This window comes from Syzygium oleosum, unplaced genomic scaffold, assembly GCF_021117445.2.
Source record: "Syzygium oleosum isolate NSW1041296 unplaced genomic scaffold, Sole_v2.1 Sole_v2.30, whole genome shotgun sequence".
Taxonomy (NCBI): Eukaryota; Viridiplantae; Streptophyta; class Magnoliopsida; order Myrtales; family Myrtaceae; genus Syzygium; species Syzygium oleosum.
Window position 1 is genome coordinate 1,133,124 of NW_026607514.1, and position 130,429 is coordinate 1,263,552.

The 130,429-nt window shown below is 42.2% G+C and overlaps 10 protein-coding genes across 14 annotated transcripts; 7 read left to right on the plus strand and 3 right to left on the minus strand.

Annotated features, from left to right (window-relative positions):
• The first annotated feature begins 25,887 nt into the window (after positions 1–25,887).
• On the plus strand, positions 25,888–31,352 carry LOC115690180 (membrane-associated protein VIPP1, chloroplastic). Its single transcript, XM_030616442.2, has 11 exons — positions 25,888–26,199; positions 26,536–26,654; positions 26,746–26,856; positions 27,135–27,199; positions 27,316–27,397; positions 27,660–27,734; positions 28,501–28,571; positions 28,657–28,739; positions 29,638–29,702; positions 30,481–30,555; positions 30,863–31,352. The coding sequence occupies exons 1-11, from the start codon at positions 26,067–26,069 to the stop codon at positions 30,977–30,979; spliced, it is 996 nt and encodes a 331-aa protein (XP_030472302.1). The 5' UTR covers positions 25,888–26,066; the 3' UTR covers positions 30,980–31,352.
• Positions 31,353–32,535: 1,183 nt separating this feature from the next.
• On the plus strand, positions 32,536–33,547 carry LOC115690159 (protein TIC 20-II, chloroplastic). Its single transcript, XM_030616422.2, has one exon. It carries the CDS (start codon positions 32,574–32,576, stop codon positions 33,228–33,230), a length of 657 nt encoding a protein of 218 aa, XP_030472282.2. The 5' UTR covers positions 32,536–32,573; the 3' UTR covers positions 33,231–33,547.
• Positions 33,548–38,655: 5,108 nt separating this feature from the next.
• Positions 38,656–44,766, plus strand: LOC115690158 (uncharacterized). 3 transcript variants are annotated; one of them, XM_030616418.2, is made up of 13 exons: positions 38,659–38,854; positions 39,021–39,073; positions 39,457–39,625; positions 39,708–39,771; positions 40,061–40,140; positions 40,733–40,886; positions 41,131–41,192; positions 41,305–41,367; positions 42,107–42,165; positions 42,485–42,566; positions 42,916–42,962; positions 43,066–43,311; positions 44,497–44,766. In XM_030616418.2, the coding sequence occupies exons 1-13, from the start codon at positions 38,708–38,710 to the stop codon at positions 44,513–44,515; spliced, it is 1,245 nt and encodes a 414-aa protein (XP_030472278.1). In that variant the 5' UTR covers positions 38,659–38,707; the 3' UTR covers positions 44,516–44,766. The 3 variants fall into 3 exon arrangements, with proteins under 3 accessions (XP_056160061.1, XP_056160062.1, XP_030472278.1); XM_056304086.1 differs by lacking the exons at positions 42,916–42,962; positions 43,066–43,311; positions 44,497–44,766 and adding an exon at positions 42,292–42,340 and having other exon boundaries at positions 38,656–38,854; positions 42,485–42,567; XM_056304087.1 differs by lacking the exons at positions 42,916–42,962; positions 43,066–43,311; positions 44,497–44,766 and adding an exon at positions 42,295–42,340 and having other exon boundaries at positions 38,656–38,854; positions 42,485–42,567.
• A 1,528-nt stretch (positions 44,767–46,294) lies between these two features.
• On the minus strand, positions 46,295–50,766 carry LOC115690155 (calreticulin-3-like). Of its 2 annotated transcripts, XM_030616416.2 has the most exons (14): positions 50,602–50,766; positions 50,005–50,112; positions 49,507–49,699; positions 48,709–48,967; positions 48,428–48,484; positions 48,287–48,334; positions 48,042–48,128; positions 47,901–47,958; positions 47,720–47,787; positions 47,530–47,622; positions 47,386–47,442; positions 47,199–47,294; positions 46,760–46,792; positions 46,295–46,572 (listed from the first exon to the last, which is right to left on the minus strand). In XM_030616416.2, exons 1-14 carry the CDS (start codon positions 50,735–50,737, stop codon positions 46,561–46,563), a joined length of 1,305 nt encoding a protein of 434 aa, XP_030472276.1. In that variant the 5' UTR covers positions 50,738–50,766; the 3' UTR covers positions 46,295–46,560. The 2 variants fall into 2 exon arrangements, with proteins under 2 accessions (XP_030472276.1, XP_056160067.1); XM_056304092.1 differs by lacking the exon at positions 46,760–46,792.
• An 8,823-nt stretch (positions 50,767–59,589) lies between these two features.
• Positions 59,590–61,516, plus strand: LOC115690156 (60S ribosomal protein L38). The gene is made up of 3 exons (XM_030616417.2): positions 59,590–59,651; positions 60,863–61,046; positions 61,227–61,516. The coding sequence occupies exons 1-3, from the start codon at positions 59,649–59,651 to the stop codon at positions 61,247–61,249; spliced, it is 210 nt and encodes a 69-aa protein (XP_030472277.1). The 5' UTR covers positions 59,590–59,648; the 3' UTR covers positions 61,250–61,516.
• A 234-nt stretch (positions 61,517–61,750) lies between these two features.
• On the plus strand, positions 61,751–67,823 carry LOC115690154 (phospholipase A(1) LCAT3). 2 transcript variants are annotated; one of them, XM_030616415.2, is made up of 11 exons: positions 61,752–62,565; positions 63,432–63,523; positions 63,655–63,782; positions 63,923–64,058; positions 64,177–64,228; positions 64,633–64,733; positions 65,503–65,682; positions 66,312–66,469; positions 66,548–66,602; positions 67,114–67,167; positions 67,476–67,823. In XM_030616415.2, exons 1-11 carry the CDS (start codon positions 62,328–62,330, stop codon positions 67,635–67,637), a joined length of 1,356 nt encoding a protein of 451 aa, XP_030472275.2. In that variant the 5' UTR covers positions 61,752–62,327; the 3' UTR covers positions 67,638–67,823. The 2 variants fall into 2 exon arrangements, with proteins under 2 accessions (XP_056160039.1, XP_030472275.2); XM_056304064.1 differs by lacking the exon at positions 64,177–64,228 and having other exon boundaries at positions 61,751–62,565; positions 63,923–63,984.
• A 7,983-nt stretch (positions 67,824–75,806) lies between these two features.
• On the minus strand, positions 75,807–77,886 carry LOC115690140 (ycf20-like protein). Its single transcript, XM_056303996.1, has 3 exons — positions 77,612–77,886; positions 77,101–77,297; positions 75,807–76,460 (listed from the first exon to the last, which is right to left on the minus strand). Exons 2-3 carry the CDS (start codon positions 77,277–77,279, stop codon positions 76,016–76,018), a joined length of 624 nt encoding a protein of 207 aa, XP_056159971.1. The 5' UTR covers positions 77,280–77,297; positions 77,612–77,886; the 3' UTR covers positions 75,807–76,015.
• A 1,581-nt stretch (positions 77,887–79,467) lies between these two features.
• On the plus strand, positions 79,468–89,835 carry LOC115690136 (gamma-tubulin complex component 2). Its single transcript, XM_030616392.2, has 21 exons — positions 79,468–79,779; positions 79,872–79,912; positions 80,030–80,075; positions 80,440–80,574; positions 81,208–81,339; positions 82,055–82,138; positions 82,211–82,309; positions 82,451–82,542; positions 83,037–83,109; positions 83,603–83,755; positions 83,834–83,953; positions 84,112–84,165; positions 85,491–85,574; positions 85,735–85,809; positions 85,911–86,033; positions 87,752–87,877; positions 87,958–88,065; positions 88,627–88,689; positions 88,849–88,923; positions 89,310–89,512; positions 89,602–89,835. Exons 1-21 carry the CDS (start codon positions 79,681–79,683, stop codon positions 89,726–89,728), a joined length of 2,112 nt encoding a protein of 703 aa, XP_030472252.1. The 5' UTR covers positions 79,468–79,680; the 3' UTR covers positions 89,729–89,835.
• A 263-nt stretch (positions 89,836–90,098) lies between these two features.
• Positions 90,099–95,059, minus strand: LOC115690138 (phosphoglycolate phosphatase 1A, chloroplastic-like). Its single transcript, XM_030616394.2, has 11 exons — positions 94,687–95,059; positions 94,454–94,521; positions 94,051–94,143; positions 93,902–93,973; positions 93,541–93,612; positions 92,736–92,795; positions 92,586–92,638; positions 92,172–92,269; positions 91,622–91,721; positions 90,522–90,625; positions 90,099–90,442 (listed from the first exon to the last, which is right to left on the minus strand). Exons 1-11 carry the CDS (start codon positions 94,988–94,990, stop codon positions 90,336–90,338), a joined length of 1,131 nt encoding a protein of 376 aa, XP_030472254.2. The 5' UTR covers positions 94,991–95,059; the 3' UTR covers positions 90,099–90,335.
• A 24,195-nt stretch (positions 95,060–119,254) lies between these two features.
• Positions 119,255–121,935, plus strand: LOC115690137 (acyltransferase GLAUCE). The gene is made up of 2 exons (XM_030616393.2): positions 119,255–119,780; positions 120,686–121,935. The coding sequence occupies exons 1-2, from the start codon at positions 119,325–119,327 to the stop codon at positions 121,625–121,627; spliced, it is 1,398 nt and encodes a 465-aa protein (XP_030472253.1). The 5' UTR covers positions 119,255–119,324; the 3' UTR covers positions 121,628–121,935.
• The last annotated feature ends 8,494 nt before the right edge of the window (positions 121,936–130,429 follow it).

Genomic DNA, 130,429 nt, shown 5'->3' on the forward strand with positions numbered 1-130,429 from the left:
TCAGTTACAGGGAAATTAGGCCTTTTCTTTTCTAAGGCTTCTTTCAGAATCTTCTGGATTTCTGGATCAGTTTGCTGTAGCGTCTTAGCTTTTGACAAAACCTCTAGTTCGATTCGGAGAGTAGCTATTAAACTTTGATGATGTCCAACTTCAAATTTGAAATCCAAGTCCCGAGCTTTTTCAAGAAGAATCCATTCCTTAATCATTAGTTGCGCAATGGCAGACTTTCGGTTGAGAGCGTCTGCGACCTTGTTTCCTTTGCCAGGATGGTACAATATATCACAATCGTAGTCTTTGAGAAGTTCCATTCAGCGTCTTTGTTTCATGTTCAGCTCTTTCTGGGAAAATAAGTACTTCAAGCTTTGATGGTCCGTATAGATAACGAACTTTTCTCCCTATAGATAGTGTCTCCAAATCTTCAAAGCAAAAACGATTGCCGCAAGTTTCGGGTCGTAAGTCGGATAATTTAGCTTGTATGGCCTTAGTTGCCTTGACGCATAGGCTACTACTTTCCGTGTTGCATCAATACATAGCATAGCCCTTTATGAGAGGCGTCGCTATATATTTCGAAACCCCCTAGTCCTTTTGGTATTGTTAGGACAGGTGCAGTGGTCAGTCTCCGCTTCAATTCTTAGAAACTTCGCTCACACATGTCCGTCCACTCGAACTTGATCTCCTTCTTTAATAATCGCGTTAGGGGAGTAGCGATGCTGGAAAATCGCTCCACGAATCTTCGGTAATATCAAGCCAAGCCTAAGAAACTTCAGATTTCAATTACTGTCGTCGGCCTTGGCCAGTTTATTACTGCTTCCACCTTAGATGGGTCTACTGATATTCCTTCCCTAGATACCACGTGGCCTAGAAATACCACACAAGAAAGCCAGAACTCACATTTGCTAAATTTGGCATAAAGTGCGTGTTCTCTGAGCGTCTAGAGTACCCACCTTCAGTGTTGTTCATGCTCAGCTAAATTATTTGAATATACCAAGATATCGTCAATAAATACTATGACGAAATAATGCAGATATGGCTTAAATACTCTATTCATCATGTCCATAAAAGCAGTTGGTATATTAGTCAGGTCGAATGGCATTACTGTGAACTCGTAGTGGCTATATCGAGTCATGAACGCCGTCTTCGAAATATCTTCCTTCTTGATTCTCAGTTGATGGTATCTCGACCTCAGGTCGATCTTAGAGAATACGGACGCTCCTTGGAGTTGATCAAATAAATCATCGATTCTCGGCAATAGGTACTTATTTTTAATAGTAACCCTATTTAATTGACAATAGTCGATACAAAGGCATAGCGATCCATTTTTCTTTTTCATGAACAAGATCGGTGCACCCCACGGCGATGCACTAGGGCGGATAAAACCTTTGTCAAGCAATTATTGCAGTTGCACCTTCAACTCTTTCAATTCGGTTAAAGCCATCCTGTAAGGATCTTTAGAAATAAGTTCCGTTCCGGGGGCTAATTCAATAGCAAATTCTACTTTCCTTTCTGGAGGTAGTCCTGGTAATTCCTTTGGAAAAACATCAAGAAATTCTTGTACCACAGAAATATCTTTCAACTTCGGTCATTCCTCTCCTGACTTACTTTCCACCAATGCCAAATATCTTTGACAACCTTTTTCCAAGAGTTGGAAAGCTTCCAATACAAAAATCAAAGAAGTGGAAGATCCTCCTCCATTTCCCACGAATTTATAACCGGGACGATTAGGCGGACTAAACTGAATTACTTTGCTATAGCAATCTACGTTGGCCCGTTGTTTACTAAGCCAATCCATGCCTATAATAACATCAAAATCGTACATGGCCATCACAGTTAGGTCAATGGTTTCCTCCAGTCCTCCTACGATAACTTTACACCCTTGGCATTCTAGGGTGGTCTGTACTTCATCCTTCATCGGGGTGGAAATACTAAGCATATTTTCTAAGGGCTTTGTTTCTAATTTCATCATCCGCACAAATTGTTTAGACACAAAGGAATGAGTAGCTCCCATATCAAACAATGCATACGCAGCATGATTGTTGAGAAAGACCATACCTGTGATAATGGTCTGGGAGTTCTCAGCATCTTCTTGAGTTAGCGCATATATTCTTCCTTATGCGGGGGGACGATTGACATTGTTATTACTATGTGGCTGCACTCCATTTGGTAACGCCGCGGATGGTTGCTGCAGCTGCATTCCTTGTTGCCTTTGTGGACAATCTTTTATCATGTGGCCTTACTGACCACACCCGAATTATGCTCCCGTACGAATTGGGCACGGAGCATTACCATGTTGTCTTTCGCAAAATCGACAGGTATTGCCAGAAATGACGATTGTCTTCTGTCGATTATTCTTTGTATTGGGAGGGTAAGGATGTTTTCCTCCCATCATTGGCCTCTTGCCTGGACGTTGGTTAGTCCGAGAAGCTAGATAGTAAGATCTTGCTAGAGTTGCCCATTCCAGCAGATCCTTCTCTGTCAATTGAGCTCGCTCATACAATTCGTTATAATCTTTGAGGTTTAAAGGCACCAATTGACTCTGGATGTCAGGCTTCAAGCCATCACGGAATCTTTTCGCCCTATCCACCGGATCTTCAATCAGTTAAGGGGCGTACCTCGACAGTTAGGCAAATTTTGCCTCCTATTGATCTACTATTATGTTGTTCTATCGGAATTGTAAAAATTCCTTCATCTTCCTGTCACAAGCACATTCAAAAAAGTATTTTCCATTGAATGCCTCGACAAAGGCATTCCAAGTTACAGTAGTATTTTCTGGAAACACCGTTTCCTTTGTTGCCTTCCACCAATGACTGGCGTTACCCTGCAATTGGTATACCGCCAAAGTCATCTTCTCTTCATCAGAGCACCTTAGAAGTGCGAATATCTTTTGTAATTCATCGATCCATGATTCAGCTTCTTCGGGATCTCCTGTCCCAACAAATCTTGGGGGTAGTAACTTCATAAATTGTTCAACCAACCCATGCATCGTACAGTCACCATTTCCATTTCCGTTTGTTGAGGCATTTTCAGCAGCATTGATCACTCGTTGTTGAACCTGCTAACCCATTAAATCTCCGATGGTCATGAGATCTTGCGGAATTCCATCTATTTGGATTTTCCCTTTGAGGTCATGATCTGGTCCTGAGCACTCATACTGTGACTTTAGGGATTCTGAGGAAGCTTTTCTACAAGATACTAAAAAGGTTAGTGACTACAATCCTACATCAGGATTAAACAATCAAACAATCACATGCGCTACGCTTTTCCTAGCTAACTATCCCAAAACTCCAGCACACCTTATTACTCAAGATAATATTCCCCATTCTGATTTCAGAACCGTTCTCCCCCATTCAGTAAATAGTTCGGATTATTCCTCTTTCCCTCACCATCCTAGAAGCCTGCCAGGAGCCGCACCTTGTTCAGGCGTTTCACCCCAGCGACCACTCTAACTAGAAGTCACACCTTTATCAGGCTTTTTACCCCAGCTTCCACTTCCTAGCCAAGAGCTGCTCTTTGATAAGGTTTTGCCCCGGCGACCACTCCTCGGCCTCATCAGACCGGGTTATTTAAGGATCACCAGCCTTTACTTGGTTCAATATCGAACTGCACACTTACTGGAGGAGAACCTGCTCTGATATCAAAACAACACCTACAACACTCCACTGTCACGTCCCGGCCAAGACTATGACCTGTGGCTTACTTTGCGACGTCTCATTCGTTATTATCTTTCTTTACGAGCAAGCGGAAGCATGAATTCGGGACAATCACAATCAGAACAAACAACGGGGTTAAGACAAGCATCATGAGCAAACCTTGTATTTACATGATAGCTTATATATTTTAAAAGGTAAACCTTTTTACATGCCCCTTTTTTTTACAGGCCGATTCACACACATATACCCACTATGACAAACACGGTTGGGTTATGCCTAGCCCCGCTACTGTGGTTTCTTCCAAAAGGGTCCTCCATAAAAAGTTCCTTCCCAAAAACGCGCTCGGTGATTCCTAAGTCCGATCCGCTTCTTAGGCTCCATTTGCGGCATTCCCAGGTACCGGTCCGTTGGCACCACCGAAAGGGCCATGAAACCCGTGAAGGGGTCCGAACAGTCCACTGTCCTCAATCCACTCATACCAGGCTTCGAACCGGTGTGGAACGGGATTCTCGAGACATTCGTCGACCATAACTTCAGATATGACCTTACGTTAGGCTCTCCCTCCAACGGCATGGATTACATCTACTATCATTCCCATGGGTGTATCGAAGTGGACGGGAGGAGCCGCCATCCTACAAGTCTGGGAAAAACAACGGGGAATGAGTCATAGACTCAATAAGTAAATCCTCTAATTTCAAGTTAGGAGGAAACAATCGTTGTCGGACACTCGTCCAACCTTACCACCCCGGTGTCGATGACAAATCAATAGCAAAGATGCATTTACCTTGCCTATGTACTATCCATGGCACATGCTCCAAATAAGAGAACATCAAGCATGATACTTAAGCGATGCAAGCAAGAACGACACACGAGATTCATTTATTCTTAAAGCGAAATCCATCGGTTCTTCCGAAATCCATCGGGCAACGACTCGAAATCCATTGTAGATGGCTTTAGTCCCTCGTGTGTCCATGCGTTACAATCATCAAGCAAATCGTGTTCTTATCTTTCTTTAGTAGCCATACAAATAATATTACCTAAAGGCGTGGGTGCAAATGTGAACTCATGAACAATGATCTTAAATCACCTAATATGTCGGCCACAGTCTAAGGCCCGCTGTTGACACTTGATTTTTAGCTCATTTTTTTCATATTTTCAAAAATCTCAAAATTAGGACTAGGAATCTTGGCCAAGCCTAGAAACCTACTTCTAAACCAAAAAATAATTTTTTAACATTTTCCTGCATTTTTCCTTAATTTCTTTTAGTCAAAATAAGTAAGAAAATCAAGAAAAATAGCAAATGGAATCAGAAAATTCCATAAAAATAGTCATTATTCCTATTTTAAATTCAATTTCATGAATACATCATCAATTTTGAAAAATCTCAATCGGGTATATGTTTTTCCCAAAATTGGGCAAAATTAAGCCCGAATTGAACCAAAAATGCAACTAAAAATTTTCTAGTCATTTTTAAGTCATAGTGTCTTCACAACAAATGATTCTGAGACCTTGAATTACATAATGGTCAGTCCAATTGCACAATTTTTCATAAAAATCAAAAATTCCCAAAATTCAATTGAAAATTAAGAATTTTGAGCCCAAATGGGGAATCGTGCCCAATATGAAATTGTCGAACCATGAGACCATCATTTCTAGGGTTAATGAGATGTGGGTAATTCAATTTTGGCATCAATTTTGCCTAATCAAGTCATTAGGACATCAAATTGAACAAAATCCTATTAAATCGAATATAAAAATGTGAAAATCTTGGACACAATTATAACAAAAATTGGGGAAAATCACATATTTGTGTTCGGAATATGATGGGGAATTCAATTTCGGGATTTAATTTGAAAAAATCAGTCGAAATTAAGCTCAATTTTAGTTTTTAATCAAAACCAGGCCTGCCGGGTCGACCGGGTCGACCCGACCCGACCCAAAGACCCGTCTTCTTCGCCCGACTCACCAGAATGCAATAAAACCTAGGAAAAACAGTTCGCGCCTGAGACTTTGCCAACCTCCCCCGATCAAATTAGCACGTTTTAATCGACTGGGCCAGCTGGAGAATCTCCAGCTGGCACCAAGTAACCGATCTAACCGATCGAAAATCGGTTCCAACAAACTTTGGGCGGGAAAAATCGACGAACAAAAAAGGAAGAAAACTGAACATTGCGAAGGAGAGGTGTTTGATGAAAATCCAGAGAGAGAGAGGAGAGAGAAACGGGCAAAACCAAAGAGGAAAAGTTAGAGAGAGAGGAGAGAGAAACGGGCAAAACCAAAGAGGAAAAGTTAGAGAGAGAGGGGGTCTAAGGTTCCCACCCGGGTGTCCGGGCCGCCCTAGACAGCGGAGCACCGGCGAATCAGAGTTTGGCCGAAACCTCCCCTCACTGTTCCAGTCAGCTCGGCTGGTCCTGAAGGCCTGAAACCGAGCCTTTTCCGGTCAATCTAGAGCTCTTCCGGCGAGGCCAAGACCACCAGGTGGAAGTGCAAGTGTCAAGGAACAACCCTAGAGGCGCCGATCAATTCGACAATTTCTTCTGATCATCGAACGAAGCAGGTAAACATTGTTCATAGTCACAGTTTTCCCAAAAATTTCCAGAATTGAATCTTATGCTCGTGCGAGTTCGTTGATGATTTTTTCGCATTTTGATGTTTAAAACATGTTTCTAATCATTTTTTGTGTTGTTTGATTGCATCTTGGGCATTAAAAAATGCATAAACCGAGTCGGCCATTTCTAGAAAATCTTTCCGGAGCACATCCCGTGTCCTTAGGCCATTCAAGTCAGTCTTCTTTGATCCTTGTTTGGTGTTTTGTTAGTGATTAGGATCGAATTAGATGGCTAGGGCGAACAAGATGATCATTTAGGTTCTGAAAAATGCAAGTTTTAGCCGGTGAAAGTTAATTTTTTGAGATTAGATTTCGCCGGCCAGCGAAGATCCGACGACACTCCGGTTAGGCTAGATTGGTAGTAGGTAATATGGACTTTATCGTGGATCATTCAGAATGGCAAAAAATTCACCGAAAGGTCGTCGGATTTCGATCCAAATCCACGGCTTCGAAAACCCTTGTATTAAATTCATACACACCAGGTGCTCGACCTAATGCCCCAAAGAGAAAATCCCTAAACGGCGTCGTTTTTGGGTGTTGTGACTCGCCGGGGAAGACAACCGGCGCCGGCGAAGCCTAGTTCGACCAAGCTGAACCGGATTGAACCGGGCCGGTCCGGTTCATTTTCCCGGCGGGAATTTTAAAAAAAAATAATTATAAAAAATAATAAAAAATTGAAAAAAAATGAATGAAAATTTTCAAAAAAAAATCAAAAAAAATTTTGGAAAATCGAAAAAAAATTCAAAAAAATATAAAAAATTAGAAAATTCATGAAAATTTAAAAAATTCTCAGAAAATTCGTAAAAATTCAGAAAATACAAATAAAAAATGTGAAAAATCTAGAAAATCAATAAAAAATTGAAAAATTGGCAAATTCATAAAAATTTTCAGAAAATCATAAAAATCAATTCTCGGTTAATGAAATTTCCCTAAAAAATTAAAAAAATTCACAGAATAATCCAAAAATACTGTGGCCAACCTTAAAAAGTGAAATTTGAATTTTTTGAAGTGCCCAAGTGGCATATTTAGAAAATCCCAAATTCATGGGTTATAACCCCTAAAAAATGTGAATCATGAAATGAATAAACTTCTAGAGCTTCATTAGGGTTTGAATGTTTTTTATTGATTTTCATTTTTAGAGACCATTTAGGATTGATTGATCTGATTGACATCGATTGTACATTTAATACTTGATTGGTTTTTCCTGCGATTAGAATGGATAGAATTAGTGGGTAAGCCTTGGAAATTTGCATGACACATTAGACATTGTATCATTCTTAGGTACCGAAAGGGTGTTAGGGATCTCGATTCGGGATCAATAACGTAATCAAGTCCCCGTACTCAGAATCTTTGGTTCGTAGAATTGTGGTATTTCTCCCGTACCTCGATTAGGTTTCTAGTATACCTACCAATAATGACTAGTGGCGACTCCAAAATTACAAATTTAGATTAAATAGGAAATTACCTTTTGCTGTCACGTGAGGTATGGTCTGGGAGAGACCCTTACACAGAAATACCTCCTTAGCACGCAAATCCCGAAAGCCCCAAAAAAAATAGCGCGGTGCGACACCCGTGACTTGATCCGACACGCCAAGCATTGAATGAAACCATACTTAGCTCGGATTTGATACGCCTCAATATCGAACCTTTGCCAAGCAAGTCTTGATCTAAACGCCATATCGTGCGTACAAGACATACGTTCCCTCTTTCGCGACCGAGTTGTGTCTTGACTCATGCATAAAATATGCAAGTAACATATAAATAGGCAAACATCAAACAAGACCCAAACACGGATCGGGTAAGAACACTAACCAATAACGTATCGTGACATCCTATCCCGAGATTAGAAAATCTACTTACTCTACTCGACAAAAGCGAGATTTAGTGGGGAACAAGAAAGTGGCGTGAGGGAGAAGGTGGTGGTCGGCCAAGTGGGTAGGCATAAGAGAGGGTGAGTGGCGTGGGCAAGGCCAAATGGTGGGGTAGAGGAGGCATGAGAGTTGATGATGGTGTAAGGAAAAAGGGGGACTAAGTGGGGACAAGAGATATTTATAGTATGGTCCACTAATATCCTTTACAAAGAAAGAGCCAAAATCTAAGCTAATAATGAGAATGGTTTTGAAAGTCTTTGACCATCATTAGTCTTCCTCTTCAAGCTTTCAATGAGAACCATATATTGCTAACTTGGTTTCCAAGTCGCTAATCTAGAGTCATTATACCCTACTAAGTTATCATGGCTAAAGTTCTCATAATGGTATTTCTTGACTTTGGCTTGGCTTCTTCCTCTTAAGCGTGAATCACTCCCTCCCCTTGGCTTGGGCGTGTGTCCTTGGTCTTGGTCTTCAAGACACACAATTATTGATGTCTTCTACAAGACACTCTATTATTGGCCTTATCCCTATTATTGGTGTCTTCTTGAACAAGCTCTATTATTGACAGCTTACAAAGGAAGTTTTCCATTTGTCTTCTAGTCCCTAAAATCCTCCTTAGGCGTGAATTACTCTTTAGGTTCCACAATTATTGGCTCATGCAAGACAAACTCTATTATTGGCCCATGCTTCTATTATTGGTGGCTACGTTTCATTATTGACCAACTTGTCCAAAAAGTTGTCATTAATGCAACTAATAAGTCAAGTCAATTTGTCTTCTTGTTCCAAGAAGCATTCTAGGCGTGAATCGTGTGGCCTTATCAAGAAACCTTCAATAATTGGGGGTATTTGCTAGTTCTAATGGCACTTCCTCCTTTGGACACCAAATTTTCACTAAAACTTGACTTAATAAGGAGCTAAGGTGATTAGGGGTTTTAAGTGCCTTAAACGATCGACCATCCTATTTGGAATCGAGGCTTGATATAAAACTATATCCAAGTATGATCGAACACAACTGAGCCAAAGACCAGACTGAACAACGCAAGGTCGGACCAGCCAAACTGACTAAGCATAAGGCCTGTTCGATCGGGTCTGACAGGGCGCGGGGCCTAACATACGGCCGGGCCACACGAGTACACGGCCAGGCACACTGTTAGGCCATACAGGCTCCGAGCCGGCTGCACTAGCACAAGGCCGGCTTCACGGGCACAGTACCGGGCCGCACGGACGGTGTGCCAAGTGTATGGCTGGGCTGCACAAGCGGGAAGCCGGTACATGGTCCATACACAGGCATTGGCTCACGTCCAAGCACAATGCATAGCCCGTGGCCAAGTCTGGTTGGTACGAAACTCGGTCTAGGCTAGAACTAATGGGCACAAGGCCTGGCACAAGGATCAGGCACAATGGCTGGTACACGGTCGGGCTCAAGGCCAGTTCGTGGCCTGACTAGCGGGCATATGACTGGTCCATAGCCGGGCACAAGACTTGGCATGTACGGCCGGCATAAAGCCTGGTCCGCGACTAAGCCACTAGGCTCTTGACATGGTGTGACATCCTCAATTTGGACCAATATGACCAAAGGAAAATGGCTATGGAATTGGCAAGCGGTCTGATTCGAGGGTCGATAATGGAACGGATGGCATGGTCGGAACGAGTGTAATAAGGATGGGTTGTAGTTCGATCGAAAGGTCGTCCATGAATTGGCCTGGGGACCGACAATGAAATGACTCCCTAGTCACGTAAATCGATTAGAGTGATTCAACCATGGAACGACCTTTCGACCGTAAGGGTCGCTAGTGGGACGATTCGGGACAACCATAGATCGGTGTCGTGCAGGCATGTGTCGGTCGCAGGTGATTCCACTCGGCCATGCACCAGTCGCGGGCGACCATGGATAGATCCCGTGGTACTCGACTCCCTACGGTTGCATGACAACCAAGGGTCGATCATGGATCGTTGATGCTCGAATGTGGACCGGTCGCGAATCGGCCATGGATCGTCGCGTTGAATTGGGCAGGCCATGGACAGACTATGTGCCAAGTCTTGCGCCCAACCGTGGACCACCCGCGTGCCCATTAGTCAAGCCACAAGCCAGCCTTGTGCCCGTCCGTGTACTAGCTATTGTGCTTGACCCCTGTGCTAGGCCTTGTGCCCATTGGTTCCGGCCCAGAATCAGCCCCGTACCAATCAAACTAGGCCACGGGCCGAGCATTGTGCCGCCCATGAGCCGATACATGTGTCTGATCCATGAACCGGTCCCTCAACCGTGTGTTTTGTCCAGACGCTCGGCACCTTATGCATGTGGCCTAGCCTTACGCTTGGTACACGGTCCCTGCGGCCCGATACCGTGCCCATACACTTGGCCCGTGCCGACGGGCTGTGCTCGGCGCTGTATGGCCGGCCAGGTGTGCTTGACCTTATGCCGAGTGGCAGGTGTGTCTTTCAGGCCCTACGTCCGATCAAACCAACCGACCAAGTCATGTACCAGGACAATTTTGAGGGTTCGACCTTGCGCCGTTCAGCCTGGTCTTTGGTTCGATTGTGTCCAGGCATATTAGGACCTAATTTTTACACTAAACCTCATATCCAAATGGTAGGGTTGATCAGTTATAGCACTTTAGAACCGCTAATTACCTTAGTTCCTTGCTAAGCCAAGTTTTGGTAAAAATTTGGGTGTCCAAGAGATAATGTGCCATAAGAACTAGTAAGGACCCCAATGATGGAGTGCGTTTGAGATAGGCACACCATCTTCACGCCTAGGAGCCCCTTGCACAAGAAGACAACTTGATATGACTAAGTTGCCAATAATTAAACTTGGCATCAATAATGTAGACCAATCTCCAATAATAGATCATTGACACCAATAATGGAGTTGTCTTGCTTGAGACCGATAATTTTGGAATTCTAGAGAGTGCTCCATGCCTAGAGAGGGATTCATGAACAAGAGACAAATGGACAACTTCTTTAGCAAGTTGTCAATAATGAGGTTTAATCATGCAAGAAGACCAATAATAGAGGCCAAGCTAGGTGTCTCTTGATTAATAAAAGAAGAAGGTGACTCACCCTAGCGATTATTAAGTGTCTTGAAGGTAAGGACAATGAGCTCTTCATGTGAGAAATGAGGGCCAAAATAAGTCTAGTCAATGTGAAACCTATAATGGAGCTTATCCAAGAAGGCACCAATAATAAAAAGAGGGGCAATAATTGAGGTGTCTTGAGGAAGACACCAATAATTTGTGTCTTGAAGACCAAGACAATTAAGAACACGACCAAGTCAAGAAGAGAGGTTCACGCCTAGGGAGAGAGAGACCAAGGACAATCATAATTTTGGTCTTGAATGATCCAATAGGGTATAATGACCCTAGGAGAGAAACTTGGAGACCAAGTTGGAAATGAGTGGCCTTAATTGAAGGCTTGAATAAGAAGCTTAATAATGGCCGAAGACTTTCAAGACCCCCTTCATTATTAACCTAGACTTTTAGGGCCATCCATTATTAAATTTGGCTTCATCTTCATTAAGGACCTTTAGTGGACCACATTATAAATAGGCTTGGTCCCCACTTAGCCTCCTTTTTCCTCACACCACCAACTCTCACGCCACACTCTCTCTCACACACTACCCCACCGTCCGGCCCCTCGCCCTTCTTGCTCACGCCAATCACCATCTTCTTCTCACATCACTTTCTGGGTCCCCACTAAATCTCGCTTTTGTCGAGTAGCATAAGTAGATTCTCTAATCTCAGGATATAATAATGAAATGCTTTGTTGGCTAGTGTTTGTACCCAATCGACTTTGAGTAATGTTTGCTGGTCGTTTTGTTCTTTGCATGCTACAAGTTGAATTGATGCACGACTCAGCCGCGAAAGAAGGAACGTATGTCTTGTACGCACGCTATGGTGCATGGGCCGAAACTTGCTTAGCAAAAGTTCGATATTGAGACGTATCGGATCCTGGCTAAGTCGGTTTGGGTTATCGCTTGGTGCGTTGGATCAAGTCACGGGCCTTAGACCGTGGCCGACATAATAGTTAATTTCGGTTAAGTTCATGAATCACAGTGGCACTCACACCTTCGGGCTATTGTTGTATCGCTATAAATGAAAGATAAAAATCGGATTTGCTTGATGTTTGTGATGCATGGACACACAAGAGACTAAAGCCATCTACGATAAATTTCGAGGCATTGCCCGATGGATTTCGGATGCCTAGTGAATTCCGAATGCCTAATGGATTTCGGATGCCCAATGGATTTCGGTTAAAAATGAATAAATCCCGTGTGTTATTTTTTTGCACATGTCATGTAAATACCATGCTTGATGTTCTCTTGGCAATTGTGCACACCGTGAATAGTACATAGCTAAGGTAAGAAACACATTTGCTATTGATTTGCCATCGACGACAGGGGTGGTAAGGTTGGACTCGGGTCCGGCAACGATTAATTTCTCCTTGCTTGAAATTAGAGGATCTACTTATTGAGTCAATGACTCACTCCCCGTTATTTTTCCCAGACTTGTAGGATGGCGGCTCCGCTAGTGCGTTTCGGTATTCCTATAGAACTCATAGTGGAAGTTTTGGATGTGGTAGACGTGGAAACGGGTCGTACTTACCGGAAGGTGATCTCTTAAGTCCTGGTAGATGAGGGATTCAGGAATCCCGTTCCCCACAAGTATGAAGCATAGTACATGTGGACGAGCAAAGGATTATTTGGGCCCCTCCGCGAGTTCAATGGTCCCTTTGGTGGTGCCAATGGATCGGCACCAGGGGGCGTCACAAATGGAGCCCAGGCGGCGGTTCCGACTTAGGAGGGACCGAGCAACTTTTGAAGGAAACTTTTTGGGAGACCCTTTTTGGAGCTTGGCTGGATGACCACGGTAGAGATGCTAGGCATAACCCAATCGTGTTGTTATAGCAGGTATATGTATGTGTGTGAATCGGCCCGTAAAAGATGGGGCATGTAAAAAGGCTTGGCTTGTAATGTATATATAAGCTATCATATAAAAAGGTTTGCTCATGATGCTTGTCTTGATCCCGATGTTTGTTCTGACTTTGATTGTCCCGATTTCATGCTTCCGCTTGTTCGTAAAAGAAAGATAATAATGAACGGAACGTCGCAAAGTAAATCACGTGTCACGGTCTTGGCTGGGACGTGACACCTGGTACATAGCATGTCCATGGCCTACCTGACTCAACGCAATGATCCATGGTCGATTCGCGACCTGTCCATGTTCGAGCATCAACGATCCATGGTCGACTCTCGGTTGTCATGTAGCCGCATGGAATCGAACACAACGGAATCGGTCTATGGACCCCTGCAACCAGTGCATGGCCGTGCGAAATGACCCGTGACCGACACATACCCGTGCGACATCCATCCATGGCCACCCGAGATCGTTTCAATGCCGACCCTTATGGTCAAGCAATCAATCCATGGTCGAATCACTATAATCAACTTACATGATTAGGGAGTCATTTCACTGTCGATCCCTTGACCTATCCAGGAATGATTCTTCGATCAAACCATGATCAATCCTTTAGTTACCCGTTCCGACCATACCTCCCATCCATGACCGACCCTCTGATCGATCCGCTCGCCAATTCCATGGCCATTTTTCCTTAGTCGTCTTGGTCCAAATTTGGGATGTTACAGACAAGTTGGGTAAGTACACATATGCAGGGATATCAATGGGTCAGTTCAATTCGAGTTTCACTAATCTGCAATCCCCATATTTGCTCATTTTGGCCTCGCCCAATCTCCCTTTTCAATCCCACGATAATCCAAAAAAGGAACCCTAATCATCAATTTATTAAGGTTCTTCACTTTTTCTCTGTATTCTTTCTTATAATATCTTGGGCCCGACTAAATGCGTACCCTATTAAATACTTAACATGTAAAATAACTACAATAACTTTATGGGTTAAGTACATATTTAGTCATAAGTTTTAGCATTTATGAGATTCAACCATTTAACTTTTATTTTGTCCAATTAAGCCTCTTACTTTTTGAATGTGTATGAACTGGTCCTCTAAGTTTTATTCTATGTTGTTAAGGGCCCGTTTGGTTCAACTTTGCAAATGAGCCTCGGGAGAATGCAAATATTTTTAGGTTAAAGTCCCTTGGGGAAATGCAAATGGTGTTTGGTAAAAAATCATTTATGAAGCTACTTTTGCCCAAATAGTGTTTGGCAAATCTTTTTTGCAAAGGGCTTTGGGATTTTCTTTTTTATTAAAAAAAAAGCTTGCCCTTTGCGGGAGCCGGCAAAGAGCTACGGCTGCCAGCAAGTCAGATCTAGCGCCAACGGCCATCGCCCGAGGTCGGCCAACCCCTGGTGAGGGTCGCGCAACCCAGGCGGCCGTCACCTGAGTCGTGCGACCTCGCCGGCCCTTCGCCGTCCCGATCTGGTGTCGCCGATCGCCCTCGCACAAAGAAGATGAACAATAACAACAAGGGGCAAAACCAGAATATTTAAGAACAAGTGAGGGTAATTTAGGAACAAAAAAAATTAGTTTCAGCATTTGGCAAATATGAAAGCCCAAAGTTAGTCCGGACCAGCTTTGAGCATTCCTAATGGGCTTTCGACCGAAAGCCCATTGGGAATGCTTGCCAAACACCCCAGCATTTTCCCAAGGGCTTTCGAGGCCAAAAGCCTTTTGGGAATGCTGAACCAAACGGGGACTTCTCGATTTATGTAATCATATCTTTCAATCAATCACTCAAACTAAATCGTCAAATTGATCAATAGAGTGGCATTGCTTACGACACAAAAAATAAGTTATGCTAAATCAAGGGGGAAAAATTTTAAAAAATGAATTTGACAATATCAATTTCGATGATAGACAAAGCACTTCATTGTCCAAATCAAAAAAGTTGGGGAATTCAATGGCACAAAATAAAATTTAGTGGGCTAAAGTGCACAAATCCAAAAAGTTAGAGGAATTAATTTCACAAAATGAAAATCAAAGGATCAAATTGCCCCAATGCTAAAATTTAGAAATTTTAATATGTGTTTAACCCTTATTTTAAGGTTCCTCCAATTTTCGTGTCAAATTCAAGATTAACTGTTGATTCTTTCAACACATTAAACAACCCAATCATCAAAATCTGCAAATTTCCGTTAAGAGCGCATAGTGGAAGCTCAATACCTTTATGTGGGGAGATTGCTAAAAAAAAAGCCCAATTCCGAACCCGTCAACATATCCATTTGAACCCACATTCACTTAAAAGTTTAAGCCAATAAATTATGGGCTAACTAGTATTATTAACTGCTTCACACCACATCAATTATCAAATGTAGACTTTTCTAACACAACTGACACGTATATCTTAACAACCTACGGAACAGAAAGAGATTTCTTGTTTGTGGCCGTCCAATGTAAAACAAATTTGGACGCACCCAGTGGGTTTGTTCGTGGGACTCCTTCAAGTGGCAAAGTGAAGTTTACATCCAAGCGTAGGCATTTTCTCCGTGAAGACATGACTATTTTCATGACACAAGGTAATTCTCCATGAGACTAAGGGAGCGCATGATAATCATTATATTTCTCAATTTTTTTTTGCTCTCGGAATAGGTTTAAAACAGAAATCCATTTGATAACGCAATTTCTTTTTATTTATTTATTTCCGGGACAAACTTTTAGCCCAGAAATAAGTTTGGAACATATCTACTTCTCTATTTTCTGAAACAGAAACAGAAATAAAAACTCTCTTGCATGCGTTCTCCCTCTCTCTCGTGTGCATAGACTTAGCCAAACTTCTCTATGTCCTCGTCGCTCAAGTTCCGTCGCCGCAGGGAGCCTCGCCACCATTATCGAACATCTATCGCCACAATCATAGATCTACCTCTCATTGCAACCCTAGCCTCCTTCGCAACGAGGTGAGTCTCTCTCTCCCTCTTTGTTGTCATGACCTAGCTACGCCTCCCTCTTTGTCGTTTGATTCGCATTCGATTTGCGAACAATTTCTTTAATTTCTATTTTTGGAGTGGACCCTCTTTTACGCGCTTGTGAACCACAATTTATGTAGTCAACCCTAGCTCGATCGCCACCTTAGTGTTCATTGGCATTTTTTACGTGTTTCCCGTGGTTCGCGAAACAGACACTTGCGAACCACAGTCCTTGAATGCCATATATGCTTATTGTTACGTTTTGATTTACCGCAACTTCACCTGATCATAGGGCCGTTGTTCTCCTTTTCACCAAGAATGAAAAGGCTCAATTATCCTCCTCCACGCTTCTGTTTTTAGTGATGGTTTACATTTTTTCCCCGATCATGATGCAACTCTCCCAACGATATATCATTTGCAATCTTGGATTGTATGACATGGAGTTTACTTTTTGCAACTCTCGGAGGAAAACGATCCCAAAATTTTGAAAACGATCACTTAAGCTAAAAAATTTTAAAACGATCATTTAAGTGCTAAAATTTTGAAAACGATCAACATCTCGAGACGCGCGAATTAATTAAAAAATGCCCGGCCCAATCCGATATATCATTTGCAATCTTGGATTGTATGACACTTTGGGCATTCTTCATCTTTTTAAAGTTCAACGGTGATTAACTCCAACGGCATTGGTATTCCTCTGTTGGAGATTTTTGCTGCTAATTGGTGTCTTCAGCAGCTTGTACAATATGATATGGGGACGTTCTCTTTCAATTTTCTTCACTTATTTCTTTTATTAACAGTCATAGAACATTACATTGATGTGATGTTGACATAAAAAATTATGCACTTGAATTGGTACACCATCTCTACATGGCATCCCACAAAGGACATTTATGGCAAAGTGGACTAAGCATTTATGGCATTGATGAGATTAACCATTAGTTAGAACTAATTAGTCCTAATGTTGGAGAATAGAGTGTAATGATGCAGATGGTCTTTTACATTCTCGAGGAAAGAAAAAGGGCATTTAATGAACGTTCCCACCTTATTTGGCTGCAAACATTTATACCCATATTAATCGAGATCAAGTTCAATGATTTTGTCAAGCTTCCTCCGGGTTTACAGTGGACATCAGCTATTCCCATTAGTCGTGATAGCAATGGGTTGCTCTCTTAAATCCGCTCAGGATTGGTGGTGCTTCTAAGTCACTCATTAGCGGAAGATAATCATCACTCTATCCAAAACTTTCCAACACATTACCAGTTGATTCATTCATTGGTGATGCTCGACAACATAGTCCAATGAAAATTTTCTCGATTTACATGCCTTACCACACGTCGGCATAAATCCTATTTTAAGTAACACGCAAAAAATGCTTCCTTTTATTTTTGTTCCAAGACAGTGGAAAAAAAGAAGGAAAAATCCACTTGTCTACCCTATTTCGCAACATAAGAGAACATAACGTGGAAACAAAATTTTGAAAATAGAAATTTTGGGCTCCTATCAAACGAATTTTTATTTTAGAAAATAGAAATTTTATGCTATTATCAAACGAATTTCTGTTCCGAAACAGAAATTTTATGTATTTATGAAACGCATTTCTTTGCTCAGAAACTCGCCCAGAGAATAGAAATAAAAAAATCTATTTCTTGCCAAAAATTATTCCTAAGAACAGAATGTGTGACATCCCCAATTTGAGCCAAGACGACCCAAGGTAAATGATTATGGAATTGGCGAGCAGTCCAATCCAAAGGTCGGTAATGGAACGGATAATATGGTCGGAATGAGTGTACTGAGGGTTGGTCATGGTTCGATCAAAAGATTGTTCATGGATTGGCCAAGGGATCGACAATGGAATAACTTCCCGATTAGGCAAGTCGATTAGAGTGATTTGACCATGGATCGACCTTTCGACCGTAAGGGTCATTAGTGGGACAGTCCAGGATGACAATGGATCAATACCGTGCACGCATGTATCGGTCGCGGGTGATTTCGCTCGGCCATGCATCGATCGCGGATGACCATGGATTGATTCCGAAGTACTTAATTCCACACAGCTACATGACAATCGAGAGTCGACCATGGGTCGTTGATACTCGAACGTGGACCGGTTGTGAACCGGCCATGGATCATTGCGTTAAGTTGGGGTAGGCCATGGACAAGCCATGTGCCAGGCCAAGAGCCTTGTGGCTTGGTCGCGGACTACGCTTTGTGCCGGACATGCCTTGTGCCCGATCATGGACCAGCTATTGTGCCCGTCAGCTAGGCCACGAACCGGCCCTGTGCCCGGTCGTGTGCCATTCATTATACCTGACTCTTGTACTGGGCTTTATGCCCATCAGATCTAGCTCCGGCCTAGTTCCGTGCCCAACAGACTTGGCCACAAGCCATGCATCGTGCCCATCCGTGAGCCAATGCATGTGTTCGGTCCATGAACCGGTCCCTCGTTTGTGTGGCCCAGCATTGCGCTCGGCGCATCGCTCGTGCGGCTCGGCACTGCGCCCGTGCACTCGGCTCCATGCCCAGCCTTGTGCTCGTGTGGCCCGGCCGTATGCCAGGCCCTGTGCCCCGTCAGGCCCAACCGAATAGGCCACGCGCCTGATCAATCCGGCTGGTCCAAACTTGCACCATTCAACCCAGACTTTGGCTCGATCATGTTTAGTTATACTTGGACATATTCCTACACCAAACCTCGATTCGGATAGATTGGTCGATCGTTTTAAATCCATAAATTCCCGTCTATTTAGTTCATCTTTGTCAAGTATTATTATGAATTTTGGAGGTCATACTTAATGAAGAAGGCAAACCATGAGATGGTTGTTCATTAGTGAATTATTGAGTGTTCTTGAAAGGCAAGAACAAGCCTTACACGACTAAGCTTGGGGAACAAGAAGCCAAGAAGACCAAGTCAAACTTAGGTCAATAATTAAGGGCCAATCATTAGAGAAGATCTTATCTTCTAAGATACCCAATAATTGAGTATTCTTGAGTGTTCTAGAGAGAGTCACACGCCCAAGGAGCTTGGAGACAAGAAGAATGGAGACAAGTCAAGGCAATTATTGGAGAAACCATCATTAGAGGCTTAGGTATCCTTTTAGTCATAAATAAATAGGGTGATTCATATACCCTAAACATAGGGCATAATAACCCTAATATGAGGCTTGCAAGATAAGTAAGACACTTGTTAGCCAATTGGATCATCAATTATTAAGCCTATGATTCTTCTAAGATTGTCCTCTATTGTTAGGTGCCACCTTAATACACATGATTGGTCCATTTAGCAAGATCATCATTAGAGCCCTTGGCTATAAATAGGAGAGCCGCCATCCCATTTCATTCTTTCCCTCAACCGTGCACATCATCACTCTCTCGACCTCTCTTTCTCCCTCGGTCACTCTCTCGGCCATTCTCTCTCACTCACCCCCACCATCACCGAACACCCTTTTCTAGGGCCCCCCATGCCACTTGTAGTAAGTGAATTCCCTATCCTTTGGTTAGGATGTGGTGTTGCGTGGTTGAGCTCGAGTAATAACCTTGTTTGTAGTGTTTTAAGCTTGCTGGTGTGATTGGTTGATCTTGCATCATGGCCGTGAGTCAAGGCATGAACGGGTCACGAAATGGAGCGTCATATGGTCTCGTACTCATGTTGTGGCGTTACGGATCAAACTCGGCTTGGTGCGGGTTTATATTGAGGGGTGTAGACCCGGGCCAAGTTCAGCTCCGAGCCAACGTTCGGCATCGCGGACCGAGCCACGAGCCCTAGACCGTGCTCGGCATGATAGGCAAATGTCCTAGAAATCATGAAACACACGAGCATGGCACATCTTCGGGCTTGAATGCATGGGCTAAAGCTAACAAGATAAGAAACCGGATTGTTTGATACTTGTTGCATGATCACACGAGGGACTAAAGCCATCACCGATGGATTTCGGGACGTTGTTGCCGCCGCCGATGGATTTCGGGACGATGCTACCATCGATAGATTTTGAGGCGATGCTCGATGGAGTTTCGGATGCCCGGTGAATACCGAAGGAACCGATGGATTTCGGTTGAGAAATAATAAATCCCGTGTGTTGATCTTATGTTCAACGTTTAAATACCATGCTTGAGGTTCTTTTGTTGATGAGCATGACATGTTTAGCACCTAGGTAAGGTAAGAAGCACCTTGCTATTGATGTACCATCGACAAGCAAAACGGTAACGGTTATTCTCTTAGTCTATAGTGAGGCTATCTCTTAGCCGAAATATAGTGAATTTACTTACTGAGTTATGTGACTCACTCTTTATCATTTTCAGCTTCGTAGGTATGGCTGTACCACCCCCGGTCTACCACGGCCTCCCAATAGAAATGCATGTTTCAATAATTGACATAGCCGACGTAGAATCGGAAGTCATGTACCGCAAGTGTGTCACCAACGTCTAGGTACAAGAAGATGTTAATGAGCTGGTTCCCCATCGCCACGAAGCGTGGTTTGTTTGGTTCGACGGAGATTTGCTTGGACCCCGTCCCGGGTTTAGCGGACCACCTGCGGCCGCCAATGATGATGCGCCCAACGGGAACGCGGGAGGACCTAGCTAGTTGACCAAGCTCGGGGAAAAGCTAACTTTTGCTTTTTGTGAAGGGACCCGTGGTAGTGAAGCTAGGACCACCCGATCATGCGGATAGTATGTGGAAAGACGGATGTAACCCGGATGTAAACAAATAATCAAGAAGGCTCGTAGGAAAAGAGGGCTTGTAAAATAGGCACCTATCATGTAACACAGTGTGTGCTTGAAGAACATGTTTTCTAACCTATGTTGTTGTTGTTGTTGTTCTTGTTGTTGCACGATAAGTACAATAGCTTTCGCTTGCTCGTAACTAAAGAAAATCTTAATGGGACATCGTGAGGCAAATCCCTAGAACAAAGGCAATCACAACCGGCTAGGACCAAGAGCCACGGTCTTGGCTCGGGGCGTGACAGAATGATTATCATTCACGCCCTAAACAGAATAAACCAAAAATCATAGAGGATGTCTTTTTTTCCCATCTTACCATATTTAAACTCCATCCTTTCCAATCCTGTATAATGTCGCTAAATGAAAAATCCAGCACCGCTAATTTTGGTAGATGCAAATTGGTCATCCAAAGAGACAAATCGCTTCCAACGACACTCCACCGAAGCCATCTTACTTCAGAAAAGAGTTTGTTAGAGTCTCCGCTTGAAGCTGCCCGCATCAAGTCATGGAACCGCGGGTTCTGCAAGTTTTAAATTGTTCATCTGTGTACATCTAGATATAGCAAAGGAATTTGACGAGACAAAAAATGACCGAATCCTTTCAATTCCTAGTATATCAAATCAATCCATTGAGGGCATGAATGATAACTATTTTATTCCTAAGAACAATTTCTGGCCAGAAATATATTTTTTTATTTTTATTCTCTGGACGAGTTCATGAGCAGAGAAATGTGTTTGATAACGACACAAAATTTCTGTTCCCGGAATAAAAATTCGTTTGATAACGGCATAAAATTCTTATTTCCTAGAACTTGAAAAAGAGGAAGAATGTCCGATCTCTCTATGCGAATGTCCGATCACAGAGTTACAAGGAACATATAGGTGTTTATGAATAACTCCTAGGCTGCGTTTGGTTGTTCGGATTTGGATTGGGATAGGACGGGATAAAGTAGAATTAAAAATCCCCTAAATATCCTCTGAATTGTACAAAATCCTATTATATGTTTAGTGTAACCTGGATTGAAAATTTTTAAAAATCTTTAAAAATCCTCCAAAATATTTTTCTCTAATCATCTTCGTACCTCCTCCACTCTTCACGCCTTCACTATTTCGCTAACGACCGGAGGAAGCTCCTCTCTCCCAAGCCGTGACATTTTAGTCTCACGTTCTTATTCCCAGTAACACTCATACACACAGTGGCGACCCCTCAAAATTGTCAAGTTAGTCTTGAACAAGCTTGATCTTGTGATGCTTTGTTTTGGCGCAACCCATCGTTGCCAACGCAATAGAGAGTGAAGATTGTGTATATATGCAATCGAGACCTATACTCATAGGCGTGAAAAATCTAGACCAGAATCAAAACCTTTATCACTAGTCAAAGCGAAGCGGAGTGGATTACAGGGATTTTTTAGAGCTTTCTTGTCTTCGTGTGGTGGTGGGTGAGTCAGAGTGTGAACAGAGCATAAACAAGCCGAAGATGAAGAGGGAGAGAGATGAAGAGAAGAGAGGGCAAAAGTCGCAAGGATAGTAGAAGATTTTGCCAATATTCCGAAATTTAGTTTTCTATTTTTTTTAAAAAGAATTCCAAATTTACATATCATATTCGAGTCTATCCCACCCCCTAGGTGGGATTTTTTTATTCGGACTATATCCGAGCTATATCCGGTCTTATCCGAATTTCGCGTCACTCCAAACACCGAATATGATAAAAGTTATTCTATCCGGAATTTTATCTAGCCCACCAAACGCAGCCCTAAGGTTGTAATACTCTAAGATAGAGATGAATGCTAAATGCACTTCATAAAAAGGAATGACTAGACGAAATGGCTTGGCGCTGTGAGCCGGTCCGATGATGAACCGATCAAGTCACCGCACCACATCCATAGAACCAATTTGGGAAACTCATTTGTTTCGGCAAAAGTACACCATAAGTGCCACAACTTGTGTACGGAGATCACTTTGGTGCCATAACTTTTTTTCGGATCACTTTGGTGCCAACTTTTTTGAAAAATGATCATTTTAGTGCCAATGCTGACGTGGCTCGCCAGAAATCCGATGTGGCGCTGACACGGCTCGCCGGAGAGGTCCACGGCTCGCCGGAGAGGTCCAGTCAGCATTAAAAATCAAAAACGACGCCATTTAGCCCGCTGACGTGTACTTTTTTTAAAAAAATTAAATTATATTTATTTATAAAAAAAAAAGGTTGTAGCAGCGGCGAGGAGCCCTCGCCGCCGCGCTAACTCCACCGCCGTGCTGGCGAGTCGGCTCGCCGGATCCCACCACCGCCGGGCGAGTGGTCGCCGGGCCCGACGGTGGTCGGCCGACCTCGCCGGATCCGCCCCGGCCGGGCGCAGGTGAGGGTCGCCGGGCCCCAACCAGGGGCCGGTGACCCTCGCCGACCACTGCGCCCACCACCACAAGCCCTTCCCGGCGGTGGTGGGTTGGCGGCAGCAACAGCGAGGGCTCCCTCGCCGCTGCTGCAACCTTTTTTTTTATAATTATTATTATTTTTCTAAAAATTAAAAAATTCGAACAAAAAAAAAGCCACATAATTTCCACGTGTACAAGTCAGACCATTTTTTTTTAATATAAATGCCAGGTCAACTTTTTGACCGGAATTTTGGCCGAAGTCACTAAAGTGATCTATTTTCCTCCGACTTGGCACCAAAGTGATCCGAAAAAAAGTTATGGCACCAAAGTGATCACCGTACACAAGTTATGGCACTTATAGTGTACTTTAGCCCATTTGTTTCCAAATCTTAGAAAATTGATTTTTGTAAACTCCCACGGATCTAGAATCCAAGAAAATCCCTAATTCATGAGGCGCTACAAAATTGATACTTTGGTTGATGTGATCGTCACGTAAAAAAGGCCCATTGATCAAGGATATGCTTTTTTTTGTCTCATAAAAGAAAAGGAAAATGATGATCTAACAGAAAAGCTAAATCCCCTTGGTCATTTTGCTCAATTGGTAATTATAGAGAGTTACCTCTCCATCTCTCCCGTTCATGATCTCATTAAACATCTTTATAACCCCTCAAGTACCATGTCATCATTCTATTAGTAACTTCTTTTGACTTAGGTAATAACCTTTTTCAATCCATATTGAAAAGAATATTTTGAATATATAATACAGGGAAGAAAACATACCATGACACTAAAAAAAAGTATATATCTACTCTATCGAGTATCTTATATATTCATTTACATGTTTATTCATTCAAGAAATCATGTATCAATTTATATTTATATAAGTAAAGTTTTTGTTCATAAAATTCCAGGTAACATGCCAACTTAACCTTAGATTTAGTAGATTTGAGAATAATCCCCAAAATGAAGCCAGGGAAAATTGTTAAAAAAAAGTCATAGACCTAATGTACTTTTGCCAATTCAATCATAAACCTTTTAATTGTGCCATCGCCCGAACTGGCGAAGGTGGCCCCCGCTTGAGGCTGGTGGTCATAGGCCATCGACAAAACTCGATGATGGCCAGCAGAGGGAAAAAGAAAAAAGAAAAAAAAAAGAGAAAACGAAAAAAAAAAAGAAAAAAGTAAAGAAGGAAAAGAGAAGGAAAAAAAAGGAAAAATATAAAAAAATATAAATATATTATTAAAAATTATTTACGTCAGCGCTGATCGTGCCCTATAAGGAAGAGGGAGAAAGCACGTGAGAGAGAGGGAGTAAGTAATAAGAAGAGTTTTTTTTTCTATTTCTTTTTTAGAAATCGAAAAGTAGAAAATTTTCATTTTTGTTCCAAATCTATTTTTGGGCTGAAAATTTGTCTTGAAAATAGAAAATTGAAATTGTGTTACCAAACGGATTTCTGTTCTAAACCGGGAACAGAAAAATAGAAAAATAAAGAAACATAATTGTTATCATGCGCATCCTAAGTCTCTAAGGACGCGAATAATAACCATTATGTTCCTAGGCCCAAATAAATTTTTCTATTTCTATTATATGGACGAGTTTCTGAGCAGAAAGTAGCGTTTGATAAGGACACAAAATTTCTATTTCCAGAATAGAAATTTGTTTGATAACGTCAATGTAGAATTCGTACATCAGCGGGTGACAGTGTGGCGAGCGACGGGCAAGGTGGCAAGGCGAGCGACTAGTGCCGACTTAGTTGTAGGCGAGGGCGAGCTTTGTGAAGAATTGTTATTTCTATTTCCATCCAGAAACAGAAAAATAGAAAATGTTGTCCTTTTTAAATCTTGGATTTACAAGATTTGTTATCCTTCTATCCTTCCAATGTATAAATATGCACATGTCAACTCACATTTAATTTACTAGAGTTAATTCTCATTGCGGGGTAAATTCACCATTCAAGAGCTCATCAAATGTTGTTGTGGTATAGCACGGAGACTAATCAGATCTTGCAATTAAATTAATGCGAAATTACTAGAGAAATAAAACAAAGAATAATAAAAAAAAAACACCGCAGATTTACATAATTCAGTCCGAAGTATGGTAGCTACTCCACGGCCCACTAATCAATCCACAGACTTATAATCACTCATATGATCGAGTATTTTCGAAACCTTGGCTCCGTTTATTTCACAAAAAATAACTTCCAGAAAAATGCTTTTCGGATTTTTTAGCGTTTGTTTCAGGAAAAATAAACTAGTCATGGAAAACATTTTCCTCCAATGAAAAAAACAAATTCAAAAGCGAGGACAATGGAAAACATTTTCCATATCTTCTTTGACTTCATTTGTTTTTCAAATAACACATTTTTCTTTTATTTTTTATTTTTAAAAAAATCGATTTTTTAATTTTTCATTTTTTTCCCTTTTCTTTTTTTTTGTTTTGGCTTCTTCCTCGGCCGGTCGCCAACCACGGCGGCGGCCGGCAACCGACCAAGGAAGAAGAAAAAAAAAAGAAGAGGAAAAAAATTAAAATAATTTAATAATTAAAAAAATCAAATTTTTTAGTAATTTTCCCTAGAAAATCAAATTGAATACCGAACGGCAGAAAATATTTTTCATGTCATTTTCAGGTTTTAACCGAATATCGGAAAATATTATCATTTGTTTAAAAAAATATCTTTTCAGAAAATATTTTTCACAGAGGTTACATTTTTAACTAAACGGACGGAGCCTAAATTATGGAGTGTTTTATTGTGCCTTTCGTCTTGGGTTCGTGGTGTAATTACAGTTTGGAGAAGGAATCGTTCGCCACCACAAAACACAGAGCACCAAGGCATCTTCCTTAAACACAGAACCGGCAGAACTCCGACCGAAGAAAGGAGATCAAGCACACCCCTGTCCCTCTCTCTCTCTCTCGATCGCTTCATAGCAATTTGGCACTCGGTCGACAGGCTTGGTCGGACTAGCTGAGAAAGGAGCAGAGACATGGCGATTAAAGCACCGCCCATCACCGGGCTGAGCATGGCCTCCCTGCGTCCTGCTGCTTCGTCTTCCAATAGCAAGCCGTGCGCGCTCAGTGTCCCCCGGCTCAAGTCCTCTTTCCTCGTCAATCATGGAGGTAACCACCCCTTTTCATTTCTTGCCTCGTGCCTTTCTGGGTCGTTCTCAATTTCGAATTTTGATTGAGTTTTGAGCCTCTTCTTTGCGCTTGCTTTGGGAATACAAGAGAAGGGAAAACGGAGCGTTTTTGTGCTTGCTTTTTTTTTTTTCCCCTTATATGCTAATGTCCTCGGTTGTGCAATCGGCTGTCGCTTTCACTGTCATGGGACTTTCTCTGATCATATGAATTTTGCCTTCTCTGCTTGATTTTGTTTCATTATGCTTGTGATGCGGTGAACAGCCTTGCTTGATTGTTGAGATATTCATGCTGAGATTGTAATGGCCAAAATTGCAGCGCTCAGGACAACTGGGGTGAGAGTCGCCTTTTCCAACAGGTTGAGATGTAATGGCCATGGCGGAGGCTCCCTTGGCGCCAGCATGAACATTTTCGATCGATTCGCTAGAGTCATAAGGGTAAAATGCTAAATGCACTCTTGTTGTTCTGATGTCCTATTGCCGTGTTGATTTGGAGTGTGTTTTTTTACTTTTTTTGGGTGATGTCTAGTCATATGCGAATGCGATCATCAGTTCGTTTGAGGACCCCGAGAAGATCTTGGAACAAGCTGTACTTGAGATGAATGATGACTTGACAAAAATGCGTCAGGCCACAGCTCAGGTATGTCCGTTCGACTTGACTTCTTTGGAGGAAAGTGTTCTTTCTTTCTCCCTCTGAGTCACATTCCTTCCTCCCAATTCCAGCATCACTTACATAGTAGCAGAGTGCTGTTTTCACGTGGCCTACAAATGACCAGTCTACAAAAGTGTTTATTTACTCTATATACACACATGCTTTTTTGAAGGGAAGTATATCTAGTCTATTATAGGTTACTGGGATTCTGTGAAGAGAAATGGTACTTACTAAAATCTTGCCAATGGTTCTTCTCTTTCATGAAGGTCTTGGCATCTCAAAAGCAATTAGAAAACAAATATAAAGCGGCACAGCAAGCTTCTGATGAATGGTGGAGTTTTTCTTCCCAGCCTTGCTCTATCATCTATGCGGTTCTTCAAAGCTTTGCTCTTATAAGACGGTCTGTCTTTTTAGATGGTTTTATCATTGTGCTTCATTTGATGATAGGTACAGAAGAGCACAGCTGGCTCTTTCAAAAGGCGATGAGGACCTTGCACGAGAAGCACTTAAGCGCAGAAAGGCTTATGCTGTAAGTTCTTTCGGTCGAAGTGGAATTGGGTTTCACGAAATCATGAATGCTTAGTTGCATTGTACAGTTTCTGTAGCTATAAAAGCTGATTACATCTATGGTTAATGTTCATCGCTCCAGATAGTTGGGGTGGCAGCTCTTGATGAGTTCCTATCCTATTGGCAATTTTATGGAGAAAATGGGTGAAAGATAACAAATCAGATCATGCTCTGAAAATAGATTTGACATAGCCTTGTTTTTTTTTTTTTGGTGCTGTGTCTAGGATAATGCAGGTGCGCTGAGAGCTCAGCTTGATCAGCAGAAGACTGTTGTGGATAATCTTGTCTCAAATACACGGGTGAGTTACACTGTTGTACTATACATCTATACTTTGTCCCATCAGAAAGTGCTTGCAGCAAGTTTTAGAATTGCTTAAGCTGGCATACAAGGGTGAGTTATACTGTTGTACTATACATCTATACTTTGTCCCATCAGAAAGTGCTTGCGGCAAGCTTTAGAATTGCTTAAGCTGGCATACACAGATGCTAGTTGGACTTTCTCGGCTTTGTGTGTTGTCCAAGTCTTTGTCCACTCCATCAGCTTATGAATTTGCAACATATAGGGTGTATCTTGTCCTTTTGCTTAATTATTGTCTTTTAATTTATATGCTTGATAAGTTGTGGCACTACTTTAATAAGGGGTTCACCAAGCTATGTTATTGCTTCATGTTGAGTCTTTCACACAACTCAAGGTTTTTGTTCGTGTTCTAATGTGTCTAGTTAGGAAAAAGACTTATTTTGTGCGATACCCCTTAGTTTGCTTATGTGCAGGATTAAGACTAATCTTGAGCACTAACAGAGTTGCTGGTCTTTTACTTGTTTCTTGAATTGGTCTAAAGGAAGCATCTGTTATCCTATCCATAAATTCCAAATTGATTCACCAAGATTGTGTTTGAAAAAGTCTTTAATTTAAGTTCCCTAATTGCTTTTCTCACCACCAACTTGTCCAGCTATGCTGAGTTTAAATCAGCAAATGCTCGTTCATCCAGTTGCATTATATGTTTTGTGCTCTTAGCTCCAGATGATAGGTTTAATTAAGTTAAATTCTCTAATTTTCTTCATCAGCTTCTGGAAAGCAAGATCCAGGAGGCAAGGTCAAAGAAAGACACCCTTAGAGCACGCGCACAGTCAGCGAAGTTTGTCTCATCTCTTGCTCCAACTACTTTTATATCATCTCCCAACTTCATAGGATGAACAACGATGCTTTTGATTAAACTGCAGGACTGCAACCAGAGTCAGTGAGATGCTGGGGAATGTGAACACAAGCAGTGCTCTTGCGGCTTTTGAAAAGATGGAGGAAAAAGGTGGCCTTTTCAATTATTTGAGTGCCTCTCTTATGCACATGCTGATAATACGAGTCTTGTTTTACAATCAAAAGAATCTTGTCCTTCATCAGCTGGAATTTAACTGGAATGCATCTATGTTCAGCACATTTTCAACTGTTACGTTTGTTGAAGCACCATTCCGAAATTACCCTCTAATAATATATAAACCGTTTCTCATCAAAAGTCTCTGAATCAATTATGAAAATGAATGTGAGTTATATTTGCCTGCTGTGTAACACCAAATGATGCTCAACACTTTGGAGTTGGTGCATGATGTCCAAATACTGTAGATTCCAGAACAAGTACTGATATTTGGCATCCATTAGTGTGCCTACAGATCTATTCTACTGCTGTGCGTTAGAATTTACTTCTGATAAACTAAAAAGCCTGAGAACCATTTGAAATTTGAATACTTTGAACTCGTTTTAACCTTTCTGAAAATAGTTTCCTGGAAGTTGGTTGTATGACTTTCAAGCTGTAGTAGCTGGAGATCTCGCAGACTTTGAAAGTATGTAGAAATTACTCATGTTTTAGTAGCACACAACTCTTCAAATCAGATCTCTTGTTTTCTCTTTTTTTTTTGGTTTATGCTTTTTTGGGTCTTGTCAATTTCTTATGAGGTGCTCTCAACATAGGGAGAACCTACTTTACTTGAATACATGTTCATACATGGCGTATGAAGATGTGAAATACATGGCTAGTACTGGTGTAGACTTGCTCCTTTTCTCTCTTTGGTTGATAACTTGGCATACATGGATGTTTAGTTGGTGATATTGCTTGGCGGGTATAAGAGGAAAAATATGGAGCTCCAATTATCATTATAATATTATTAATCATAGCATTGGTTAGTAGGCTGATCGGTTTCTTATTGTGACAGTGTTGGCAATGGAGTCTCAAGCAGATGCACTTAATCAATTAACAACTGATGATCTTGAAGGAAAGGTAGCATTTCTTTCCTGCTCCATTCCTTCCTTTTGTCTTTCCTGCACAATCAAAATTTTTACAAGTCAATCGATGCAATTTGTAATGATATCAAAACTGTAAGTGAATATAGAATTGGAAATGACCAATGCCCTGTTTGATGTTTTAATTTCTCAGGTCCGGATTGACAGTGTTACTGATATTCCCTAATGAAGAGCTGTTTTTGGGCCGATGCAATGACTTGAATCTTCTCTGAAGTAGTGAATGATACTAAAATGGATTAATAGGATGAACAAAGAATTATTACATTTTCTTGAATAAGTCAAAAAGCTTATTAGACACATTGCGAAAGGCAGAGTTCAGATTTAGCTTTTCTTTTCAGTTTGTACTTTTTGGAAACTCAATCCTAATGTCAGGGAATAGTAGCATTTTACAAATTAGAATGCTTGCTCTGCTCGAGACACAAAAATTATGCTAAGCATATTTTTAGGTTTTGTTTTAAAACCAAGGCATAATTATCATATGCAGTAGTGCCATAAAGTACAATGAGAGGTACTCCTTGTACCGTGAAAGACGAACTAATGTTGGAGTTGTATATTATGAAGAGACAATAAAATAACTGCTTCACGGATATCATGTATCTGAATAACGAGTCTTATTATGGAACTCTTGTGTTCACCTTTGATCTACCATTCAAGGTTGAGATAGATGAATTCAGTGTTGCGTCTATCGGATAGAAGCTATTCGAGAATTTTTTTTCTTTTTGAGAAAACTCACTTTATGATTTTTCTTTTCCCAGTTCGCATTGTTAGAGAGTTCTTCTGTTGATGATGATCTTGCAAAGTTGAAGAAAGAGCTTTCCGGGGTGTCGAAGGTAACTGTCCGTGTTCTTGTTTCTTGTTTTGATGCTCTGACATATATACCAATTTTTCTTAGTTTACCAACAAAAGTTTTGCCCTCCACTTTGCTTACATTCCTGGGAAGATTCTCTACTCTAGTAGAAATCAGGATAAAAATTCAGCTCAAGTAAATAGGATTTCTGATACTTTTCTGATACATGAGTCGGCAACTGCATTGTGATTGAAGAGTGCTCTTAAAGCTTAGTTGGGACTCCATGCAAGTTTGATCGAGAACGCATTGTCTTTTTTAATGTTCTAATTTGCATCTATGTTTCGAAACAGAAAGGAGACCTTCCGCCTGGAAGAACCACAGTAGCAGCGAACTCTCCATTTCCCTTTCAAGACTCCGAAATCGAAAGGGAGTTGAATGAATTGAGGAGGAAAGCTAAAGAGTACTAGACACACACAGACACTTCTTTGTTCTTGCTTCAAGTACTTACCTGCCTCAATAGGTTAGCTCACTTTCTTCCTTGATGACGGAATATCTTCGTGCAATCGGAGCTCAAATTCGGGAATCTAGAGTTCATATGAAGTTCTTTTCCTACACGCGATGCTCGAGCGATCAGTGACATATTTAACATGAGAAAATGTGCATTTTGTTGCTCTCCTCTACTGTTGGTTTCCGCGGTATGCTCGAATTCGTCCCTAATGTACTATGGAGACGAAATTGAGGCTTGTGTAGCAGCTGCTTGAATGTGGAAGTACACACAACTGGCAAATGAATTTGCACTAGCTTGTGTTTATATAGTGATTTTGCTCGAGGTAAGGTTTAGCTGCGGACTTCTTTGACCAACCCATTTCAGCATTTGTGCTTTTATGCGCATTAAAACACTACATTACTTTCTTATTTATATGTATATTCAGGATTTGAATTATGCTATGATGAACCATAAGCTACAATTTAAACTGATCATTAGGCATTAAAAAATGTGAAAAGCATAACCATGATCTGCAATTGGAAAATGTATGGCCGGTCTAGTTGTTTTTTTTACTAAAAGAACTGTTTTAACACGAATTATCTAAATTGTCTGTATGATATTCTCACAATCACTAACGTTTGGGGTATTTTTTTTTTTAATCTGCTTTTAATTTCTATTTATGAATTTCCCCTTCAAACTTCCAAAATGAAAACGAAGTTTGTTAAATTTTTTAAGAAATCATGCATAGTTTTATATAAATCCACATAATGATATTTGAGTAGTTTGAATTGTTTTATGTATCTTTGGTTAAAACAAAAACATGAATACTATAAACATTTAATAACTTTTAAATTAAAAGAAGGGTCAATCCAATCACGTAAAATTTTGTCGAATTTTGGAATAATCATGAGATGACTATATATGAATTTGCATATCAATATGCGAATATTCTGAAACTTTTAAGTATCTCTTATTAAATAATAATATGAAAATTATAAATATATAAAGCTTTTAAAATTAAAAGTAGAGTCAATCTAGTCAAGTAAATTGTAAACCCAACGGCCTCTTTTCTATTGTTTTTTAAACGTGCCAATGTATGTGGACAAGGCTTTGCAATCATATTGATGGTATGATAATTATGCTCAATTCCTACTTTTTGGTGCAACGGTAAATTCATTTGCATATTCGGTTATTGTCGAATCCTTCAGCCCTGTCAAGATAGCACTGATTACGGTGAAAAGTTCTTACCGCTAATTGTCGTCGGTAAGGCAGTTTGTGTCGACCGAAGAAAGTTGAAAACATAATTGTCGGTCTAAATAACGGGCGTTTACTTAATTATGTAGACTAAAAATTGTAACATTCTCGAGAATGTGTGTAATAAGATGCGTAATTTATCATTTTGGCACGAAAATTGACAGAAGAAATTAAAATTGCTGTCAAAGTATGAGGGGGGTAAAAGTATGAAAACCGTAAAGTTTGGGGACTGAAAGTATAAATAAATATCCTAATTGTTCTCCTCCTCCTCCTCTTCCTCTTTTCTCTCTCTCTCTCTCTCTCTACAGCAAGACTCAGAAATGGCGACCGCCTCCGCCGCCCTCCTCCGCCTCTCCCTGCTCCGCCGCCCGCCGGCCCCAAACGCCCCGTCGAAGCCCCGCCACCTCCCGCCCTCCTCCCTCACCCCCTCCCTCCCCCCTTCCCTCAGCCTCGAGCCCCGCCGCCAACGCCCCCCCAGACCCGCCGCCGCCGCCGCCCGCATGTCCTACAGCCCGACTCCGGCCACCGACCGCCTCATCTCCGCCGCGGCCTACACCCTCCCCTTCTTCAACTCCCTCCAGTACGGCCGCTTCCTCTTCCTCAAGTACCCCTCCCTCTCCTTCCTCTTCGACCCGCTCCTCCCCCTCCTCTCCCTCTACAAGTCCGTCCCCTACGCCTCCTTCGTCGCCTTCTTCGCCCTCTACCTCGGCGTCGTCCGCAACCCTTCCTTCAGCCACTACGTCCGCTTCAACGCCATGCAGGCCGTCACCCTCGACGTCCTCCTCGTCCTCCCCCTCCTCCTCCAGCGGATCTTCAACCCGGGCCGGGCCGGACTCGGGTTCCGGGTCATGGTCTGGGGCCACAACGTGGTGTTCGTGTTCAGCGCCCTCTGCTTCCTCTACAGCCTCGCTTCCTCCATTCTGGGTCGGACCCCTTACTTGCCCTTCGTCGCCGACGCCGCCGGGAGGCAGCTCTAGTGGAACTGACGAGTGCTGCGGTGGAAGTTTTTGGTAGGCCCATTTGAATGAGTCTAGTGCTTAGCTGTTCCTTGTTTGCTTGCTCTGCTTTTGCGGGTCTTTCAATGACATGTACTTTAGCTGCTGAATGAGGTTCTGGTGGTTGTAATCGCATTGGCGTTTGGCAGTTGCATTTCTCTGGTAAAGCAGATGCGTCAAAGTTTTCTCTTCTGTCATTGTTTTTTGCTGACATGATTGAATACCCTGTCATGTATATTGGATTCCGATTCTCACCGGGTTCTCATATCAAGCTCGATTCGAGTTTACTGTTATCAAAACCTTGCTGTTGATCCCCTCACCTGAGATGTGAGTCCTTACTTTTAAGTTCCCTTAATTGATCGAGGGATGATTAATTGATTGCTTTAGCATGCCGAGCCTTCGAGCCTAACTGCATACAATGTGTTGAATATCAATGAGGCAGCTAAAGCAAATTGCTTGCCATTTCATCTGCAACGTGCACCTGACAACCCCCGCCACCACCGAAGACCAAGAAAAAAGCGAGAGGAAAGATTGTATATTTTGATTGGGAAGTCCATTGATAGTGGAGTTCAGAGTATTAGTTATCATGTGTACGGGCTTTATCTTGGTGTATCTTGCTATCCTTTATTAATCTTGGTACTTGTCAATTCTCATTCCATTGGTCTGAATTTTGGCAGCTGCTTTTTTTTTCGTTGTTGTGGCGGACCATGGAGCTGTCAAAGGAGCGGTTTGCCAATGATCTTGTCATGTACATGGAATTTTATATGAAGTTCGGCCCCCTTCTGTTTCTAGATGCTTTTCGCCCTTTCCCTAATTGGAGATTTACTTCTCTTCAAACTTTCCATTTGTTTAATCATAAAACAGGCTTTGTTCGTCGAGAAGTGCAAATTCTATTTTGGGTCATTTAGTTGTGTCTCAATTTCATTTGGCACAATTGAGAAACCTCTCGTCTCACTTCACCACTAAATTTCACTCATATGTGCCATTGAGTCCTCCATCTTCCCCAGTTTGTGTTAGTTCGGCTCAAAATTACGGTGAATCTTCCTCTATGATTGGACTTAGGCACCAAGCTTAGATGGTATAGTGTCTGTTTTTGGCATCCTCATCTTCTCTTCTTCATTCAGATAGCTGCTCGGTACAGTAGACTGGTTGAATGGATTCTGTAGCCATTTGGTCAGTGATCCACCGTTAAGTAAGGTTATCAAATTGGTGTTATGAAAGTTGCACGTAGGGAAGGTAATCTTCTGGAATTACTTAGAAAGGAGATTAATCTAGTGTGTTGTCTTCGGCGTCTGTTCACCAGTTTCAACTTCTTGATAAGTTGATCTTAAGTATCAGCATTTAATATGTGCCACAGCTGACAACCCGAAAAAGAGAGAGGATTAGAGCATGTGGTCAAGAAGTTTGAAGAGCTTAGTGTTAGTTCTTTGTTGGTTCTACTCGAGTTAATTTCTACAAGCGTATTGATTTCGAGAAGCTTCAATTAGAATGACACTGATATATTGTTTGCAACTGAATTCACATGGTTGATTCATAGGGATGATAGTGGAATACTGTGTGAAGAACATCGCTGCAGATTCAGCTGCACTCGTGACCGGACAGATTCTCTCATTGTCATGTACTTTGCTGTTTAGCTCAATCTGGGTTTACATCCAGAAGCTTCTCTGTTATTCCCCCCCTTCCCTCAATCTCCTTTGAGTTTCCTCTTGTATAATCTTGAAATACGGTGAATCTCGCGAGATGCCTCGTGCTCGGCTCGGCTCGGCTCGGCTCAGGCACCCATCTTACTTGGAGAGCCTACACACTCCGCATATTGTGGCATTCCAAGTAAGAATATGCAGGCATTCAGCCAATGCAAGGTGATTTGCCTCTCGTTGCTTCATTGGTATGAAGTTGTATCTGCAGAGTGAAACATCTGTTGATCAACGATGGATATCTGCAATGAAACCCAGTTCCATTCTTTTTCTGGGAGAAGCAAAGTAAGTTCATTGAGTCATTGACGTACTCATTGGGCCTCAATTTGGTACCATGTAGCATTGCTGCCTGTGCTATTTTGACCATATGACTTTAGCTCAGTGTCAATTCCTTCTTTTTTAAGCAGTTGATGATTGAGAAACGAAGATGAACAACTTCATGCCTAGGACAATGAAAAGATCATGATTCTTTTTGGCTCCTTCCCTTCAGAACATATGTTACTATCCTGCGGAGGTATGACACGAGCCCAAGGTTGAAGAGCTTCATTCCGAAAACTTTTTAGTACATACAAATGTTGACACGTAGATTCGTATAGTCGTCTTTTAGGTTACCTGATATCTTAATGGGCTTAGGAATTATATCTAAATGATGTTCGTCGACACAGTTCCAATCATATCAATGATTGAGATTCGCCGGACCAATGATGAATCAACATTAGGAAGTCTTACATGGTTCCTAGATGTCATATGGATACTTGAATTTAGTAGGCTAAGATCCTCAAATAATTTCTCAAAGATGAAATTCAGGATAGATTTATTTGGAATGACCTTTTCTTTTACTTTTTTTTTACTTAAGACTCTTCTAATATGAATTTCATTTAATACAAATTGCCTTAAATCTTCCAAAATGAACTAGATTTGCCATATACAATCATATATTATTTTCCATGAACTTCTAAAACTCAAATGTTATTTGAAACATCAAGGGTAAAGACTGTAAGTTACTTTCCGCTCAAAAAAGTCAAAGCAAACAAGGACAAAATTATCTGACCAAAAAAAAAACAGGGACAAAATTATATCCGATGAAATAAATTATTTTGCAAAAAAAAAAAACTATTGCATACACAAAGAAAAATTCAATACCTTGAACACCAAAACCTTGTTACTTAACAAACTAGAATATTAACCCGCACCTTGCTACGGGACCAAAAGGATTCAACAATCACAACATTTTAGTTTTCGTTATATTAAAAATTTTAGGGAAAATTTCAAATCAGCACCCAAAGTGGGGTCATTTTCTCGAAAAAGGGTCCAAAGTAGACATAGTGTCAAATAAGGGCCTGAAGTGCCCAATCAGTCTCAAATAGTGTCTCGAAGTGTCCAATTAGTCTCAAGTAAAGGCCTGGGTTTGTCGGCCGGTCAAATACTCACCGGTCAGCAAGCACGTCACTATTCCGGCGATCGGAATAAAAGCAATTTCGTCTTTTACTTTTAAAATTTGTTGTTGTTTCTTTTTTCCTTTTTCTTTTTTTTTTCTTTTTCTTTTTCCTTTTCCTTTTCTTCTTCTTTTTTTTTCCTCTTTTCCCTTCGTCGGCCATAGCCGTGGCCGCAGAGGCTGCCCTCGAGCGGAGTCCGCCCTCGCCGGCCGCCGAGCGAGGGTCGCCCTCACCTAGGCTTTGGCCGGGCGGCAAGGGCAAGGGTCGTCCTCACCTAGGCTGGGCTGGGCGGGCAAGGGAGGCGAGGGAAAAGAGGAAAAAAAAAAAGAAGAAGAAAAGGAAAAGGAAAAGAAAAAAACAGAAAAAGGAAAAAAGAAACAAAAAAATTTTAAAAAGTAAAAGACAAAATTGCCCTTATTCCGATCGCCGGAACAGTGACGTGCTTGCCGGGCTGCGAGCATTTGATCGCCCCGCGAACCTAGGCCCTTACTTGAGACTAATTGGACACTTCAAGTTCCTATTTGAGATTGATTGGGCACTTCAGGCCCTTATTTGACAATATATTCACTTTGGACCCTTTATTGAGAAAATAACCCTACTTTGGATACTGATTTGAAATTTTCCCAAAATTTTATATTGTAGCTTGAATTTTTATTTTATTTTTCAATATTTATAGTACTCTATAATTCTCGATTTATCTAATTTCTTTTTCAAAATAAATTTTAGAGGTTCTATTTATGTACATGACATAAATTTATTGACAAAAATCAGTAAAATGTAAACTAAACTCTAAGTGATCGGTTCTATTAGACTAGACCGGTCTAGGCCCAATCTGACCGGATCGGGAACCGATCACTCTTAATATTAATCCTTCTTTATAGTAAAAGAGATTTTTAGAAGGATATATCACATCAACAATTCTCTTTTGTCTTTTTCCTTTTCAACTTCGCTTCGCTAAATTTATATCAACTTTTACTTTTGCGCTTTGTAATCTTTCCTTTCTGTCACTTTTTTGTTCCATAAAATATCTTTTACTTTATTTTTCGAGCTACAATAATTCTTTTCTTTCGTCAAATATGAGTATGAGATAAGGTTACATAACTCAAAGTGCCAACTACAAATTGGACCTTGATAATTTGTATGTTTCTAAATGTCTATTTTAAGTTCCTAAACAAAATAAGTCTGCATTATTGATATAAATTATATGCATTTTATTTTATACATGATCGCAAAATTATTATTTGCAATTTACGTTTTCGCGGATTGAGTCATCGAAACAATGACGTCAACACAAGATATGTGTTAACATGCGACATCATTATAAAAAAAATATCCCTTTGTTATGGTGACGAAATATGAATGCCCTCTTGAAACTAATCATATTAACAAGTTTTTTGGCTTCAAATTTGATACGCATTCTTACATGTAAAAGGTAATTTTCAAGGTATTTTTTTCGTCATTGACTGATAGAAAGTTTTCAAGTATCTCGATGTACGTAAATAATGAATGATATGAAAAATATTTTCTTAAAAATAATTACTTACGTAGTTTGAAATAATTAATTAATGAAAAATATCGTCATTATCAACGTCTAAATATTTTCGTAAACGACTAAAATATTTTTTATTTATTCATTTTTCTAAGTGATATAACAATATCACGAAAAATCTTAAACCGGTACACCCGTGATAAATTTACCAAAACCTAATTTTTCGACCACAAAAAACCCCAAACCAGTACACCCATGACAAATTTACCAACCGTCAGTTTCTATCAAATTTTATACCAAATTGCTGAGTTGGATAGCATGTGTCAGTTAAACGGGCGTACCAGTTTGGGGTTTTACCATGTTTACCGATTCGTGATTTTTCGCGTCATTAATCCACTTTAACGGAGAGTAAATCAGTCACGAGCGTATCAGTTCGGGGGTTTTCGGTGGTCGAAAGATCAGTCCGGGATCAATTTATTACGGGCGTACCGGTTTGGGATTTTTGATAGTTCCCGGTAAATTTGTTACAGATATATCAGTTCGGAGTTTTTCGCGATACCAATTCAAAATTAAATTTTCAAACCATGCATTTTTCTAGGAACGAGAACTTAAAAAAAAAAAAAGAAAAAAAAAAAGCAAGCCTCAAAAGCACCTGCAGTCCCCGGCATCTCTCTCTCTCTCTCTTCCCCCGTCGCTCATATCTCTCTCCTCCTCCTCCTCCTCCAGAGAGCTTCGGCGACAACAGCAAAACCCTAATTTTCCCCCCATTTCCTTCCTTCCTCTCCCTCTCCCTCTGGCGTTTGGCTCCCGCGTCGCGCGCGGCCCGAGCTCGCAGCAGCGATGGACGCCATACGGAAGCAGCTGGACGTGCTCATGGGCGCCAACCGCAACGGCGACGTCCGCGAGGTCAACCGCAAGTACTACGACCGCGACGTCTGCCGCATGTTCCTCGTCGGCCTCTGCCCCCACGAGCTCTTCCAGCTCACGGTACAATACTAACCCCCACCCACCCCCTCTTCGATTCTCTCTCGCGCTCTGTTGTTGTTCTTCCTTTCCTTTCGCGGAGGTGCCTATGGTGGATCCGTCCCTTGTTGCGCTGCCGTTCGAGCGTTCCGGGTTTTATATGTTCTCTCTTGTCTTTCTTCCGTTTCAGAAAATGGACATGGGGCCTTGCCCGAAGGTCCACTCGCTTCAGCTCCGTAAAGAGTATCCTCTTTGCTCGTTCGTATGTCTTGCATTACGTGTTCTTGCGGCGCCCTTCTGCTTTGGCGTGTGTAAACGACAATGTTACGCGATTGACGTCGAGAGGGACGGGGAAGGGTAAGTGGGTATGGAAGTCCGAGTCTTGTTTCTTTCTGATATGTAGTTGTGGGTCTAGAGACCCTTCTTCCCCTTTTGGGCTGGGGTTTTAGGATCCCGCGCTAGGATTAGGTGATGAAGTTGCGTGGAAAGATACGATTTTCGGGTGATGCTGCTTCTTTTTCATTTTGTCGAACGCCACCGTTTGAAGAGGAAAGGGTCGGATGTTCTGGCCGCTAGAGCTTTCCGAGTTCTCTTGGCATTTGGTGTGCCTTAACGACTCGTTTCAGATACGAAGAAGCCAAAGGAAAAGGCGTCGATAATTATGACCGGGATTTGGAGGATGTCATAGACCGTCTCATCGTCGAGTGCGATAGAAAGATCGCTAGAGCTCTCAAGAGACTAGAGGAGGACGATGCGAAGGCTGCTATTGCCATCTCTGTGTCTGAGGTTACGCAGGTGCTGCTTCAATCTTCCAATTGGTATACTTGGTTTGCACGTCCTTGAAGTGGTTAACATTATGGTCTTAATAAAAATGCAGACACCCGAGATACTTGAGTTGTCAAAGCAGATCAAGGAGAAGCTTAATGAAGCTGACCAACATGGTTAGTTTAGCAAGCCTTCCTTGTCTTCTTGACTAGCATTCCTTATAATATGTCTGCTTTGACTGGAAATTCGTTGACATGGTGCATGGAAAACCGTAAATGATTGTTAATCGTCTTTCCTAGATACTTGCTCGAACCATGGTCTGGATTAGGCGGTAATTCTTGCAGGGATATAATGGACCCAAGATGTTAATAATCTTGAAGAGTTTTACTTCCTCCATGCTTCATTTGGTTCATGCATATTTGGAATTGGTAGTGCAGTATGCACTTACTCTCAATTTGCTTGCAGATCTTGAAGGCAAAACAGATCTCAAGATTCGAGCTTTGGAAATTGTTGAAGAACTCAGAACTAAAAGAGCGGACAAGCAGGTAAACTGTTGCTTCTTCAGCTTTTAGGCTTTGTTTGGGAGTGGGAGGTGGTGAAAATTAAGGTAATATACAAATTTTCCCTCCTCTCCGTTCTCACAAAGATCCGCACTTTCCACCTATTGTTGCATTTCCCCTATTTTCCCCCATTGCCCTAAAATACCAGTAGAGATGATCTTTGGTATGATATCACGCCTGAGAAATTTGAATACATTTTTATTTGGGCATAATTCCAAAAAAAAAGCACCAACTTTACCTTGAGTGACAAGTCTGGCCCGAATTTTTTTTTGTTTCATAAAAAATCATCAACTTTCACTTAAATCCTAAATTTGCCTGAACAATTTGAAAATTTCACTTCACGGAGGCTAGATTTGGGACTCTAGTTAAAGTTGATGTTTTTTAATGGGACAAAAAAAGTTCGGGCCAGAATTGTCACTCAAGGTAAGTTGGTACCTTTTTTTGGAATTAGTCCTTTTTATTTGGGATATAGGAATGTTAACAACATGACATTGGCAATAACTTATGCAATTAAGAACTGATTCCTGGTTCTGATGGTAATTTGATGAATGTGTTACTTGTATGTGGATTTTGACAGTCCATGCTTCTTTTGGATGCATTCAATAAAGACAGGGCATCTTTACCGCAACCTCTACCAAACCCACCACCTTTGGCCCCCTTGCCAGTAGTTGCTCCCGATCCTCGCACTCAAGAGATGATAAATGAGAAGCTGAAGAAAGCAGAGGATCTTGGTTAGTCTTGAAGCTATTGCTCGTTACATTTTTCTTTCAGATTTAAGATTTTGTTGCGGAAATTTTCTAAACGATACTTTGCTGCTAAGTATTGCGTTACCTTTTCATTTTTATCAGTTTGCATATTGAAGTGCATCTTTGTTTCATCTCGGTGTTTAATTTAAGATAGACCTATATGATTCAACTTTCAGTGCATAGCTTTGCTGCATCACTTCATGATCTTAATCCAATTCCATTAACTCAGGTGAGCAAGGTATGGTGGACGAAGCACAAAAAGCATTGGAAGAGGCTGAAGCCCTTAAAAAGGTTTTTCTCAAAATCTCTTTTCTGATTTTTTTATTTGTTTGACAGTTTTACCATATAACTGTTGTTATGTCTATATCCTTCAGTGAATTTAACAGTTCATTTTTTGCCTCAGCTGCATGCCAGACAGGAACCTGCACAGGATTCTACTAAGTACACTGCTGCAGATGTGCGAATTGTGAGTGCAATTTTATTGAAATCGAGTTGTTTATTTTTGTGATGCATTCCTTCTCTTTTGGATTGCATTGCAATAAGTACACTCTACTGTTGACCTACCCTGAAGCACTCAACAGATTGAATTGCTCGTGCACGAGAGACTGAAAGAAAATGAGCCTGACTTCTTGATATTCATTCATTACTCAAATTGCTTCATTAAAACTTCTGGCTCAATAGATTGGACCGGAACTAAGGAAATGTGATCAATTTGACAGCGTACCCTTAGCTACTACATGGTCCCCATTATCTTTCTATGCTTGTAAGTCTTGTATCTGCTAATTATTTGAACATTTTGAACACATCCAGAATTCTGTTCGGAGTTTTTATGACATGTCTAACCAGAAAAATTGAGGAAGTAAAGATTTTGTTACCTTGATGTCGTCTCTGTTGCTGTTGGGTCCGTGTCTGGTAAGGAATAAAAGTTAAATTTAGGCACATACATTTCGTATGATACTTTCTTACTGTTTGATAGTTGCTCCCTGTCCTCATGTTAAAAATAGAAAGAGTTCCAAGTTTCATTACACGGCATTATATGCATGCCTCTCTCCAATTTGTGCTCATCTTTTCAGAAGAATTACCCCAACTTGCTATTGGTGCTCCAATTCATTACCTGCTTTTTGGGCATCAATAGTTCACGCTGATTCATTTTGTTCATACTTCAACTAACGTACTAGTAACTGCATTCTTCAAATTTTTTTCAGACTGACCAGAAGCTACGTGTTTGTGACATTTGTGGAGCATTCCTCAGTGTCTATGACAGGTACTTATCTTGAGTTTTTACTAGTCCCTCTAGAATTCAGAGATTGTGCGTGGGAAACATAGAGTTGGTCTTTGGGTTTTAAGTGCTTCAGCTTTTGACCCGACAATTATCCCTCCTTGTCACCAGCAGGCTTTTGGGCCCAGTATTACGAGGATAACTTTTCCAGCTAAAGAATGTGCGTCTTTTTTTCTGTTTTATGCTTGTAGATCATGCTGTTAGCTAAGTTATCAGAAAACTGCACTATTCTTATTCTGTGAACTATCTAACCACTTTTGGTGTTAGATTAAGCAAATTATTTTGATGCCTCGTGTTATTTCAGCGACCGTCGTTTAGCGGATCACTTTGGCGGGAAGCTTCATTTGGGTTATATGCAAATTCGTGATAAATTGGCAGAGCTACAGGTGAGATAATTCTGGTTCTTGTCACATGACTTTTGTACTTCTGTTTGTCTTGTATTCTCTGCAATAGGAGATTAAAAAAAGATAGGTCCTCTTGAGCTTATTGGATCCATCATCACTTATTCGTTACTTCATCGAGCATAAATTTTCTTCCTAATGCACTAAGGACTTGTAGTGGTTGAACTGTTGTCAGATGACGGGCTTGATGAGCTTTAATTATGTGATGGTGTAGTGACCATCTCTGACTCTGATTTGGTTTTCACCTCATCCTGCCACTTGATAGTCTCTGTGTGACATTTGTTTAATTGATTTTAGTGGTGAGTCTGAGTGGCTCTTTATACTTTATTGTCAGGAAGAGAGAAACAAGAGCCGTAAGGTTGATCGCCATGATGACAGAAGGTATGTTCCGGTATTCCATCAGCTGGCTGACCTATGTGAGTGTGTGGGTTTTTCTTTTTTATGTCAGATGAATATCCTAAGCAAATATACTTTCTTTGTGCAGATCAAAAGAAAGGAGTAAGGATCGTGATAGGGAATTAAGTAAGGATCGAGAACAAGTGGACAGTCGTGATAGAGGGAAGGATTATGATCGTAGGAGTCGGGATCGTGATAGGTACCATGAGAGAGATCGTGGATATGAAAGGGAACGTGACCGAGATATAGAGCGTACCCGCAGCTATGACTCCAGAAGTCGTCGCAGATCACGATCAAGGTCGCAGGAACGTTCTAGGGATTATGACCGCCACAGGTACATTTGTTTCCGTGTAAAAGGAAACAAAATTTGGTTCTATTGCTCCAATCTTTATCTTTCAATTCGTGTTCAGCTTTTAGTGCATATATTTTTCGGGATGAATCAAACATCATGTTTATGCGTGGATCTATGGAATGAAAAGATGGGTTTTCACTAGGTTCAGGAGGTTAGCCTCTCGCCTGCTGAAGAATTGCTCGTATGAAGAGTTTGGGACTATAAAGGGGTCGTGCAACTATGCTTTAGTGACTCATCATCTTTCATTTCTTGGCTAATCAAGGGCATTGTTAGCTTCTCTGTTTGTTACCAGATATCAAATAGGGATTAGTGGGAACTGAGTGGTTTTGGTGGAGAGTCATATAGGTAATTTGTGGTCACAGATATTCGATTTGGGTACAAGTACTGGCGTCTGACTAATGTCCTCCTTTATCAATGATTGGGACTGGCTGGGAAGGAAATTCTTGCAAATTGTCTGAATAAAGGCCATTCTAGTGGGAGACACTGCTGCTTCTGTTGGATACGTAGTTTTATTTGTTGCTTGTGTGTTCCATAGTAAGATCGTTTCTAAGAGTGGCAGGTTGCAACCACAATATGGAAATGCAAGGGCAGTGACATTGGTTGTAGATCAGAGTGGATTGTGTCTAAATCTGACCTTAATGACTTGGTAGTAGAAACAGGAAATTGTTAACATGCCCCTTACAGGCATAGTTAAACTTTGTTTGACACGCTTTAAAATGTTTAAGGGTAACTTTTAATATTATAATATCTTCTGATGTGGTTTGATAATTTCGATGCCTTGAAGACATACATTCCTGTACTGAAGGTATGTTGAAAGATTGCCTTGAGACTTGAGATAACCTTTGAACAAAACCCTTAAGAATATTATCTTGTCTCTTACTATAGTTTGCAAGATTGTAGAACGTAGAAGAGATGAGATGAAATACAGAAGGGTGGAAATCCTTGATTTCTGGTTAAATCTGATGGAACCATTGCAAATAATTTTCTTGTTGGTGTCTATATGTTCTCTCTCTGCCTCGGATTCGGAAGTGTTGTTATCTCGAGTATAGTTAAATGACCATCTTTAAGTTCAATGCGAACTTATTTATGAACAGTATTTGTTTTAATGCACAGTGGTGAGTGTATTTCTTCTCTATTTTGATTACTTGGTGTTTCGATTTTCCTCAGGCGTCGTGACCGCTACTAGGAAATTATGGATATGAAGATGGAAATGATGTGGTTTCATAGAGATCACGAAACTCTTGTAGGACAAGCTTATCTATAACTGTTTGTTCCAAAAATGTTCTGACATGATCTTGGTTGCTTCATATGAAAGAGTCTTGGAGTTTATGCTTAGGAGGTATAGTTTTGGCTTGCTGTGTAACTTGTATTTTGTACTTAGATTTGCTGGTTGACCTCTGCATTTTCTTACTGGAAGTACCGTTACCCGAGTTTGCATCCTCGAGTTATGTTGCTCCTTTGAGCTTTAGACTGGATTGCTTATGTCTGTTTGTGCTCAATTTTAACCAATTGAGGGTTCAACTTTATATACGAAGTACACGCACAGTCGAGCTAATTTTTCCTGCAGCAACGTTAGAAGGTTAGAAGATGGAAATGGGTATTTCGGCCTTTGTCCTCAGGTTGCTTGTTAGATCATGTTCTTTTTGGCTTGTGATACTCAAGATAATGTTATGCGGTTACGAAGTGACGACCAGCGAATGCATCAAGCATGCCAATGTCGGTCGAATTGCGAGACGCTTATCAAATATGCTTTGTAAGATCCCATCAAATACCTGTAGTTAAACTTCTGTGAAAAGAATAGTGGGCTGCAATCAATGGACGTTTTGGGAACGGGGCGATTGATTAAAACTGTGAATTTAATAGCTGATAGAATCTGCCAAATTACTGGTTATAGCTGATAATTTCTATTGTGCACGTTTTGGATCCCTCAATTATTAATCTCATGATCCGTATTTATAGAGATTTTCTAATGACATATATAGAAAGACTTTTCTATATTGAAGTTACTTTCGATGTGGAAAAGTTGCTCGTTGAAGACTCAAATTTACTCATTACTAGGAAATTTACGTATCATATAGACAAATTACCAGTTATTGATATGCTCATAATTACTTAGGGTATCTTGTTGATACATTGATATTTGTTGCTCTTTTACACGAAAGTTAATAAGCGAAAGAGTTACCCAATTGGTATGTAAAGCAATGTTTCGACTTTCCAATACATGTTCTTAATGTAAAGGGTTATTATCACGAAATCCTCAAACTGGTACATTTGTGAAAAATTTATTTCAAATTAATTTTTTGACCATCAAAAATCTCAAACCAGTACACAAGTGATAAATTTACTCGACATTAAATTTTTTACCACCCAAAACTCTCAAACTGGTATATTTATGACAAATTTATCCTACGTTAAATTGGATTAATACTTCGAAAAATCATAAATCAGTACACATGTGACAAATAAGGATAAAACCCCAAACTGGTACACCCATCAATTTCTACGTGTCATTCAACTAAAAATTTTGATGGTAAAATTTAACGAAAAAAGAAAAATAAAATTGTCACAGGTATACCACTTTATTATTTTTGGTAAACAAATAATTAATTTGAAATAAATTTGTTGTAAATATATCAATTTGAGATTTTTCATAGTATTAACTCTAATGGAAAATCTATTATGTAGAGAGAGAAACCTCGGTCATGGTTGACAACACCTGCCAAAGACCCCTACATGGAAATAGCAAAAGTTCGATTGATTGCATTATTTCGTGCACTCTAGTTTTAGATAGACATTGGCCCCTTCTTTTCCTTCGATGGTGGAATCTTAGACAGGTCCAACTTTTCAAATCAATGATACCAGGAAAGACCAAGAGGAAGTGGGGGATATCCAGATTGATCTAGTTGGTGGGCACATAAGAAGTTCCACTTCTTGAAAACATTAAAACTAGAGAACACAGATAGCATCAAGAAACTACACCCGCCATTCCAAATTTAGAAGTCCCAGATCGACGTCTGAGCTTCGACTGGAGCAAGAGTCATGGCGATGCAGAAATAATTGGGGGGAACTCATTACAATGTTCAGGAACGGCCCATTATGTTGCATGTTACAACTACAGCTTGAATCAAAACTCTAGCCTTACGAAGAGTCGAAACACAAAAGTTCCAGATGAGGGTGGATGGTGGTGCCAAAACTCCCTCATTACCCCTGGAGATGGGCTTTGTCACAGCATCAAAGCTCGTCCTGCAACCAGTAGGAGACATGTAATGTACATCAGCAAGACTGCAACTTACATTTAGATGCGAGAGAGAGAAGCATCCCCAACTCGAGAGAAATCTTTTAGCAAAATGAAATCAGACGCAGGACGAGTATGTTTCAATGCAAGTCATTTGGTATCCAAGAACAGAAAATCGCAGAGAGGTTTGCTTACATGATAATCATCCAAGTAGTCACGGCGATCATGCTGCAAAAGAGAACTTCACAGTAAGAATAAACGAGCTTGGAAAAATGCAAGACGAGTGATGATAATGGAATGCATCCTTAGCAGGAAAAGTTCAAGAATCATTTTCTATCAGAAGATAAGCGACTTGAAAAGTAATCATTATCCTATGGAGAAAAGTAATCTCTTTTCTAGGTAAAACTACGTTAACGAGCTTCAACAGATTTCCGAGTTCATCACTACTCCAATATACCAAGAAACATGGGAGACAAGCAGAATCCAACGCGACGGTAAAGGCAAATTTAAAGGCTAAATTTAGTAGATGCCATTCTTGCCAGAGATATCTGGCCAAAGGAACTAAATAAAAGTCGATGCATCCAACGAAAAGAAATACAACCAAGAGAGAGAGTCGAGGATCTGGTATACAAACCCTTCTATATTTATCTCTGTATCTATCACGATATCGTCGATCATGACCCCTCTCGCGTCGTCTCCTTTCACCCTCCTCCCTTGCTCTTCGAGCTTCCTGCATATATAAGAGATCCACCACTTGAAGATCATCTCAAGAAATCCAAAATGAGGGACGAAACATATGATTAATAAATCGCTCCAATCACCTCTTCTTCTTGTGCTTTCCTCACTTTTTCTGCTTCTTCAAAGGCCTCCTTTTCAATCTAAAGTAAACAAGAGGAACACTTAAATTAGCTTACATCTTTTTAGTCTAGGAAATTGCTAAATGGAGTCAAAGAGCAGGACCAGACCTCTCGATTGGCGAATACTTCCTCCACCACTTGCTTCGCATATTCTGGATCATCACAAATCAAGATATTGTCGAATATTGAACCTGCCTTTACCTGCACACAAAACGCACATTAGTTCATTCTAATAGTCATGCATGTAGTTGTAGCTTCAAAAGGTGAAGCCCAAATATGTGTTCTTATCGAATCCTACCTGCCAAACCTCAATGCCTACATATTTTATTGGCTTCATCACATAAAGGTCAGGGTCATCCTCAAACTCTGCAGACAAGAACGTAACCCGTTTATTATCTAGCAATCTTCTCAGATCAACAGTTAAGATTTCTAACAGGAATTAATGCTGCAAAAAGACTCAGGCTCTAATGAGATGGTACCTGGATTGTCGATCCAAGGGATCTTCCATTTTCCCTTATAATTGGGATTCTTTATTTTCTGGAGCAAAGGAAAAAGATCAGAAGTTGCAACAGTGTATTGAATGTCAAGGTTCTGTTCATTTTAGTTACATATCGTCGCACCTTCCGCTTCCATGGTCCTTTAAAGGCCGGATTTGGTACTTTTGGTGGTTTCCATAATCCATCCTGTTCTTCATCCCAATTATCAGGCTAAAAGATATAGAGCTAACAAGTAAGCATCAGCAGTGGAAGTTCTATCAAGCGAAAAGCCAGAGAACTAAAGTAGCTGTCTCCTGATGCAGCTAAAATAACTGAAAAAGTGGATGCTACCATGTTCAAAGCATACTCTCTAACAAAAACAAACTAACCTCTTTAGCTTTTGGATCAGGAATCTCAGCAGGAATGGAATCATATCCCTGTATATGGTGAGAATAAAACTCAATAACTCATTAAAATTCTTGAGAAATTTCTGAAGGGACTCTTTATTGGTGGTTATCGAAACAGCCTACCTCGGGTTTGACTTCATTAGGGTCTTCAATGTATTCTCTGTCATCCCAGTCTGCAGGCTGTGATAGACAGCCAGTGAGGTCATGTTCATAAGAAATGAAATATGATAGAATTAATGTGATGAAAAGGTTTAAGCTACATCTTGCTGAGGCATCTACAACAACGACAGGAAGAAAATAAGTGAAACGACTTCAGACAGACAAAACATGATACAAAGTGACATATCAAATCATGGTTCAGGTCCAACTATCAAATATTTGAAGACCACAGCCTAAGAGCAGACCTTTTTAGCCTTGACATCTTTGATTTTCCGTGGAGGAAGGATATCCCAATCTGTATACATGCTTCCCGAATCTCTTTCTCGATTATCAACCAGAATGCTATAAGTAGCATCTGGCCTGAGGACGAATGTGTAAAAATGAGTCAACTTGTCCGTTTCACATTCCAAATCCTTCTTGATGGGGTAATTTTGTCCTTGGTAGGAAAGAATGACATGGAGTTTCTTTGTTTGGGTACCACATAAATCTGGTCCAAACATTAGGCTGAACACCCAAAATTGGAAAAAAAAAATGAAGATGAGTTAAATGGAATCTTTGCACAATAATTATGCTGGAAAAGGAAATAAAAAAACGAATATGAGCGTCACGAGGTGAGAGACAGACATCAAATATAATTAGAGTCCAGGGGAAGAAACTGGTTATAAGCATATAGCTGGAGAAGCCTAGAGATATAATGGTTATATCTTGGTCACGGGGTGAGCTTATTCTCTTTTAAGGTGTCATACTAGCTAGTCATGGCTTCAAGCAAGGGGGACATTTAATGTAGTGGAGTGCTTGAAAGTCCAATCAAATTATCGAGCCTTGATCGATCCTCGGATAGCATGGGCAGAGGAAACTTATCCTTGGAAATCTGTAACATAAGTGCCTAGGTAATTCCGTGTTGTCTATATTTCAGAACAGAACTTGATGATAAGAAAACCGTAACGGAAGATTCTCATAGAATCTTGATATGATAAACCAAAAACCAAAGGAGTTGCTTTTGCACGCACCAGACAGATGCCTTACTAGAAAATAGAACAAACCTGTAAGGAGTGTCCCCACCAAACTTCTTTTGATTGACAAATCCAGACAGAAGCTTTATGTAACCACCACCGCACTCGATATCTTGTTCAAACTTAATAGAGTATTGGAGAACCAAAGTCCTGTCCTTGTTGCTGAACTCTGGCAGCTTCGCGGACATCGCAGAGTGCGTCGCATCTTTAGTAGTCTGGACACCTGCAAGACGAAGAGATCGCAGAAGATCATATACACCAGCCAAGCATCAATTCTGGCACAAGAGATTGATTTAGACTTCATTTATCTGGCCAAATAGACCACGTGCACAACTTACAACTTGTCATGCATAAACGAAGGCCTTAGCAAGCAGTCGGGCCATAACCAAAGCAATTAGCTAACATCAAGAGAACTTCGAATTGTGAAACAAGATACGCTAAGGTTCCCAAGATTTGCGTGATTGAATATTTTGACAAAATAAAGACAGACAGAAATAATCTTATCAAGAAAAAAGGAAGGACGAAAACCTTTGTCGTCATGATCGCCAGGCCACTTTCCGGCCGTGTGCTTGAATGTCCCGGCCTTCCCTTCGCTCCTCTTCCAGTCGGATACCACCCAACGGCTCTTCCATCCATCTTCATTGCGAAAAAACCAAAAACATCATTCAAATTTTCAAACAGTATCAAAAACTACACGAAGCAATTAAGGAACTGAGGATCTTGGGACCAAGAGCGTCGACAGCATTAAAGAAGTAGATCGAATTACAGTGTCCGCGAGGAAGAAACTCTCCACCAACAAAATGGGTATAATGAATCGCATCTCTAGAAGCTTAAAAAAGCTCCCATGGACAACAACTAAGCCGACTTCGATCTCCCCACCACACAGTTTACTCATCGAAAAGCCAAGGAAAACACAAACAAAATAAGAGGCACAAAATTCAAGAAAAAGCATGGGGAAGAAACGGATCAACTAAGCTTAACATTCTCGACCGCCGCTTCAAGGGATTGTCCTCCCGAGCAAATTTGAGCACGCGGGTATCGAAAAAAACAACAAGCGCAGCAGCAGAAACACGCGGTAGCTCAGCAGGAACAGCAAGAAGAAAGGGAGCACGAAAGAGAGAGTACCCAGAAAGCGCTCCTCGAAGATGATCTCGGACAGGGCGAGGCGGGCGAGGGAGGCAAGGAGGAGGAGGACGGCGGCGATGCAGAGCAGCGGCGACGGCGGAAGGAGGAAGGGGTGCCTGCGCTCGCTCCCCGCCATTGATGGAGAGGCGCTGTGGTGGTGGAAGCTCGGGGGGACTTCTACTACTACTTCTGCTGCTTCCTTCCAGTGGCTTCGGCACTTCCCCACTTATTAAAAAGAGCCGGTCTTTCCTCTTCCGACCTCGCATTCCCTCTTATTCACGAAAATGCCACGCGGGCCCCCCCGACATTCGTGCCTGCTTTTTTTGTATTGTTTATAATCTCGAACCTTGTTTTTTTTGGGACACCTTTTGTTTCCGATTCCAATAATTACTATAATTAATTGGGCCATTCGTACGGTTAGCGCGTTTCGCGAAAAATAAACAATTTGAAAGGAAATATTTTTCTAAAGACGATTGCTTGTATCGCTTACAAAAATGAACATGTGAAAAATATTATCGTCGTCCGTGAAAACGTTTGGACATAAATTATCGTCCATCGCGAACATTTTCCACTGACTAATTATTTCAAACGATCATTTTTAGGGCGAAAAATATTATCATCGTCCATAAAAAAACGTTTAGACATGAATTATCATCCATCGTGAACATTTTCCACTAATTAATTATTTCGAACGATCATTTTTAGGGTAAGCAAATCATTCGATTTTCTCGAAACAAATAGAGCGGTAAAACGTTGCGACGTGCCCCATCAAAGTATCCGGCGTCTCTTATTTACCGGGTTTTGTATATCTTTTTTATGTATACATGCAGTCTCCCTCCACCAACTAGCTTAAATTTTTGGGTCGGACTTCCTAACACGATAGCTTATACGCTCTCCTCTACAACCTCGGGTAACATTGCACGTAGTTTCATCTTCCAGCCGACAAAGTTATGCATGTCCGGCATTAAACATTATCGAATCTGAAACTCTATATATCGAAACAAAAGACAACTCAAGGATGAGCGGAGTTGGAATTATAACAATAAAGGACATCAATATTAGACAAATTTAGTAAACTTTCTATACCAATTATGCATAGAGTTTCTCATCCGTGAATCGAGTAAAAAGAAACAAAATATGGCCACGCTGAACAAGTTGTACGCGTGATCCGACGGAATTTTATGATCCGTTCGCTTCGCCAAAAACGAATAATTTAAAAAGATAATAATTGGAATCTAAATAATTTCGTCACGTTCATTCACTTTTGATAAATGGCGTAATTAATTTTTTAGAAAAATGGTTTTCGCGTCATTCGTTTTCCCGGGAAATACATGTCGTGCCGTCTTGCGTTTGACTTTTTGACTCGACTTTGTTTTGGTCTTGATCCGTGGGAAAGGAGGGCGCCTCAGCCAATGGGAAGGAAGGGAGCACGTAGCGTCCACCAATCACGTCGCTCCGTTGTCTAGTCAAATCGAAGGCCGGTCGTCCTCCACTTCTCTCTCTCTCTTCCCTCATCCTTTAATTAATTCTCCCTTTCTTTTTTTTTTAAATATTTTTTTTTCTATTTTATCCAATACAGAATATACATTACTTCGAAATAGACATTGCCACGGTTCGGAACCGGGCGGTTTTGAGTTCGAATCCACCGGCAGGCGGTCAGGGTTAGGTTAATGGCAAATGTATGAGCTTCAGAAAGCACTAACGGATGTAGAGTCCTAAATCCAACCGCCGCCGGCTCCGATTCTAAGCTCCGTAACTGGCCAATATAAAAATTAAAAAAAATAAATTATGAAATAAAAAAATAATGAATTATCGAATTATGAAATAATGAATTATTCAATATAAAATGTAATCAAAATGTACATTGTAATCAAATTTGGGGAAAAAAAGAGAGAAAGAGATGGGGCTTGAACTTAAAATGTAATCAAAGTTTTTTTTTTTTTTGGGCCGGCGGTTCGGGCGGTTCCAAAATTGTTGGAGCAGGAACGGGCCCATAGGCCACGGGCGGTTCGGTTCGGCCCGCGATATGCTCTCCTAAGGAATAACTAATCATAATTACATAATTATTAGGCCGGTTCGGGCCAAAACCAGCCCGTGGCCATGTCTACTTCAAAGCTGCTATAAATCAGCACTATCTATCTTTGGCCGACATAAAAACAATTTGAATTAAAAAAGAAGGTTAAAAAAAAACAATTTCTTGGAAACAGACTGCGGTCGAATCGGCGTGGCAATTGTGCTTTTACAATTATGCCCTTGAACTACTCCTCTACCGGCCTCTACCGGCGTCAACGACTTTGCTATTTCGCCTGGCAATAGTTTTGGACTAGGAAACCTAGGTTTTCGAGGAAATGCTCGACATCTGAAGGATGCCATTTAGCACGGATGGGTCGTCATCAACCCTAGAACCACATATGTTTATGGTGGGAGATGGATGTATGCACATGTTATCAATTGTGTAGTCGGGAGGATTACTAATCTTGAACACTATCCTATAATATGTTGCTTTGAAGATAACAATCAAGAGAAAAAGTCCGAATATCAATTCTATAAATGACAAGCTCGGGGTACCAAACCCCGCAACAAATTATTCATAAATGAACTATACGAATCTCTAGAATACAAGTGTACGCTTTCCTTGACACCCATGACAATATTCAGGAGTGCTCATGAATCTTTTTTGATACTTTTCCCGTAAAAGCCCCCTCCCTCCCTCCCTCAGGCCTCTATTCTATCCTTCTTTATTTCATTTGTATCAACACCACCATGCACCGCAAGGGCATTTTTGTATTCTATGCTTCTTTTAAAGATCATAAATTGCACATAATTCACAATGAAATCGTAATCCGCATCCTTTCATACACATTACTAGTGGTATGCCTATGCATCATGGGATAAAATTACATTTCAATCAAAGAAGACAGCGCATTTTATTTAAAGATCACACATGCACATGATTCACGTTGATATCATAAAAGTAACCACGTGTATCAGTGAAATGATAATGTTTGGTTGAAAAAAATAACACATCAATTTTCGTAAAAGATCGGACATTGATTTAGATATAATGATACAAGCAATATTGCAGTCGTGCTTGGGCTCTAGCCGATTTGCAACTTTGTGTGGAGGAAAGACTTTCTGACTTCTAGCACACATATGCGATTGCCGCAACAAGTTCATCGACCTCGGATTTTCGAGCCGCGGGTGGAATGATTAGATATGTTACTAACTGGACATTTCGTATTGAGTATGGGACACTTATGATAGAGGAGTAGCTACTGCGGTGGCGTCTATTTTCTTCTAGATCCAGCTGCAGCTTCCAATATGGCTACCTTGGTACGACTTCACTCCGGTCAGTGGCCCCTGCCCTCGGCATATCCCTTCGTGCAATTAAGAACAATGAATCTATTTACGATGAACAGACCCAAAAAAAAAGTATTATTTGTAGTTGATTGTTTTGAAATGGGAAATTTTGACTTAACGTTGCCGTTTAGTATGTGAAACGAAGTTCATTGTTAACATCACGTAGTTGTGTATTTTATGAAGTACATAAGATGATATGATCAATGAAATTAGTGCGCTTGATTCATAGAGATCGAAGCAAGTTAAATTTAATATGATTTCATCACTCAATCTCGAACCCGATCCGACCCTCACAGGATTTACATGGGTTTCGGATTTCAAATCACGTGACGAGTCCGAATCCCGGTTTACATAGCGCAATGTCGCGAGTCGAAAATGGCACGGCATTTTATGCGTTTCACGAAGCATATCCACATTGAGAAATCGAGTATGTGCCTAAGATGACTTTCCAAGTAATTGCTCGTACTCCATTGAACCCAACAATTATGACATTGGCATCACCAAAAAGAAATCGCCACGTGTCCGCACACATTGCGGCGAGCGTAGCTCAAGGGGCGCAATCGTAAATCGCCGCCCGCCACGTCGGACGGATCGCCGGTTCGGGTCGGGCGACCCCCCGTGAGCGGGGGTCGGACGCGTGAATACGAGGGAAGGGGGAGGGCAAAATGGTCCGGGCGGAAGGACAGCAGCGAAGAGAGGAGACCTTGACTCTTCCCGTTGACTCCCCCGTGTCCAAGTCTACGGGGGGCGGACCCCACCCCATGTCCCATTCTTCTAGCCCCCCTTGTCTTGCCCCGAACCCAAAGCACACGCAGCTTGACCGCTGACCCGGATTTTCTCTCTCTACAAATAGTATTGTAGTGGAAGATCGAAATCCGATTGGTGAAAATTTTCGCCAAGATTTAAGGATCGAGAAATTGCACGACATTTTTCTAAGGAATAAGTGTGTCGGAAGTTTCCAGACCTGTCGCAAAGGTGCAAGTCCTCAGACTTGTCACGAGAGTGCAACTGATTCCTAAAACTTTCAGAAAGTGCAATCGAGTCCGGAAAAACTTGTCATGAAAGCGAAATCGAGTTCTACAACTTTCGAAAAGTGCAATCGAGGGATCGAACTTAATTGAACCAATTTGACAAGTTTTAGGACTTAATTGTACTTTCGCAACAAGTTTTAGGACTTAATGGCACCTTTTGAAAGTTTTGGGACTCAATTGTATTTTCGTGACAAGTTTTATAACTTTCAATGTACTTATCCCTTCTTTTTTTTTTTTTTAACTTCATTGGAGTATTGTGGCAACGCCTTCCTAATCCCAATGGTATCGACCATCTTCATGGTCCTAGGTTGTCCGTGTTTTTTCCTATTTACGTTTCTCCGTCTCGAGCCTTGCGGCAGTATAGATTTTGCGCCCCGACTGCTTGCTTTCGCTCTAATAAATGCAATGAGAATCGTAGGGTACATTTCAAATGCAAGGTGGAATCGACGGTACGTGAATCGTGTAAGGTTGTACGTGTTCCCGATATCGCCTGTAAGACGATCGGGAACGGTATAACCTGCGCCGGACAATGACTCCGACGAGTCGGCCTAGGAAACCACCATTTTGGAGAAGGAATCGAAGTCAACAACCGAACATAAGCACAACGTTTTTGCAAAGAGCTTAGCTCTGAGAAAACTGTCCAAAGCACAAGCCCATGGAACCCAACTCTCACCCCAGCGAGTCGCATGAAGCCCGTCAGGTTTTACAGGAATCATTTTTTTCTCACACCTTCGGCTTCATCGAAGTCTCGCAATACTCGGATTGGATTGCACACATTATCCCATGACGAAGAAGGACGGTCGAGTCAGGGCCTATGTTGATTATCGGGACTTAAATCGAGCTAGCCCGAAGAATGATTTCCTACTTCCACACATTGATGTCTTGGTGGATAGCATGATCGATTCTGAACTCTTCTCTTTTATGGACGGTTTCTCCGGCTACGACCAAATCAAGGAGGAAGGCAGAAGCAAAACCTCTAGGCAGGGCACACCTCCAACAAAATAGAAATCATCGGTATCATGTACAAATTTTCTCACTTCACTTCTTGTTAATTAATCATGGTAACGAGATGAATCGAGCTACTAGTAGCCCATCTAATTATTCGAGAGTATTCATGAAATCCTGAAGCTCTAGAAACTTCGAGACTTACTCGGTCATCTAATTTACTTTTTGTTAATTCTATCGTTCTTATTTCATCTGTATCAACACTACCATGCATCGTGAAGGGATTAATTTTTTTTAAAAATGTATTCTTCTTTTAATGTTCATGAAATGCATATAATTCCCCTTGAAATTAATCCTAACCCGCTTACTGTCGTACGCACTAGTGGTATACCTATGCATCATGGGACGAGCTTAAATTGTATTTGAAGAAGACCACATGTGGTTTTCAAGGTCGCACATGCATAAAATTCACGTCGAAATCATAAGCCACAACCTATGCATATGCACTACCTGCATGAATACCCACGAAGCAGTGAAATGGTAATGTTTAGTTGAAAAATGGCACATTTAAGTTTACGCGAAAGATCAAACATTTTATTAGATGTAAATGATGCAAACGGTGTCACAGTTTTGAACCGTCTCGTGTGTGAACTCTAGCCAATTTGCCACCTCTTGCGGAGAAAAGACTTTTTGACTTCTAGCGCACATGTATGATCGCTACAACAAGTTTATCAAATTCGTGAGCTGCAAGTAGGCCGGTTAAAACAGGTCATAAACTCATTTCTTAACTCATGTTTGATGGCTAGGTTGTCATATGGGTTAGTTATATCGAGTAAATGAATCATAAATGAATCTAGATTGTAAAGTCCAAAATAATATTGGTATCAAATGGGTTCATAACTTACTTATACTTGAGCAATCTTTATGACTCTTTTGTTTTGACTCGATTTTGCGCTCGGTCACTCTGCGCTCTCACATCAATTTATATATGAGTTTTCTTAGATTGAGTTTAATATGTAGCAATATAGGTCAGATCGGGTATGAATCATTATATTTGTATTGCACAGAAATTGATCAAATGGGTCAATTTGGGTCAAATCAATTTCGATTCGACCCAAACCAAACCGGACCTACCCATTTGATGGGTCTAGCCACATGTGGAATGAGCGGTCATGTCACCAACTGGACAACTTGTATTGGGTGTGGGATACTTGTGATAGAGAGGTAGCTACGGTGGCTGTCCCTCTTTACTCTTATCAATAGAAGAAGAAAAATATTAATTGCAGTTGATGGTTTTGAAATTGGAAATTTGAGTTAAAAACATTGTTTAGTATACGAAACAAAGTAAGTTTATTAGCATCAATGTGGTTATATAAATTCATAACACACATAAAGATGACATGATCAATCAAATTAGCACGCTTGATTCATCGAGATGAAGCATGTTGGATTTAATATCATTTTGTCGCTTTGCCTCGACCCCGATACGACCCTTTGTAGGATTTGAATGAGTTCTATGTTTCATATTAACAGACGAGTTTGAATCCCATTTACAACACAATCGAAATGTACTTAACATCTTATGCGTTTTTTTAAGTATATCTATATTTGGCTTCCGTTTATTTTGCGGAAAATGGATATTTGGAAACTATTTTTCAAAAAATAATCGCTTATACTCATCTGAAATAATTAGTCAGTGGAAATTCTTTTCATTATCGATAACAATTTATGTCTAAATATTTTCGTAAACGATGAGAATATTTTTCTCTAATTTATTTTTGTAAATAATGCAAGCGATCATTTTTAAAAAAATATTTTTTAAATTAGTGAGTGTGTGCTTATGCTACATGCAATAGGATGAGTACGCAAGTCACAAAAAGTTTATGCGACCTTCACGTAATTGCTCTTAATTCCATTGAACCAATAATTATGATATTTGGCTTTGGGGAGGAAATTACCACGGGTGCCCATACTTTGTGGTAAGTCTAAGTAGAGGTTGGGTAGAGTTCAAGGGTACAATCGTAAATCATTGGATGCCACGTCAGACGGATTGCAGTTTGGGCTAGTGACCAAAAAATGGGATGAGAAAAAGAAAAAAAAAAGAAATAACTACCAGGAAAGAAGGAGGGCAAAGTTCCAGGAAGGAGGACAGCATGCTCTTCAGTTGACTCTCCTTTCCAAGTCTCCAATTTTTCGATCAAATTCTTTCGTTAACTCCGTTCTTCATATAAAAATCCAAACATATTATTTATATTTTTCCATGTCAATGAGATCGATCAGGGCATCCACGTCATAACAAACTCGCCAATCTTTTTTTTTTTTTTTTTATCGTAGAATTGTAACCCATATCGAAGATTAGGAAAATTACTGAAAATAGGAATCGCAAATATAATAGAGGAAAAGAGAAAAGTTTCGAGACCATGAATTCAAAGCCCTTTTTCTTAACCTATTACCCTATGAAAGAGGAAACGGCGAGAACTTATACCAGAAAGATGTTTGGGAATGTTTCAAGAGGAGTTGAGAGTTTCAAATGAGGTGGATAGCCGATCGTGTCATGTAGAACGACGGTATACAATTAGACCTTCTACCAAGTCGCAAATGGAACCAATCTTTTTACTTTATACGGTCCCGATATGGCTTATCTAGAAAGCCTAGAGCATGGCCATGCTAGAAGAGGCGTCGAGACTATTCCATGAGGCCAATTTGGAGGAGCATTGGACACCATTCGTCCAAGGCCATGGAGCACTTGATTGTAGTATTGCTGTAGCTGAAGATGAAGGGTGGGGTCTGGATGTGAACATTACACATGCATTCCTGAAGCACTTCGAGGAAACTAAAAACCGCCGACGACGCTGCAAAGTTGTACAAGCTAGTGGGTGTCGACGTGATGATCTCCAAGGCGTAACAATGGGCGACGAGCTCTATAATTTGGGCGACAAGGTATGTGCGCCGCCATGACTACTGTGCATGGAGGGGGAAAAACGTAAGAAAAGTTTTAAATCTATTACATTGATGCCAATTTAGTCATAAATCTTCTTTTTTGTGCCAATTTAGTCCTAAACCTTTTGATATAGTGCCAATTCAGTCATTTCGATTAATTTTGGCCGGATATTGCTGATGTGGATGTCGGGCGACCTACGTGACACTGCTGGCGTTGACGTGGATAATTTTTAATAATATGATTCCTAGACCTATAATTTGTTCAATGTGGTCCCTGAACTTTTGGTACATGTTCAATTTAAACCCTAAACTTTAAAGAAAATATTCAATGTCGTCCTTCCATTAATTCAAGTTTAAACACAAACATTGAATATTTTCATATAATCCCATGGTTAAATTAAAAATGTACCAAAATTTCAAGTACCACATCGAATAAATTAAAAATTCAGGGATCATATTGCACATTAGGTCAAACTTCGTAGACTATTTGTGTCATTTTCCCATACACACGTATATAAAGTGACCATCTTCATGGTCCTAGGTTTGCATGCTTTTTGCAGGCCATTTTTCATTCGCCAAACTAATCGTGCGGCCCAACTTGGTGGGCTCGAGGCCCAACTCAGCTCCGCGAGTTTCGGCCCATCAAGCCCATTAGGGTTTTCGTATGGTTACATATAAACCATCATCCATCAGGGTTCCTCTCTCTCTTCGTCACTTCCCTCTCCCCGCTGCTCTGCAACCTCCCCTGGTGCTCCGGCCGTCAGAGCAACCATGGTAAGTACGCCTCCTCCTCCAGGAAGAGCTCATGATGCTTTTGTGCACTCCTAGTATGCGTGGTCGTGAAGATGTTGTGTATATGTAAAGTTGTGATCTTTCTTGTGTTTCGATCTCCTGAAGGATGATTGATGAGCGATCTGTTCGACGAATTTTCTATCTCGTGTTCTTCACGTGTGAGCTCGAGCTGTGGATCCCGGGATTCTGTTCTTTTGGTGTCTAAATGTCATGGGCCATCTTGTTCTTTGGCAGACGGGGACTTTGGTTCTACTGTGATGGTGGTGGAGATTCTTTATTTATCTTCCTGTTCTCGAGCCAGAGAAAAAAAAAATTGGGTCTTCGGTATTGCTTTGCGACTTAAAGGACCCAACAATGTTCAAAGCTGCATGTAGGCCTCAATTTACTGCTGCTGTGGTGTATGGATGCGGACATGCCCCGGGCTATAGACGGTGCTTGTTCCTTGGTGTTTTGAGATTAAATTTGCACGTGGCTCCTGTGAGTGTGGAATGTTGTGTATCTAGCAGCACATGATGGGATTTATTTAGACAAAGCTATCATGCAGTCCACTGCAGTGATGTGTAGATGTAGACATGCCCGAGTATAGATTGTGTTTAGCCCTTGCCTTTTTAAGTTTAAACCTGCATATGGGTCCTGTTTAGTGAGTCCAGCGCCATCAAATGTTATATATGTACGTGCTCGTGATAAAAAGGTTATGGTATTTGATATGGCTCCCCGTGCCCTCAGTTAGCGAATTTTGGCGCGTCAAATGTTGTATATCTAGGAGCACACGATGGGATTTATTTAGACAAAGCTATCATGCAGTCTACTGCAGTGATGTATAGATGTAGACATGCCCAGCTAGAGATTGTGTTTTGCTTGTGCCCTTTTAAGTTTAAAACCTGCATAAGGGTCCTGTTTAGTGAGTCCGGCGCAATCAAATGTTTATATGTATGTGCTCGTGATGAAAGGGTTATGGTATCTGATATGGCTCCCCATTCCATCAGAAAACTTGATTGTTTGCTTGCTTTTGGCTTTCACAAATTTGGTTAAATATATTTCTTCTTGTTCTTTGATGAATGGCCAAAAACTGCTCTCTTCATGGTTGTGTTGATTCTGTAGATTTGTACAGGCCTTTCTTTTTTTGTGCAAATTATTTGATATCTTTGATGCACCTGGAACTTAAATGTCCTTTTACAAATTTTGACAAACAGCCGAAGCAAATCCACGAGATCAAGGATTTTCTCCTCACTGCAAGGAGGAAGGATGCTCGGTCTGTCAAAATCAAGAGGAGCAAGGATGTTGTCAAGTTTAAGGTTCGCTGCTCCAAGTACCTGTACACGCTGTGTGTGTTCGACTCTGAGAAGGCCGATAAGTTGAAGCAATCCCTCCCTCCAGGTGCTTAACCGTGCTTGTACAATCTATAATATGTTCATGGCAAATGCATGAGAAGTTGGCTCGAGATGCCTCGTGGTGCACCTACCGACAGGATGTGATGACATGAGTTGCAACATTCTTCTTTTCATTCTCTGTGGCACCTTTGATGACCCACCCCTCGATTTGTTTTCATTTCTGTAGGTTTGAGCGTGCAAGACCTTTGAACGCATACGGGTTTGCGTTTCGCGGGAGAGCTCAGAGAATACCGAGGAATCGTGTTTTAAACCGTTTCGATCATTGTTTTTACGATTTTGACTGTTATATGGATTGCTCAGTGTAGTTCTATTCTAGACTGAATCAAGTTTTCGGTTTTGGCTTTTATCTGATCAATGGAAACTCCATTTGTTTTGCGCGGGGTGAAGCTATGCTTGGAAATTTTGTGGGAGGTTACTCGGGTTATTGAGTTTTGTGGTGCTATGCTTGCTTTGGAATTTTTTTGATTTCACCCGTGAACAAACATTTGATGGTGGAATACAAATAAAACATTTGATGGGGTTTAAAGGGATTCTTGATCAAGCAGTCATTGGTAAAATTCGAAACAAAAGTTGGTAGTTTCATCAAATGTTTACATGAACTCTTAACGATCAAATGCTGGTTGGTCAACTACTGGTCAGACTGCAACGTGATGATTTTCGAATACGAGTTATGAACATTCTAAATACTAAAGAGAGGATAGCGTTCGGCAGACGGTGGTGTTTGATGACATCTTTTTTCCTATATACGACCATTGCCGATTGAATAATACTGTACTTTGGAATGATCAAGAAGTCAGAAGAGAGCACAATTCCTTAGTATATGCTGCTGGGGGGCCCCGATTGTCCCCATCAGAGGAAGTTTATATGGTTTGCAAAAGCGGAAAGACGAACTTGTCACGGCTCCCGCGGTACGATTTTTGCATTACATGCAGATGAATGAAAGCGTGCATCCAAACCAGATAAAGATAAAAAGGAAGTAATTGAAACGAGGATGTAAAATGGTCAAAACAGAACAGAACCTACCCACGCCACGTGCGGGGTCTACCTGGAAGAAAGGTTGAAGAGAAGTGTCGTCTTGTTTCTACCATCTTTGTAGCTGCCCCTGTTGGCTCTGTAACTACCCTGTATACCTCTCTCTGTCCCGGGGCCAACTTCCACTTTCCTCTTCTCTGAACTTCGAAGGGACTGTTTGGTAGTCGAGTCTCTTTGAGTTTGGTGGGAGGAGACGAGGAGAGGGAGAGAGAGGGGGCATCGGATCGGTGTCATCATGTGGAGGGACAGAGTGTGCCCGTGCTTCTGGTTCGGGAACGGCAGCCGCCATGATCATGAAGCTTCTGAGGAGAGGAACCCGGTGTTGCTGGTGTCAGGGATGGGTGGCTCCATACTCCATTCCAAGAAGAAGGAGGACAACTGGCTGGGCTTCGATACCCGGGTCTGGGTCCGCATCCTCCTCGCGGACTTGGAGTTCAAGAACAAGCTCTGGTCCCTCTTCAACCCCTCCACTGGTCTCTCTCTCTCTGCAATCCGCATGCTTGGGATTCCACTTCCACACCCATTTGCATACTCGTGCGCGTGCGCAGTATTGTAGCTTCTGCTATTTGTTGCTGCTACTTCCCTCACCCCATCATTATCGATGCAGCATACCTGTACCTGTGTTGTTTGCCATGTTACTTGGTCTCACTCTCAGCAGTCTGTGACTTTCCACTTTGGAATCTGTGAGATGTTTTACCATGGATCCTCAAACTTGTCAATGGCCACAATGGCTTATCAGTAATCGATATTACGGAATATCTTTTATGTACTAGTGTACCTTGAAACACGTTTTGACCTTCTGGGTTGGTATGGTTTGCTTTTTCGAAAATTATTTAGTTATTGCAGATTAAGTATCAATTCGAATCATTCTTTTGTACATTGAAACTGAGTTCTGGTTCGAACCTGCTTTGCTCTTTCTGTACCCTGAAGTCGCTTTCGTGAGTAATTCAATTTGGATGTACTTTCTGAATAGAAGTTGACTCCTCAACTGATCATGTGTATAGATCTGATTTGTGTGCTTGGTTTGAGATAGAGCACCCCTCCTCGTGAAATAGCACCATGTTACGGATGCTTTCTACTTGAGAATGCTCCTGCTCATGGACGTTTCCTACGAATTTATTTCGTACTTGCAGAAGTTTCTCCGTCTTCTTTATATCTTTACGGCACATGCTGCCTACGTTGTCTATGGAATTTAAATCATCTGGTCTGACATGATCTGCTGTATCGGCATTTAGATGTATTGCCACTTTCCATGTCAATGTTGTTCATGGCATCAGATTTCCTCAATCACACACGATGATTTAATCCTTGACGAGCTTGTGCTTTTTGTCATCTTAAGGATTGAGCGAGTCATTGGACGATGATGTTGAAATTGTGGTTCCTGACGATGATTATGGGCTCTATGCGATCGACATACTAGACCCATCATGGGTGAGGCCCTAAGTCATTCTTCACTCTTTTGGTGGTTTGTCAGAGAAATATTTCGCTTCCGTTTATGCTGTTAATTCCGCAACATTTTACTACTAATGGAAATGTATTGATGAAAATTCTTCACATTTCAGTTTGTGAAACTTATGCATCTGAAAGAGGTATATCATTTTCATGATATGATCGACATGCTCGTGGGGATAGGGTATAAGAAAGGAACCACGTTGTTTGGATATGGTTATGATTTCCGGCAAAGTAATAGGTAATTCAGTTTTGTCTATTAGGTTGTTGAAAATCAAAGTTGGTATCTTGACTACTGCATTGTTAGCTAATTTATCAGCCATGTGCTCAAGTTTAAGTTTCTGATAACTGTGAACTCCATTATCTGCTGCATCATCGCAGAGCTAACAAGCTCCTAGAAGGTCTTCAATCAAAGTTGGAAACTGCTTACAAAGCTTCTGGAGGTAGAAAAGTTGACATAATTTCTCATTCAATGGGTGGATTGCTGGTGTCGTGTTTTCTGTCACTCCATCAAGACGTGAGTGTTCTATCATTAACTGCTGGAAGCATTTATTGGAGATTGTCTAGTTGCTTATGATATTGGATTATATGCGCAAAATTAGCAATAAGACTATAATTTAGTTGTTAATTGACAGGTCTTTTCAAAGTATGTAAGGAAGTGGATTTGTATTGCATGCCCTTTTCAAGGTAACTGCCTTTGGGCAAAGTTCCAGATTCATTCTATCATGACGCTCTAATGTCTGGAAAGATACTCAAAGAAGCGTAGATACAGGCTGTAACGTTCTCTATCTGATGGAGAACATCTGTTTCCTGATGCCAGGCTGATAGAGCGATCATGATTTTTCTGTTGGTTTGAGATTGGATGCTCTTCTTCTTTTGATCTTAAACTTTGCAACTTGCTCGTTATGTTCGTCAATTGGATCTTCAACTTCAAGTGCAATATGATATCTCTACTGTATTCCAACTGTTGAAGGCTAAATCATCTTGGTTCGGTCATTGCTTATGTAGTTTTTGAATAAAAAAGTTCCTCCGTGTGCTTAGCAGATTGTATTGCTCCTAAGGTTTCAGAGTGTCATCATTTTCTGTGATAGGTGCACCGGGATGCGTCAATGACTCTCTCTTAACCGGACTGCAATTTGTTGAGGGGTTTGAGAGCTACTTTTTTGTGTCTAGGTGGACAATGCACCAATTGGTAATTTCTCTATTCATCTCTCAAGGTCACTTAGCGCACATCCTACCGTTTGTGTGGAACTAGCATAAAGGAGGATGGAATACATACTGGCACGGATCTAGATACTTTCGTTAGTGGGTCAAAAAATTAATTAATGAATGATTACAAGAAAATCAAGTGTAGGTTTTGCTTTTCTAAAGCAAGTAGTTATTTAGCATTGCTTAAAAATCCTTAGTTCTTTCAAAACTTTAGAAAAAGGAGTGGGGCAAGTGCCCCCACTATGCAATAGTTGAGTCCATCCTGAATACATCTCCAGTCACTTTTATGCACTAAATGATGAAGGAAATTGCAAAAGTACGAGGGCTTCTACCTAAAACTGCGCAGAAACATGTGAGATGGATTTTACCAATTGTATAGCATGAGATGGTGTAGCAAGTCAGGTTGTGTTGTGTGAGTCACGGTTTGGAGTGGTACTCCTTTGTTAGCTGACTCCAACCTTTCTTTTGGCAACGCTCTTTTTCTCCTCTTGTAGTGCTAGCGTACATAACATGTGGAAGACTAGTGTACAAAAGCATATGGCTTCTCATATTTGTGCACAATTTAAGTCCATTTTTTAGTCCATTTGCACTTCACTCGTGGAAAGTTTTCAGTGCTTGGATTAGCTAACTCGATTATTCTATAAGAGAAGGTGGTTCACTGATCATGTTCGAGGGTCTGGCAGTTGTTTCTGCTTTTTGCTTGGTATGATCTTGTGCTCTCTTGCTAATAGTGCGTTCTATTTTGAATATAGTTGATTGAGTGTCCATCAATATATGAAATGATGGCAAACCCTGAGTTTGAGTGGGCGAACCAACCTAAGATTGAAGTCTGGCAAAAGCACTCTATTGACGGGGATGTTTCTGTCAACTTGGAGACCTATGGTCCCCTTGAAAGCGTCCCTCTATTTGAATCAGCATTGCGAAATAATGAGGTAGCATGCCCAAATTCTTTCTTGGTTACTTAGTTAGTCTGAACTCTTCTACAGAAGCAGGCATCTAGTTCAGTTTGGTGTCAACTTTTGCTCATCTTTTGATGCTAAAATTTAGCTGGTTCCTCTATTTGCTGAAAAAACTCAACAATCTTGAATTCCCATTAAGGGGCTCTTTGAAGTGGCGTTCAAGCAACTGGAGGTGAACAAAAAACATTCTATTTTGGCGTTTCTTCAGTTATACAGAAAGCAGGGTAACAAAAGGAATATATGCCAATGCCAGGCATTTTACGCAATCTTTAACCACTAAGGAGAACTTATTGATTGTATGTTTCCTGTTAACTAGATAAAAGCTGCCTCGACAGGTCTGTCCTCCTTTTCTACTAGCTGTATTCTTATCAATGAACCTCTCTGAAATCTCTTCTGAAATGTTTCCTGGAACCGCATGATAAGCTGTTTAAAGATGGATTTCAAATAAGCATGTGGAATGATTTTTTTTATTAAAATTTTTGTAATCCTCATTCCCCAGTTGAAAGTGTAAGCTTCTCTCCCCTTCACCCTTTTCTTGTCCGTGTCAAGGTCTTCTCATTGCTTCTTCTACGAAGTCTGAATTGCATTCTTTGTGGTTACAGCTAAATTACCAAGGACGGACAATACCCTTGCCCTTTAACCTCTCTATTCTTAAATGGACTGCTGAAACTCGCAGAATTATCAATGACATTAAACTTCCAAGTGAGGTTGAGTTCTATAACATCTATGGGACATCTCTGGACACACCTTTTGACGTTTGGTATGCAGCTTCTACTCTGTGTTTTGCAAGTTAATATTATGTTTTGGCGGAAGACATGATGACATGCTCCTGTGACAGTTATGGTTCAGAGGAATCCCCCATTGAGGACTTGTCTGAAATATGCCACACTTTGGTGAGTAGTCTTATATTATTATAAAACCTCTTCTGATTGGATGACATTCTCTTTGTTTGAACGACTTCCTTTGTTTGGTCATGATTAAATGAGTTGTTTAATAGCACTTCTTGGAATTGTTGATATTCTCCACCAAATTAAACTAGAATGACCACAGCTGCATTTGATGCTGACAACGGAGCGAGTTCTCGCTGAAGTTGACATTTTATTCGTCACATTACGTTGCAATATGCAGGAGATTTAGAACTTAGATGTGGACCTCAAAGTTGAGTCATGTCCGGATAATATTGGATTTTCAATTTTCTTTTAGGGTATTTGGCGTTTCATAAATTGATTTGCTTGGGTAGCAGGAGATGATGTCCTTCATTCTGACGCTGCCATTTCACAGCTGCTCCAGTTTCCCTTTAGGCTAATTTTATCCTCATGCTTCTCACGTACATATCTGATGCACTTTTCCATTCACTTTTCTTTTCTTGTTCTTGGCTCAAAGTTGCTATGGTTCATCTTGCAGCCCGAGTACTCTTATGTGGATGGAGATGGAACTGTCCCCGCAGAATCAGCTCGGGTATCTATTTGGCAAAGCTTTTTCTCCTTTTACCGTACTTTGAGATGATTTGCTGCAGTTTGATTTGTTGCCATGCACGGGAAGAGTGAATAGATATTTATTTTTAGGATGATTTTTTTTTGTCGAATTTTTCAAGATCCGGATCGTACTCCTTGTTCTGGCCATTATCCTGTTTGTTTATGTTCAATCTGTTAGTGGTTGTCCCAAATGCAACTCAAACAATCTATCTTGCATTATGATGTCATATGTTGCGACAGCGTGCGATACAAAAGTTTCCAGGTTTTCTCAAGCGAACTCTTAATCGACAGGCTGATGGACTCAAGGCAGTGGAGCGAGCGGGGGTTGCTGCTGGTCACCGACAATTACTACGCGACCCCACTGTCTTTCAACTCATCCAAAAATGGTTGGGATATGAGCAGGTCAGCTACCCCAAGCGCGTTAGGACTTCGAGAGTAATGGATTCTTCTTGAAGAGTATAGACATAGCATAGGAGTTGACTCGTACAGGAGAATTTGTTCTCCAAGTCTTTTCCTTTCTCTGGATATTGGAAACCGAAATGTGTATTCGCATTGTCGAAAATGTTAGATCCATCACCATTTGAATGTAAAAGAAATTCGATTTTATGATGATTAATCTGAAAGTTGATGTCCAGGATACTATCATCTCTGAACAGCACAGCACCAGGTAGTCAACAAAGAGAGAGTGTACATTTTAAAGCTGCATTCAATGACTATAAGCTTTAAATGAGGGAAAGTGGGTCGACTTAGCAGAAACAAAGCATCCAAAGAAGCAAAGAATACAACTTCGTGGGCAAAAGTACACCACAAGTGCCATAGCTTGTGTACGGCGATCGCTTTGGTGCCAAGTCGGAGGAAAAGAGATCACTTTAGTGCCAATTTGGCCGGAAATCCGACGTGGCATTTTTATTAATTTTTACGCCGACGTGGCTCGCAGAAGGCTGGTCGGCGATGTACGATCAGCATTTTTATTTTCAATAATTTTTTTCAGCGTGTACGATCAGCATTTTTAATTTTAAATATTTTTTTCCTTTTTTTTTCTTCTTCCTTTTTCTTTTCTTTACTTTTTTTTCTTTTCTCCCCTCGCCGGATGGTCGCCCGGCCACCGGCAAAGCCCGGGAAGGGCTGGGCGAGGGCGGCCTTGCCCATGGCCGGCGAGGGACGGCCGACCTCGCCGGCGACAAGCGAGGCCGGCCCAGGCGAGGTTGCCCTCGCCGGATCCGGCGAGGGCGACCCTCGCCGGCGTTAGGTGAGGAAGCCCTCGCACAGGCGGCGCGGGTCGCCCTTGCCCGGCCGCCGGCGTCGGGCGACCCTCGCCGGCGTCGGGCGAGGAAGCCCTCGCTGGGCGGGCAAGGGTTGCCCTCGCCTGAGTCGGGCGTGGGCGACCCTCGCTCGACGCCACAAGGGCTTCCTTCGCCCGACGCCGGCGAGGGTCGCTCGACGCCGGCGAGGGTCGCCCTCGCGGATCCGGCGAGGGTGACCCTCGCCCGCCCTCGCCGAGATCCGGCGAGGGCGACGCCTCCCGCCCGGGCGAGGGCTTCCTTCGCTGGCCGCGCCCTCGCCGGCGTTAGGCGAAGCAGCTCTCGCTGGGCCGGCGAGGGCCGGCCTCGCCTTGTCGCCGGCGAGGGTCGGCCGCCCCTCGCCGGCCATGGGCAAGGCCGCCCTCGCCCGACCCTTCCCGGGCTTTGCCGGTGGTTGATCGGCCACCGGCAACCGGCGGCGAGGGGAGAAAAGAAAAAAGAAAAGAAAAGAAAAAGGAAAGAAGAAAAAAAAAAGGAAAAAAATATTTAAAATTAAAAATGCTGACTGTACACGCTAAAAAAATTATTTAAAATTAAAAATGCTGACTGTACACGCTGACTCAGCCTCCGGCAAGCCACGTCGGTGTAAAAAATTAATAAAAAATGTCACGTCGGATTTCCGGCCAAATTAGCACTAAAGTGATCTCTTTTTCTCCGACTTGGTACCAAAGTGATCTGAAAAAAAGTTATGGCACCAAAGTGATCGCCGTACACAAGTTATGGCACTTGTGGTGTACTTTTGCCCAACTTCGTGTGTAATTTTGTTGCCCGTGATTCAAAGATTTAGCCAAAAGGCAAGAGAAAAAAGAAGGAAAAAGCAAAGTAAGATCCATATGATGAGTGACCAACGATAGAGTTATAATAACTCAACACATTTATTGTTTCCATATGTCAAAGTGAGTATGTCTGATCAACATGCTCGTTTTTAGGACTATACAACAACATCGACGCGGGTGCAATGTCATAAGCCATTTTCCTTACAGTCAAGTTATACTTGTCGACGCTAGAAAGAGAAAGAAAGAAGACTTAAACTGAATCCCCTAGCAGGGTTTAGAACGAAATTGGCAAATACTTCAATTTTTACTGCTCTGTCTACTTCTGCACCGTCATGGACATTTTTACCGATCATTTGTGTTTAGCCTTAACACCTCATTTTCTCGGCCCAACAAGCCACATTGCTATTGAAACAAAAGCAGATGGATTAGAGGTATTCACGTGTGTTAGAAATATGATAACGAGGGTAGAATTGTAATATTGTATTTAGAGGGTTTTACGTTATGTTAAGCATATATATTGTAATTCCTTCATTGAAAAACATAATAGAAACAATTCATTATCCTCTCAAACATGGTATCAGAGCTTCGCTCTTAACCCTAATCCACTTGCCGCCGTCGTCTAGCTGCCGGAACCGTCGGCCATCGTCGCCGCCACGGCGGGCTCCACCTTCACGCGACCCTCGTGTGCGCGATCGTCGCGCTCTGCTTGCGCGAACCTAACGCTCGCGTGTTGCTCGTGCGACACTACTCGCTGTCTCTGCTTGCACTGCCTCGCCATCGCTGACTATGGTTGCTGGATTCTTCGTGTCCCCATGAATTAATCTGATCCATCTGTCACCAGGTCTGTAATCTTTTGGCCAACACATGAATACCTGAAGTCGCTTTTGTTAAAGTATTGCACTGGATGTCGCTAGATGTTGTGGGTGTCGGATGTTGTGGTGCACTGAGGAAACTTGTCGGCAATGATAGAGTTTGGAATTAAGAGGGTTTCTTCCTCTCTTTTTGAGATTCATGGGTACTGTGCTGAAGTGAATTTTAGGTAATGGTTGGTCTTTTAATTGGTGGTGTTTGTGGGTCGTGGAGGCTTACAATTGCATTGGATTATTGGTCAGTTGGCATTCCTCCACTGAGTATTGTGTTCAAGTTCTGATGAAGGTGCCCCTGTTTCTGGTCGTGTGGCTACTGTGAACAGTAGCTAGGTTTTTCCGAAAAAAAAGAAGAAGAAAAAACAGAACAGGAGCTACATTATCCAATGCAGCGATGACCACTATCCAGTAGCTACAGTACCTCGGAATATTCAGTCCTCTCTTACGAAAGTGGTAACTCTTCAACATTGACTCGATGGTTATATGATTTTTCCATGAATTGTCATGACTAGTTGTGATTCGATTGAACCCTCATATTGGTGATTACGTTTGGCTGATTGTGTTTTGGAGACTGTTATTGGAGTTGAATACTTAGTTGTTGTGACATTGTTTGTGGGTTCAATCATATATTTAGCTTATTAATGGCTACTGCTGCATCCTCCGTTGGATTACCACATTTACAATTGACTTCAGTCAAGTTGGATGGTACCAATTATGCATCCTGGTCTAAATCTATTGAGGTTTACCTTACTGCTACCAAACAACTGGATTATCTTACGTTTGAGGCCCCATCAGATCATAGTAAGGTTGCTGATTGGATTGCTGGTGATGCCTTGATACGTACATTGTTATGGAATAGTATGGACTCGAAGATTAGTCCTCATTTTATTCAATGTAACACAGCTAATGAGGTTTAGGATAAATGTACCTTACTGTATTCTGGACAAAATAACATGACACGAGTTTGTGATACATGGGAGGCACTCTTTGATCTTAAGCGTGGAGATCAGTCATTATCTGAATATTATGCTCGTTTCACGACTTTATGTAGATAGTTGGACACTTATCTTCCAGCTTCATACAATGCCGCCACTCTTACCAAAAGACAAGAGGATCTTCGGGTAATACTATTTCTCAAGGCTTTGGGACCTGAATATTCTTCATTACATCAACAAATTACTTCTCAGAGCTCTCTTCCTACAGCAGATGAGGTTTTCTCTCGGGCTCTTCGTTCGACGCCTACTGAGAAGATTTCAACCTCAGCTTTGGAGACCAGTGCTATGGTTTCTCATGGCACTATTGGACGTGGAACTCGAGGTCGCGGTTATAGGGGTCGTGGACGAGGTTTTGCTATGACTGGTGGTCGTGGTGGTCGTGATGGTAGTCGTGGTGGTCATGGTGGTCGTGATGGTAGTATTGGTGGTCGTGGCTCTCGCTATTGCACCCATTGTCAGAGAACAGGCCATATAGAGGCTTATTGTTACAATCTTCATCCTGAGCTCCGATCTACTGTTGCTGCATATGTTGATTCTCCAGCATTAGCATCACTAGAACCTCCCACTATGCATGGTACAGGTGATACCATCACATTGTCGCGAGCTGAATATGATGCATAAGTTCGCTCTCAATAGGTGACAGGCTCTTCAGCTCCCACTGCAATTCTGGCACAGACTTCCCAAGGTAGTTCATCTTGTTTAATGTCTACATTGTCAGACTCCTGGGTCATAGACTCTGGAGCCACTCATCATATTATGAGTAACCCTAAGCTACTATCTTCTTTTCATTCTACATCTTCTGGTGTGTCTAATTCTGTTACATTAGCCGATGGTTCCCAATCTCATGTTAATGGTACTGGAGTTGCTCAATTAAGTCCTTCTCTCTCTCTCTCTGTCATCTGTCTTACACCTCAAATCTCCATATAATATGATTTTTGTTAGCTCATTGACCAAGGAACCGAATTGTTCAGTAACCTTCTCCGCGTCTCGTTGTGTTTTTCAGGATCTGAGGGCTGGACAGATGATTGGCGGGGGACATGAATCAAATGGCCTGTACTATCTTGATAAACAGATGGTTGCTGCTGCAGTTGGAAAGCGAACATTATCTGATGTGTATCGCGTGCATTGTCGAGCTGGTCATCCACCACCGAACATTCTTCGACGTTTATTTCCAAAGTCTATGTCTGTGAGTTCATTTCAATGTGAAGCTTGTCAGTTCGGTAAACATCATAGGGCATCTTTTCCTTCTCGTTTTCAGAGTCGTGTTTCTAGTCCATTTGAGTTAGTTCACTCAGATGTGTGGGGTCCGTGTCGTATTTCTGATACTTTTGGTTTCAGATACTTTGTTACATTCGTGGATGATTTTTCCCGAATGACTTGGTTATTTTTAATAAAAGATTGTACTGAGATTTTTCATTGCTTTCGCCTATTCTATTATGAAGTATTGAATCAGTATAATATTTCTGTTAAAACTTTACGATCAGATAATGCAAAAGAATATCTTGCCTCACTACTGGTTTTAAATCTTTCCTTGATTCTCATGGTATTATTCATCAAACATCATATTCATACACTCCATAGCAAAATGGTGCAGCCGAACGTAAAAATCGTCATCTCCTTGATGTTGCTCGATGTCTTATGTTTCATATGCATCTCCCTAAACATTTTTGGGGTCATGCTGTACTTACAGCTTGTTACTTAATTAATCGCCTTCCAACTTCTGTTCTTTAAGGGGAGACGCCATTTTCTATCTTACATCCGGATCATCGCCCCTTTGCATTACCTTTGCGTGTCTTTGGTTGTGTTTGCTTTGTTCATTGTCTTACTCCTGGCTTAGATAAGTTAGATTCTCGTGTCGAGAAATGTGTCTTTATAGGATATTCTCGTACTCAAAAGGGCTATAAATGTTATAGTCCTACTCGTCGTCGTCTTTTTGTGTCAGCTGATGTAACTTTCTTTGAGGATCAGGCTTATTATGATACTAAGTCTGTACCTGCGGTGGCTACTGAGTAGGGATGTGCAAAGGAACCGGAAATCGCCCGGAACCGGACCGGACCGGCCCGGAACCGACGGTTCCCATGAGGACCGGTCCGGTTCCCGAATCTAATTTACTAGAACCGGTGAGTACCGGTCCGGTTTCCGATTCTAGGCATAGAACCACCCACCCGCTCACCCAGACCGGACCGGTAATATAGAAATACATATATATAATTTTTTAGAAAAATTTCAACTCAAAAAAAAGAAAAGAAAACATTTTTAGAAAAATGAAAACCATAAAATCCATAATCTAAAGCTCGACTCTCAACTCTCATCAACTCACGGCCACGCCTTTAGCCATTCATCGCCTCCCTCTCTCACGGTCACCTTCATTTGTGTGAAACTTAGTGGGACCGGTTTCATAGATCCATCCGAGAACCGGACCGGACCGGCGGTTCGGTTCTCGGGTGGATCCATGGAACCAACGGGCGGTTCCCGATTCCAATTTTTTGAAACCGGTCCTTAGTGGACTGTTTCCGATTTCATGTCGGGAACCGCCTGCCCGGACCACGCTCACCCCTACTTCTGAGGGTAGTGAGTGTGTCCTCCCTGCACTTCCTCCACTCTCTGTACCTCCAGCACCATCAACAGGATTTCAGTTTGCCGAGCACGCATATCATCGGCGTAATGCAGTTCCTACCACGATGGTACAGGTCCCACAGACATGTGATTCATCTGATCAACCCATTGCTCTTCGAAAAGGTACAAGATCTTGTGTTGGTCGTCCTAGGGATTGCTATGCTCACTATTCTGATCTTTCTTCTTGTCTTCGTACTCATCATCCCATGTCCAATTTCATATCATATGATCGTTTGTCTCCTACCTTTTCTACCTTTGTCTCTTCTTTGTCCTCTATCTCTGTGCCTAGTAGTGTTGCTGAAGCTCTTGCTCATCCTAGATGGCGGCACGCCATGGAAGATGAAATGAAGGCACTTCTTAAGAATCGTACTTGGCAACTCACACCCTTACCTAATGGGAACAACCTGTTGGCTGTCGTTGGGTTTTTATTGTTAAGATTCACCCTGATGGTACCCTTGATCGATTGAAAGCTAGGTTGATTGCCAAAGGATATACTCAAGCATATGGTATATATTATGATGATACTTTTTCACCTGTTGCCAAAATTCCATCTGTTCGTGTTTTATATCCCTAGCAGCATACTTTGGCTGGCATCTTCATCAATTGGACATCAAAAAATGCCTTTTTACATGGCGATTTAGCTGAAGAAGTTTATATGGAGCAACCACCTGGGTTTGTTGCTCAGGGAGAGAATCTGGTATGTCGTTTACATAAGGCCTTATATGGACTTAAACAATCTCCTCGTGCTTGGTTTGGTAAGTTCATTGATGATGCAGTTACCAAGTTTGGGTTAAAACAGTGTCAAGTCGATCATTCAGTATTTAGTTCCGTATCCTCAGCTAGTTGTGTACTTCTAGTGGTATATGCGGATGATATTATTATCACCGGTAGTAATTCAGATGGTATCTAATGACTTAAACAGTTTCTACATACAGAATTCGATACTAAAGATCTAGGACGTTTACGATATTTTCTTGGGATTGAAGTTGCCTATTCACAGGCAGGTATCAATTTACCGCAACGAAAATACGTAATTGATATTCTTAATGAGGTTGGATTTCTTGGAGCAAAAGCAGTTGATACACCTATGGAGCCTAATGTGAAGCTTGATACATAACATGGAGAACTGTTACATGATCCAGTGAAATATCGAAGGTTAGTGGGTAAATTGAACTATCTCACTGTCACAAGACCTGATATATCCTTTGCCGTCAGTGTAGTGAGTCAGTTTATGAGTTCTCCTCGCACTATTCACTGGGATGTTGTACTGCGAATTATTAAGTACTTGAAGGGAACACCAGGTAAAGGATTACTTTTTAAGAATCATGGTCATCTGAACACTACAGGATACTCTGATGCAGACTGGGCTGGATGCCCTACTAATAGAAGATCTACATCAGGGTATTGCGTATTTCTTGGTGGCAATTTAGTTGCCTGGAAAAGTGAGAAACATGTGGTTTCTCGATCAAGTGCTGAAGCAGAATATAGAGCTATGGCACATGTGGCAGGTGAATTGCTCTGGTTAAGGATGTTATTATCAGAAATTGGTGTGTCAACATTAGATCCATCAACATTATATTGCGATAATCAATCATCTATCCATATTGCGAACAATCCTGTTTTCCATGAGCGAACCAAACATATTGAGGTTTTTTTTTTTTTTTGGTCAACAAACATATTGAGGTTGACTGTCACTTTATACGAGAGAAGGTCCAGAAAGGGGAAATCACTTTTCAACATGAAAGGACAGAAGATCAACTAGCGGATATTTTTACTAAATCTCTACGGGGGAATAGAGTGAGTTTTTTGTGTAACAAGTTGGGACTATTTGATATATACGTCCCAACTTGAGGGGGAGTGTTAGAAATATGATAAGGAAGGTAGAATTGTAATATTGTGTTTAGAGGGTTTTACGTTATGTTAAGCATATATATTGTAATTCCTTCATTGAAAAACATAATAGAAACAATTCATTATCCTCTCAAACAACGTGCAAACATAAGCGAGCCCCATCAAGTGCACATAGAAACACATGTCTACAGATGCACATTCAACAGTCACATAGTCATGGAAGGACAAATCCTCGAACCGACATTGGATCATATATATCAACGGCATCAAGTATACATTTGAATGGTTTATTATACATATGCACCTGGAGACAGCACCCAATTCGGATAGAGTCAGAGAACAAAAATTCTTCATTTTACTTTTTGCAGTTTCTTCTTCGGTTGAATCATGGACACAGGATGAGATTATTACATAGCTAAAGGGTTTCTAGCTACCTAATTTGAAAGCGTCCACAAAGAGGCCTAAACAAACGCCAGATTTCCAGTAATTCATCATCGTAACAAAGGACTGAAGTCTTCTGCTAGAAAGAGAAGGGGGTTTTCGATACACAAGCATACCAATCCCCTCAATAGCTGCAACCACGACACCGGCAACAAGCACATCCCAGTCACCTGTCTGCCCAAGAATTGTTGCCAATGCATTTGCTGTATAGAAACCCAACAGAAGAAGAAATATCTTCATGGGGAAATTCCTTCTAGCCGAGTTCAGCTTTTGCAGAAGTTGTCTGCCCCCAGCGCTCACTATCCTGCCCAATCGAGTACGACTGAGATCTGCATCATCACCGTTGAGGCCCTCTTGCTCGCCATTACCAGGAATCCCGCCCGTATTCAGGGCAAAGGCTATGTTCCAGCCATGTCTTCTCATCTGAGAACTATCCGATGTAAAGAAAATGACTGGCTTGTTCAAAATCATACGAAGAGACTCATAAAAGTGAACCACATAGACAGATCACACCTTAAGCATACAAAACAAAAGGACTTGATCCAAATCCAAGAAGTTTTTTCACCTATAAGAGCAGCCATGTAACATCTCTGTAACCAACACTAGATTACCACTATCAAAATCCAAAAAGTTTTCACTTACTTTATAAATTTGACAAAAAGGCATTGACAATTAGGTTAATATGATTGACTTATGTAGCTATATACAATTAAACAAACTACGTAAGATTGAGTTGCCATTCTATATAAAAAACAGATGGTACAGCTCAAAGTCTAAGTTAAGAAAACAGGAGATTATCTGGCACAATTGACTAGAGATCATGAGTGCAGTGAATTTGGCACAAGAAGGTTGAAAGAAAATTTGACCACCATTAGATCACAATTAAGCTGGGCTACAAGAATATGAGCAGAAGATCTCCATGCTAGAAGCAACTCCACTGGCTGAGAGGTTATTTTTATCGGTTACCGTTGACAGTGACAAATGCCATCCCATCCCAATCCAACCCAAACACAACACATCACAATTTTCACATACTAAAATGAAGAACACGAACAATGGTCTAAAAGTACCTGTTCCAACCAAAAGATGCAGACCTTAACCGAAAGAAAACTCGACCCTCAATGCAGGATTCCATTCTCGAGTTTGAAACCATACGAGGGGCGAGGACCATGCAAGAACTTCCGGAGGCTTCATTTTCCGGCAGCGGCAGACTCAATTGCATTACCATGGCTCCAGATTGGCACGCCATGAGCTGCAAAGCCAGGACCTTGCCAAAAAAGATCGACAAACACCATCGTCAGACACCGACTTAACCCGAGATGATTGCCCCCGTTTAAACTACCCACATGGCAAACAAGTCTAATTGAATTTGGGTAGCTTCAGTCTCGACAGTTCTTGATAATCTAACTCTCAAATGTTACACCCATCACTTAGGATAAAAAAAAAAAAACCAAGAAGCCACGGAACTTATGTATACACTAAAAGAACCTTCATTGCAATGTCAAAAGGAATGGCTGGCACATGTTCAGATCAGAGAAACAATTCGGAAACGATGGGAAGGTGAAGGTACCGGGTACTTACTTGTGAAGCAGAGCTTGTGCCCGATGTCAAGAATCTCTGAGAGTGTCGCTTTTCTGGTCTTATCTGGAGCAGCAGCGACAAGGAGGGAATCGCAGCCGCTGTCTCACTCTCGCATTTGCGAACGCGTGGACTGCCCACTATACCTCGGACATTGAAGGTCCGAGGTGAAGGTCGAGAGAGAGAGAGAGAGAGAGGGAGAAGATGGCGGCGATCAGCGGCTGCTCCCACCTTCCATGGCCGGACGCCTCTCTCTCTCTCTCTCTCCCTCTCTCTCTGTGTTCCTCAATTCGAGAGGGAAGCAACAGGGACGGACGGCTGATGACAACCTGCGATTCTTATCAGCAGGAGGAGTGAAATGTCAACACTACCCTCGGTCGGCCATGTTCTTTTTTTATTTTATTTTATTTACACTATTGCCATATTACAAGTTTATTGCCGTCTAAAAATGGAAAAATGACACAAGTAATCCCTAAACTTTAATATCATATGCAATATAGTCGTTGAATTTTTAATTTATTTAATATGATCCCTAAACTGTAGTTTAACGGGTAATGTTGCCCTTGAACTTTTAATTTGTTCAATGTGATTTCTAGACTTTTGGGACATGTTTAATGTAAGCCTTGAACTATATGAAAATTTTCAATGTTGTCCATGAATTTGAATTAATGGAAGGATAATGTTGAAATTTTAATATAGTTCAAGGACTACATTGAACATATCCCAAAAGTCCAATCACCACATTGAACAAATAAAAAGTTTGTGCATTGGGCTAATGTTCGGGGACCGCATTGAACAAATTAAAAGTTGAGGGACTATATTGTACATTGACCCAATGTCCATAGACCATTTATGTCACTATCCCTATAAAAATCTCAAATCAATAACCAATTGCCCAAGTGAATTTTCGTTTTACAAAAAATTATAAATCGATAGACCACGAAATATTTATTCGAAACTATTTTTCATCTTTGAAAAACTCCAAAATGGTATCCTTAACCCAAATTTATACTTCACACTAGATCTTGAATTGCGAAGGGAGGGAAGATTTGGGTCAAGGTATCAGTTTGGGATTTTTCGTGAGATGAAAATTAATTTGAAGTAAGTGTGTCATAAAGTACTAGTTTGAAATTTTTATATAGTGAAATCATAATTTCCTTTTTCCATTTTATTCCCCGATTTCATTTCACTACGTTGTATGAAACACGAAATACTTCCTAAGATGCAAACACGAATAAGCACTCGGAATGATTTCCTTTGTATAATAAAACATCCTTTTGTAGTTAAAAGTTGATTTTCATGTAACGTTGAGAAATTTGAAAATGTTATCCAGAGATTATTCTTATAATTGTAAAACTCAAACGGTCCTTAAATTTTGACGTAATATGCAATGCAGTCCCTCAATTTATAATCTGTTCAATGTGATTCTTGAACTTTAACCCAATATATAATGTGCTCCTTGAAATTTTAATTTGTTCAATATAGTTAATCTAGTCTCTGAATTATATAAAACTGTTCAATATTTTCCTTCCATTAATTCAAGATCAGGGACAACATTAAATATTTTCACATAGTATAAGGACTACATTGAACATGTACCAAAAGTTTAGGGACCGCATTGAACAAATTAAAAGTTCAGGGATGACATTGCACATCGAGTCAAAGTTCAGAGGCCACACTGAATAAATTAAAAGTTCGTATATCACACTGTATATCGAGCTAAAATTCACGGATCACTTGTGTCATTTTCCTCACAAAATACTTCCCCTTTTGAATTTTCACATCTCATTTGGAGGGAGGGAAGAGAGGCAGCGAGGGGCATAATAGTCATTCCACCTTCCATTGAAGCCGAGCTCCTTCTCGTTTTGCGGGTACAAGGGAGGCTCGGCCGCGCGCGGGCGATGCTGTTCTGCTTTCCATTTCAATTTTTTTCAGCGGAAGATCGGAGCTTGTCCTCGATTGCTCTCCTCTGCTGTTTTCGGCGCTCGATTTCGACGGCGATCTTCGCGATTCTCTCGAATTCCACCTCCGGATCGACCTCCCCTCCCCCTCTCGGATGAACTGAACCGGCAATGGCGGATTCCGCGACGACGGCGGCGGCGGCGGCGGCGGCGCCGTCCACTCCCCGCTGGAACGTCGAGAGGCCTTTCCTCACGGGCCGCTTCCACCAGGTGATGTTTCTCTCGGTAGCTTCTCGCCGATGAGTCTTGAGGCGATGCCTAGTGTGCTCAACTTCGTTCGATTTCGCGGTGTCTGTTTTCAGGAAGTGAAGGGGACGTCCCGCCTCGCCCTCGATTCGCTCAGGTACGTTAGCTCCCGCGGCGCGGGGATGCTTGTTTTCGAGGCTTTTGACTTGATTGCGCGTGTTGTGTCCGTTGATTTGTGGATTTTTTTTGCAAATTTCGATGGAACGCGAACCAGTGGCGGATCGGACAGGGCAATCGGCTGCTACGAAGCTGCAGTTCAGGTATGGCACAGTGCCCATCAACATGGACTCCCTTCCTATAATGGTCGTAGGCCTTCATTTTCGGGGTCCGTGCTTTTTCCATCGACTTCGAACTTTTTCAGCGTTTGTTTAGATAATGACGCGAATTATAGATACTTCATGGCCTCCTTATAGAAACTGAGATGTGAACTACTTAGCTAAATGCATTACAGACTCCTTCGTTGGTGCGTTTAGCGTCCTAGATTTGACTCCATCAGTTTCGACTTCTTCTGGAAGGAGTATTAATTAGATGGGTAGTAGTAAATGTTGTGTTCTCTTGACTGACTGGAAAAGCACGTCTCTTGAGACCCTGACGGTCGGAACTTCCTTGTTCATTTCACGATAGGAACTTATCGTTGTCGATGATCTTCTCTCTGCTTTGGTTGGTGTGGAAGGACGGTATATATCCATTACGAGATTACGCGGAAAGGAAGACGCTATTTCCTTCCACGTAGATGCATCGATGGACTTAGCACTTCAGGTAACATGCTATGGAATTTTTCCTCTCTTTCTATATCTGACTTCTGAACTTCCGTGATGCAGCCTTCTGTATGTTGTTCTTTCCTAATTTGTTCAATGTATGGTTGCTAGTACTGACTATGTTGACGGCATGGTTGTTGGGAAAACAATGTTTTACTCCGAGCAGGGGGATAATACTTGGAAAATTGGTGGATCTATTATCATAGTTAGTGCTGTCCTGAGTCAAATTTCTAGGTGCCAAGTCATTGGCTACGAAGTGTCTATGCTTGTGCACCTTGAGGATAGGATGACTGTCAACAATTTGAAGTCAAGAAGTGCTGGGATCTTCATTGATTCATTGGCACACTTAACCTGGTTCAGGATTTAAGCAAATGTCAACAGATCAGGCGGTGTTGGGGTTTGGCATTCAGGCTTTCCCAGGCTCACTCCTAAAAATTGATCGACTATTTAAAGTTAAGAACGCATCTCACACGTGCTTAAATTTTGTTTCACTCACAAAAATTGGACTGCTTAAATTTCGCAAAGTCATTCAACTATTAGGAATGTAACCAAGCAAATTGCATTTAAGATACTTGATGTTGGCTTTATAATTGGCATAGTTGTCAGATGAGCTAACCAGGCATTTCGCTGTCAGGAAATGGCTAAAAGGATTTTTCCCTTGTGTCAAAGTTTTCTTCTCATTAGCCATTTTGTGGAGTCAAGGTCCCAGTTCAAGAATGGCCTTGTCAATCATGCCTTTGCGGCAGCCCTCAGAGAGCTGCTTCTGGTAAGTTTTGCATGTTTGAATGCATTCAGCTTCTATATATGCTCATCATGTCATTTATGATGGAAATGTAGAAAGATCTGCTCATATCTTTATTATTACCTCTATTAATAGTTTGTAGGCTGTGTACGGGAGTAAAATCTTTTCCTTAGCTGGATGGGCGAGTGAGTGTGTGTGCGGGCGGGTGGGCATGCGCTCACGCTTGAGAGAGAGAGAGAGATTTCACTTTGGGGCTTTGCTGGGATGTACTATTTTCTAATTGAGATGTTGTTTTTCTTTACCAAAAGCATGAGGAGGAAATATCACATTTATACTTGGAAGGCGGTGAACGTATCTTACTATATCTTCATGTCTAAGTGATGCCTTCATAATACACATTCACTTAGGAAAAATTAACAGCTCCATTGACTTTGAATTCCTGAAGACTGATGCTAAGAATGAACAGTGACAAGCGGGTCAAATCTGTTGGATAATTGCAGAAAAGAAGACGTCAGATCGTTGAAAGTTCAGAGCAATCAATTAAGCTTGCTTGTTAGTGTACGTAATGCTGTCCAATTTTTTATATGCCAGAAGGGTCAAAATTATATGGTCATGATGCAACTAAAAGTTGGTGAATTTATGAAGAGTTCCTAAATGACCAGAGAGTTATAGTTGCGAAGTGTTGCCATTCAAGAAGATCTCTTACCAACTAATATTGCCTCTTCATTACTCTCATCAGGGTTTTGAGGCGAAGGTGGCGCAGCTCGAACACCAATTTCGACTTGGAAGACTTTCCATTCAAGGGCTGTGGTTTTATTGTCAGGTATGTGTATCTCTTAACTCTATGAACACCTGTTAGGGATTTTGCTTGAAGGTTGTTCCATGTTTGCTCCAGCCTATGATGGGGTCCATGCAAGCTTTGTCAGTGGTGATTCAGAAGGTTTCATCCAATAATTTTGTGGGTTCTGCAGTACTTAACCTCTTACAGAGTCAGGTCAGCCTTAAATTAAGCTACACATATAGACAAATATCTCCTCTTTAAAAGATATCTGCATCAGGCAGTGTAGTTTTCGTCATCATTCACTCACATGTGATATTTTTACTGGGTTGCTAATGGAGCTTCCCCTTTATCCAGGCTAAGGTCATGGCTGGCGATAATGTTGTGAGGTCCTTACTGGAAAAGATGATCCAGCAGGCAAGCAACGCGTATCTGAGTATATTAGAAAGGTGAATACAAGTTGGAAATCAAAAAATCTGTTTTCAAATATTAATCCTTGTTAAGTATCTTATCCCTTTATGGAACCGATTCAAAATTCAGAATTGGACTTTATTCTGGTTATGATTGAGTTTTTTTTTTAATGTCTGGGTATGATTGGGGTTAGTATCATTCCATCGGATGGCAGGGATTCAGCATTGAAAGTATATTTTTATGGAGAAATCTTCTGATTATTCTAATATCATAACTAGAATATTTGAAAATCATTACATGCATCCGTCCTCTTCTTGATTAAATTTAATGGTCTGCCTCCTTTTTTGCTGGTGCTTCTGGTGGTTTTACTTTAAAAAGATGAATGAGATGAACATATTACTTCATTGCATCAATCAGTAAAACTGCTTGGCCTTTTTACTTGGTGGTTTTATTTTTTGCTTTTTGGCCAAATCTTTTTTTTTTGTGATTTAATATAATCTTCTTTCTCATGTGGATTGTCATGATGTCTTAGGTGGGTCTATGAAGGAGTTATTGATGACCCTTATGGTGAATTTTTCATCGTGGAGAACAAATCTTTAAAGAAGGTACTGTCATAGTGTGTGATTCACGTTCATTATCTGATGTTGTCACATTTTCCTCTTTGATTTTACGGCTGAACTACCCTGTCATTGTATTTTAGCTTAAGAAAATACTTTCGTGGTTTACTCTCTTTGTTAATTGGCTGCAGCAAGAGGACCTCCATTAATGATTGTTTCAAGCATAAATAAAACCTTTTATTCCGACGCTCTTGCTTTAGGGGTCCTATTGATTGACATGTACCGAATTTAAAGTTGATTGGGACCCTACATTATATGCCGGAATATCTACAAGAATTATGATAAAGTCTTCGAAGTGCTGATTGCCCCATGACTGGGAGGATAGTCACATATCAGCAAAGTGTAGAATTGGAGTCCTATGTCCTTGATTTTCACTTTTCCACCAACAAAAGTCATCATTTAAATTTATCTGTAGCTCCTTATCTTTTGTAGTTGGTCCAATTTTTTCATTGATGTGCTTCCATTGTTTTGCTTTGTGCAGGAAAGCCTTACACAGGATGATGATGCTAAATTTTGGAGTGAGCGTTACAGTCTCAAGGATGGGATTCCTAGCTTTCTTGCAAATATTGCTGAGACAATTTTGACTACTGGAAAATATCTAAATGTGATGAGAGAATGTGGGCACCATGTTCAGGTTTTTAAGCGATTTTGTAAACAATAAATGATTATGCTGTGACCTTCTTGTACCTGCATTAATGGGTCATGTTTATAGGTCCCAGGATCAGACAATGCAAAGTTAATGAGCTCTGGCTCGAACCATCATTATCTTGAATGTATAAGAGCCTCTTATGATTTTGCCAGCGGTGAGCTCTTAAATCTTGTAAGAGAAAAGGTGAGATATTTTTATTCATGTTTTTAATTTTTTATTAGTCATTTTTCTTAAATATCTCTATCAATGGCCATTCATTTTTTTTCAGTTTGGTTGAATTGCATCGAACTCCAATAATATGTTTACATGGAATTTTCTTAATAAGAAATTTCTCCTTTCAGTATGATCTAATGGGAAAGTTGCGGTCTATGAAGCACTATCTTCTCCTTGATCAGGTATGTTCCCTGATTCCGCGAACATGGAATCTTCTTAAAGCACCATTGCTGCCATTAGCAATCATGGTTTCATCCTGAATGTGTCCCTTCCATAGTAGCGAACTGGAAAGGCCTAACTAAGCCCTTCATTACACGCCTTCCCCTTTTAGTCAACATCTTCGCCAGAATTTCGTAGTTGGTCCAATTTTTCCCTTTCTTTCCCTGATCGAGATATCATTTGTCTTGCCCAAAAAAGAATTTCAGCTAACAAAAAATTGGAGCGTGCGGTGAAATCAAGTGAGATTATATCCTTTTTTGGAAGGTATTCAATCAATAATTATAAACAAATAAAGATTACTTTAGAGAATGAAACTAGAACTTTGTTGGATATCATATCTTCACCACCACTCTTTAACTATCTCTGAAAAGTCATCTAACCCTTATTCATATTCTCAATAATAGGAATAGGACTGCATTTCACACGACCAAAATCTAGTAAAATAGGAAAAACTAATTAGAATTGGGTAGGAAGTAAACTAGAACAACCTTAGGAACCAAGAGTTCCCCATCTTCTGTTAGACCAGGTAATGCGTCCACCTACAAGTGGGAGATCAATCAAATTAAATGAAGCAACAAAATCTTGAAACTCTCTTATGCTGATTTTTTCAACAAGTCCTCCTGGCCTTTCAGAAAGACACAAACCATAATAAAATGCCCCCCAATAATCCAAGGCTGCCTCCACCTAATTCTGATCGAAGAAAGCTCATCTAAGAAATTGATATTTTCCAAGTCCTAACAAGGTCCAAACACATGAGAAAGCCTCTCAACATTATCCCTTTTATTTGAAAAACATGCACAATAGAATATTGCCCAACGGAAAAGTCTAGTAAGCTGCAAACATCCTTGCCAAGAAAATTACTATTCTCTAGCACTGCCAACAGCCGTTTCTCTACCCATCTGACATGTTCCTCGAGCTTTAACCAAAGTCAACTCCTCATTTTTGTTTTTTGGAGACAGAGGAAGTGATTTCTCCATTCTTTGACAAATTCTTTTAAAATGTAAGTCTTCCTTCGCATTAGCCTTGAATTTTCATAGATAAGGAGATGGCTTGAGCATGTTTTTTTCCCTCGAAGTATCTCCATTGACATGTAATGGATCTAAGCATGTTGGTGAAAACTAAATTCTCTTTTCCTCCCCTTAGGAATCTCGGCATTACCCTTTTGCAGGTTGATAGACGTCGCGTATAATAGCTTTCCTTCTTGTATTTTGTGATTGAAGCTGAAGTTTCTTTTCTTAGGTTTTTTGTTTGTCGCATTTCATCATCCATGTACCTTATGCTCTTTTAGGGCGATTTCCTGGTTCACTTCATGGATATAGCTCGAGATGAACTCTCAAAGAAGCTTGATGAGATATCTGTGGAGAAGCTGCAGGTTCTATCTCACTGCCCTATTTTAGTGGAGCATGTAAATTTAAATATCAGATGTCTACTGTACAACAATTTCTGGACAGAAAACATTTCTATTGAGACAAGAACTTCTGATTGTATGTGTTTTTCTTTTTGGTTTGCTAAGTAGCCTTTGTCATTTTAAGTCTCTGCTAGACCTCGCCTTGCGTACCACAGCAGCTGCAGCAGACCCTTGCCATGAGGATTTAACATGTTGTGTGGTAAGAAGCTGCTTGCTAGGTCCTCCAATTACTCAGCTGACATTAAATTTGTGGAGAATAGTCTCAATCTGCTCTTACTGAAAAATTATATGGATATTCAGGAAAGATCATCTTTGCTTAAGAGACTGGAAGACATGGAGCTTAACCGCACTATTCCTGATGATAGTGAATTTGAGGAGCCTTTGAGCATTACTGGTCTAGAGACGTTTTGTCTTAGTTACAAGGTATGTTTCCCCTGCTTCTATCCTCCTTTGTGTGTGAAAACATACACGTCATGTGCCGGAATATGACTTAATGAATCATGATTATGGCCCTTGTGTGGAAAGTGACATTCAACAGCTAAAACTCTTAGAGCCTCAATTTTTGTAGGGAAAATTACTTGGACAACCTTGCAATTATGATTAAATTTCTAGGACAATATATTTTGAAAAATGACTTGGTCAGCCCTCCTGTTTTGATCGAATTACTTAGGGCCCGTTTGGCAAGTTGCCAAACAGTGAAAATTTCTATTATTTTGTTTCCAGAATCAGTTTTGGAACAAAAATCCGTTTGGTAAACTTTTTGTTCTCGGGCACAGTTTGTAAAAAATTGTTCCTAGAATCAGTTTTGAAACAGAATCAAAAAGCAAAAAAATGTAGCTTCTTGATTCTGGGAACAAAAATCAGAATTGCAAAAGAAATTATTTTTTTTCCTTCTTTCCTGTTGTTTACTGTTCTTCTTCTTCTTCAATTCTTCTTGCCTGGCCGGCGACCAGCGACCGGCAACACAGGTGAGGGCCGGCGAGGGTGTCGTGGCCCTCACCCAGGCCGCTAGCGGCGAGGGCCGCCCTCGCCGGCCTTTTCCAGCCCTCGCTTGAGCCGGCGAGGGCCGCCCTTGAGGCTCACAGCCTGGGCGGGGGTGGCGGTGAAAATCCAGCCCTCGCCGGATCCGGCGAGGGCGGCCCTCGCCCAGGCCGCGAGGGTCCAACCCTCGCCCTCGCCAGCGAGGTGGACCCTTGCCTGTGGCCAGTCGCCGGCCATGGCCAAGAAGGAGGAGAAGAAAAAAAGAAAAGAAAAAAAAAGAAAAAAGAAAGAAAGAAATATTAAAATATTTAAAAATATTATTAATAAAAAGAAATTTTGTGCCGTTACCAAACGCATTTCTGTTCTTTTTCTATTCCAGGAATGGAAATTTTGGGCCATTACCAAATGCCTTCAAATGCTCAGAATCAGTTCCTGGGCACAGAATCATTGCCATGCGCACCCTTAGACAACCCTTGTATTTTCATCAACTTTTAGAAAACCCCCTCTATATGGTCAAAAACTACTTTGAAACCCTTTTTTAATTAGATGTTCAAAGAAAAATAGTAATTGCAATGCTAATGAGACAAGTTTTGCTCGTCTTCGAAGATTTGCAAACTATTATAAACTAGATCTTAATTTTTGTCCGAGTAATTTTAAACTAATTTATTTTTTTAAAGTGGCTTTTGGAAAAAATTGAATTAGTTTGGAATACTTAAAAAATATTAAAACTTAGTTTAAAAATCTTTGAAGAAGTAAAACTTGACTCATTAGCACTGTAGTTACTCTTTATCTCAAATACCTTATTAATGAAGGGGATTCCAAGGGATTCGAGCAAAACCGGAGAGCTGTCCAAGTAATTTTTTAAAACACAACTGGAGGTTTGCTATAGTAACTTACCCTACTTTTCATAACTCCAATTGCCTTTTGGATTACCATGTCATTTGGTATTCCTTGACATTGGGTGAAGAGTAGCTTATGTCTACTATACTTAATTTTTTTGATCTTGTCCCTTGTTATGACCATATTCAATAGGAATGTTAGTTCCTGGAAATTACAAGGTGTCAGATGACTACATCTTTCACTTATACTTGTTTCACTTTTAACATAGTGTCATAAGGGTTAACATTGTCATTGACGTGCTGTTGCTTTTGCATTTTCAGGTTCGGTGGCCATTATCCATTGTTATATCAAGAAAAGCCTTGATGAAATATCAGTTGATTTTCCGCTTTCTTTTTCACTGTAAACATGTAGAACGCCAGCTCTGTGGATCATGGCAAGTGCATCAAGTATGTGTCTGCTTTGAAGTATTATCTGAAAGAATACCTTACTCTTCCATGTGTAAATTCTCCTCGTATTCTCTATCCAGGGAGTCCGTGCTCTTAAACCCGGTGGAACGGCTATAACAAGATCCTCTCTGCTGTGCCGCAGTATGCTTAAATTTATTAACAGCCTTCTGCACTACCTTACTTTTGAGGCAGGTTTTCTACTTTTATTTTTCATCCTGAATGCTTTTACTGGGGCACAATTGTTCTTATTATTCCTTCATCAAGTGAACAAGTGAAAGATGACAGGAAAAAGAAGCTTTCTTCTTTGTTTTAGCTCTTCGGTTATTGATCTTTCCTATTAAGTACATGAATTAGCTCAGGCAACATGAGCATATATGCATGCTACGGAAAGAGATGGAACTGTGACCTGAAATGAAAGGGATCCATTTAGAGCAATATAATATTATCCTCTTGTCCCATTGTCGAAGAACTCTCAATTCTTAATTATCATGTAAATAAATGCGATACTTGACCACAATATGAAATGAGGCGAACAAGATTGTACAACAGGACTTGTCACTCTTACGTGTATTATGCTTGACTAGGAGCAGTATTATTGGCAGCGCAGTGGTGCAAGCCGTGTCCTTATGTATGAGTGGTGGGAATCTATGGCTAAGGATGATTTAAACTTTTGGCTGCATTCTTTACTTAAACCCGAGCTAGGCACCTACTGGTTCAATCATCTTATTTAGGTTTATTTTTTTTCTCAGGTTCTTGAACCTAATTGGCATGTGATGCATAATAGACTTCAGACTGCAAAGAGCATAGACGAGGTTGGTTGGACTTCTCTCTCTCTCTCCCCTGGAAGGAAAAAGGAAAGCAAAGGGGGGTTGTGCTTCATTGAGATGCCTTGACACGTGGCTTTCAAAAGTTTCCTTTTAGCGTTACTGTCCGTCTAGTTTTGCTTATTACGTATCTGTCTCTGTGGACAGGTCATCCAACATCACGATTATTTCCTCGAGAAGTGTTTGAGAGAATGTTTACTTCTTTTGCCTGGCCTACTCAAGGTTTGTCCTGATTGCCATATTTAAATGAAAAAGCGAGCTTTTGAGTCATTGCCTATTCGTTTAGGATAGTGGTGATACGTTTGAGATATTTGAGTTCCACGTGAATACTGCAATAGATATTAGTGGCAGGGAATTTGTTCCTAGAAGAACGCCTAGAATCTCTCGTTGCATCACTGTCAGCCTCTTGCGACACTTGTAATGCGACTTTACGTTGGTTGTGCAAGCTCCGTATCAGACGAGTTCTATGACATGAGCTAAACCAAAGCTATTGGTCAGATTGATAACTGTGGCACTAATTCATAGGATTTAGCTGAAACTGCAATACAGAACTACATACTTTATTTGTTTTCCGTGGTTCACCTGTACAAGTGGATTTTATGATGCAGAAAGTGGAGAAGTTGAAGCTGTTGTGTGTACAATATGCTGCAGCCACTCAGTGGCTGATATCGTCTTCTGTAGACATCCCGCAGTTTCATGAAAAACCAGATAACTCCCGAAGGTCAGAAGATCCCAAGTCACGGAAATTGGTAACCCAATCTCAGGCTTCAAGATCAATGACGAAAAATGCAACGGTGACCAATTCTGTCCTGTAAGTATGGAACTATGAGAAAAGATGCAACGTTGTCGATATACAATACGAGGTCCTCTCTGCCATTCTCATTCAATTCGTTGTTGCAGCAAATTCGAGAAGGAGTTTAATGCTGAGATCCAGAGCCTGGGCACAATTTTGAGCAGTCATTCACAAGCAGAGCCGTATCTGACTCACCTTGCACAGTGGATCCTCGGTGTTGGAAAGAATCAATAGGTTCTGGTTCGCTTTTCCTTGAATTGAAGTAATCTATTCTGTAGGCCTATCGAGGATCATTTTTCTCATGCTTCCATCTGAAAGCTTCATGTCTATTTTTCCTTTCACTCTCCCTCTTTGTTTCATATGTCGAATCGTGTGATATGTTGCGAGCATGAGGTGTCCTAAGCCCAATAGGTTCGGATTTTAGTTGGACTGGAAGCAGGGCGGTGAATCAACTTGTTTTTGAACTAGTTTGTGCACTTCAGGCTTGAGCAACAATCTGGTATTAGCTCTTGACCACTCTGATCTTCTGTAGGATCTTCATGAATGCCTTATGTGGCATCCCTAAGAGGTCAAATATTATGAAGTGTCAAAACAACAAATGAAGTAACAAAAGAAAACCTCAGAAGAGAGAGGTGTCAATGCTTTATAACCAATGTTCCATCACTCTCTAATTTGTTTTTGCTACTCAAGCAGAAGTGTTAAGGCAGCTTCAAATGAATGCATTCCTCATGGTTGTGGTACATAAAAGGTGCCTAAACATTGTGAGCAGTGACTTTAGTTATTTTACACAATTAGATAATCACAAAATAATGACATAGCCAAATTCCAGTGCGAAAAATTGTCAGACGGTTGCTGCTTTAAGAGAGAGAAAATCGGATATTTTGTTTGTGTAGAAATCTGGCTGTATTTTGTTGTCTGGGCTTTGAAGCATTGACAAAGAGGTCACACCTATCAAAAGAACATTGAACGATCAGAACCAGAAATAGAGAACAGAAGTTGGAAAAGAATGAAAGACTTAACTAGGCACCTGAGAGAACTAGGAGAGTTTTACAGCCTCCATTTTGCCCAAACAGAATATCAGTATCCAGTCTGTCCCCGACCATGCAAATTTGAGACTTTTGAATGCCAAATCTGCCGAGACAAGAGGAGAAGAAGTTTGGTGACCAAATAGATGAGTGAGAGTAAGAAATGCTAAGTTGGGGAAAGATCTGCATTCTAATTGATGACATTACTTGTGATTGAATGGTCCAACATCTATCTATATTAACCAGTAACATCCTGCCATCATGATAAAGTATTTACTTCGAATAGGGAAAGAACTAAGTGAGACTGAGAATTCAGTTTTATCAAAGCATAAAACCTACATCGCTCATCACAATGACTATAGTTAACGGAAAAGGAATACTGGGATTAAGCCCTCAAGTTAGATCATTCATATGCAATAACTTAGTCCTTGTTTAGCTTCTTGTGGCTGCTGCACTGTTTTCTCATTAGCCAAGCTATAAGGCAAAATTGTAGTAGAACAATACGAATAGCATGCTAGACAAAGTCTTTACTCCGAATGATTAGCATAAAAAGATGTAATGTTTTCTCCTTCCTGTTCAATGAAGTCCCTAAACTTGAATTAATGGAAGGACAACATTGAGCATTTTCATATAGTTCAGAGACTAAATTAAACATGTACAAAAAATTTAGGAACGATATTAAACAGATTAAATGTTCAGGGACCACATTGCACATTAGGTTAAAGTTCAAGGATCACATTGAACAAATTAAAAACTTAGGGATCACATTGCACCTTGGGCCGAAGTTCAAATTCTGTTTGTGTCATTTTCCCTTTGGTATTTGCAAACTTCTAGTGCATTTCTCAAGGATAATGAACGGAGCACCTCAGTAGTGACTCAAAATCTAATAAGTTGACCTTGCTCTCATTGATCCTACCCACTTCCTAGGCAAGCTAACAAATAAATTGAGTGCAACACCACTTCTATGTGATGTTTATGCTCACCACTTCTATGTGATGTTTATGCTCACCACTTCTATGTGATGTTTATGCTCATATAACCTGCATTAGGACTTCCAGGGCACAGGAGATAAAGGAAGGAAATATACTATTCAGAGCCTTACTTGTTTGCTAGGTAGTCCATCATGAAAGTTGATGGCTTCCCTACAACTAATGGCTCACGCTGAGTCGATCCACTGATGGCACCAACCATAGAACCACCACCTGTTACGAGGATGCACAATGGTAACTGGTGAAAATGAGGGACATATAGCAAATCCAACAATATCATGGAATCAAAGCAAGCAACTTAAGCTGGTTCTCTCTAAGCAGTATCTTAAGACCCGAAAAGTTGATTAATTTGATGGATCATCTTCAAGATCATATTAAAAAACCATACCACTTCACTTTGTCTGCATGTCCTCAAAAACTTCTGACTGGATATCTAAGACAATTTAGTACATACTATGAGCCAAAAGGTAGAAAAACTCTACCTATGTTATACATTGCTTCAGAGGTCCAAAACCTTGCAGAGAAACATTGACATGGCATTTTCTTTTCATCTTAATGATCGATCATCAAGCTCACATAAGAGATGCAGAGTAATAACAGAATCATTGGGAGGCAAGATGTGTATACTTCATGTGAGGATAAAAGGTGTGGGTGATAGCAAACCTGCCCATTCCTGTGCATCAGTGAGATGAGTTACGGCATCGCGGTTAGTGGCAATGAATAGACATCCAGGATTTTCGCGTATACAAAGTGTTGCATACCTTCAAAAGCCGATGAAAACTTATGTGTGAAAGACCATTAAACATATAGGTTTTTGCATGAAGCAAAAATTGTAGGTTCATATTACAGATTTGACCATGCAGCAACTTCCTTCCGGCTCTGTAGAAGAGCTGTGTTTTGCTAGGATAGCAAAGAAATGAAGCAGTTATATATACAAATTTGGTTATCACTGCACGGAAAGTAATTCGTTTTATCTTCCAAATAATTTGTATTCTCTGGTTATACATATCATGGAGTGATGCAAGAGCGCTACATGGCTTTCACAACGACCACACAATTCCATAATGTTGAACTTACTGGACTTTGTAGTAATTGAAGTATCGATCAAATCCAACTACAACAGCACCAACCTTCATTTCCACATTGCAGAAAAAGAACAAATAAGCTCATAGGATATTCATATGAATAAATGGACAAGAAATTCCGAAAAAAAGAGAATGAGCTTACATCCTCATCATGCTCCATGTAGTATCCAGGCTTGAGCTCTATCTTTTTCCCACCGTCTTCCTGTTAAGTGGTACATGATCTCGTCAGTTAGCACTGCAACACCTTCTGAGTGGTTGCTAAAATTGCACTGGAAATAACATTTTGGCGTGAGTGTAATTTACATGACAGATGCCTGGGGTGGTTGCGGGTTGGGGTAAACAGGGAGGAAAATGGCTGATGCGGATATAATGCATTGTAAGACTGTAAAAGACAGACCGATGAAGCAAGGACTTAATACATCCAGGAGATTCGAACATCCGTCAGATATTATGAGACAACGTACAGGACCAGTCAACTCACAAAAGTAGGAAACCCCACAATTGGGTGATAATATAAATAGATGATTCTGAAATCTTGGTCATTAGATCCATTCACAAATCACCCAGCAAACCTCGGGCCTGCCAGTGTAAATGAGTTCAATGGATCATGCACTTCAGTAAGAACATCACAGATAAGATGAGTACCCAGTCTGCAAGAAGGCATTTGTTTTGGAGGATCTAGAGTCAAGGAGATATTTATGTATGTATTTGGGGGGAGAGAGATTTTTTTCTTTTTTTGAGAGGCGAAGAAGGTTGGGGGGGGGGGGGGGGGAGGGTTGCTGTTCTTTGAAATAATCGTATAGATATAGAAATGAAATATATCTTAGACAAGGAAATAACAGAAAGAAAAGGGAAAATGAAAACGATTCACATAGCATCTGACATTTCAATATGATGTCTGCTTGTACTGTATTTAGGAGAAAGAAGGATTTAGAAGTTGTTCGTACAGGACCGCCGAGGTATTGAAATCCAGCTAGCTCAAGCTCCTTCAAGATGCCATCCTCACCAATCACATAAACCTAAGCCATAATTAGCCATTAGCACTTCGATAGTATTGGCTAAAGAAGCTATGCAGCAAAAGTAGAACACTTTTTAGAAGCCTGGTCCTGTAATTCAGAGTTGTTGCATACTTTGAAACCAAAGTTAATCCCCTACATTGTGGTTTAGAAAAATGCAATTACCAAAGAGGTGCAACTAGTTTCCTTGCTGAATTGATTCAAATCCTGAATATTGTATCTATTTCTAGCATTCATGGTCAAATGAGCAAAGTTTCACGTGCCAAAGAATGAACCGATATGCAAAGCATACCTTTTTATCCCTGGGGAAATTGATAGATTTTAGGTACGCAGCAGCTGCAAAAGACGACGCGAATATCTCTTCCTGAAACAAGATAAATTTTGGATAGAAGCAAGCGAGAGAATCACCACCGGAAAAGGATGCGGAAGTCGCAGGCTAACCTCTTTCACATTGAGCCCAAGGGTCTCGAACTTCTTTCCATATTGCTTCCTGGACTTGGTCGAGTTGTTGGTAACGAAAACCAACCTCTTGCCCTAAAAGGTTAAGGATGATGAACAATCACTTCATTGACAAGGAGAGACAAACCTCCTATACAACAATGTTCTAATGGATTCAAACTACTAAAGCGCTCAGCAAGATATCACAATATCTTGTCCAGTGCAAGTTCAGCTGGTATTAGCAAAGATGGAGATTGAAATGGGAAAAACCCTTCTGCTACACAGCAACTCAAGAAGAGGAAAACCCAGGACCCCTGCCTTCTTCTGCAGGAAGAAGAAGAAGTGCCAAGTAGAAAAGGTGGAGATGGCCTACAGTCCGAACATGCCGGAACACGTTATACCATACCTTTGAGCGGAGCATATCGAGCGTTGCAGGGACTCCATCAATCAGGCTATCCCCTTTCCATATGACTCCTGAAAGAAGAAGAATACATGCAAGAGCAGCGTCACGACCGCCGTTTCAGCTACCCCGCTTCGAAAGCAACGGCTCTCCCGCGCGATCGCAACCGAGGAGGAGCGCGGCCCGGCGCCGGGGAAACACGGGAAGAAGCGAGAGCGAGAAGGTACGGAGGTTCTCACCGTCGCAGTCGAAGATGAAGGTCTCGACGGAGTCGATGAGGTCGTCGGCGTCCTGGAGGGGCTGCGCCGAGGCGCGGGCCTTGAGGGTCTCCATCCTCGGCCGGGGCTTGCTCGGATCGCCGCTAGAGCAGAAGCTGCTCCTCCTCCATGCGGCGCCGCCGCCCGCGAACCGAGACGGCGGCGGAGGAGACGGCGACGGCGGAGGAGACGGAGGAGGGACGGCGCGAGCGGCGGAGGGCCTGGGGACGGCGGAGAACAACCTCTGCGATGGCGCGCCGCAGCTGATCACTCCTCTGCTTAACATCTCCCCTTCCTTCCTTCCCCTCTGTTTTTCTCGTCCCTTCTCCCTCTCCGACGACACTCGCCTTAATTTCTTCGCATTTGTCCTAATTTTATTTATTCATTTTTTACCCAAATTTTTTTTAAAAAAAAATGGATTTTAAATATGTGGCTTTTAAATTTCTGTGGCCGTTGGCTTCCCCCCTCCGATCAAGAAGAGAGAGGCTTGGGGTTGGGGTTCCGTGCTGACGTGGCGGTTCGGATGGAGGATATCGATCTCTTTATCCTACACCCCCTTGTTCCCCTCTCGGCACATTTCACTTTTCTACCAAGAATTTCTTCTACATGCGCGAACCAATTCCCATCCATGCTAACCACTGGGGTTTGTCCTAACGGGGGAGGTGGGAAGTTCGAATCTTCACCTTCTCGGGGGGTTAGGGGTGGGGACGTGTAATTTCAGATGTGGGTTTCGACTCCCACGCCCTGCAAGAGGCAGGATAAAAGCCTGAGAATGAGTTGAGAATTAGAGTGGGACAGACAAAAAAAAAAAAAAAAATTTTCCCATCCATGCTGACCTGGCATACTTGAAATTAGGGATGGCGATTCCCGACACGGTAAAATGACTAGGCTCGACCACGGCACGAAGCGACTGGACTGGACTCGGGTGGATGCTGCTACTGTTCGAGTCGGTTTCGTGCCAACACGAGCAGGGCGGTTAATAATTGTGTCGTGTTCGTGTCGAATCTGCTCGACAGAAGAAGAAGAAAAGAAAAACGATCCGTATAACCCTTTTAAATTAAGGAAATAGTATCAACACAACCTACACCTGATCTCTTTAGATTCGATTACCTAGAAGACCGTTGTGTTATGTTATTGATGATACTACAGTGACTAAGAACAAGTTGTTCAATTTGTTTTGATGATATATTGTTAGGAAAATTATCCAAAAAGTCATCAATTTATTGAACTTTTGCCAATTCACTCCTGAAACTTTTAATTCTGTCAACTGAGTTATAAACCTTTTCACACTCTGCCAATTAAATATATTCATGACCGAAAATTGTTAATATGGATGCCGGCCATTGGTAAGGGCAAGTCTCACTTGCTCGCTCCCCTTTGGCAAGGCTTGACCTCGACGTTACTGGGCGAGGTCGACCTCACCCTACCATTGGTGAGACTTGAACTCGCAAGCCAACCTCGCCTAGCGACGGAGAGGGTGAGCCTCGCTGGCCCTTGCCTCTGGCCGGTCGTTGGCCATCATTGACGCCCGATGACCGGCTAGAGGGAGAAGGGAAGAAAAAAATGAAAGAAAAGAAAAAAATAGAAATAGAAAAAGAAAAAGAATAAAATATTATAAAAAATTGTCCATATCAACGCTAGTCGCGTCATGTCGGATGGCTGGTATCCTTGTTAGCGATTTTCGGCTAAAATTGGCTGGATGGACTTAATTGGTAAATTGTGAAAATGTTGAGAACTCGATTGACACAATTAAAAGGTTTATGACTTTTTTTATGACTGAATTTATAAAAGTGCAATAAGTTTATGACTTTTTTTGACAATTTTCCATCTATTGTTGACAGACTATAGTAAGCATGAATCATATCTCTTGTAAGGTTCATGATCGGGGGTTGATTTCATAATACGTCATGGGATATCATGCATTCGTGTCGACTCGTTATTTTAATTATGTCACACAGATCGTGTCGTGTCAATTGTCATTGTTTTGGTCACGTCCGTGTTTTGAAATTCGGTATGATTAACTAATTGTAACCCGAGTAGATCAATTCCGTAGGATATCTTTATGTCGACACGACATAAACATACTTGAGATGGGGCTTACCTGACTTTCAGCATATAATTTGAGTGTCATAAGTTCGATGTTACATGTTAGACAAGAACTTACACCATATAAACCATCAAGAGGATTGTGAAGCTTCTCCGTGGACTTAGAAAGAAAGTTTCTTGATAATTCTGTGAATACACTTGCTTGTTAGATTATTGAGTAAAATTAGAGGTTGCAAAACACGGGAACGTTTGAGTAATGAAAGTGAAATTATAATATCCTTTGTATTGTTTGATGTAGGATGCAATCTCTCGAAATTTTCTCCCCGAACGTAAGGCACACTAATCGAGCTACGTAAATCATGTGCTTTCAATTTGTTCTACGCCTTACAAATTTTTTTTTGGGCAAGCTATGCCTTACAATTTATTAATCTGCAAATCGAATTGGTTTTGATGACAATTGTCAATTTGAAACGGTGGTGCTTGGGGTCGAAATCGCGGCCTCTGATGATTGCATAAAGGCCCAGCCCACGATCACGGAGAATGGAATTGGGGAGTTTGAATCCTCGAACTGGCGGGGGAACTCGACGGAGGAGCAATGGGAAACTTTGACATGGCTGTTCTTGGAGACGTGCATGGTAGGCCGAGGAGCAGCACGCGACGCCGTAACCCTACGATAACGCGAAGAGATCATGGCTGAGCCAAAGACGTGGAGAAGCTCGTGGGAAAAGTTGGAAGAGGATGCAATGGAGCTTCGATACAGAGAACGGCGAAGAAGAAGACACACTCGACCTATGCCAAAACTCCGCCGAACTTTAATGACATCATAGTTTCTCGTAAACGTGTACTTTTTCTTTTCGAGTGTGGTTTTAGATCCTTCCGATGTCTGTAGGTTTAGCTTATGGTGTCGTTTAGTTGACTTTTTCCTTGACATACGTGGCTTGTATCTCAGTTTTTGGTATTATCATGTCTTCGTTCGGAATGCCGTCTTTCCCGGTTCCTACTTTTTGGTATCATCATGTCTTGGAAGTTCCAAAGCAATTCAATTTCCTTTCAAACGCATCTTCAAGCACTTTTACCATTGTAAGTAGTAGGGGTGAGCGGTTCTAAATTACGGATAGGTTCCACCTGGAACTTAGAAACTACCCATGGAAACATGTTCCTCATTTTTTGGAACCTAAAAGCTACTCATGGAAACATGTGCCTCATCATGTCAGGTTCAAAGGTATGTAGGGTAGGTTCAAGGTTCCAAAAACAGGTTCCAGGGACGATTTCAGGGTCTACCTAGGTTTCACGTGTATTATTAATTGAACAATTGCAGTAAATTATCACCTTTAATGACCATCATTTGCTGCTACAATCCATTGATCACGACTTATATTTAGACACACGAAAAATATGAAATATTAATAAGTCATAAAATGAAAGCTCAGACTAATGGTTCTAGATTATACACTCATCATGTAACACTATGAAATACCGTAGGATCACGCGAAGAAATAAACCAAGAAAAAATACAAAAAACTTGTTTAAGGTTTCATGTTTCAGGTTCTACCTACCCAAAACCTGGAACTCATTCATCAAAACAGGCTCTCCAATTTTTGGAGTTTGGAACCTACCCTGTCACGTCCCGACTCGGAATCACGATCGATGCTTAGTGACCGAACATGACCCGAACGGACCCGTGACTCGCGGAAATGTATTAGTTCGTCCCGTTTATTTTAAACAATCAAATGCGCACGCGGAAGCAAATAAACAATAAACGAGACAAACGGGAGTGAGATAAGCAAACAACGCACGTTATATTTACATAATATGTGCTTATTTTTATCGAGCCCTTACAAGCCACGCATATATTTTACATGCCCATTCCAAGGGCGATGCCGCAAAAGCCAAATATCAAACAACAAAAACTTTGGCTTGGGTTCCTAACTTCGCTACTACTTCTCGTCCTTCCCGCTCCTCCCGCTCCTCGTCCGCCTGGCCATCTCACGCTCCACCCCCGGTTTGCCCCTGAGCCACCCCGCCCGGTCCGCCGAACGGCCCGTTGAACCCGCGAAGGGGTCAAACCCATTTTACGTATGCTAGGTGGTACTACACCTCATACGGGTGAGGGACTAACTCTTCACGGCCTTCGTCGACCATCACATATGTTGTGATACGACGGTACCCACGGCCCTCCCGGGCGTCGATTACGGTAAGGAGTTCGGCTCGCATTTCCACAGGGTTCCTGAACCGGGTTGGAGGAGATGCCATATCACGGACCTGAAAAGAGGAAAAACAACGGGAGTGAGTCGGGGAGACTCAATAAGTGCAAACTCTAATATCAAGCGAGGACGAGACAATCGCCCTTCACACAAGTTGACTCTTACTGTACCGGCATCAATGTCAATTCAAATAGCAAAGTTCATGCTACGAAACCAACAAAACAAACATCAAACATGAGCATCACACGTGAGCATCATTTGTCGAGAAAGAACGAACTATAATCAACCATGAAACCAAGAAACGGGCCAAGCAACCCATGTTACAATGTATCGCAACTTCCTTTCCCGATATTAGGGAATTCACTTACTCAACGACTAACAAGAACTAGAGAACGAGTTAGAGACGGGTGAGCTCGGGTGATTTTCGGGCTTTCTCCTTGCTTGGCCGACCAATACTAGGCACACAAAGGCCAAATCGTGGGCTCTTGGGCGGAAATGAAGAGAAACACGGGCCGGTTCGGGACTCCTTGGGCATGAGGCTTCTTGGGTCAAGAAGTAAGAAAAACAAGAAACAAAAGGGAGAAGAAGGTGATGGTGATGTTGGCGTGAGAAAGAAGAAGGAGGGGGGGTTTCATGCATTTATAGAGGCCTTAGAACGTCCTAGAATAAGGCAATAATAGAGGGACTTCTAAGTCAAAAATCATCATGACATGCATTAAATGCCATTTATGAACTAGAGTAAAAACTAATGATGATGGAAGCCAAGCTTATCCAAGCATTATTGGTCCATTCTCTCTCTCTCTCTCTCTCTCTCTTTCCCTTGGCCGAATGGCCTCTCCCTCGGCTCCCCTTGGCTTGGCCAATTATTGGCCTTGCTTTTAAGGCTTATTATTGGTGGCCATGAGTCACCATGAGCCATAAATAAACCATAATTGAGGGGCACAACTCAGCACAAGAGCCTTAAATGAAGAGGGACACCTAGGCTTGCACCAATAATGGAGACCAAGAAGAGATAAGGTTGGGCTAATTCTAGTTCCTTCCTTTCTAACCAGATTCTAACCAGATTCTGAGGCCAATCTGAGTCTTCTGGAGCTGCTGGTCTCACTTGAAATAGCTTGGTTGATCGGCATCATAAAACCGACTAATTGACACTTAAATCTCAAACCTGCATCATAATAACTCATAATTTCCGAGGGTTTTCTCGAGATAAAACACTTCTAATAATCCCATTCAAAATGAGGTTTAGTATGGAAAAGCCCTCAAAAGTGACCAAGTGTAACCATACAAAAGTCTAAGCCCAACTATGCCAATTTGGGTCTCTCGGGTAGCCTGGGAGCCTGGCCGGGTCACTGGACGCATGGCCGGGCCTGACCGGGTACATGGCCGGGTCACTGGGCGCATGACCGGGCCTGACCGGGTACATGGCCGGGTACGCCGCTGGGCCACACGGGCACATGGCTGAGCGCGAGATCGAGCTGCACGGGCATTGCGCCAGGCCGCACGGGCGACGCGTCGTGCGCCTTGCCGGCCGGGCGAGCGACGTGCTGAGCACCTTGCCGAGCGCCGCGCCTGGTCACACGAGCGAGGGATCGGTTCACGGCCAAACACGCACAACGGCCAAGGAATGACACGATGCACGGCTCATGGCCATATTTCTTGAGCACGGGACGAGATCGGAACCGGATCTTATGGGCACAACGCCTGGCACAAGGGTCGGGCACAATGGTCGGCACACGACCGGGTATGTAGCCGGTCCGTGGCCTAGCTGACGGGCACGATGGCCGGTCATGACCGGGCACATCGCCTTGGCCGGCACGACTGGCAATTTTGCCCGGGCCGCGACTAAGCCACTAGGCACATGACTCGGCACATGGCTCAGTACATGTCTCGTCCATGGCCTACCCAACTCAACACAACGATCCATGGCCGATTCGTGATCGAGCCACGTTCGAGTATCAACGACTCATGGTCGACCCTCAGTTGTCATGTAGTCTCGTGGAATCCAGTACCCTGTAATCAACTCACGGTCATCCGGGACCAATGCATCGCCGTGCGGTATCACTCGCAACTGACACATGTTAACACCGGACTGATCCACAGTTATCCCGGACCGTTCCACTAACGGTCCTTATGGTTGATGGGTCATTCCACAGTCATAATACTCTAATCATTTGCGTAGTCAGGGGGTCATTCCACTGTCGATCCCTAGGCCAATTCATGGATAATCTTTCGATCGAACCATGACCAACCCTCAGTACACTCGTTCCGATCATACTGTCCATTCCATTACTGACCCTCGGCTCGAGTTACCCGCTCATCCATTTATTATTAGCCCTTGGCTTACTAGGTCCGAAATCGGAGATGTCACAATTCTCCCCCTCTAATAAAATTTCGTCCTCGAAATTTAAACGCGTACCTGGTTCCTCGAACAAATGAGGACATTGCCGCTTCATGATTTTCTCACCTTCCCAGGTAGATTCCTCTATGCCATGGTGTCACCATAGGACCTTTACTACAGGAACAATTTTATTTATCAACACTTGCTCTTTATGATCCACGATCCGCACAGGCTCCTCAACATAGGACACTCTACTGTCCAATTCGACCTCGTTGAAATTCAGCACATGTGCCTGATCGGGTTCATACTTTCTCAATATGGATACATGAAACACATCATGCACCTGAGCAAGTTTCGGCGGCAGCGCCAACCAATAAGCCAAATTCTCTATTCTTTCTAAAATTTCAAAAGGTCCTACGTACCTGGGGCTTAGCTTACCTTTCTTTCCAAAACGCGACACACCCCTCATGGGTGACACTTTGAGAAACACGTGGTCGCCTACTTGAAACTCTAGAGGCTTCCTACGCCTGTCAGCATAACTCTTCTGTCGGCTTTGGGCAGTTCTCAACTTATCTCTAATCACTTGCATAACCTCATTGGTGAGTTGTACTAGCTCTGGACCCGTGACCTTCTTTTCCCCGACTTCATCCCAACAGACTGGAGTTCTGCAAGCTCGACTGGATAATGCCTCGAATGGTGCCATTTCGATACTTTGCTGGTAACTGTTGTTGTAAGGAAATTCAATGAGATGCAATTGTTCATCCCAACTCCCTTTGAAATCCACGACGCATGCTCGTAACATATCCTCAAGGGTCTGGATAGTTTTTTCTGTTTGACCATCTGTCTGCAGATGATAAGCTATGCTGTATTACAACTTCATTCCCATAGCGGTTTGGAGACTCCGCCAGAAAGTTGCAGTAAACTTTGGATCTCGATCGGATGTGATCGTTACTAGGACTCCGTGTAGTTGTACAATATGACGAACATATAACTCAGCATAACCTTCCAATGGAAGGTCCTTTCTCACCGGAAGAAAATGGGCTGATTTTGTCAGTCGATCAACAATTACCCATATGGAATCATATCCTCTTTGACTTCTCGGTAATCCCATTACGAAGTCCATCGTAATGTGTTCCCACTTCCATTCAGGAATTTCCAACGGTTGCAATAATCCGTTAGGCTTGCAATGTTGAGCCTTGATTTGCTGACACGTCAAGCATTTAGCTACATGTTTGGCTATATCCGTCTTCATGCCATTCCACCAGAAATGTTGTCGCAAATTCTGGTACATTTTGGTATTTATTGGACGAATACTGTAATTGCTCTTGTGAGCTTCCGTCAAGATTTCTTCCTTGAGTTGTTCATCCTTTGGCACGCATAAGCGTCCATTAAACTTCAAGATTCCGTCATCAGTAATATGAAAATTGAATTTCTTCTTTTCTGCTAACTCCTTTCGGACTTTTTGAATCTCTGGGTCTGTTTGTTGTAACGCCTTGATTTTCAATATGATGTCCGGTTCGATTCTGAGAGCAGCCAGTAAATTCTGATGATGTCCAACTTCCAGCTTGAAGTCCAAGTCCCAAGCTTTATCAAGTAGGGTCCATTCCTGGACCATCAAATGAGCGATGGCTGATTTTCGACTAAGAGCATCAGCAACTTTGTTTGCTTTGCCAGGATGGTACAATATTTCGCAGTCGTAGTTTTTGAGAAGTTTCATCCAACGTCGTTGCCTCATATTCAGCTTCTTCTGGGAAAATAGATATTTCAAACTTTGATGATCCGTATAGATGACAAATTGCTCCCCATAAAAGTAGTGTCGCCAAATTTTCAAGGCAAATACGATTGCAGCAAGTTCCAGATCATGAGTTAGATAATTCAATTCGTATGGCCTCAATTGTCTTGAAGCATAAGCCACCATTTTGCCATCCTGCATCAATACACAGTCTAGCCCTTTGTGAGAGGCGTTGCTGTATATTTCAAATCTTTTTGGTCCTTTAGGTATAGTCAAAACAGGAGCAGTCGTCAGTCTTCGTTTCAATTCTTGGAAGCTTCGCTCACATTTGTCAGTCCATTCGAACTTCGTTTCCTTCTTTAGCAATCGCGTTAAGGGGATAGCGATGCTAAAGAATCGTTCCACGAATCTTCTGTAGTATCCTGCCAAACCCAAGAAACTTCGAACTTCTGTGACAGTTGTTGGTCTTGGCCAGTTAATTACCGCTTCTATTTTGGATGGATCCACTAATATGCCATCTCCCGAGATCACGTGGCCGAGAAACACCATGCAAGATAGCCAGAACTCGCACTTGCTGAATTTTGCATAAAGTGCGTGTTCCCTGAGAGTCTGAAGCACGAATCTCAGATGTTGTTCATGTTCAGTCGAATTCCTCGAGTATACCAGGATGTCGTCAATAAAGACTATGACGAAACGATCCAAGTGTGGCTTGAACACTCGGTTCATCAGGTCCATAAAAGTAGCTGGAGCATTCGTCAAACCGAATGGCATAACGGTGAATTCATAATGGCCATATCGGGTTCTGAACGCCGTCTTCGGAATATACTCTTTCTTTATCCTCAGCTGATGATATCCCAACCGTAAATCGATCTTAGAAAACACGGATGCTCCTTGGAGTTGATCAAATAAATCATCGATTCTCGGCAGTGGGTACTTATTTTTGATAGTAACCCGATTTAGCTGCCGATAGTCGATACAAAGTTGCAATGATCCGTCTTTCTTTTTCACGAACAATATTGGTGCACCCCAGGGAGATGCACTTGGACGGATGAAGCCCTTATCAAGTAACTCTTGCAGTTGCACTTTGAGTTCTTTCAACTCGGTCAAAGCCATCCTGTAGGGAGCTTTGGAAATAGGCTCCGTTCCAGGAACTACTTCGATAGCAAATTCTACTTCCCGTTCCGGAGGTAGACCTGGTAATTCCTTTGGAAAAACAACCGGAAATTCTTATACTACCAGGATATCTTCTAACTTTGGTTCGTCTTCCTTTGCTGTATTTTCTATTGTTGCCAAAAATCTTTGACAACCTTTCTGCAACAGTCGGGTTGCTTCTAAAGCAGAAATCAGAGGAGTAGAAGGTCCTCCTCCATTTCCCACAAATGTATAGCACGGACGATTAGGTGGATGCAACTGAATCACCTTGCTATAACAGTCTATATTGGCTCGCTGTTTACTAAGCCAATCCATACCAATGATAACATCAAAGTCATAAATGGCCAGTACCGCTAGATTTATAATATCCGCCAGTCCACCTATAATTATCTTACACCCTTGACATCCTAGGGTAGTCTGCACTTCATTTTTCATCGGAGTAGAAACACTAAGTGCATTTTCTAACGGTTTCATCTCAATTTTGGCTAGACGTACAAATTGTCTAGATACAAATGAATATGTCGCTCCAGTATCGAATAACGCATATGCAACACGGTTATTGAGGAAAATCGTACCTGTGATCACTGTGTCGGAGTTCTCAGCATCCTCTTGAGTAAGTGCATATATTCGTCCTTGTACCAGAGGACGATCGCCATTGTTAGCACGAGGTTGAACTCCAGTTGATGCTGTTGCCTGTCTTTGCTATGAAGGTATACCCTATTGTCGTTGCAGACAGTCCCTGACCATGTGATCTTGTTGGCCACACTCGAAGCATGCTCCCGTGCGCATTGGGCACGGGGTATCTCCATGTTGTCTTCCGCAAATAGAACAGGTGTCACCAGGAACAGTAGTTACCTTCGGGAAACTTTGCTTTTTATTGGGAATGAAGGAACGCTTTCCTTTCATGAAAGGACTCTTGCCCGAGCGTTGGTTTGCTCAAGGAGCAAAATAAGGGGGCTTTGCCAAGTTCGCCTTCTACAGCAAATCCTTCTCGATCAATTGAGCTTGTTCATATAACTCATTATAATTTTTCAAGTTCAAAGGTACCGGCTGACTCCGGATATTAGGTTTAAGACCATCACGGAATCGCTTTGCCCTGTTGACGGGATTTTCAATAAGTCTATGGGCGTACCTTGACAATTGGGCGAACTTTGCCTCATACTGGTCCACCGTCAAGTTGTGGTGCTGGAGTTGCAAGAATTCCTTCACTTTTCTATCACAAGCACACTCGGAAAAATACTTTCTGTTGAATGCCTCGACGAAGACATTCCAGTTGACAACCATATTTCCTGGGAACACGATTTCTTTCGTCGCCTTCCACCAGTGATTGGCATTACCCTGCAATTGGTATGTCGCCAAGGTCACTTTCTCTTCCTCGGAACATCTCAGAAGTTCAAATGCTTTCTGGAGTTCATCGATCCAGGATTCCGCCTCTTCGGTATCTCCCGTTCCAGCAAATTTCGGGGGTCACAGTCTCAGGAACTGCTCGACCAATCCATGCATCGTACGGTCACCATTCCCATTTCCATTTGCCGCTGCATTCTCAGCATTAGGCAGTCGTTGCGCACTTGTTGCTGCACTTGTTGTCCCAGCAAATCTCCTACGGTCACGAGAGCCTGCAGAATTCCGTCTATTCGGGGATCTTGCTTTGACTTTCCTTTCGAGGTCGTTGCAGGGTCCTGAGCACTCATACTGCCGTTGGTAATCTACTAAGGCTTTCTATAACGCAAGAATAAATCAGTGATCAAAACTGAGCAACCAAAGGCCTACTTACCAACCAATCAGGTACGCAAACACACAATCACATGCACGGGGTGTTTCCTGACTAACTACCCCAACTTTAGCGCATCTTATCACTCCAGGTCTTTATTTCCGTTTGGCTTTCAGAACCGTTTCCACATTTCAGTGCACAGTTCGACAATTCTCGTCCTTTAGCCGTCCTAGAAGCCTGCCAGGAGCCGCTCAATGATCAGGCCCTTCACCCCGGCGCCACTTCTTTTCAGAAGCCGCTCAATGATCAGGTGGTATATATATATACCCCGGCGTCACTTCTTCCCGGAGGCCGCACAATGATTAGGCTACCTGCCCCGGCGCCACCTCGGTAAGAAGCCACACAATGATCATGTATTATTACCCCGGCGCCACCTCCGTAGAGGTTGCACAATGTTCAAGCATTCATGACCCCGGCGCCACCTCCTAAGAGGCCGCTCAATGTTCAGGTCGTATGGCCCCGGCGCCACTCCCCGCCCTCGTCGGATAGTCCAATCGCAAGTTGCCACGAACTGCACCTACTGGAGGGAAAACTTGCTCTGATACCAAAATAAAGATACCCCACACTGTCACGTCTCGACTCGGAATCGCGATCGATGCTTAATGACCAAACATGACCCGAACGGACCCGTGACTCGCGGAAATGTATTAGTTCGTCCCGTTTATTTTAAACAATCAAATGCGCACGCGGAAGCAAATAAACAATAAACGAGATAAACAGGGGTGAGATAAGCAAACAACGCACGTTATATTTACATGATACGTGCTTATTTTTGTCGAGCCCTTCTTTATGGGCCCTTACAAGCCACGCATATATTTTACATGCCCATTCCAAGGGCGATGCCGCAAAAGCCAAATATCAGACAATAAAAACTTTGGCTTGGGTTCCTAACTTCGCTACTACTTCTCGTCCTTCCCGTTCCTCCCGCTCCTCCCGCTCCTCGTCCGCCTGGCCATCTCACGCTCCACCCCCGGTTTGCCCCAGAGCCGCCCCGCCCGGTCCACCGAACGGCTCTTTGAACCTGCGAAGGGGTCCAACCCATTCTCCGTGTGCTAGGCGGTACCACGCGTCATACGGGTGAGGGACTAACTCTTCACGGCCTTCGTCGACCATCACATATATTGTGATACGATGGTACGCAACGCCCTCCCGGGCGTCGATTACAGTGAGGAGTTTGGCTCGCATTTCCACAGGGTTCCCGAACCGGGTTGGAGGAGATGCCATATCACGGACCTGTAAAGAGGAAAAACAACGGGAGTGAGTCGGGGAGACTCAATAAGTGAAAACTCTAATATCAAGCGAGGACGAGACAATCGCCGTTCACACAAGTTGACTCTTACCATACCGACATCGATGGCAATTCAAATAGCAAAGTTCATGCTACGAAACCAACAAAACAAACATCAAACATGAGCATCACACGTGAGCATCATTTGTCGAGAAAGAACGAACTATAATCAACCATGAAACCAAGAAACGGGCCAAGCAACCCATGTTACAACGTATCGCAACTTCCTTTCCCGATATTAGGGAATTCACTTACTCAACGACTAACAATAACTAGAGAACGAGTTAGAGACGGGTGAGCTCGGGTGATTTTTGGGCTTTCTCCTTGCTTGGCCAACCAATACTAGGCACACAAGGCCAAATCGTGGGCTCTTGGGCGGAAATGAAGAGAAACACGGGCCGGTTCGGGACTTCTTGGGCGTGAGGCTTCTTGGGTCGAGAAGTAAGAAAAACAAGAAACAAAAGGGAGAAGAAGGTGATTGGTTATGTTGGTGTGAGAAAGAAAAAGGAAGGGGGGGTTTCATGCATTTATAGAGGCCTTGGAACACCCTCGAATAAGGCAATAATAGAGGGACTTCTAAGTCAAAAATCATCATGACATACATTAAATGCCATTTATGAACTAGAGCAAAAAATAATGATGATGGAAGCCAAGCTTATCCAAGCATTATTTGTAACATTCTGAATTTTCGATCATTTTCCCGGGATTTATGAAATGAATATTTTGTCAATGCACTTATAGTGAGATCTCACCCAGAACTGATCATTCTCGGGATGCTAACCTTAGGGGTAAGGCTAGCACGGGATTGAGTTCGCACAACCAAAGAACTCGACCTTGGTTCGACCTTCGACCATAAGGATTGACGAGGGAATGTTTTGGGCCAATAGAGACCGATCCATTCGATCGATCGTGTCCGAATGGAACTAGCGACAGACCCTCGCAATTACATGACAACCGAGGTTACCTTGGCTCGAGCAAACTTAAACGTGACTCGACTTAGTGTCGATCACGGGTCGAAAGCGTGTAATCCCAATGAGCCACCCGTTAGTAAGAGATAAACTAAAGTCGTGATTATTTGATTTTAATCACTTCTTGGAATCCGGGCCCTGGAATCGAGAACTTCGAAAGTGACAATTTTTAGCGAACGATGACGTTTTTGGTGTGGCCAACCTTGGGGCCACCCATTTTTGTAAAAAAATGGATTTCGGTTCGGGACCGGAAAAATGACCGTTTTGCCCCTTGGACCGCGAACGAAATTTGAAGACTGGATTAATTGGGAGGACTGATAATTATCCTGTATGGCCGAAAATGGAAGGACAAGAATGCCCCTCTCCTCTCATGCACATTTACCTTTTTGCCCTTGGAATTATTGGATAAGATTAGCCATTGGATTTGGATGAGATTGAACCTTGGCCCTTGGATTAGTGTGATAGTTAGAGGGGTAGTTTAGTAATTTGTGGTGGGGGTTTAGGCACCAATAATTGGTGCACCCTTTTTAATTAACTTTCTCTCTTTTCCTCTCATAACTCTCTCTCTCTCTCTCTCTCTCTCTCTCTCTCTCTCTCTCTCCCTCCTTTGCGCGTGTGCCAAGCTTGGCCGGCCACTAGCTCGCCCAGCCGTCCGGTAGCCGCCGATCCAACCGTCCACTGCCGCCGCTTCTTCTTCCTCGGCCGCGTCTCCACTGTTCGCCTATCCCACTCCCTGCTGTCTGGTCCAGCCACAACCCGAGCCACCCACAGCCACCCTCCCCTGTTCCATATGTCCTGTTCGTCGCCCCCAGCAGCCCATTCGCCGCCTGCCAGCTGCCCGTCCACGGCGCTGCGGCCGCTCAGCCGTTCGACCGCCGGCGACGCTGCTTGGCTGCTGCTGCTGGTCCGGCTGTTCCGGCCACCTTTCCAGCCTATTTTTCACTTTTTTTTTAAGGTAAGTGACTTCCCCAAACCTCCCTTAGGACCTCGGGTATTGTCGGACTTGTTTAGGGCTCGGTTTGGGTAATTTAGGTGGCTGTTTTGAGATGTATGAAGGGGCTAGATAATTGTTGTTGTGGGTTGAGTTGGTGAATAAAAATGTGATGTTTAGGAGGCTTGGATAGGGCTGTGGTGATGCTAAATGACTTGGTTGAATTGCATGTTGGTTAATAGTCTTATGGCTTGAATGTGCTCATTTGAGTAATTGTGTGATTTGTGGTTGTTGGCTGGTTTTTGAATGTATTGGGCTGAGTGTATGCGTGACCGTGTGCCAAGTGCGTGTGGCCGTGAGGTCGTGGGCCGAGAGTGGCCGTGAATGTGTGGTGGTGATGTGTCCGTGAATGTGGCCGTGTGGTGTGATTGTGTGATGGTGATATGTGTTTATGAAATGTATGTGTGGCATGTGATTGTGTGGCCGTGTGGTATGTGTGATTCGATGGTACGAGATGGTTGGAATGATTGGAAAAGTGGTACCCTGAGGCGTGTTGACGCGAGGTAGGTTCCGTCCTGAGGCGTGTTACGCGGGACGATGCCGTCCCTGACGAGGTGACGATGCCCGGCCCGACGGGGTGACGATGCCTGACAGGGTCAGAAGACCTTTGGCCTGATGCGTTTTTACGCTGGTGCGATAGTGAAGGAAAGTTGGGAATAAGCTGGACTCGGTTTGATGTGCAAGAATTGTGAAAGTTGACGCATGACGTGAGTTAGTGTGCGAGTGTGGTTTGCATCGCATGATGTAGTGCTTGACGAGTATTGACTGAAGTAAGTTGGTTGTATTATTACTTGACGTGCAGGGGTGTGCGTGATGAATCCAAGGTAGGATTGCATGTGACTGTTAGAATGATTAGTTGTTCGTATTATGCATGTTCTTGTCTGGCGGTACGTGAGAGCCTATGTGGGGTTTGGGGTTGTGCACTTATTGAGATTCGTTTCATAGTTGTATTACCATCATTTCAGACCCCCAGCCATGAACCCTAGAGGCTCGCCTCCTCGTTTTGGGATCCCTAAACATGTGGATAATCAGGAGGTTGAGTACCCTTTAGGAGGCGACCGAGCTTATGTTAGGCACTTGAGCATTGTATGGGTTGACGAGGGCGAAATCCACCTGAAGCCTTATTCGTACGTGGCGTGGACTTATCGAGATGGCTTAAAGGAGACCGGCCCGCTAAGAGGCTTCGTTGTTCCCTTTAATGGCGTTGGTGAGTGGGACCCTTTGGCGAACACCCCTCCCGATGGCGAGGTCATTGATCCCGAGTCTATGGAGCTCGATCCCAAAGAGTCCGAGGAAGAGCCGATGCCCATGGACGAGGAGCCCGATGAGGAGCCGCCCGTGGCACCCCCAGCGAAGCCTCAGGCTGTGCGACCCGAGCAGGCGATCCCTCCGTACCACGTTTCGCGTATTCCTCCGGGGTACGAGCTAGAGGACTTAGAAGAAGAATGGGAGGAGGGTGATCCTTTGGCGCCACCGGGGTATTTTTAGGGGTTGTGTAGGATAGGTTAGACCAGTCACTTTTTGGGAAGATCGGTCGACCCGTAGTGAAGTTAAGTTGACCCAACCACCCGTCCCTTTTTGTTGTGTCGGTGGTGTTTTGATGCTCATTTTGCTAAGCCTGTTTGTAATGCCATTTGTATGCTCGGTACGCTGGCAATTGTATAAAAGTTAATGTTGTTGGTTGATTACCTCTCTTGTTGCCTTACTCCATTGTCATCTTTATTGTACGGGTGTTCTTATATTCATTCCGCATGTGCTTCTACTCATGGGGTCGGTGACGTTTGCCTGGGACGACGTCTTTCGTGCGACCTTAAGTGCGTGTGTGACAACGCGGGGTGTCGCGAGCTCGTACGGGGTCGGGGCGTGACATTATTGGTCCATTCTCTCTCTCTCTCCCTCTCGGCTTCTCTCTCTTTCTCTCTCTCTCTCTCTTTCCCTTGGCCGAATGGCCTCTCCCTCGGCTCCCCTTGGCTTGGCCGATTATTGGCCTTGCTTTAAGGCTTATTATTGGTGGCCAGGAGTCACCATGAGCCATAAATAAACCATAATTGAGGGGCACAACTCAGCACAAGAGCCTTAAATGAAGAGGGACACCTAGGCTTGCACCAATAATGGAGACCAAGAAGAGATAAGGTTGGGCTAATTCTAGTTCCTTCATTTCTAACCAGATTCTAACCAGATTCTAAGGCTAATCTGAGTCTTCTGGAGCTGCTGGTCTCACCCGAAATAGCTTGGTTGATCGGCATCATAAAACCGACTAATTGACACTTAAATCTCAAACCCGCATCATAATAACTCTCATAATTTCCGAGGGTTTTCTCGCGATAAAACACTTCTAATAATCCCATTCAAAATGAGGTTTAGTATGGAAAAGCCCTCAAAAGTGACCAAGTGTAACCATACAAAAGTCTAAGCCCAACTATGCCAATTTGGGTCTCTCGGGTAGCCTGGGAGCCTGGCCGGATCACTAGGCGCATGGCCGGGCCTAACCGGGTCACTGGGCGCATGGCCGGGCCTGACCGGGTACATGGCCGGGTACGCCGCTGGGCCACACGGGCATATGGCCGAGCGTGAGAACGGGCCGCACGGGCGCTGCGCCGGGTCGCACGGGCGACGTGCGTGCGCCTTGCCGGCCGCACGAGCGACGTGCTGAGCACCTTGCTGGCCGCATGGGCGACGTGCCGAGCGCCACACCTGGTCACACAAGCGAGGGATCGGTTCACGGCCAAACACGCACAACGGCCCATGAATGACACGATGCACGGCTCATGGCCATATTTCTTAGGCACGGGACGAGATCGGAACCGGATCTTATGGGCACAACGCCTGGTGCAAGGGTCGGGCACAATGGATGGCACACGACCGGGCACGTAGCCGGTCCGTGGCCTAGCTGACGGGCACGATGGCCGGTTATGACCGGGCACATGGCCTTGGCCGAAGTGACTGGCAATTTTGCCCGGGTCACGACTAAGCCACTAGGCACATGGCTCAGCACATGTCTCGTCCATGGCCTACCCAACTCAACGCAACAATCCGTGGCCGATTCGTGACCGAGCCATGTTCGAGTATCAACGACTCATGGTCGACCCTCGGTTGTCATGTAGTCTCGTGGAATCCAGTACCCCGGAATCAACTCATGGTCATTCGGGACCAATGCATGGCCGTACGGTATCACCCGCGACCGACACATGTTGACACCGGACTTATCCACAGTTATCCCGGACTGTTCCACTAACGGCCCTTATGGTCGATGGGTCATTCCACAGTCATATTACTCTAATAATTTGCGTAGTCAGGAGGTCATTCCACTGTCGATCCCTAAGCCAATTCATGGATAATCTTTCGATCGAACCATGACCAACCCTCAGTACACTCGTTTCGATCATACTGTCCATTCCATTACCGACCCTCGGCTCGAGTTACCCGCTCATCCATTTATTACTAGCCCTTGGCTTCCTAGGTTCGAAATCGGGAATGTCACATACCCTGCATACCTTGAAACATGGAACCTACGGGTTTCCACCAGTCTGGTTCTTAAATTCCAAGTTTTACCTTGGAACCATGCTCACCCCTAATAAGTAGGAGCTAGCACTGTCTTCAACTTAAGAAACACATCTTCTCCACAAGTTTAGCACTGTTTCAAGGCCAGAACACTACGTGTTGAGCTCGGATTAGAGTGCGGATTCGAGCTTTGCATTCCTAGTAGTTCGCCTTAGCTTGGGGAATTTCTCCCCCAATAGGTAGTTTTCTATAGTGGATCTCACTCTGTCGGTAATGGACTCCCAGGTATGCTTGCTCGACTCGTGAATGCTAAATGAGGTGAAGATGTAAGCTCATGGCGGTCCTATTACAAGGGCTTCTTGGTTTTAGTCCAAAGGAATAATGACACAAATGGTCCTTGAATTTTGGCTTAATGTGTAATATGGTCCAAGAACTTTTAAATTGTCCAATGTGGTCCCTACACTTTAGCTCAATGTGTGTTGTGGTCCCTAGACTTTCAATTAAAGTTCTCCTTCAATTAGTTCAAGTTCAGGGACAATATTGAACATGTTTATATAGTTGAGGGACTCAATTGAACATGCTTCAAAGGTCTAGGGACCACATTGAATAAATTGAAAATTCAGGGATCACATTGCACATTGGGCCAGAATTCAAGGATCATTCGTGTCATTTTCCCTAGTCCAAAAGCACATGCAAAGAAGACAGTCTCACTTCTACTTTGACCTTTTTCTCCACTGACTTTATGTCAAAAAAATTATCAAAACAGTCTAAACATTTTTCATTTGTGCCAATTCAATCCATCTGGTCAATTTTGGCCGGCCGGCGCTGACGTGGGCGCTGACCATCCAGCCAACGCTGACATGGTAATTTTTGCAAATCTTTTTATTGATTTTTTCTTTTCTTTCCCTTTCTTATTTTTTTTCCTCCCTTCATCTTCAACCTCTAGTCAGTCGTCCGCGACTGGCCAGAGGAGAGGCCGGCGAGGTCGTCCCCATCGGCAACTGGTGAGGTTGGCCTCGCTCGCCCTTGGCGAGGCTCGATCTTGCCCATCCACTGGCCAGGCTTGTCCTCATCGTTGCTCACGAGGTCAAAAAATGAATAGATAATCACGTGACTAATGGGCAAGCGCGTGGCCAACACTTGAACATAGATAATCACGTGACTAATGTGTGAACATTACCATGCACGTGACATCTTGTTGATGACAGTATAGTTTGATATTTGTTTATCTACATTGACACACATTGGTGACACGTATTCAGTTGCCGATATACGACAAAAAACAGCTAGTAACTATTAGTATGGATACTGGTATGAATACCAATGGGTGGGTAGCAACATACCATCGAAGTTCTTTGAAAGCATGAGAAGTATAGGAATATGGTTACCAATTCGAGACGAAGCAATGGGGCAATGGATTAACTAGCAGGTGTTTACTTAAGGACCGTCGAAGTGCGACCACGAAATTCAAAATCAACAAAGCAGTTGAGATTGAGGAGAAATGGGCATGTACTTTTGAAGGGAACAATTGCCAATTAGGAACGAGATTGTGCGACAATCATCACTTGGGAAGTAAGACCATAGGGCAGTAATCACGCAAAAGTAAGATCATGGGGTAGTTAACACACCGTCGAAGAAGAGCAATTGCTTGGAAACAGAATCATGGCATCATGAGAACGTGGGCACGAACTTTTGCGGAGATGGAGGAACATGGAGGCGATTGACGGAAACCGTTCGAAGAAATGAAACCTTTGAAAACCGCCGGAGAGCAGTTATCACTAGACCATTATAAATACCACCAATCATTTACTAAAGACGGCTCTTGCACAAATCAAACAAATTTACTATCCTTTTAGTATATTTACTTTCATGCAGTGCACTTTATTTTCCTTTCAGGTTCGGGACATCGATTAACTACTGGGGTGTCATCTCTATTTTAGGTGTTGCGTCGTCAATTAAATTTTGGCATAGTATCTTTGTATTCTCAGACTGTGTTGTCGATTAAATTCCAGCATAGTTTATTTACATATGGTTACTTCATTGAGTTTGTATCTTTCAGTCCTTGTCATCGATTAAATTTCGGCACGGTTTGCGTGTGTACAGTCTCGTTCTGTACAAAGTTGTTGATTCCTAATAGTCCATGATATTTCCTCTTTGGAATTGGCGTAGGACCCTAGTTTTCTTTAATTTAAAAACTGAAGAACAACTTTTAGTGAAAGATATTTTGTCGTGGGAGAAATTTCGGCTAAACAAGTACTATTAGAGTTTGGATAAAGTAAATGTGATGGTATTGATTGCGGTTGCGTTGATCCTGCAAAAACGTTGAATTTTGTGAAGTTTTATTATGAACAAATTTATGATGATGAAGCGAAAATTGATGAGATGTACGATAAGGTGAGGAACGCCTTGGACCGTTTGTGTGAATTTTATAAGCAATCTATTGTTGGTTCTAGTAACCAAAATTTTGGTGGTCCAAGTGTAAGTAGTAGTAATAGCGGTTCCAATGCTGGTGGCAATGAAGGTAACGACAAGTATGATGTCCAAGCTTGGTGAAAAACCTTCTTTTGTGTGAAGAAAAAGTGTGTGATGACAACAAATCTGAGCTTAATCGGTAGTATATTGAAGCCGAAAGTGAAGATGTTCTTAATCTTGACCTTTTGATGTGGTGGAAGAGTGCTAGGTCAAAGTATAATTCCCATCATTCACGGCTTGAGATGTTTTTTTTTCTATTTTCGTCACTACCGTTGCTTCAGAGTCGACTTTTAGTACGTCGGGTTATGTGCTTGACGGTTTTCTAAGTTCTTTGACTCCTAGAGTTGTGTAAGCTTTGATTTGCACTCGATATTGGTTGAGTGTCGATCGCGTGTCGATTAACACATAATGTACATAATCATTTTAATTGTACCATTAGGAATCCGCCGTATTCATATGTATAGAAAACACCAAAATCATGTTATCACATTCACGAGGACGACATGGGGACAGTCTCATATTACTCATTGGGGACCGCGGCTAGCTATTGAGAATGCCCTACAAAGAGAGCGAGAACTGGGTGACCATTAAATGGCACATGAACGAAACCCTCAGAAAGAGACCATGACCCCAAGTTAGATCCAGATCAACTTTGCCCTTATCAATGAAAATATACCAAGAAAAAGGGAAGCAATCGAGCAAATTTGTGCAGCAGTTAGGACGGTCCCATCCATCGATCAATCCGGTAGCTCACGATCACTTAAAGTATCTATCTTCATAGTCCTCCAACACTGTATATGGTCCGTACTTTTGGACATATCGCCTTTCCGGTGTTTCATCTCGCATAATTGCTAAAAACGATCGAAGAACGAAGTCGGGAGCACGTGGTAACCCGACGGAATGGTTAGGGCACACACGATGTGATGTGTTGTGTACTTGATTTGATAAATTCTTTTCATTTGGTTTGATGTTTTCACGATTTTTGCCGAATCTCACAGACATGTGGAATGTCGTGGGATTTTGGTATACATGTTTCCATATTAATTCGGAGTCTGTTCAAGCAATTGCCATTGCTTGTATTTATTTTCAGCATGATATAGAAAACCTTTCTGTAGATTTGTCCGAGGCTATAAGGGTATCGGAGTTCTGAAATGTTTGAAACACATTAGACCCTGCCCACACCATCACACGTTCTGACCCGTCCCGAGGCACGTCGGCAGCCAGACCCTTGCCGACAACCGCACCTTGTTCACGTCACAGCACCGACCCAAACTCCGCCTGCCCGTGAATCGTGGAAAATATCAAACCGAATAGTAACATATCAAATCGAATGCCCAACATGTCCTTATATCATCTAACGAAGATAAACAATTTCTATTTGGTTCGAATGTCCAATTCTTTCTCCAACTCCGACGACGATTTTCTGTGGCATTCAACCGGTGAGGACGGTCTACCTTACTTTTTCACGTTGGACGACTTTTTAGGCTCTAAAGCTTACACGTCCTCCCCATGCACGTCGCTTTGCTAGAGCCACAACCATGGCCAAATCTCTTTCGCACCGAAAGTTCATGTTGGCCAATTACATTGAGCCATTCGTTATTTCAAGCTTAATTAATTTCAACACCTCCCTACATTTCCATTTATAAAATTTTAACAATTAGGGTAGGAAAACAAATTGTTTGTTAATTATTAGGTTAAATGGCTTATCTGATTTTTATCTTTATCGTTCTTGTGATTTAACGTTTAATTTAGGATTAATACCACGAAAATCCTAAACTGGTGCATCTGTGACAAATTTATCCTCTATTAAATTGAATTAATACAAAAAAAAACCATAAACTAGTACACTGGGACAAACGGAGAGTAAATTCCCAAATTGGTACATTCTTCAACTGCCTTGTGTCATTTAACTAAGTAATTTGACGGCAAAATTTAACGAAAACTAACGAAGGATAAATTTATCATAGGTGTACCGATTTGGGGTTTTTCGTGGTAACAACCCTCTAATTTATGACCTAATCTCGAAAACCCTAAATTTTTAAAAACACATGAATGATGATATTTCAAAGTTACTCCAAGTATTCAGTAATTTTAAAATGGAAACACATTTATTATTTTTGTTACGCCGGACAAAGTCGGATATGGTCCTTATCATGGCCTGAAGCCATAAAATTAAAACACCACCTTTTAACTAAATACCACACAATGCACATGTCTTGTATGTATTGCCAGGATCTTTAATGGGTCCTAGGAACTAACTTCATCAGTCTAGCAACCCTACTCGAATAATTTGTTGACCTGCAAAAACATTCAACTTCGACATTAGGTTAATCCATCGATCTTTTTTGACGACCTTATGCCATCTCACATATAAAGCAAGAGGCAAAACCAAGAGTTTTAGGGTAGGGGTTTCTAAAATTTGAATTTAGAAGCTAAGTTCAGCCTTTTTAGATGAAAACATGCATGTCAAACATTTAAAGTATTCATGGGTTGGGATGTGTTTTCCTCCCTTCTTTTCTTATCCCTTATGTCTTCTCTCTCTCTTTTCCCCTTCTTTCTAGCGGCTCCACGCTAGCATACCACCGTCGTTACGAGCAACGCGACACCATCTTTGTCGTCAATGCCTATGCCAGCTTGAGGTTCCATCCGCAACTACAGAGGTCACAATCTCCGTGCGACCTAATCGACGGGAGCTGCGATTTCTATGGCAGCAATCACACATACGCATCCCTTATGTCTTTCTCTCTCTCTTTTCCTCTTCTTTCTAGCAGTTCCACGCTACCGTACTGCGGTCGTTGTGAGTTCCTGCCAACGCGACACCATCCTTGTCATCAATGCCATGCCAGCCTGAGGTTCTATCTGCAGCTATAGACGTCATATCTTCATGCGACCCAGTCGACGGGAGCTGCGATTTCTAGGGCGGCAGTCACACTCATAGAGAGAGAGAGAGAGAGAGAGAGAGAGAGAGAGAGAGAGAGAGAGAGAGAGAGAGCAATTTGGGAGCGCCAATTTGCTTGTTGAAGTGTCGATCTCAACTATTTGGGAGCGCCGATTTGCTTGTTGAAGTGTCGATCTCAACTATTTAAGCGGGTAAATGTAATCCGTAAATTAACCTCCATAAATTCAGAGGATCTTGACCAGATATTGACAGTGAGGCACACCTTCTTCGAGGAGGTAGGCCATGGGACTGCCAGGGATCCAAGGGTTGTTCCAATCGCGACAATCTATCTAGTACTCAAGCCCAAAAAATATAGAGTTCGATTAACTTGGAACTCGAGAGACAAAGTTTAACTCTTGTGCAAAAGTGGCATTATGAACCCTAGGTGGCTTCGATGATTATGATGATTGAGAGACATGGGAAGAAACCCAACCCAAGCCTTTCCAAGAAACAGATGATTTATTGGGGTTTTGTTGCAAATACAAGAAGGCTTTATACACAAGTAGCAATACAACCCCCATAAATACACAGCTATATATAGGAGGCAACCACACACAGCCAAGGAAACCCTGCCCAACCACTCTCTCTCTTATTTACTCAGCTACCTATCTTAAATAACACCACCGCCCCACCCCCCCACCCCCCGCCACAGCATCTACGCAGCTGGCTGTCGAATCCATATTTATTGTGTGTGGGAGATCAACATTCATGTTACACGGTCTTCTTGGCAAATCTCACAGGCACAAAAGGAGAGAGACTGAACAGTATATTTGCCGACTCTTCTCCACGTACCTTGGCTCCCATTGCGGTTTCAGTCGCTTTTCATACGTAGATTTGGCCTTGGCCTACCGCTCAGGTGCCAGTTTCCACATTTATAATGAGATGTCATGAGATAACGTGGACCAGAGAGGAACACCCGGAAAAGAAAAATAAAAAACCCGCGATGGATAAAGCCAATCACAGTAGAAGTGGAGTCGTTAGTATACATACGTCTTGCGCGTTGTTTATCGAGTCATCGAGTCTGATTATACGATTTTCTTCTAATGCTTCTTCCTTGGGGGACCACCATAGTCACGTGAGCATTTTCTTTCCCTTGAGATTTTTAATGGGATTGGTTAAGCACCTTTTATGTATATATATATCTAGAAGTACGAAGCAAGGTTGGTCATGTGTGAGTGATGCGCACGAGAAAGATCGATAGAGAGAAATAGAGAAGAAGATGGGGACTGTGTCCCAAGAACCTCCGCCTCTCATCCAGGACCTGAAGGTCACCGTCCACGACACATCTCTGGTGTTCCCGTCCGAGCACATCCCCAACAAGCCCTTCTTCATGTCCAACATTGACAAGGTCCTCAACTTCGACGTCCAGACCATCCACTTCTTCCCTGTCCACGTCGAGTTCCCCCCCGACAAGGTGGCCGAGAGGCTGAAGGCCGCGCTCGCCGAGATCTTGGTGCATTACGAGTTCTTGAGTGGACGGCTCAAGTTCAACGCCGCGAGTGGGCGGTTGGAGATTGAGTGCAACTCGGAAGGGGTCGGGTTTGTGGTGGCGTCGAGCGAGTGCAGCCTGGACGATGTCGGGGACTTGGTTTATCCGAACCCGGCCTTCGAGCGGTTGGTCACCAAGTCTTTGGACATTCTTCAACCTGACAATCAGCCCTTGTGCATAGTCCAGGTATGTAATGTATGAGCAATTGAAGTGATATCCTGAAACGGAGATATACATGAATGAACATCCCACCATAAAAATATTTAATAATTGATTAGTGAGATGGAAATTACCCATCATCTAGAGAAGACATAACTGCTACTAAAGTGAAGGATAGCATCTCCTGAAATACCATGTAAACCCAATTAAATCACATTCCGGAATAGCAATCGCCGGCCTCGCATCGGTGTGAACTTGTAAAACTAACGTTATCACATCAGAAGTTTTGTGAACATGTTTGGTGTATAACCCTTGAATCTCCAAAAACAAGACTCGATCAGCTACTCTTCTATGGTGAACTTCCTGATTTGGATCTGTCAAATTATCGTGATTATCGTCGGTCGCACATGGGTAGGATAGATTTCTCTTTGCCCTGTTGCAACCTCCACCTACGCAGTTCGTCAATAAATGCACAAGCCCTTGATCTCCTTATATCTCTTGAGCTCTACAACCACCTTTTTTATGATCAGTCTCGGTCAGAAGAAGAAACATAGGGCTGTACTATGCGCACCAAAATCTGTGGCTGATCAAATCGGTGTCTCTGTGATTATAATCACTCTGGGCCACACGGGTTTGAAAAGCCTAATTCAATAGCACTGATCTCCATATTGTGTTGTATTGATCACGTGGTAATTGACAGATGTCCCATTGTTTTCACTTAGCTCGATCGGTCCTCGCTCATCGCCTTCAGCTTACACATGCATTTGCAGAGTAGCATGTACAATGGTTAGCCGTACGGAACTTCATATGGAGTTCATCAGTCACTACGCCTTCACATGATTTGTTGATAGATGTAGATCTTTGGGCACTCTCCTTTTGATGAGAGGAGGTGGCGATTCTCGTGTTGTCTTTGTTGATGATGGGTTGGACAGGTGACATCGTTCACGTGCGGGGGATTCGCAATGGGGGTATCGACCAATCACGCGACCTTCGACGGGTTGAGCTTCAAGATGTTCTTGCAAAACCTGGGCGCACTCGCCGCCGACAAGCCCCTGGTGGTGGATCCCTGCAATGACAGGCGGCTCCTGGCTGCCCGGTCGCCGCCGCTCGTCTCGTTCCCACACCCAGAGCTGCTCAAGCTTGATGTCCCCAAGGGCCAAGACTCCTCGCGTCCCCTCGTGTTCAAGGACGCCCCCGAGGACCTGGACTTCAAGATCTTCAAGCTCTCTCCCGAGGACATTGCCCGTCTCAAGGAGAAGGCCGCCAAGGATGCTGCAGGTGGCGGCCTGGAATCATCCTATCCCAAGGCTCGCATCACCAGCTTCAATGTCGTGACCGCCCACATATGGAGGTGCAAGGCCCTGTCGTCGTGTGCTGACGCCGACGACGGCAGTAGTAAGAGCCGAGCATCGACCCTGCTGTATGCAGTGGACATAAGGCCGAGGCTGGAGCCCCCGCTGCCGCAGGGTTACGCGGGGAATGCGGTGCTGACGGCGTACGTGACAGCAACGTGCGGGGAGCTAGAGGAATGGCCGCTGGGGAGGCTGGTAGAGATGGTGACGGAGGGGGCGGGGAGGATGACGGACGAGTACGCGAGGTCAGCCATTGACTGGGGGGAAGTAAACGTCGGGTTCCCACATGGGGAGGTGCTGGTGTCGTCGTGGTGGAGGCTCGGGTTTGCCGACGTGGAGTACCCGTGGGGGAGGCCGAGGTACAGCTGCCCACTGGTGTACCACCGCAAGGACATCATCTTGCTCTTCCCGGACATGATCACGACTAGCCAGAACAGCGGCGACGGCGTTAATGTTTTGGTCGCCCTGCCCGCCCCAGAGATGGCCAAGTTCCAGTCCCTGTTCCACAAGTTCTTGGCCTGAGACGATCCATCACCTTAATTTACCTTATTCACATCTATATAGATATAGATGCACGTTGGGAGGGTTTGGTACGTACGTAAATATATGCAGATACAGATGAGCATGTGTGGATTTTATCTGCGGATGTACACATGCAAGTATCGTATATGAACGTCGAGCGCACAAAATCAGCGCATCTCTCACTCATCAATGTAGGTGAGAGCTAGAAGTGTGCTGCCTTATTTGATTATATGTTCGTATGTGTCGACTCTTGGATCCATGGGGTTTTGCTTATCTTCGATCTTCAGTGCAAGGTTAATATTTTAGAAGTCCTCCTTACTTTCCTGTTAGCTATACATGGACGACGCAAAAGTATATACATCCCTCTTTGGTTTGTGTTCAATTTCTTGCCAAATCGGAGTTTGGATCGAGTCCCGAAGATTGAGATAGGTCCGACATGAGTTTGAGGAGCGTCAGAATAGGGGACCGAGCGCTGTCGGTGCATGAAACATCCGGGTAAGGCTCGCTGGAAGGTTGTGAAGTAGATACTCGGATATCTGAAGAGACGGCTTGAGTAGCTAAGGGACGACTGTTGTAGTGAGCCAATTGATTATGTGAATTCTATTCACACTTGTGACTTGGATGAGCGCAAATCAACATGGGTAATGTTGGGGAGAACCGCGGCAACGATTCACCAAGAACCAAGCCAATCCAGGATCAATATCTCCCCCGAAACTAAACCGACCAAAATCGATTTAATTCCAACAACAATCAATGATATTCCAGCAATATAACCACGCAATAATAAGGAAACAAATGCAACGACACCGAGATTTAACGTGGAAACCCAATGAGGGAAAAATCACGGACCGCCCCACACATAAAACTTCCACTAATCACCAAGAATAGTAGGATACACACTAGTTTTCCTCTCTAGTCACACACTAGAGGTACAACATCAACATTTCAACATTATTCCATCACCACAAATGTGGATTTACACAAAAGAAAGGAGAGAAACCCTAACCGTGATTGAAGAGTTCGGAGGAGATTCTCAACGAACGAAACCAATCAACTCGTAGCCCTCGGTCTCACGAACAACATACTAAAATTTGAGCCAATTTCGACAACGTTTGGCCCTCGAATCGGGACCGCGAAGATACGCCCCTTTTCTTCTCCCATGTTCTCTCGCTCTCGGTGGTCTCTGCCTTTTTCTCTCTCTCTTCCCTGTGGGCTCCCATGACCGCACGAAGCTGCCCCTTTTCTTTTTGTTCTTTTTGTTGCTTTTTATTTTTTGTTTTGTTTTGTTTTGTTTGTACTGGCTGGGCCCCACATAAGGTGGACCCAGTCAACAAATCTCCCCCTCCACCTCATGTGGGAAGATTCATCATGCCCGCTTTGCTTCTACAAGAGTCAAGTTTCACCACGGGCAAGACTTTGGTCATCATGTCGGATCCATTGTCGTCGGTATGGACTTTCTCAAGTAGAAAGAGCTTTTCTTCCAATTTTTCTCGGACCCAATGATACTTCAAATCGATATGCTTCGATCTTGAATGAAACACCGGATTTTTGCTAAGATAGATAGCACTCATGCTATCACAATATAGAACGGTCTTCTCTTGCTTTAAGCCCAACTCTTGTAGGAATTTCTGCATCCACAAAAGTTCTTTACCTCCTTCGGTAATAGCGATATACTCTGCTTCAGTCGTAGACAAAGTAACACACTTTTGCAATCTTGACTGTCATGAAACCGCTTCCCCTGCAAAAATCATCATGTAACCCGATGTGGACTTTCGAGAGTCAACGTCACCGGCATAGTCCGCATTTGAATAACCACTCAACTCAGGCTTTCCATTTCCATAACACAAATAGAATCTGGAAGTACCTCTAAGATACCTCAAAATCCATTTAACAGCAGCCCAATGCTCTTTACCTGAATTTGAGAGAAACCTACTCACAACACCAACTGCATGAGCAATGTCTGGTCTTGTACAAACCATTGCATACATCAAACTACCCACGGCCGATGCATAAGGAATTTTCATCATCTCTTCCTTCTCTTTCTCACTTGTAGGACACTGGTCACTACTCAACTTGAAATGACTGGCAAGTGGAGTACTTACCGGTTTACATGTGCTCATGTTGAATCTTTCCAACACCTTGTCAATGTACTTCTCTTGAGATAGCCAAAGTTTCTTGTTCAACCTGTCACGAGTAATTTTCATGCCAAGGATTTGCTTTGCCGGACCTAAATCCTTCATTGCAAAAGTTATACTCAACTCATTTTTTAAACTCTTGATTTTCTTAGCATCATGTCCGACAATCAAGATATCATCCACATAGAGTAGGAGGATAAGAAAATCATTATCTGAGAATCTTTTCATAAAAACACAAGAATCAGAGTTGGTCTTACCATACCCGTGATCTTCCATGAATGATTCGAACTTCATATACCATTGCCTTGGCGCTTGCTTGAGACCATACAAACTTTTTCTCAATCTACATACATGATGCTCATTGCCTTCGACTATAAAACCCTCCGGTTGCTCCATATATATTTCTTCCTCTAAGTCTCCATGAAGAAAAACAGTCTTTACATCAAGTTGTTCAATTTCTAAATTCAAGGTGGCGGCCAACCCAAGAACAACTCGAATAGAAGGCATTTTTACAACCGGTGAAAATATTTCTTCAAAGTCAATTCATTTCTTTTGACGAAAGCCCTTCACGACAAGTCTAGCCTTGTATCGTGGTTGCAAACTACTTTCTTCCGTCTTCAACTTGTACATCCATTTATTTGTGAGTGTTCTTTTGCCTTTAGATAACTTCACCAATTCAAATGTGTAGTTCCATACAATGATTTGAGCTCTTCTTGCATGGCTTCATACCACTCGTTCTTTTGATCATATGACATAGCCTCTTCATAAGTTTCTGGCTCTCCTGCATCGGTGAGTAACACATACTCATGCGGCTGATATTTCTGTGAGGGCCTACGTTCTCTTTCAGATCTTCTAACCTGAGGTAGGACTGGCTGTTCTTGCTCAACTGGCTCCACTGGCTCAACTGACTGTTCTTGCTCAACTGTTTCACCTGTCTCATCTAAAGGATCAACATTTTGTGAGGATTCACCATCTTCATGATTTCCATGTACTTCTCCTCCGTGATTTCCACCCAATACGGTAGGAGGACTTGGGCTGAAACTAACATAATGTTGAGCTGCATTCTTTGGCCTCCCTAGCTTGTCAATGTCTTCAATGGTTTGATGCTCAAAGAATACCACATTTCGGCTTCTAATGATTTTCTTTGCAACTGGATCCCATAACCTGTAGCCAAACTCTTCATGTCCATAACCCAAGAAGATACACTGTTTAGACTTGTCATCAAGCTTTGACCTTTCATCTCTTGGAACATGCACAAATGCCTAGCAATCAAAGACTTTCAGGTAATTATATGAAACATCTTTCCCACTCCAAACTCTTTGTGGAACATCCCCCTTAAGAGGAACTGATGGAGAAAGATTTATCAAGTCTACTGCTGTTCTCATCGCTTCACCCCAAAATGACTTAGGCAATTTCGCATGAGAGAGCATACACCGAATCCGATCATTAATTGTCCGGTTCATTCTCTCCGCCACTCCATTTTGTTGTGGTGTTTTTGGAACAGTCTTCTCAAGCTTGATGCCATAATCCCTGCAATAATATTCAAACGAGCCTCTATATTCACCACCATTGTCAGCTCGAACACATTTCAACTTCTTCCCGGTTTCTCTTTCCACATTGACATGAAATTGTTTGAAAGCCGCAAGCATTTGGTCTTTAGATTTCAAAGCAACAGCCCATACTTTTCTAGAACAATCATCAATAAATGTCATAAAGTACGATGCACCACCAAGTGTTCTAGCATCCATGCAGCAAACATCAGTATGAACTAAATCAAGTACATTTGATTTCGTATGTGGAGAGGAACTATGAAATGAGAATCTATGTTGCTTACCTTTAAGACAATGAGCACATTCCTTCGGATTTTTCTCCTTCAATGGTAGGAGATTCTTTCTCGCAAGAGTTTCAAGCCACTTCTCGCTGAGATGACCGAGTCTCATATGCCATAGATCAACTGAGGAGTCCTCCACTACATTCACATCTTCCTTGACCAACTTAGCTTGCATGGTGTAAAGAGTGCATGTTTTCTTACCTTTAACCACTATCATGGAACCCTTGGTCAATTTCCATTTGCCGTCACCGAAGATATTGCAATAACCATCATCATGAAGGCACCTGTGGAGATCAAGTGAAGTCGAATATCCGAAACATGTCTCACATTTTTCAAAAGCAAACTACATCCAACGTCGGTCTCCAAATGAACGTCCCCCATTCCGATAACCTTGGAAACACCACTGTTTCCCATCCTAACACAACCAAAATCACTGCTGCGATAGGAAATAAAATAGTCACGCCGTGAGATGACGTGAAATGAAGCTCCGGAATCAACAACCCAACTAGAGTCTTGGCATGTAAGGTTCACACAAGTGTCATCACAAATGAACACAATATCGCCGTCGGATGCCACTGCCGTTGTAACTTGCTTTTCTTCTTTCTTTCGATCTTCATTTCTATCATGGAATTTTTCTCTCTTTGGCAACCTACATTCTCTTGCATAATGTCCCATCTTGCCATAATTGTAGCACTTCACACTCCTCCTCGGCCTGGACTTCGATCTTCCTTTTGACTTGCCTCTTTTATCAAAATTCTGGAAGTTTCTTGATTGATTTCTCCCCCTGTTTTCTGTGACAAGTGCCTCCGATTTAGAAGCATAATTCAAGCCTTTTCTCCTTGTTTCTTCATTGAATAGGCTTTCTTTGACCATGCTAATAGAAATCACACCAAACGGAGCTAAGTTATTTAATGCCACAACCAAAGTATCCCAACTATCGGGAAGAGTACCAAGCAATAGACATGCTTGCAATTCATCACCTAAGTCAATCTCAAGATTTGTCAATTGATTTACAACATCTTGAAATTCACTCAAGTGTTCCGACATGCTACTTCCCTCCTTATATCTCAAGTTCACAAGTCTTTTAACTAGAAAAGCTTTATTTTGTGGGGTTCTCCTCTCATAGAGATCTTGCAATTTCTTCCACAAAGTGTCCGCTTTTGTTTCTTGAGCAACATGATGAAACACACTATCATCAATCCATTGTCAGATAAACCCAACCGTTTTCCGATTCATACGCTCCCATTCTTTGTCTTCCTTATCTCCTTTAGCCTCATCACCCTCAATGGGATCAAATAAATCTTTGCAATATAACATGTCTTCCATCTGAGGCTTCCAAATGTTGTAATTCGAGGCATTTAACTTAAACATGGTGCCACTAGTTTCCTCCATTCAATACTAGAATATCAACGCAAGCTTTGATACCACTTTGTTGGGGAGAACTGCGGCAACGATTCACCAAGAACCAAGCCAATCCAGGATCAATATCTCCCTCGAAACTAAACCGACCAAAATCGACTTCAGTCCAACAACAACCAATGGTATTCCAGCAATATAACCACGCAATAATAAGGAAACAAATGCAACGACACCGAGATTTAACGTGGAAATCCAATGAGGGAAAAACCACGGACCGCCCCACACATAAAACTTCCACTAATCACCAAGAATAGTAGGATACACACTAGTTTTCCTCTCTAGTCACACACTAGAGGTACAACATCAACATTTCAACATTATTCCATCACCACAAATGTGGATTTACACAAAAGAAAGGAGAGAAACCCTAACCGTGATTGAAGAGTTCGGAGGAGATTCTCAACGAACGAAACCGATCAACTCGTAGCCCTCGGTCTCACGAACAACATACTAAAATTTGAGCCAATTTTGACAATGTTTGGCCCTCGAATCGGGACCGCGAAGATACGCCCCTTTTCTTCTCCCATGTTCTCTCGCTCTCGGTGGTCTCTGCCTTTTTCTCTCTCTCTCTTCTCTGTGGGCTCCCATGACTGCACGAAGCTGCCCCTTTTCTTTTTGTTCTTTTTGTTGCTTTTTATTTTTTGTTTTGTTTTGTTTTGTTTGTACTGGCTGGGCCTCGCATAAGGTGGACCCAGTCAACAGGTAACATTGTTTACGTTGGCAAGCGGTGCAGTTAATTGAAAGGAAAGTGTTGTTGCAAGATGATGTTGTCCTGTTTTTTGATAGAGGCAAAGTACACGACACTAACCTTTATAGCAAATAAGGTGATATAGCTTAGGGGGCTGGTTTACCCTTGTACTTTGAAGGTAAGTGTCGTGTACTTTGCCTCTATCGAAAACAAGCTGTGCCAACCAAGCTATGTTAAATATAGCTTTGAATCCTACTTATCACGAGCGAACAAAGTGTATCGACATTAAGTAGCATTTGATCCAAGATGCCGGCAAAGGGTGATGTTGTTGTCAAGAAGCCTGTTTCTTTGACAAAGTTTCATTGAATCACTTTTTCGAAAAAGACAAGACATCTATGTCAAACAAGTAAAGCGATCTATTCATTGATAAGAAAAAAAAAAGTCCTAAGGACTTTCTTGATTGGCTAAGTAGCGTAGAGAAAGGGGCATGATGACTTAACGTCATCCTCACCTTCCTCCGTATTATCACCGGCAGTCTGTTCAGGGTTCCAAACTCAACGGTGGCAACTAAACATGATGGTTATAAGCACAAGTCATGATAAAAGGTCTTGGTCTCGAAAGAGATGTAGCATTATGAGTAAGCTTTGCTTGGACTTCATTGGCGTTTGCGAAGGATGAGCACTCGGAGGGGCGGTGGGAGAGCCGACATGGATGTCGAGCACTATGACTTGGTTGTGAATATTGAGCCAAGATGGAAATTGTTGTTTTGTGGCTCATTTTTTGCCAAATCAAAGTTAAGATCGAGGCACGGAAATTAAGATAGATCCAAGACAGGTTTGGACGAGTGCATGGTGCGCTGGAACAGGGGACTAGACGCCCCGGCCCAAGGCCCAAGAGCCTATCCTAACCTACCTAGTAACACGAAGCTATCGAGCATGGGCCGATCAATCACCAAGACCTGGTCCGATGCCCAGCTACCAGCTTAGATTGACAAGCGACGGATTATAAGCGAGAATTCTCCCGTCGATAGCGGATCCTTTATGGTCGGCTCTCCCAGTGGACATACATACTGTTTCGGATCAAACTATGCAAATTTTCAGCGTTCCTATCTTTTTCCATTGCTTTCTTCGGTAATTTCGTTATCTCAAGTTTTGGTATTGAATTCACCAATCCGTTAGTTTCTTCATTATTTCGAAACAATCTCATATATTAATTCATGCACCACTTGCTTATAAAACCTGCAAAACAAAATTTATTGCTCCCAAAAAATGGGCCCGACTAAGGCGTAGGCCATGTCATGCGTTGTACGATCGCCAAGCAGTCATGATACGAAAACCGAATAAGTATGCCAACACAGAGAGCCAGGTGAGCTGGCTATATTGATATTTACAACTTGGTTTTTTGTAAAGGAGTGCACGGCCATTTCCCGCCCGATTGACATTTGTAGTTTCTTTGTTCTTTTTCTCTTTTGTCGAGTCATCCTTCACCCTTTTAATTTGGTCACTATTCAATCTTAACTCTTCACCAACGGACTTTTTTTACAGGTAAAATTAAATTAAAGTCGTCGCGTCGATAAAATGTGCAGCTGCACCGCCAAGCCGTCGACCCACTGGCCGTACATGGCCCGTGTCACTGGCACACCAACGATGAGGAGGTTCGTCAGTGTTCCTAGTGAGAATGTGGTGAAGCACTAGTTGTAGCTTACCTGGCTGTCGAACCTTCCCCAGAGGCGAGGATCATGAGGTTGCGAGCTTTGACACGGCGTCAGCAGCAAGCGGGTGGAGGTTCAAGGTATACGGTTCAGGTGAGTCATGAAGTTAAAGCCAAAGATGGGAACGATGAAGAGAGCAACGAATTGAACCGAAGGCTATTTAACTAACAAGACTATCATTAGTCGTTGTCACCCCATTAACTATCATCACATGTCATCTGTTTACATTTCGATTTCGCCTTTAATGTGTGTTGGGTTGGCCCAAATTTAAGATCCGAAATTGAACCGAACCTCAAAAATTGATTTACAATTTTTTTTGTCTTCAGGCAATTTTGTGAAAAAATGTAATATGATGACAAGGTAATTTCTCATTTAATTGTTCAATTCCTCTTGTAAAGATTTGTATTGATGGGCATGATCAAGACACGAAAGTTGCACAAAAGCTACACGAAATGGAATAACAAGGAAAAAGGATCAATTTGACAAGGGAACAACGTCTTTATGGTTTTGGGTAAATTATTTAAAGCTTCGTGATTAATGAAATACTAGCATTGTTAAGATTGCTTTACAAAAATTGATTACTTAAATAAATCAATATGCTAATATTAAGTAGACAATTATAATATGCAAGATATGTACATTCAATTAATCGATTTTGTAAAAACTGATCTCATTGTATCAAGAATTATACTTAGATAATGAATATTTGCTAGCTAAGAGAGCCCAAACAAAGCAAGATATTGGCATACACGTTAGGGTCCGCGGCCAGCTTCATCAACACCACTCTTGTCAATGACCTTTCTTCATCAGGCACGCTATTATCTTCAGGAGGAGGAGCTGAATTGGCCAAATCCGTCTCTATGTCGTCATTTCTTCATCAACCATGCCGTTATCTTCCGAAGGACGAGGAAAAGAAGAAGAATTGGTGCCATTATCTTCAAGTGGAGGAGAAGAAGAACTGGTGCCTTTATCTTCAAGTGGTGGAGGAGGAGGAGAATTGACCAAATCCATCTTTTAT

Coding starts and splice junctions, on each gene's coding strand:
- LOC115690138 (XM_030616394.2), bottom strand. CDS start 94,990: ATGTTAAGCAGAGGAGTGATCAGCTGCGGCGCGCCATCGCAGAGGTTG. Junction 92,639..92,735: donor ACATGGAGCATGATGAGGAT/GTAAGCTCATTC, acceptor GTGGAAATGAAG/GTTGGTGCTGTTGTAGTTGG. Junction 90,626..91,621: donor ATGGACTACCTAGCAAACAA/GTAAGGCTCTGA, acceptor TTGTCTCGGCAG/ATTTGGCATTCAAAAGTCTC.
- LOC115690156 (XM_030616417.2), top strand. Junction 61,047..61,226: donor GAAGCAATCCCTCCCTCCAG/GTGCTTAACCGT, acceptor TCATTTCTGTAG/GTTTGAGCGTGCAAGACCTT.
- LOC115690154 (XM_030616415.2), top strand. CDS start 62,328: ATGTGGAGGGACAGAGTGTGCCCGTGCTTCTGGTTCGGGAACGGCAGC. Junction 66,603..67,113: donor CTGAAATATGCCACACTTTG/GTGAGTAGTCTT, acceptor TTCATCTTGCAG/CCCGAGTACTCTTATGTGGA. Junction 67,168..67,475: donor TCCCCGCAGAATCAGCTCGG/GTATCTATTTGG, acceptor CTTAATCGACAG/GCTGATGGACTCAAGGCAGT.
- LOC115690180 (XM_030616442.2), top strand. CDS start 26,067: ATGGCGATTAAAGCACCGCCCATCACCGGGCTGAGCATGGCCTCCCTG. Junction 27,200..27,315: donor CAGCAAGCTTCTGATGAATG/GTGGAGTTTTTC, acceptor ATTTGATGATAG/GTACAGAAGAGCACAGCTGG. Junction 29,703..30,480: donor CTGATGATCTTGAAGGAAAG/GTAGCATTTCTT, acceptor TTCTTTTCCCAG/TTCGCATTGTTAGAGAGTTC.
- LOC115690155 (XM_030616416.2), bottom strand. CDS start 50,737: ATGGCGGGGAGCGAGCGCAGGCACCCCTTCCTCCTTCCGCCGTCGCCG. Junction 48,968..49,506: donor GGTGGGGACACTCCTTACAG/GTTTGTTCTATT, acceptor TTGGGTGTTCAG/CCTAATGTTTGGACCAGATT. Junction 47,623..47,719: donor TAGGCATTGAGGTTTGGCAG/GTAGGATTCGAT, acceptor TTTTGTGTGCAG/GTAAAGGCAGGTTCAATATT.
- LOC115690136 (XM_030616392.2), top strand. CDS start 79,681: ATGGCGGATTCCGCGACGACGGCGGCGGCGGCGGCGGCGGCGCCGTCC. Junction 83,954..84,111: donor TAAATCTTGTAAGAGAAAAG/GTGAGATATTTT, acceptor TTCTCCTTTCAG/TATGATCTAATGGGAAAGTT. Junction 85,575..85,734: donor TATCTGTGGAGAAGCTGCAG/GTTCTATCTCAC, acceptor TGTCATTTTAAG/TCTCTGCTAGACCTCGCCTT.
- LOC115690159 (XM_030616422.2), top strand. CDS start 32,574: ATGGCGACCGCCTCCGCCGCCCTCCTCCGCCTCTCCCTGCTCCGCCGC.
- LOC115690140 (XM_056303996.1), bottom strand. CDS start 77,279: ATGGCGTGCCAATCTGGAGCCATGGTAATGCAATTGAGTCTGCCGCTG. Junction 76,461..77,100: donor GCATCTTTTGGTTGGAACAG/GTACTTTTAGAC, acceptor TACATCGGATAG/TTCTCAGATGAGAAGACATG.
- LOC115690158 (XM_030616418.2), top strand. CDS start 38,708: ATGGACGCCATACGGAAGCAGCTGGACGTGCTCATGGGCGCCAACCGC. Junction 39,074..39,456: donor TCGCTTCAGCTCCGTAAAGA/GTATCCTCTTTG, acceptor GACTCGTTTCAG/ATACGAAGAAGCCAAAGGAA. Junction 40,141..40,732: donor CTAAAAGAGCGGACAAGCAG/GTAAACTGTTGC, acceptor GGATTTTGACAG/TCCATGCTTCTTTTGGATGC.
- LOC115690137 (XM_030616393.2), top strand. CDS start 119,325: ATGGGGACTGTGTCCCAAGAACCTCCGCCTCTCATCCAGGACCTGAAG. Junction 119,781..120,685: donor AGCCCTTGTGCATAGTCCAG/GTATGTAATGTA, acceptor TGGGTTGGACAG/GTGACATCGTTCACGTGCGG.